This window comes from Triticum urartu, chromosome 2A (genome assembly GCF_056163025.1).
Source record: "Triticum urartu cultivar PI428250 chromosome 2A, HENAU_Tu73, whole genome shotgun sequence".
NCBI classification, from domain to species: Eukaryota; Viridiplantae; Streptophyta; class Magnoliopsida; order Poales; family Poaceae; genus Triticum; species Triticum urartu.
The window spans coordinates 241,631,685-241,775,863 of record NC_141874.1 but is presented as its reverse complement, the minus strand read 5'-3'; positions in this window follow the sequence as shown (position 1 = coordinate 241,775,863).

Here is a 144,179-nt window from a genome sequence, read left to right as displayed (position 1 = left end):
ACGATACCCATACGCCGCCGAGAATCAGGTATTATTATCCAACGGCCGGCGCCTACGTTCACTTTCCTAGCATAAGCACCGCACCTTTGAATTTCTTTAGGGCATCATTCAGTTTTTCATGAGACGCGTTATTATGCTTGCACCTGTAGGGCCATACTTCTGGCAGTGAACATGTTACATGTGCTAAATTACATACTAGTGCACATATAGTTAATATGCTTTAGTTTTATTCTGATGCCACCTGTTGGTTCCATCAGACTGCTTAATGTTCTCTATGCTTTATTACACATCAGCAAACTAGCATGTGGTTCCGCTGCTTTTTATTCATTTTACCCTACATTTTCTGATGCTAGCTATAACAGCACTGCTCCAAGCCTCTGTTCATTACTTTTTTGTGTGTTCTTGATCTTCCCAAGTTGCATGACTAATTTGATGCTTCTATTAATTATAGAGCTGCCAACCCCATCAAGCAAAATATTTGTTCTTTTGGGGCTGGCACCTTGAACAAGCATAAAAATAGAGGGAAGCAGATATACTCCCTCCGATTGTATTTACTCTGCGCATAACTCTTGACCCGCATACCAAGGAGGGCACTTGTTTAATTTTTCTGGACTAATTTTCCAATTAATTAGGGCAGAGGCGGATGGGGCGGGGCACAAAAGGAAACCAGCACTAGGAATCGGCAGCGTGCAGACTAATACGAGAAAACTGAGAAAATGTTATACGCAAAGTAAAAAGAATCAGAGGGAGTATTGTCGTGTATGCACACACCCTTCTTTCATTAGTTTAGATGAACCATTGATGATCAATTCGGACCAGTGCATGAGATTAAAATTAATTTTACCTAAATAGATGGTGCAGAATAAACTACAACAACTAGATTTGCAACCACGGGATGCTGACGATATCTTCAAAGAACATTGCGACAGCAGCTAGGCTTCAGAGCAACATATGGTAAGCCAGTGTGTTTTAGTACATGTGAAATGTAATGCGAGTGGGCTTCTTTCTTGGCTTGTGCCCTCAACGTGTAATCCTACCGAATTACAAATAGTTTAGTTGTCTGCTTTGCTGTATTGCTTGATTCGAATGCTTATTTGTTATTACGCTATAGCTGAGTTGGCCAATATGTCAGCAGTGCCTGCTGTACTATTGTAAAGAAATGCATGCCTATTTCATTTGAGTCCTTAACTTTTCCTCTCAACTTCATCACAAGACTGTCTTCGTAGTTTATATGAGGCCACACTGTTAAGTGCTTTCTCAGATTATTTTAACTTCTTAGATGACTTGGCAACTTAGATGCCTTTCAACTAGGGATGTCAACTGGGTCCGATTTAATCCTGATTAAAGTCCACTAGTGGTATGATAGTTCCAAAGAGTTTTTGTTTTTTTTGAGGAAGATGAACTAGGGAGGTAGCAAAAACTAACTAGATGGGACTGGCGGATTTTGTTTATTTGCCACTTACATCCCTAGTTTCATTTTACCATTTTAATTTCTTTTCGGCTGATGCTGCTTCGAACCATTTAAATATAGTTTGCCATGCTCGGAAATAATTCGTCCGTCGTTTACCATGTAAGCTTACTACCTGGATCATACAATAATTATCTCTTACTGATGTCCAGCGGAAACTTTTCAGGGTGCCGTTCAGACTAGGACACAATGTACAACCCTAGAATCTATTTGTGGATGCAGTGCGCCATCCATGTTACCAGATGGTAGCAGTTCAGAGGCAACAACACCAGAGAATAGTCTAAGTACAGATATTATAGTGCCTGAGGCTCTACTAGAGGCAGAAAGAGATGGTGTGGCTGCCATGAATGAGGTAATATTTATATTGAGGGTGGAAATTACGGAATTAGCGGCACGCATTATGCAAGCAACCCAAGAATTGGAGGAAGTAAGAATGTTGTATTTGAAGACGGAGGAGGTCCTGCTGTTTCTGCTATTTGAAGCCCAAGATAATCCCGGTTCTTCTTTAGATACCAGTTGAAATTTTCATTAGATTATTGTACTTGCATGTTGTGTCATGTATCTGAATGGATTATGTTGCAAGACCCCCTATGTTGTCCATGTGTTGTAATGATCCGAATTTTTTAGGCGAGGTAATCCTCAGAACTTGTATGATTGACATAAGGTGAACTGTTTGTCGTGTGAGCATATTGTATTGGATGAAATAATTGTTTGACTCAGAGTGTATCCAACCTACTGAATTCGAAGATCACGGTATTTCTAAATCATAATCATATATAAAGGTGGAATAAATCTTTGTTGTGGTGTTGAAGAAATAAATAACAAAACGTATAATTATCTATGGATATTCATAATTGAATACAAATTGGATTTGAATTTAGTTTGCCAGGTCCCAGGGCAAATGTGAATGCTAATTCTCCCGAGTTTTGAATGAGGCGGCTAAACACCGACTATAATTTGTGGGCTGCTCGAAGCAAGTGTTTGCGAGATGGAAATTACTGTCCACCCCTGACACTTGACATCCTTATCGACAGGATTTACACTGCTGTCGATAGGGGTAGACTAGTAACTTCAATCAGACGTGACACGACAGCCTCTGAGCCCATTCAGACACGGTGGGCGCCAAACGTGGGCGGCAAAACACATTTGATTCAAGCTCATCCGAAAGACATGTGTCTGTTCCTCTATTTTGCCATTCATACACGGTGGGCGGCAAAACAAACTCTCCTCGTCCGAAATCGATGTAGGCTTATATTTTTAAATAGGGGTAGATGTGTAACTTCCATCAGACGTGACACAACCGCCCTACCTGTCAGCCCCGTTCATACACCGTGGGCGCCAACTGTCGGTGGCAAAACACCCTCTCCTCGCCCGAAATTGAAGTAGGTTAATATTTTAAATATGGGTAGATGTGTAACTTCCATCAGATGTGACACAACCGCCCTACATGTCAGCCCGTTCATACACCGTGGGCGCCAACCGTGGGCGGCAAAACACCCTCTCCTCGCCCGAAATAGTTACCGGCAAATATTTGGGAGATGCGAGATTACCGTCCTATCCCCAACCGTCGCGATGTCTGAAATTTTAAACGGGGGATAAGTTCGTAACTTTCCCCCATTTCAGAGAAGCGCGTCCCAAAGTTTGAGATCCCCCCCTCCCCTCCATTTCCATATTGATACACCATCGGCGGCACGACAACCTCCGCACTGCGGCCAGCCTCCTCCGTCCGCCACCCCATCCTCCACCTTGCCGGAGCCGCTACCCTACCCCGTCGTCCACTGCAAGAGATGGACGTCTCTCACCCATGGCGCTGGACCAGCATCCTTTCATCGCCTCCTCTCGCTTCATTGGCGCCGTCGTCCACCTTGCCGTTGCCGCTCCTACGACCACCTCGTCCACGGCAACAGGATATATCCCCCGACCCGGCCGTCTGCCGTCTATAGTCTTCTTCCCCGCCGCCGACAGCAATCGCACCCGCAGCACCCTCAACGTATCAGCATAGGCCTACACGGCGTCGCAAGAGAGATGGTACTCTTCCATCTGTGCTTAAGCTATTGATCTCACCCAGAAAATAGATCGTTGTTTACTGTACTTTTCTTGTCCGTACCAAATCGTAGTGGCTAGTTGAAAGCAAACATTGGTTGCGAAGTAGCTTTGTCTGGTTTGCACCTTTAGATCCGCCATGGCACGGGCACTATACTCGTAAAGCTTATGGTTTCCCCCCTTTATATTCACTAGCATCATCGTAGGTGCTTTGTGTCGTGCTAGCACTACTCCTCAAGACCTCAACCCAAAGCTTACGTGTTGAAATACGAATCTGATATGATGCTCATATCACTAAAACAGAGAACGTTTAATTGACCACCTAATGTTCCTATATTCGTTTCAAAAAGCATGTGTGCCACCCACTGGTCCAGCTAGTTCCACTTTCCTGATTTTTCTCTTGATGCTTAGGGTTTCCCCCTTTTAGCTAAACAACACAATACTCAGAATTCAAAAGCTTAGTTGTTCAAATATGATTGTGATGTGATACTGATATTAGTTAACCGACACATTTAATTGGTTAGCTAAAGGTCCCACTTGAGTTTCCAAATGCATGTCGCGACATATAGAGAGACAGCATAATTACATTTCTTTGTCACTTGTTGACCGCACTTTCTTGTCCATACCAAATCTTAGTTGTTATTTCAAAGCAAACATCGGTTTCTAACTACCCTTTGCGTGGTTTGCAGCTTCAAATCTGCCATCCCACTGCCACGGTCAACACTGTACTCATCATGATTATGTTTTCCCCATTTTATGATGACCACAATCAGCCTACATGGTTCGTGTCGTAATAGCACTGCTCCACCCATCGAGCTAAACAAGCTTAGTTGTACAAATTCATATCTGATATTATTGTTGATATTAGTAAAACTGAGAGATGTTTAATTGGTTAGCTAAATGTTCCTACTTTAGTTTTGAAATGCATGTGAGCCACATATGGAGAGACCGAAAATAATAGTATTTCTCTGTGCGCTCTGGTTCATCATGGGTGGCCAACCGACATTGTACTAAAAGACTTGTAATATCTTCAATCTGCTTGCTCTTCTGCTCTTCTATAAGATGATACTCTTCTCTTGCGGTCGACTGGTCAGGTCGAGTTGTTCTCCCTTAGTATATTTTGAATCTATCAGGTCAGGTCGACTTGTTCTTCTTTACTATATGTTGAAGCTATCATCTGCGAAGTGGCATCACTTCTAGAGCTCTCATATTTTGAGCAGTAGGCCACATTATATTAATGCACACAACAAATTACAGCATGCATGGCATCTTTTAAAAGAATTGCAGAGATAGCACAAAGAGGTTTACAGGGGGGCAGTATTGGATTAGAATCACTTCTGCATTACAAAGAAAATCTCACTTGTTTTTATGTTTTCATGCATGTCAGATATTGATCATTATCAAAATGAATATGAGAATGGGCACACGAGAGGAATATTGCGGAATGATCCACTGCCTAACAAACTTGGCATGGTGGAGGATGGACTATCTTATTCACCCATCAAGGTGCTTGCTCTAACTTTGAAAAGTTGTATTGGTCGCACAAAATTTGCTTCTGACCTCTTGCATTACTTCTACTTTGTTACACCATCTGCTTAGTTTAAGCATCATATATGAGTATATGCCATACCTATCCATTTTCTGTACCTATTCCATGTGTCGTCACACTATGTTTTCCCAGTCAAATGTTGTTCTTTCGTAATAGGTGTCCAAAAGGAAGAGGGTGAGTGCAGGTCGTCAAGGAGTACAAACTAGGTATTTGGAAAAGGTAGTGATACCTGTTAAATCAGATAGATCAGCAGCCACAGAAAACACAGGCCCAACTGTACCACACTTTACCCCTACTCCAGTGGCCAAACCCCTATTAGAACTGCTGGGAGCCTAGCGTCAGGTACTGTCTATGATATCAATTCAAAATTTGAAGTCCTAAATTTGTTCTGGTGCCTTACCTTCTCTCTTGTATGAAAACTAATTTTAGATGAATCTCCTTGCTCAAAGGATCGTACGATCTCAAAACAATAATGGGCTCTGCATTGCTCTTGTCAGTACCTCTCTCATTTTTGCCTTGTAACGCTGTACTTAATTAATTGCTATTTGATTATGTATCATCAGTCTGCACCTGAGCTTCATTATCCTCTGTTTCTTCCAATATTATTTGATCTATATTTACTCTTTGCAAAATGTAGAATAATGGCAACGCTTATAAAGAATTTTCTTTGGGGAATTTATTGAATTATCCTTCCATCAACATGGAGAAGGGCTTTGTCCAGCCCGTGTTAACATGTAATGTAAGTTCATCCTTCTCAAGCCTTCAAACTTTGTTCTAGTATAGATTTGGATAGGTATCATTTCCTCCACTATTGTTTGCTTTGCTGTTTACATATGATTGGATGTTTGCAACAACTACCAGTTTCAAATTGTAGTTGTAAAAACATGTTCGTTATGCAAAACAGATCCATTTATTTGCTTATATAATTGTGAAACCTGTTACATGTCTCCTTGTTTCTCTTTTAGACTCGTATCTCTTACGCCAGGCAGAACTTTAGGGAAGATAGTGAGCCAAACCATCTTGAGGATAGCGAGATGACCCCAAGGTCCTGTCTTGATGAAGACAATGAGTTGAAGCTACTCACCAGCAGGTGTGAGACAACCTCAGTGCAGTCGCTGCCTCAATCAGTTCGACTTCTTCAGTATGGACTTAAAGCGGAAAGGCTTGCTTTAGCTCAGCTCGGACTAGAAGTCAAAGATGCAATGAAGATGTCAGAGGACTGCCGTGCGCACCATCATGCCTTAAATCTAGTGTTGATGCATCTATCGTTGACACAACTGAGGTCTACTTAGCTTCTTCAGCTGTTTGGGGGGGCGACTTGGCCAAGCATAGTGCCTTCTGAAGTGCTCTCAGTTTTGTATATTCTTTTGTCGGCGCGTTTATTTGCACTGGTGGCGAACTTTGATGCCCAGTGGATGTAATATGTGTGATAGCCGTGATAGCCTAGCGTAAGTTGCTTGCTTATTTATTTCCTTGTTGTCTTGTTTATTTGTTTGCTTCTAGTCATTGCAGTTCTTTTTCTGCGGTTTGCTAGTGGCTGCAATAACCATGGGCTAATATTTACTGTAGTGACACTGGGCCTCCTACGGGCCGTAGAAACAGTGGGCCTTCTACGGGACGTAGAAACAGTGGGCCTTCTACGGGCCGTAGAAACAGTGGGCCTTCTACAAGCCGTATCATCAATGGGCCTTATACGGGCAGTATGATCGATGGCCAAACATGGGCCAATAACAGGCCGCATTATGGCCGTAAACGGGCTAGAGTTGGAATCGTCCGTTCATGGGCCGACCATAACGGGCCATCGTTAATAGGCTGTATTTGATGACACTACAAAAACGGCCCAATGTATTAACGGACCACAAACGGGCCGACTGTAACCACGGCCTGAATTTGGCCCACAAGCAGAAAATGACAGTAACGGGCCGTAAGTAAACGAATGCTGGAAATGAGCCCAAGAATAAATGGGCTCTGAGAAGGCCAAAAGATAACATGGGCTGGAAACGGCCCAACGGAATAACGGGCCGTTAATGGGTATAAAGTGATACACTGTTCATTACGGGCCAGTTTCACCACGGGTCGTTAATGGGTGTAAAGTGATACACTGTTCATTACGGGCCAGTTTCACCACGGGCCGTTAATAGGTCAAGAGTTACATAGGGCCACATATGGGCCGAAAGACGTCATGGGCCATACATGGGCCAGGAGTGAAAATGGGCTGGAATCATATTGGATGGCCCAGATGACGCTACTGGGCCTAATTTGGATAGGGCGTAATGGGCCTTGGGTTAGCGGGCTGTAAATGGGCTATATGCGAACAGGTCGTTAACAGGCTTTCCTTGGGCCAGCCCACCACCTTTTGACCAAGTCAAATGGGCCGGCCTTTTCATAGGAATGGGCCTCTATTGGGCCATGCCACGTGTTGACGTACCATAGGCACCTTCTGTCCAATGAGTGGATGACATCTGTCCCGACGATGGGCCGACACGTGTTTCCTCCAGCCAACGATGATTTTACACATGGAAAATCCCCATTGGTCGGGGCTGTTAACGGGTTATCGGATCCAAAACCCGCCCCGATAGCTTAACAGCGTTCCGTTATGGTGGATGCCACGTGTCGGTCACCCTTGACGAAAGCACTTCTGTGACGTGCGATTTATCATCATGGAAGTGGACACTTCCGAGATGATAATTTTGGTAATGTCATGGAACACTTCTACGACAGCACAGGTATGACTATCTTGATTCTGTCATAAATTTTTCATGGATGTACATGCATGACAAAAAAAGCGACCTACTGTGACAAACACGTATCATCACGGAAGTGTATTTTTTTGTAGTGGTTGGAACCTAAACTAATGAACTTGGTCAGACCGAGTCACGGTTCGGTGGCACCGAGACTGCTAGGGTTTCAAAAAGACTCGAACTCGGTCACACCGATTTGCAATTCTCGGTCAGACCAAGAATCACATGTGGAATGGCCTGAGCCAAATCGGTGGAACCGATTTCAACAACTCGGTCGGTCCGAGATGGTTTCGGCGGAAACCTAACCCTAAATTTTCAATCCACAACTAAACTACATAGTGTTTTCATTGGATAAAGTGATCTCAATCGTGGCAAGATACATGGCAAAACAATGTGCTGGGGAATCGGAGTGAGAAAAGCACAAAGATCATGTCCATACCCTAGTTCGGCGATGGACCTGCTACGGCGGCAACGGCGGAGACGATCCTGTTGACGGCGGCGGAGACCAGTGACTGGAGGCGGCTGGTGATGAGGAGGACGATCGGGTGACCCAGGGAGGTTGAGCAGGCTGAGCGTGGGCGAAGATGTTCCGAAAGTTTTCCAAATTTTGGCCCATGGGTATAGATAGCCTGACCATGTCGGTGTGACCGAGTGGAACAACTCGGTGGCACCGAGATGCATAACTACAAGCAGTTACTGCAACTCGGTGTGACCGAAAAGTTCAAATCGGTTGCACCGAGATTAAAAACCTAGATCGACTTAGTGATCTCGGTATGACCCAAATGGATGAATCGGTCAGACCGAAACGCACAAAGAAGTTTTGGAAGTTTAAGTCTATGACGAATCGGGGACTCCGAGTGCTCCTCACACAGAGTGGTTCGAATATAACTTGATCAAACTTTGTTATGCAACATGAATAGAGTTTGAGACGAGAAGAGCATAGATAGCTAGAGAAGGTTCTTAGGCATTCTTGTGCATCCACTTGGCAAGAGAAAAATAAACCAACCAATCGAAACAACAAGAGGATGTCCTCGAATGAGTAAATTATGCAACCAACATGCTCACACAATAAAATGACAAATGAAATATGTGGCAAAGCATGCACAAACAATTCTAGCATCTATCAAGCAATTGGCGACGACTAGGTCATCTATATATGAGTATATTGACTTAGGAGTCAAATGAGAACATTTGATCATAGGTCATACTCAACGTTTAAGCACAAGTGGGGTTACCACTTTTACATAAAGCGTTGTTGTGTTCACACCATTAGAGTTGCTTTAGCTCAATTCTTAGAGTAAAGCTCCCCCTAGACATGAGATCCCCCCTAAGAGGGATGAACTAACCTTGGGTTTTGTTGACGATGACTTCCTGTAGGTGTTGAAGATGTGGATGCTCTAAGTTGATGTAGATCATTCGGAGCTATCCTTTGGAGTGAGTTGCTGTCGGTGTCAAAACCGGCAGAACTCGGGTAGGGGGTCCCGAACTGTGCGTGTAGGCGGATGGTAACAGGAGGCAGGGGACACGAAGTTTTACTCAGGTTCGGGCCCTCTTGATGGAGGTAAAACCCTACGTCCTGCTTGATTAATATTGATGATATGGGTAGTACAAGAGTAGATCTACCACGAGATCAGAGAGGCTAAACCCTAGAAGCTAGCCTATGGTAAGATTGACTATTGTCCTACGGACTAAAACCCTCCGGTTTATATAGATACCGGAGAAGGCTAGGGTTACAAAAGGACAGTTACAAAGGAGGAGATATGCATATTCGTATTGCCTAGCTTGCCTTCCACGCCAAGTAGAGTCCCATCCGGACACGAGACAAAGTCTTCAATCTTGTATCTTCATAGTCTAACAGTCCGGCCAAAGAATATAATCCGGCTGTCCAGAGACCCCCTAATCCAGGACTCCCTAAGTAGCCCCTGAACCAGGCTTCAATGACGATGAGTCCGGCGCGCAGTATTGTCTTCGACATTGCAAGGCGGGTTCCTCCTCCGAATACATCATAGAAGAATTTGAATACAAGGATAGTGTACAACCCTTCAAAAATAAGTTCCACATACCACCGTAGAGAGAATTGTTTCCACAAATCTAATCTATTGACACGTTTTGGCAACACGACATTATGCCATGGCCTGGTAATTATTCGAACCATTTTTCTTCAACCAGCTCCACACATAACGCGAGGCAGTTTCTTGACACGTCTTGTCAAAGCAGAGATCGTGTTCCCCTAATTACGAGATTCTCATCAATATGGTCGTGGGTAACCCAACCGTATCTAGGACTCCTAGATTATAGGCAAGTCCCAAACGGCTGCGGAGAGGACGCTTGATATTCACCCTGTTTATAAAGGGACAAGGCTTTTACTTTTTCCCTCCCATGCTCAATCGAATCCTTCCCCCGCCTCGTGTTCTAACACCCAAAGCCCAGGTCAGGTGCTCCGGACCTTCAATCATGTCCGGATCTAGCCTTCAAGGACGGTGGATGCCCTCCTCCATTACAGAAGAAGATATCAAGAAGTTGAGGGAGGGCAGATACCTGACCGCCGAGGTTTCGCATTGGCTGCCCGCCCGAGGGCAGGTCGTCCCTACTCCTGAACCCAACGAAGACGTCGTGTTCATCTCCCACTTCCTCCGAGGTCTAGGCCTCACTCTGGATCCCTTCGTTAGGGGGCGGATGTTTTATTACGGGCAAGATTTCCACGATCTAGCCCCGGACTCCTTTCTCCACATCTCAGCATTTATTGTTGTATGTGAGGCTTTCCTCCGCATTACTCCTCACTTCGGCCTGTGGCTCAAGACCTTTGACGTGAAGCCGAAGATGGTCGAGGGGCAGCATGTAGCGTGCAGAGGCGCATTAATAAGCAAGATCGCTGGAGCTCCATGGCCAAAGGGTTCTATTCCAGAGGTGTCTAGATTATGGCAACGGGAGTGGTTTTACATCACAGCTCCTAGAAGTGCCAAGTGGGCGGCTGCCCCTGCTTTCCGCTTAGGCCCTCCACCACAACTGATGTCATGGATTAGCAGAGGGCTGAGCTGGGGTCCACCCAAGGACGTGCCTGTACTGCAGAGCCGCATTCAAGATATCTTCGAAGGAGATTTTAGTTTGATCGTGGTGATGCAAGTCATGCTGGTTCGACGAATCCAGCCATGCAAACGCTGGCCCCTTTGCATGTGGGAGTTCAACCCAGAAGGACCGCGCGCTATTCAGAATTTCCTCAGCTTAATGCACGAGGAGATGTATAGATCATTCTTCGGACCCCAGATAGAGTGTATGGATACTACCGAGGACGTGGGCCTGAGCAGCAACCGCACAGCCGACCAAGTAAGTTATCCTCTAGCCGAACACACCGTCTTTCATTTATAATCACATTATTCTGACAAATTGCTCTTTGACCAGGACTGGATAACAAAGGCGAAGATGATCTGGTGTTCGGCCCCCCTTCCGGAAGGCTTGGAGAATCCGGTACTGGAATAGATACTCGAGCTAACACCAAGGGGAGGAGAAAGCGGACCTCCACCGCTACCCATTCCGACTGAGGGAACGGGCATCTCCGTAAGGGAGGATAACCAAGGGGAGGAAACTGGCATTCTCTCACCCCGGGGAAGGAAGAGGACTACTCCTGAAGATCCGGAAACCAAGGTTTCCAAACTGGAGAAGAAGTCTCCACCAGAGGGTCCTGCCTTGGAGGGTGCTCTTGCCGCACAAAGTCCGCACGGGGATTTGCCTTCTAACAAGCCGTAAGTAATCAAAAAGTGCTTTAATAGTGAAGATATACTACTTTGCCTTTGAGGAAAATAACCGAAGCATTTATCTTGCAATTCGGATCTTAGCCCTTCTCAGCAGAGCTCGTCTTCGGGGGATCTTCTTTCCGGAGATGATGGAGAGCAAAACGCCTCCCCCGGACTCCCCCGCTCAAGAAGCGGGCGACCTTGAAGTGTCGTCACGGAGGGCCTCTCCGGATCTGTTGAGGCCAGAATATAATCCTTTAGTCACCCGAAGTCCTCCACGTTTGGCTCTTGAAGAGAGCAAACAAAAGAGTCCGGCACCGTCTGGTATGCGGTCAGACGTACTGAGGGAGCTGTTGGAGTGAGCGGCCATCTCAGAAGAACATCGTACGTTAATGGGTACGGTGATGGAAAGAATTTCGTCCGCCGAAAGCGGATTGCATGAAGCCTTTATGAGTCTACTGAGAGGCTTTGAGGTACGAGATACTTTTTGATAGTACCGCACATTTTTAGGTGTGCCCTGTGTAGATAGTAGCCCTTGAGACTCTGGTTGTCGCCGAGAACGGCGGCGAACAGAGGATCGTAGTCCCAGGTAGTAACCAAACCGCCTTTATGTGCAGGTGGTGGAAACTCCGGTGGCTAGCCGGACTAATGAGTTTGCCGAAGTAAAGCGGCAACTGGATGCGGCAGATGCCGACATCGAGCTTGTTAACATGCGGCTTGACGAGGCACAGGGTAAGTAATGCTTTCTGGTGAATGTCACATAGTAAGAGCAGCATGATGCTAGTATCTTTAATATGTTGTGACTGCAGATGGAGCTGCCACCGTGGAGACCCTGCGGGTGGAACTTGCCCGAGCCAAAGAACAAGCAAGGAGGAGTAATGCGGCTGCTTTGAAGGTGGCCGAAGAGTTGAGGGCCGAGAAGGCCGCGCATTCCGAGAGCAAAGAGAAAATGGCCAAGATGGCTGTAAAGTTAAAATACACTGTCAACCGTTGCCAGTTCCTTGAAGAAGAAAACCGACTGAAGGCGACAGACCTTGAAAAGGCCATGATGACGACCAAAGACACCCGCTCTGCTATGAGAGCGAAGAAGGAGGAGCTGCGTGAAGCCGGGGATATTGCGGCTGGGAAGCCCTTCATGCTGCGGAGGAAGTTCAGAGATCCACGGTATGCCCCTCTGGATCGGCTGTAGAGTTTGGCAGACGCATATATGGACTTGGCGGCGAGCGCTGTCGATGCGGCCAAATACTTCCGAGATCAAACAGATCATGAAGTGGACAAGTTGTTCTGGTCGCAATTTAACATTCCAGAGCGTCCGCTTCCATTGACTGATCAGCTAGCCGAATGGGCCGAACTCAATACGTTGTCCGGACTCGCCATGAGGTCTGTCGTGGATCAGCTGTGGTCGGGGAAGCCGAAGCTGAACAGCTAGTTCAGCTTAGTGGAGCAGTTCCTTGGTGAGGTGCCGCGCACCAATGCGATGAAGAGGTCGGCATGCATAGAAGGCTCGCGAATGGCCCTTGCCCGTGTTAAAGCATACTGGGCGGAGATGGATGCTACCACTGTTGCGGCGCGGGGTTCGGCCATAGGCCGAGTGGATGCCGAGCACTATTTCGAAGAGGTTCTCGAGGGTGCTCGTTTGATAGAGGCCCAGTGCTCGAAGAATATTATGTTTGAGTGACATGTATTCCCATTGTAAACATAATGTTTTTATGAAATTTATTAAGGCTGTGTTTATACTTTTGCCTCAAAGTAATATGATGCCTCCTGTGCGGCCGTTTATGTATACATGTGTATAACCTAAAAGATTGCAGTCGTCGGCTTTAGCCCCCACAGATATAATGCAGAGGTGTTCGCAGAAGACGCGTGTTCACACTTAACCCAACGTCTTGGCCCTATTAAGGAGGTGATAGTGCAGCGAACGAGGCAACCGGACTATAATGCTTTAACACTTTCACTTAGCCATAGGAGTTTGACGGTGGGGCTACTATATAGCCCCTGGTTGCTCCGCACTCTCCCGAATTCGGGGTGCATACATGCCTGGCTGGGAAACGACCCTTCGTTAAGATGGAGGAATTCTAACATTCCGATAGGTCATCGAGTGGTTGACCAGTCTCATGCTATATCATGACAGTCAGTTTTCGGCTTTCTCTACTTAGGCGCTCGTCCGGATGACCGGGGGCACAATTGCAGTAGTTCTCCTAGTGCTATCTTAGCCGATAGAGCGGAACATAAGGTACCAAAACATAGGAGCCGGACAAACCCAACATTTGACCAAAGACATGATTAGGAGCTGATGCATATAAGGCCAAACTCGCGACGCCGAACACTCCCTAAGGTATTCGGTCTTTATGGTATAAACCGGGCCTAAACAATGCCCTTTGTAAGAAGCCCCTGGTGTCCAGGTATGTGCATTATTCTAACATGGCCACATGCCAAGACGCCAGCATCCTTCTCAATTATACTGAGAATCCGAGGGATGTGTATCAACAAGAGACAATAAAAAAGGTTGACGCAGGGTCTTAATCTAAATAGAATCCTTGGGACGGGTCCCTGCTGCACGTCTGCGCCTGTGTCTTCGTTGTGCCGTATCCTGGACGGGTGTAGCACAGTGGTCATCTGTAAAAGAGAGGAACTTAGGTGAAAAGTTGTCGTGTAAAAAGGTAGGTTTTAAAGAAACCATTTAAATTTGTGACAGAGGTGAAAAATTGCCACTTGTCTGTGCGCGTTGAGCCCCTTGTATTTGTGACAGGGGTGTGGCCATCAATCCTGTATGAATAACATATAGCTGCGCCGGACTCGTCTAACTGTGTCCATGGTCTTGACGACCTATCGAATACTTTAGTTGGTGAGGCCGTTTTAGTGTGCGGCTGCTGAGGCAGCCGCACCCTCCTCGGCGCGCAGGGATCGCTCAATATTTCCATTTACTGTAATGATGCCACGTGGACCGGGCATCTTAAGCGTGAGGGAAGCGTAATGCGGTATTGCATTAAAGTGAGCGAACGCTTCGCGTCCAAGTATTGCTTGATAGCCACATTGGAACGGAGCAATGTGGAAGGTTAAATTTTCACTATGGAAGTTATCGGGGAAGCCGAATATAACTTCTAGTAGCAGGGAGCCCGTGCAATGAGCCCCTGGGCCTGGCGTTACTCCTTTAACGGTAGTATTGCTGAGGCAAATTTTCGTTGGGTCTATCCCCATTTTGTGGATTGTGTCCTAATATATTAGGTTTAGACTGCTGCCACCGTCCATCGGGACTCGTGTGAAGTGGTATCCGTCAATTATTGCGTGTAATACCAAGGTAGCTTGTCCTGCACGCCGGATACTTGCTGAGTAATCCCGATGGTCAAAGGTGATCGGTTGAGACGACCAGTGGCAGGACTCCGCGATGATAGGCCCTTGGGCATATTTCTCTGGGAGTGCCGCTTTGTTTCTCCCCTTGGTCACGTGTAACACGTTTACTGTTTTGACATCTGGTGGAAATTTCTTTTGTTCACCAGTGTATTGCTTGAGAGGCTCATCCTCGTCTTCGCTTGGTGTATGCTGCCCCTTTTGTACGGCGTTTAGCTTGCCGGACTTCTTGAAAACCCAACATTCTCTGTGGGTGTGATTAGCGGGTTTACCAGGGGTGCTATGGATCTGACATATTTGGTCCAGTATTTTATTTAAGCTGGATAGTTCGTCTCTCGCGCCTTTAGAGGGCGGCTTTTGCTGACCTAGCCGAGATCTTCTGAATTCGGCGTTTACCGCGGTGCTCTTCGGTCTGTCTTATTTATTCCGGCACTTATTATCTTTACTGCGTTGTGATTTCCCGTTTTCATCTCTCACTTCGGATCTCCTTGGGTCGCTGGTGCTGCATCTGGCTAGCCAGCTGTCCTCACCCATGCAAAAGCGGGTCATGAGGCTTGTTAATGCTGCCATTGTTCTCGACTTTTCTTGGCCGAGGTGTCTGGCAAGCCATTCGTCGCGGACGCTATGCTTAAAAGCTGGAAAGTTTCGGCATCCGGACAGTCAACTATTTGGTTCTTTTTAGTAAGGAACCTGTTCCAAAGCTTTCGGGCTGACTTTCCGGGCTGTTGAGTTATATGACTCAAATCGTCCACATCCAGAGGTCGGACATAAGTCCCTTGAAGATTTGCCCAAAAAGTGTCTTCGAGCTCTTCCCAGCTTCCAATGGAGTTTTCCGGGAGGCTTTTAAGCCAGTGCCGAGCTGGCCCTTTGAGCTTGAGGGGTAAGTACTTGATGGCATGGAGACCATCTCCTTGAGCCATATGGATATGGAGGATATAGTCCTCAATCCAGACCCCAAGGTCTGTTGTTCCGTCGTATGCCTCTATGTTTACGGGTTTGAATCCCTCTGGAAATTCATGGTCCAGCACCTCATCGGTGAAACATAGGGCATGTGCGGCACCCCTGTATCTGGGTGTACCGCATTGTTCGGATGTTTGTTGTGTTGCGTCGTATGCTGGAGCACGCTTGCGTGGTCCATAGATGGATCTGGTTGCGCCGTCCTTTTGATTAGAGCCCTCGCGTGGATCGCGTATTGGCTTATGTGCAGCGTTGTTTGCCACTCTATGTTGGCCGTGAGGTCGTCTATCCGGCTAGGTGGCCATTTTAATTTTTGGTTGCGGGGGGGCTAAGGCCTCCTCATCGAATTCCGGTAGCAACTTCCGCTGCGGGTTGCTCTTGGTGGGGAAATTACCGCCGTACTTCGCTGCTGTGTTGAGTACTTTACTCCATCTGATTTTAAGTGTGTCTTGCGCAGCCTTGAGCCTTTGCTTTTGCTTTTTAAGATACCTTGCGGTGGCAACGAGCCTTTGCCGGGCATTCTGTTGCTCCGGGTGTCTATCTGGTGTCATGTCGTCCGGACTATTATCTTTGATAGAACCGGGTTGTTCGGTTTGATTCTCAGTGTTGCCGTGGTCCGGCGATGGTTCACCCTGCTCTAACGCTGGGTCTGTATGATCGTTGTTTCTGCCGAGGCGGGATTTGGAGCGGCGCTTACGCCGCCGCTTTGACTGCTTCTCGAGGGGACAACCCTTCGTTGCGTCCTTCTGGTCCCCGTCGTCGTTTTCTTTTGGTGTGTCCACCATGTATACGTCATGTTATGAAGTGGGCGTCCGGTGCCCTGTGGGCAGTGGTTCCTATTCGTCTCCTGCATCATCATCCATACCATCGATGTCTTCGGAGTCGAAGTCGAGCATGTCGGTTAGGTCATCGACAGTGGCTACTAAGTGGGTGGGCGGTAAATTTTATCCACATCCCAATCCTGTCGGACATAGTTCGGCCAGGATTCTCCTGACAAGGAGAGAGACCTTAATGAGTTCAGTATGTCGCCATGGGGCGAGTGCTGAAAAATATCTACAGAGGTAAACTCCATGATCGGTGCCCAATCGGATTCGCTAGGAACGGGCGCAGGCGGTTCGGAGTCCGTGGCCGCAGAAGAATCCGGCAGTTTAGCAACACGGCTCTCGTGCAGGGTAAGGTCGATGTTTGGCTCGATCGTCGCTGAGGGTAAGGCCTTCGTGGCGGGGTCCATCCACCCGTCCATGGAAGGCGCAACTGGCTCCGAATTAAGGGTCGGAGTGGCTGCCGGTGCGATCTCCTGAACACTGTCTGATGGTAGAGCTAAATCGTACTCATCATGATCGCGTGACGCACAAGGCAGAGGCTTGAATCTGTCGAAGATCAAGTCTCTGCGGATATCGTCCATGTAGTTTAAGCTTCTGAACCTGACATGATGGCCAGGGGCGTAGCTTTCAATCTGCTCCAGATGGCCAAGAGAATTGGCCCGCAGTGCAAAGCCGCCGAATACAAAAATCTGTCACGGGAGGAAAGTCTCACCCTGGACTGCATCGCTATCGATGATAGAAGGGGCCATCAAGCCTAACAGCGACGACACAGAGGAACTCTCAATGAAAGCACCAATGTCGGTGTCAAAACCGGCGGATCTCGGGTAGGGGGTCCCGAACTGTGCGTCTAGGCGGATGGTAACAGGAGGTAGGGGACACGAAGTTTTACCCAGGTTCGGGCCCTCTTGATGGAGGTAAAACCCTCCGTCCTGCTTGATTAATATTGATGATATGGGTAGTACAAGAGTAGATCTACCACGAGATCAGAGAGGCTAAACCCTAGAAGCTAGCCTATGGTATGATTGTCTATTGTCCTACGGACTAAAACCCTCTGGTTTATATAGACACCGGAGAGGACTAGGGTTACACAAGGTCGGTTACAAAGGAGGAGATATGCATATCCGTATTGCCTAGCTTGCCTTCCACACCAAGTAGAGTCCCATCCGGACACGAGACGAAGTCTTCAATCTTGTATCTTCATAGTCTAACAGTTCGGCCAAAGAATATAATCCGGCTGTCCGGAGACCCCCTAATCCAGGACTCCCTCAGTTGCACTTGTCCCTTGTCTTACCAACAAGAGGGTTTGTGACTCCTTGAACTAGTGCAAGATGTGGAAGTTCATTGCACTTGTTCTTGCCAAAATGATAAGAGTGAAGTATGTTGGCGGAGTCACCCTCAAGAACTCTCTAGTTCTTCTTCTTCGGGATCCACATCATCTTGATGGGAATCCTCGGGGTTGTAGTTGTACTTGATGAAGTGGAACTTGATGTAGTCTTGGGAACCCACTTGACCAAGGCCTTAGGAGCTTCTTCAAATGCATCAATTTCCTCTTGAAGCTTGTCCTTGCCTTTTTCCTTGTGGTCTTGTGGTGGAAGATCATCTTGAGCTTGTGTCCCTTTGAAAGAAGTAGGATCATACTTCTCTTGTTGAGGAACAAACTTCGTCTTGGGGTATTGATCTTCTTCCCACTCAACTCCATTGGCATTGAACTTTCGTTCCAAACCAATACCTTGATTCTTCCGGTGCCTTCCTTGCTTGCGTACAATTTCCTCGAATTGCTTACTCCTGGCAAGGCTCTTGTAAACACCTTTCTCTATGATTCCCTTCAATAAGCTATTTTCTTGCTCAAGTGTAACTTGGCTAAGAGAATCATTAGTGGAATCAAGAGAACTACTAGAAGCAACAATATTGGATTTAACATGATTATTGTTACTACTAGAGGAAGAATCCTTCTTGTTCTTGTTACTAGACTTGACTTGAGGCATGTAAGTGGATAGGAGTAAACGCTTGGCAATGTAAGAAGAACTTTTCTTGCGAAGATCATCATTGATTGCCTTTAAGAACTCATGCTCTTGATCAATATTGAGCTTCTCAAAACGTAATTTCTCATGAGTCCTTAAAAGTTCTCGATGATCTCCTAAGATAGTTTCATGAGCTAACTTAAGAGTGTTTAGTTCTTTAGTTAGAAACTAAATTTTCTCCTTATCATTGTCATTCATTTTATCTTGATTAGCATGATTAATTGATGTTTCATCATAGTATTCATCACTAGAGTTGTCAACAAGTAAATCATCATCACCTAACAAGTCATCTTCATCACTATTGAAATCAACATACTCGGGGTGTGATACCTTTGGACCTTTGGCCATGAAGCATCTTCCAATTCCTTCATTTGGTGAATCAAATATGTCGTAGGAGTTGGTTCACACAAGTGCTAGACCGGAAACACCTTCATCTTGAGTATATTCGGAGTCGGAGTGATAGCTTCTCTCGGAGTGATTGTCGGAGTCGGAGCCGGATACCCATTCACCAACATGAGCTTGATGTCTTCGTTTTGTGTAGCTCCTTGATGACTTGTCCTTCCTTTCCGAATCCTTGCTTCTTCGAGATGTTCTTTGTTCATAACGATCATACCTACTCCTTATCTCCCTTTATGGTGATTCTTCTCTTCTACTTCTTCTTTTGGGAGAATCTTCTCTTCTCTTGTAGGGGGCCTTACACTCATTTGAGTAGTGTCTGGGTCTTCCACAATTTTAGCAGTTTCGCTCTCGACTAGAAGATCTTTTGTCATTGTAGGACCTTGACTTGGAACATCTCTCTTTGCTTCTACTCTTGTAGAACTTGTTGAAGTTCTTCACCATTAGGCTCAATTCTTCATTGAAGGTTTGTTTCTCACTTGATGATGTGGGAGATTCACATGAGGCTTTGTAAGCACCACTTGACTTGTTATGGAGCTCCTCCTTATCCTTGAGTGACATATCATGAGCAACAATTCTTCCAATGACTTCCGTTGGCTTGAGATCTTTGTAATTTGGGATCATTTGGATCTATGTGCATACGGTATCATATTTTCCATCCAAGGCTCTTAGGATCTTCTTGATGATGAATTTGTCGGTCATCTCTTCACTTCCTAAGCCGTCAATCTCATTTGTGATAAGAGCAAGCCTAGAGTACATTTCAGCGACACCTTCACCATCCTTCATTTTGAACTTGTCAAGTTGACTTTGAAGCACATCCAACTTGGATTCCTTGATGGAGTTGGTACCTTCGTGCATATCAATCAAAGTATCCCAAATTTCCTTTGCATTCTCAAGACGGCTGAATTTCTTGAATTCTTCGGGGCACAATCCGTTGAAGAGGATATCACAAGCTTGAGCATTGTATTGTAGCATCTTCAACTCTTCCGCGGTAGCTTCACGGTTCGGTTCTTTCCCATCAAAGAATTCACCTTGCAAGCCAATACACACAATAGCCCAAACGGCGGGGTTATGTCCAAGCATATGCATTTTCATCTTATGCTTCCAACTAGCAAAATTAGTACCATCAAAGTAAGGACCCCTACGGTGGTAATTTCCCTCGCTAGACGCCATACTCTTCTAAGTTGTGAAACCAAGGCTATGACCACCAAAATCTATGGAAATCAAAGCAAATGGAGACCAAAGCTCTGATACCACTTGTAGGATTGAAAGTATGTATAGAGGGGGGTGATTGGACTACTTGACCAAATAAAAATCTAGCCTTTTCCCAATTTTAGTTCTTGGCAGATTTTAGCAATTTGGACAAGTCAAGCAATCTTAACACAATTCAAGCAAGCATGCAAAGAGTATATGAGCAGCGGAAAGTAAAGCATGCAACTTGCAAGAATGTAAAGGGAAGGGCTTGGAGGATTCAAACGCAATTGGAGACACGAATGTTTTTGTTGTGGTTCCCATAGGTGGTGTTATCGTACATCCACGTTGATGGAGACTTCAACCCACGAAGGGTAACGGTTGCGCGAGTCCATGGAGGGCTCCACCCACGAAGGGTCCACGAAGAAGCAACCTTGTCTATCCCACCATGGCCATCGCCCACGAAGGACTTGCCTCACTAGTGGTAGATCTTCACGAAGTAGGCGATCTCCTTGCCCTTACAAACTCCTTGCTTCAACTCCACAATCTTGTCGGAGGCTCCCAAGTGACACCTAGCCAATCTAGGAGACACCACTCTCCAAGAAGTAACAAATGGTGTGTTGATGATGAACTCCTTGCTCTTGTGCTTCAATTGATAGTCTCCCCAACACTCAACTCTCTCTCACATGATTTGGATTTGGTGGAAAGAAGATTTGAGTGGAAAGCAACTTGGGGAAGGCTAGAGATCAAGATTCATATGGTAGGAATGGAATATCTTGGTCTCAACACAAGTGTAGGTGGTTCTCTCTTAGAAAAAGTAAGTTGGAAGTGTAGGTTCGTTCTGATGGCTCTCTCCACAAAGGAAGAGGTGGTGGAGGGCTATATATATCCCCCACACAAAATCTAACCATTACACACAACTTGCCAAACTCGGTCGGACCGATTCAGCAAATCTTGTGACCGTTAGGGTTTTTGGTGTGACCGACATGCAACTCGGTAGGACCGATATGATTAGGGTTAGGGCATAACGTAATCTCGGAGAGACCTATTACACAAACTCGGTGGGGCCGATTTTGGTAATAAGCTAACCAGAGAGTTGGTTAGGTAAACTCGGTGGGACCGATCGCTCATTTCGGTGAGACCGAAATGTTACGAAGGGAAAACAGAGAGTTTACATTGCAATCTCGGTGGGACCGATCGCTCATCTCGGTGAGACCGAAATGTTACGAAGGGAAATAGAGAGATTACAACCCCATCTCGGTGAGACTGAGATCCCTATCGGTGAGACCGATTTGCCTAGGGTTTGTGGCAGTGGCTATGACATTTGAAACTCGGTGGCGCCGGATAGGAAGAATCGGTGGGGCCGAGTTTGAATTTTGGTTTAGGTCATATGTGGATGTGAGAAAGTAGTTGATGGTTTTGGAGCATATCACTAAGCATTTTGAGCAAGAACCTGATTAAGCAACACCTCATCCCTCCTTGATAGTATTGGCTTTTCCTATAGACTCAATGTGATCTTGGATCACTAAAATGGAAAATGTAGAGTCTTGAACTTTGAGCTTGAGCCAATCCTTTGTCCTTAGCATTTTGAGGGGTCCACTTTTCTCATCCATGCCATGCCAAGCATTGAGCTTTCCTGAGATATTAATCTTGAAATAGCATTAGCTCAATGTGCTATATGTTGTTAGGAATTACCAAAACCACCTAGGGATAGTCACACTTTCAGTGTGACATGTGTGTCAAAGAGAGACAAAGGCATGTGTAGTAGTGGGATAGCATGGGTGTGGGCGGGGAGCAGACTATTTGGAAGAGACATCGAGTGTGTGTGGGATAGGGGTGTGAGAGCGAGAGAGCGAGAGAGAGAGAGAGCTAGCGACAGAGAGAGGGAGAGGAAGAGAGGGGGAGAGGGAGGGTTCGTTTGTGTGCAGATGTGGCGTATAGAGTGGGAGACAATGTTGATTATCTTCGAAAGTGGACTATGTACGAAGACGCGAGGGAAGCGAGTCATCATGTGTGTGATAAGGCCTTCATCAGAGATCTAGAATAGATGGTGCAGAGAACAACATGCAAGATTGAGAACGATTTTACATTAGGGAGCTATCAAAAATATTCACGGCATATATGTATATAGGGAAGGAGGTAGGGCGGGTCCACATGTGGGAGAGATAGAAAGAGGAGAGTGGTGCACAAGGAGACAAAGTGTGCTTGTTTAAAGTGGGGGTGGTGTGTGAGGTGAGTGTGCGAGGACCACATAACTAGGCAGACAGACGTTTGGGGGCGACGTTTTGTGTGTATGGGTAAGATACACTCTACATGGTGCGTGTGCTTAGGAAAGAGAGATGTCGAGAGACCTAGAGAGTGGGGGAAAAGATGTGTGCATGCCCGAGAGACAAAGTGATAGAGACCTATATTGGGGTCCGGAATTTAGAAGAGAGGGGGGTGTTAATGTGCTCGTGTGTTCGTGTCTGGGGGAGAGAACGACTTGTGTGTGTGTTGGGGGGGGGGGTTGGCCTCAGATAAAGAGTGAGGTGTCTATATTTGAGGGACTTTAGCGTAAATGAGATATATATGGTCAATGGTGTGTGCACTCATGGTTGATAAATTTGTTTCATAGTCTGGACTATGAGACAACGATACTTTTGAACATGTGTGATATACCTTGATGTACCAGAATTACAAACCTAAGATTGGAATTTTGGAATTCGACTCCATCATTAGCTTTTGTAATTCATTTAAATGGAGGTACATTTTTTAAGCCGGGAATTCATGATTTCAAATTCATATATCAAACCTAGAGATATACACATACAGGCATGTTCAAACTTTATAATCATCCACTTTATTCATACACATACACATTTTTGCTTTTGTCATCATATTTCGAATAAACACAATTGGAATTTCATTTGAATTGGACCATATGATGGTATTTGCTTGTATGAGCTCAAAGATCCATATTTGAATTGAAGGACAATCTAAATCTCGAGTTGGAGACATTGACACTTGTTTGCGTGCAAAACAAATAAATTCTCGATCTTGATATCATAGTCGACCGTACAAGAGCAGAACACTTATAATTCCAGGCGCCAAAAGCTTTCAAACTTCCCGCTCACATCGAAATATCTCACGCCCGAAAGTTTAGCCCTGCGATATTCCTGTTTTACCACTGCCACATGAATGGAAAAGGGTTGCTTTGGTAACTCCATTGTTTTCCCCTCTTTGCACCCAACATTCCTCCCACCTCCACCCCACCCTCGCCGTTAGGCTCTCCGGTGATCTCCCTCTATAGCCACTAAATTCCCAAACCAATCCACTCATCCTCTCCGGCATCTCCTCCTCTAGACGAGGAACACCATCTTCAATGGATCAGTGTTCTGGTTCGACCCTTAGCTTGGATTTCTCCAAGGGTTTGGTTTTTGCAAATGAGATCTATAGATCTTGTGGTGTCACTGTTCACCCTTCGGATGGCATGGGATCTTTCATCATGGTTGTGTCTTTTAGTAGGCATGATTTTCGCCTCTCTGATGATTCAGTGGCAGCAGCATTAGAAGAAGCTATTGGTGGATCGGCGACCGAGTTCATGGTTTCCAATATTCGTGACAAGGTATTCTCCTTTCATGTTTCATGCAAAAAAGTTGGTCTCTACTTCTCTCTCTTCGATGTTTTGCTTGTGAGCACTTTAAGTGTTACTTACTCATCTGGGGACATGGTGGTCCTAATTGGAGGCGCGAGGTTTTGATTTGGAGAAAAGAATGTGATGCTGAATGGGTTTTTGTTACCCCTACCAAGCGTCATGCTAAGATCGGCATGATAACCATGCATAAGCGTCCGGCCAAATCTTCTCTGAAGTCTGGATCCAGTTGCAGGAAGAAACTTTCGTTTACCATGTTTCAAAATTATCCTGCATGCAAACGATATAGATACCCTGCCACACAAACCTGCATTGATACTGTTCTAGATGCGAGTTATGTTATTAGTCCGCGCGAGCGTGCTATTATTCATTCTTTGCCGGCGTCGGAGCTCTGGTGGATGGTGGCTGCCCTTGCGATCTGTTTTGGTATTGTCCCAATGCAAATTTCTCGGTCAAAGGAAATCTCGCCTCAGTTGGATCATCATGCATTATCCTCGGAGCGAACGTTGGGTGGTTCTGGGATTTTTTCAAATCATAGCCCTTCTGATCCACTTCCTATTGTTGGGCCTATTGATCAACCTACCATATCTAGCACCAAGACTTCCCTGGTTAGCCCATCTACTGCACCTTATGTCAGCCCACCAACTCCAGTCAATGCTGAATCTCCCAATGCATGGCAAGTCAATCAGGATCATAACTTATCGCCCACCGGGATTTTGGGCTATTCTGTTGAAGATTTGGAGGGATTTTCTTCTATGGTTGATGAAATTGCGTTTTGGGTTTGGAAATGCCAAAACTGTTTTTTCAATGGCACATATCACCTCTAGTTGCACCAGTGAAACGCGTTGTCGTCGATGTTTTCGGCAAGGCCATAGGGAAAAATCTTGCACAGGATCAACACCTAACGGGCGTTTTAGATGGGTCCCACGCGTCATTGAGAGTCCATCTGCCAACTAGCTTGACAACCCACTACCGATTTTGCCGCTTGACGCCTCAAGTTCCCTCCAATCTGCCGCTGTGGCTTGCTCATTGATACATCCCGTCGGGGATTCATAATCAGCTTCTTCATTAGAGCCTACCACACCACCACCTGCATTACCATAGCCACCTTCAGCTCCACCGTCCATCCCACGGCCAGAAACACCACCACCCCCATCATCGTCACCATCACCACCATTGCCACAAATTCCTGCATCGCCATCACCGGTTGAGATGGCCAAATTTGAGCTAGATCCCATGATGTACGTCCCGCCGGGCTTTGAGATCATTGATGGAGGGCCACTTCGTCTCCCTCGCAACTTCTTCTCTCCAGCTACTGCACCTGACAAGAGGCACGAGGAGTATGCCATTGGCATCGTCGAGCTGGGGCCGCTGCCGGCGGAGATCCCCCTCTACCGCAACATGGTTAGTGATTTCGTTGTCAATCAGTTGGGAAGAGATTTCCTTGATGCTTAGCCATGGATTCAGGGGTTTGGACTGTTCCTTTTTTGCAGTGCAGTTGCTAGGCAAGTTCTGATGGATCACCCCCTTTTGATTTGGGCTACGACCGCTTTGTTCGTTTTATTCCGGATGATGAATGGATTAATTGTAGAGCTTCTTAGGGCTTTCGCTATGGTTGGGTCATGCTTTTTGGTGTTCCTCTAGATTGTGGTCAGACTCAATCCATTGCAGATGTGATTAGCACTTTTGGGTGTTTTCATGTTTGGCACCAGACTGATCAGCTAATGGTGCGGACTTGTAACACCCCATTTGTAACATTTCCCAATATTGGCAATATAACCATCTTGTTCTTCATCAATCCCAAGTGGTTTCGTCCTTGTTGTTTTCATTCTGGGGATTTGCCTTGTTTATTTTCCTTTGTCTTGTCATATTTCTTTTTGCCATTTAGTGTTTCATCTTGGCCTCATCATAGTGTTGCACTTGTGCTTCTTGTCATGTTGCATTTCATCATGTTAATCATGTGCATTGTGTGTTTCATGCATGTTATATTATTTCTTGCCCATGTGTGATCCATGCATGACCACCTCCTTGCATCACCTTCTTTTCCTTCTACCTCCTTCCTTCTTGCAAGTGCCATTATTCCCTCCTCCATTAATGTTCATTTGTTCCCTATAAATCTTATCCCATGTCCTTACCCTCTCTATAAATTTTCAGATCTTTTGAAGTTGATTTGGTTGGGTTCAAAAAATGGCTAAAGTTTGAACTTCGTTCAAACATGGATTATTTTTCTACCTCTAAAAATGCCTAACCCAATTTTATCAAATAGAGTGTAGTTACAGGAGCTTGAGGTTATTTTCATTTTTGAAAATATCCTCTCCTAGGCCCCTGACCTTTTCCTTTTCTTCAGATGATTATTTAAATGAGTAAAAAGTTCTAAAAAGGAAAAGGGCCTCACCTGGGTTGACCTCCCTGCGCTGTAGTCGCCGCATCCCAGCTAGCGGGCCCAGTGAGGCGCCCCGTAGCCCACCTGGACCCCGCGGCCTCCTCCTCCCTGGCTTTTCTCACTTGCGCACGCACACACCTGGCTCGCTCCCTCACACGTGGCCTATCTGGCCCGGCTAGTCAGCGAGCCCCTGTAACCCGCAACTGCTTTTCGCCCTCTTCTCACCGTCGCCATGGGGACCGCACAGCCGAGAATGCGTGAGCTTGCGCCGCTCGCCCTAGCCCCTATTAAGACCCCTCTCCTTGCCCTACCTATCCGATAGGGTTCCCTCTCCCCCTCACCGCCGCCGCCAAGCCACCGAACCAACAGATCCGCTGGACTCCGTCGTGCCCGAGCGCGTCCAGGAGTACGTGCTCGTCGCTGGCATGCTCTCTATCGCCCTCCACCCAGCGAACCCTGTCCGTCTGCTTCCTTGACGTCATCTACATCCTCTACGTCCACTACTTCACCCAGGGACGCGAAGACTTCGCCGCCTTCTTCCTCTTCTTCACCGTCGGCCTCTACATCATCTCCTGGAAGATTCCGGCATCCCCGACCTCGTTGCTTCCGTTCGAATGCGCGTGCGTGTTCGTGGTGAGCACCCGCGTCATCCCGTGCCCTTCTCCCTTGTTTTGCATGCTCTGGCGCCGTGAGCTCCCGAACCCATTGCCTCTGAACCTCGCTCCCGCGAGTGCTCCGACCGCCGTAGGCCCTCTGCGCATGTCCTTCATGTTTGCCGAAACGCGTTGTCGAGGATATACCCCGCGCTGTGACCCGGTCGGAGATATAACCCGGCTGGGACTTGATGTTTCATTGTTGACCCGGCAGACTATAAGCCGGCGGGAACAGTTAAGCAGGTTAAGCCGGCGAGAATAGTTAAGCAGGTTAAGTCGGCGAACATAGTTAAGAATTGTAAGCCGGTAGACGCAGTCATGTAAGCCGAAAAACACAGTCATGTAAGCCCGCAGACGCAGTCATGTAAGCCGGAAGACACAGTCATGTAAGCTGGCAGACATAGTCATGTAAGCCAGACAGTTAAGCCAGATTGTAAGCCGGATTGTAAACCAACTTACATTAAGAAGCCCAAGACGTTAAGAAGCCCATGGTAAGATGTCAAAATAGGTTAAGTCCTAATCCGAGTTTTACTCTACATGTAACCCACCCCTTCAACTTATATAAGGAGGGGCGGGGCACCCCAAGAGGGGGGCAAGAAAAAGAATCATTAAGGCAAGACACAAAGAGAGGAGAGACGGATTTACGGCGTCTCCCTCATGAGCATAATGAGACCTAGCCACAAACAGTATGTAGGGTTGTTACCGGATGATGTTTCCCGGGGCCCGAAGCTGTCTAAACCCTTGTATTGTGTTGCGTCTCTCGATTCCGATCAACACCTCTCAAGCTATCACATAGATGCATTGGACTCACGACTAAGTCCTCACACTAGGACATCTGCCGTGACAAATCCATGACACGCATAGTGTAGATAAGTGCATGCAGCTCCTCGCCAAGACTTTTCCATGCCGCGTTCGTCCCCGTCGTCGCCGTCTCTGTCACCTCATCGCTCCCGTCGTCGTACGGCGTCGTTCTTGTCATGCGTGTGTGTGGGATCCCCTAGCGACCCAGTTGCGCATCTCTGCCGCTCATTCTGGCCACCGGAGCATCCCCGGTGAGCCTTCCGCCACACTTTTCCCATCGCCGATGCCCTCCCCTGTTTCCTCTGCTCGGGCACCGTTTGGGACCACGCGGGCCCCACCAGTCAGCGACACACAAGCCGGACCCACCAGTCAGCCTCTCAGGGGACCAGGTCCCACCTGTCATCCCGTCTCCCCTTATGTTATTTTCTTTTATTTTAATTCCAGGGAATATTCCATTTCATTAGGTGGAATCTTTCCATTTCGGGATAGTCCATTTCTGGACATTTCCAGTATTCGAAAATGCCATTTCTATCTATAGTCATTTTAGGCGGGGTTTCACTTAATGCATTTGTGGTGATTTTTCTGTGGTGACCTAGACATATTATATATGTTTTTGGGCTAGAAAAATCCAATGGATCCATTGGTGGCATCCATTTCATCATATGAGAAAGTTTGCACACATGTCATTTTACATCATGTTGTTGTTTTGTCTTTTATGTGTATATTTATGCAAACATGCTATGTAGTGTTTTGGCACATGTGTAGCTTCCTTTTCATGTCTACTCCATGCTAGATTTTATTAAATGCCAGGACATGCTTTGTATTGAGTGCCACAAGCTTGCAAAGTGTTGGAGATATGCCCTAGAGGCAATCATGTATGATGATATTTCCTATGTATTTATGAATAAAGATAGTCCTTGGATATTATCAATGATGTGTATCAGCAAGTATGTGACATGTTTGTGGGACTATGCATTGTATGATGACTGTCCTAAAAGGTCCCTAGTCGAAAGGGTTGTGTGGAAGCGCAGCCAACTAGACTAGCATATGACACGGTCGATGGCTTGGTCTCACTAGCCATGGAGCATTGGATGCTAACCGGATAATATGGACTTGGAAGGATCTGGTCAGATTCGACCTAGTCGGATCCGGGTCGAGATAAGGTCCGAGTCAGACAGACCCAACTATGAGACGCAGCGATATGTCATCTGTGAGTCTCTAGTACAACATATGTTCTATGTCCTAAGAACCAAGCTGACGCATGTACTTAGGATGGTGACAGACTTGCTTTGGGCCGACCAAATGCTACTCTGAAACTGGGTAGTTATAAAGGTAGGTTTTGGGTTTGTCCAGAACCATGCTACGACACGTGGTCGAGCAAGATGGGATTTTCCCCTCCGATTAGGAGAGATATACACTGGGCCCCTCGTGTGATCCGACCAGGATAAGCAGAGCCATGTGACAAGGATTATGAGATAATCCGGTTTGTGGTCGGCATCATTGGAACGAGAAAGAGGTCGGGCTAGCACAAGGATGACAGACCCGCCTTGAACCCGACAACATATATCGTGTGGCAAAAGGAATGGAAGTATGATGTACATGTTCGCCTAACCAGCTTCATAGTCTGTTTGGTGTTCGGCATGCCTTGCTAGAGGCCGCCACCAACTGCGCAGTTCGGAGGAGATCCGAACTGCGACCAAGCCGGCTTGAACCTAAGGGGTCGCGCGCTTAAGGGAAGGAACCTATGGGCTCGGATCCGAGGACACTGGTCGGATGTGATCCAAGCTGTATTGGATTGTGGCCGAGTAGACTTATGGGCTTTAGGGTCCGTGCGAGGCCCAAGTGTTGAGCCCGCGTCGGACGCCTATATAAAGTGGAGGTGCCGCACACTCATGCGGTTGATCGCTTCGGCGCTGTCACTAGGGTTTGCATGTGTTACGAATACACACCTCCACTCACCGCCAACTATGTGATCAGACCTAGCAGTCCGCGCACGGTGTTCCTCGTGCACGCGAGGATACCATTAGAGGCAGTGTACTTGCGCCTCTCTGGCGAACCTGTACGTGGGAACCGACTACCGGCTATACGAGGGAGATCAGATTTGGAGGAGACGATAAACACGGATGCGCTGCCCCAACTCTTCTTTCGCTGCACGACAGTGTGCGTCTAGTGGTAACTTACTGTGATCCATCTCCGGTAGCATGTTCTTGGTTGGTCTGCACGTAGGAAATTTTTAATTAGCAGTCGACGCACCCTACCGTAGCTCCCAACAGTGGAATCAGAGCCTCTTCTATAGGATTTGGATTCATATCGTATGCAAATTAGATATGTGGAGGCGATAGATGATGTCTGTTGTCGTTGATGAGATCGGCTGTGTGCACGATTGATGAGATCAACTGCACATGGGAATCGATGTGGCTATGTTTTCTGATGATCGGAGTCGATGAGGTCGTGACACAACCTACCCCTACCAGTCAGTATCTGACATCGGGGTTAACAGTGAAACGTAAAATCCGAATCGGGCTTGCGTTGATCGATAAGATCGGTCAGATCAGAGAATTCGGCGTGATCGGAGTTCCGATGTGGCCGTCGTGTGCGTAGCGCCTTCTATTTCGTACACGATCACTCAAACCGGTAGAATGCGATTCTATGAGTAACTTTGTTTTGCAGGTTTGATGTGAATAGTATGGCTCATGTGTATGTGATGCATGTGTGTAAATTATACATGGCCTGCATGTCATGTTTGTCAGTCGGCATGAGCCAAAGTGTTGTCATTATATTGTATAACGACCTGCGTGCCGACTTGTGAATCTATGTAAAATTCATTACTAGCTGTAGTAGTTGGATAATAGAGATCAGGTTGGCGGCTTGGTGTCCCGACGTGACAAACAAGATGGAGTTTCTAGATGGTCATCGGAGTTGGTGCCGACCTAGAAGAACATCCATGAAGGAGCCATGCTATTTCACAGTATATGTTTTATTTGTGATTGTTATGCTTCTTGTTTTCTATGCATGTTAGAATAATAGAAAAATCCCTCGTTAATATCAAGAAATTTTCCATTCCCGATGTTGCACCTTCGCACGTCAAGTACGTCTAGTAGTGGGATCATAAAATTGGGGTGCTGCTAGGTGTCCTTGAACTGAAGGGTTTGTCACAGCCCTAGCTTTGGCCTTTGCTTGTCTTTGCATATGCATCCATGCATCATCTTAAATTCAAGGAAATTGAATTGAGGGAATTCTCAAGCCTCAGAAATCTTTTAAAAATGATCAATATTAAAATATTTTCAAATGAGCCCAACAAAATGTTCCTCCTAATCTCTGAAAATATTGGCAAGAGCTAAAACTCGAACCAATATTTTTGGAATCACAGAAATAATTATTCTTGGGCGTTTGAATTAATTCACTAGCTATTTGAATTGGGTTTATATTAACTACAAAATAGATATAAGCCCAATAATTTTGAAAGTTTGCATGTGGATCTGAACTAGTTTCCTAATTCCACATAATAATTTTCAGAAGCATAAAAATCGGTTTGGTTTGAAAACCAAACTCAAAACAAACTTCAAAAGAAATAGAAAACAGAAACAAACAGAATAGAAGAGAGAGAGAGAGAGTTTACTTGGGAGCCCACTTACCTGGCCCAACTCCTCTAGCCGGCCCAACCTACCTGGATATGCCAGTCGTCCTCAACCTCGTGCCAGAGGGCACGAGGGCATGTGCCCACCGCCTGCGCGTACGCGCCGCGCCACCTCCTGGTTGCCTGCTTCTCTTGGCCTCCTGTAACGTTGCCAGGCACACCCCTTCGACCCCTCTCACTCTCCCCCATGGCCCTCCTCTCCTCTGCTCCCTCTCTCTCGCCCTGACCGAACGCGCCCGTCGCTGCCGTCCAAATATCAGCGCTAGCCACCGTTGTCGTCTCGCCTCCACCAGCTTTCCAAAAGCTTCGCCAAGCCCCGATTAACCTCTCCACCGAAGGACGCGAGCTCGAAGGCCCCGCATCGACGCCACCAACGCCGTCTCCGAGATCTACTCTGCCGGATGCCACGGCATGGTTCGTCGTCTCTAGTTCATCCCCGAGCCTAACGAGACCTCCATACGACTCCCTGTGAGCCCCTCTCCCTTTCCCCTCGTACCCTGTGGTGGATTTGGTCCGCTAGCTCGATTCCCGCCATCGCCGAGAGCTTTCGCCGTCGTGTCTCATCGCCACCGTGGCATGAGCTCGATCTGCTCATGTCCGAGCACGTGGTAGTGCTCCAGGAGCTCCCCTGGCGCTCCTGCGCCGCTCAAACTGCTCGCAAGCAAGCTGCAGCCCCGCGCCCCGGCCAAGCCAGAGCATCTCCGCCGCAAAGCTTATCGTCGGTGTCGCTATATCCCGCATCAGCTCCAGCCACCACCACCATCGTACGCGCCCTGCTACGGGTGTCCGAACGCACCCGGCCGCGTGACCTCCCGCCGCCGGAGTTGGCCGGACGAGCGACCTCGCCGTGCCCTGTTTACGCCGGCGGCTAAATGCCAATTAGAGCTAACGTGGAGCATTAGGTTACGTGCTAATCACTCGGTTAATTAACCCCTAGTGTATGACATGTGGGACCACTACTGTTTAAAACACGAGTTAAGTTAAATAACCCCCTGTTAACACTCTATCTCATTGACATGTGGGCCATGGTGTCAGGTTTGACCTGGACCGGCCCCTGTTGACTTGCTTACGTCACACTGAGGTCATGCTGATGCAATTAATCATTTGCTGGATTAAAAACAATCCACGAAATGCCAGAAAATAGTTAAAACATCTAAAATTCATAGTAATTCAACCATAGCTCCAAATGAAATAAATTATATATGAAAAATGATCAGACAAATTCAAGGAATCCATCTGTACCATTTCCATGCATGTTTGAACATTGTTTGTCCTATGTTTTGGACATAACAAATAAAGGGCATTTAAATAATCATATATGGAGATGGAATTTGAATCATGTATCCAAACCAACTTCATTTAAATCATAGCTAGATGCATTAGCTCAAATAACAACATATTCCCATGTCATGATCATGCATCATATTGTGGCATTGCATTGATTGTGTTCTTTCTCAGTTGCCAGTGTTTGTCCCCTCTCGGTAGATGTGTACCGACGACGAGAACGATGACACCGATGAAGTGTGTTCCTCTTCAGAAGTGTCAGGCAAGCAAAACCCCCTTGCTCATTCCGATACAATCCGACTCTCTCGCTCCTGCTCTCTTTTAATGCATTAGGACAACACCGATTCAACTGTTACATGTTGCGGTAGTTGAACCCCTTTCCTCTTCATGATCTGTCATTGCCATGGTAGATAGATGAAACCCGCTAGCATGAGTAGGAGTTGTTTGAGCCCTGATGTGCCTACTCATTCATGCTTGTTGTCATGCCTATTGTTGCTTAGAGTTGAGTCAGGTCTGATTCATCGGGGATGAATTAGAGGTGTGAGAACATGTCCTACTGTTGTGAGCTAAGTGTGTGAACACGATTTGGTAAAGTTAACGGTGAGAGGCCATGTAGGAGTACATGGTGGGTTGTCTCATTGAAGCCGTCCTTAGGAACTGAGTTCTGTGTTTGTGATCCATGAACAGCTACTACCATGCATTAGAATGCTTAAGTGCCCCTCTTGACTTATTAATCAACCTGATCTCTGTCGAGGAGTTGCAACTAGTTTTTGGTGTTTGTAGGTTGTGTTAGTAGTCTACCAAGTGGCACCCGGTATAGGTGGGCTTGGGACAGACTAGGCACAGTGGCACGGTGTACCAAGTGGCACCCGGATGGTGGGCTTGGGAACCCTGCTCACATCGTTTGGGGCCGTGAGCGACACCCCGGTCGGATCTCCTTGCGGATGGAACCCGAATAGGCGATAAACCTGGACTAGAGACTTGTCGGTTTGTCAGGTCGTGGCCGACTACCTCGCCAGGCTTCCGCTTGAACGTTGCCGAGATACACGATGTGTACATGGTGATAAGTGGCGAGAGCGTATGTGATGAAGTACACCCCTGCAGGGTTATCATTATCTATTCGAATAGCCGGATTCCTCGGATATGGAAACTTGGACCCCTTGCATCGTTCATAGACAAGTGAAAGTGGATACTCTAAAATGCGCAAGATAAGCGTGAGTGCAGTGGATGGCCTTCTTGTAGGAAGACGGGAGTGGATCCATAGTGGTGTATTGATATGGTGAATATGTGGACTCGGGTGCGCCACCTCAAAAGAGTTACTTGCAGTCATAGTTTCGGATAGCCACTGAGTCAAAGACGGCTTGCTGCAGTCAAACTCCACCACCCCCTTTGTTGATACTGATGCATATGTAGCTAGTTCTGATGTAAGTCTTGTTGGGTACATTTGTACTCACGTTTGCCTATTTTATGTTTTGTAGAGAGACGTCAGTCTCGCTAGTAGTTCCGTGTGGACTTCGACGTTTAGCTTGATACCTCAGCTACGATCTTGTGCCCTCAGCAGGATCTGGTAGATAGTCAAGCTTCTCAACCTTTTTCATTTGTAGAAGTCTGTACTCAGACATGTTAAGCTTCCGCATGTGCTTTGACTTGTATGCTCTGAATGTTGGGTCGTGAGACCCATGTTTGTATCATCTGGCTCTTCGGAGCCTAATGAATAAATACTTGAGTCGTAGAGTTATGTTGTGATGCCATGTTGTATTTACACATATCGAGCATATTGTGTGTATGATTGAAATGCTTGGTATGTGCGGGATCCGACAACCTAGTTGTTCATCCTTGGTAGCCTCTCTTATGGGGAAATGTAGTCTTGTGCTTCCATGAGCCATAGTAGTACGCTACAGCCCGGTTCACTGGAGTCCTGCTAGCCCAGCACTACTGCTATGGAACACTTAGACTGGCCGGCATGTGATTCACTTTGTTCCTGTGTCTGTCCCTTCGGGGAAATGTCACGCGGTGACATTCGGAGTCCTGCTAGCTTGCTACAGCCCTGATTCACACGCTGCTGACCGACATGCTCGATGTTGATTCATGTATGCCTGTCCCCGTAAGTTAGTGCCACTTTGGGTTCACGACTAGTCATGTCGGCCCGGGTTCTCTGTCATATGGATGCTAGCGACACTATCATATACGTGAGCCAAAAGGCGCAAACGGTCCCGGGCCATGGTAAGGCGACACCCGTGGGGATACCGTGCGTGAGGCTGCAAAGTGATATGAGGTGTTAAAGGATAGATCGATGTGACTTAGAATCGGGGTCCTGACAGCTTTGGTATCAGAGCCTGACTGCCTGTAGGATTACCAAGCCAAGATGGTCGAAGTCATGTCTAGAAATGCTTTAGTTATATAAGGGAATTGATTGTGGATGGGAACGTAAGGCTCTTTTTACTCCTTATCCTCAAGACCTTCTGATCTCAGTCATCTTATCTTCTCTACGGGGTTAAGAACTAGGCTTCTCTTCTATCTCCCAGGATGACATGTTACTAAACTGTAGTTACCTAGGATTGTTGAGTTCAAGCCTCGGTTCAGTTCCTACTACTTCCATATGTTCATAGCTAGCCTCAGAACCTTGATATTGTGATGTTGAGTGGTTATGCCACCATTTTGCAGGATGTCTCAAATCATTTTGAGCATTTACAGCCGTTATGCTGTCCGAGTCATCCCAAGTTTCTAAACAGTCTGATGCATCTGCAAATCCCTTCCTCCTGTTCCTGATTTCCTTTCGGGCCAGATTAAGCACACTAATCGGTGAGTTGAGGTACTCTATTGCCTCGACATATATGTTGGAGTTGTTATTATGACACTAGGGTATCTTAGAGTTGGTAATCTAGCCATGTTTGGTGTTCCCAGTACGATGATTCTGGCCCCCATTCTCGCAATCATCTCGTGATGTTATTTAGTTAGTAGGTATTCTACCCCTGGGTTCTTGACCCAAGATCCACTCCACTTACCTCCTTTTGATAGTGTTTGCTAGTTCCTTAGGATATTAGTAACCTTTGCGATAGTCCTCGAGGTCCATGGTATTTCCTTCTTCCAAGTACCATGAACTGCTTATCGCAGAAGTTCTTTTGAACCAAAAGATCACAACCAGGGTGCTCTTGAGGAGTACTCCATTCATATTGTGACTCTGCCAGTTCCATCATTCTGCATGGGTTATCTGGAAGAAATATGTTGAACTCGTTTGACATACTAACCCATGAATCCACAACTCAGAAAAGTTATATGTTCCTTGAGTTGTTCTCTTTAGTTGTATTCTGACCCCCATCTATCATTTGATTGTCAAGAGTATGCATTCATTCGCTGTCGATGCCTATTATTCTTGTGGTCTATCAAGCTATTCTATTTCGGAATGACTGGGAGAAACAAACTCCAATACCTTGTCCATTTCTAGGATTGGGTCAAAGCAATTGTACTTCGTAGATCAAAATGCCAATCCAACTTTTGCTCTGTTCTACCCTGTAGTATTACCCCCTTTATGTCTGGATTGTCATGAGAACTGCACCATCTCTTATGAATTCTTAACGCAGTGATACTTCTCACCATCATTGCCTCATCCCACAGTTTCGTGTTATTGTAACCAGAATGCTGACAAGTGAACTGTGATGCGTGAAATCAGTACTCCTAGCAAGTCCGTTGCTTGGTAGTTATTGGACAATATTCTCATCCTTAGCGTGCTGGTTATTGAATCATCATTCTAAGACAGATTGTGCTACCTAGTCCTTATTTCTGGTGCACTCTTCGCTCAAGAGTTAGGATTGTATCAATCCCTTTCTTATTTAGCTATATCATCTTGCCCTGAAAAGCAAGACTGTTCTTGAGCTTAGAGACATTTCGGTGGTTCGTGATTTTCCGGACATCTTCACGAAAGTATCACCAGGTCGTCCCCTGACCGATATGTTGAGTTCGTGATCAGGTTGGTTTTCCTCTAAACCACCCCTTCTCCAAGAATCTGTGTTGAATACCCTGAGCTAGTTGGTTGAGCTAAACAACAACTTGGAGAGTTGGAAGATAAAAAGCTTTGCCAAGTTTGGGTCATTCTGAAGGGATATCTTTGTGTGTGTGTGTTGATGAGAGATGATATGTTCATCGATTGTTCCTCGTGATCGGTTGTTGAATCTATCGTCTTGTCCAAACCTTGATTTGAGTGTGGGCTATCGTCAAATCAAGTTAGAATCAACGATATTCATAATGTTTTTTTTACTCGTGGTTGTTCCTCGAGCATACACCATTACATCCTTTGGTCTGACCAATACTATCACATTGTTCACATGATGGTGGAAGTCCAGTGATATGGAAATTCCGATGAGTTGTTGTTAAGCCCATCAGCGACATCTTGTCTCCTCCATGATTCATGTTGAACATTGAGCTAGTGTTGGAAACTCTGTAAGCATTGCCTTCGTGTTCCGCTCATGAGGTATATGTTTTGGTGAAAGAAGTGACTTTCTCCAAGTTCACGTGCATTAGTTGTAAGTTGCCGCCATGAATTTGAGAAATGTTTGTTTTGTTTCCTTTGGAATCATCCCAAATCAGTCAGGCATACATGCTAAGTATTCTATTGTTTGGTAGATTAATTACCTCCACTCCATATGTATTCCCTAGCACACCAAGCCACTGATTGACTTGTTCAAGGAAAAGGAGTTGTTGTGCTAATCCTAGGTCATGCACAAGACTTTGTTACCAAGATGATGGTTCCCAACCAGAACTCGGTAGTGCTTGTTGTAAGACTACTATGAGGTCATGCTTTTCTTGGACAGCGTGTTCACAGGTATGTAGCAGAACCAGCTCATGTTTTGGAGCTTGCTATCATAGTTCATCTCCGAAGAATCTCGCAACATCATCTTGTCAACTTGTGTTGCAACTCTTCTTTTCAAACATGTTGAGTCTAAAGTATCCTGTTTCTAACCAGATCTGAATCTCAGGCCGATATGATGGCTTGAACATTTCCAAGATCTATGATGTAGGTTCTGACAAGGTTGATGTTCTGGCCGACACACCTAGCCGGAAGATCTATTATTGTAGTATCTTGAACGAGCAATTCGACCATCTTCTCCATGAGGATTTGGTATGACTTATTCCACAAGTTGTTCCTTATGGATTTTTGTGCTCCCAAAGTCCGACCTTTACTTGATGGCCATGTTGATGCTTTTAAGCATTGACCGTGGTACCTAGTACATCAAGGAGAACATTAGAAGCAGAGTGCTAAATGTCTCTCGGTCGATCATCCAGATTTGCTTCTTTGGCATTGCTAAGGAAAAATCTGAGAAAGTGATGTCCTCCTTTGCATCTGCATCCTCCATCACCGTTTATCATGGTAGTATGATGTGTTGCCAGGATCCTTGGCACGGATGTTGGTAAAACCTTGGTGAATACAGAAATGCTCAAGTTCTTGAGAGCACGCTCGGTCATTGGATTATATCCTCGGTATCAATTGGAATGTGCCTTCCGTTGCCGAGTTGTCCTATAACTCTAGTTTCCTCTCCAAACTGAGTATGCCATTCTTTCGAATTCATTCAAATGATAAATTCTGATTTTCCTTAGGCTGGTATAGAGAGTTTCAATGATCTCTGTATCAAAAGTAATTCTTTTTGCCACTTAAGGGAATAATTCTACGAGTCACCTTCCCCGAGGTGTCCCGTTATGGTATCATGGGCAACTTAACTCCTCGCTACTTTGAAACCCCCCTCACCATCTATTTAAGCGTCGAATTGTTGCCTACCAATTTGAACCTTTGTCATATGTTTCTCATCCATCATCTCTGATGTGTGTTTTGCGTCTCAGCTCAAGGGATGTTTCTACGTCTCATTCCATGAGTTGATCTTGTGTTCATTAAGATCGATGATCCATTCTTGTGAGGTTGTCTTGCTCTCTTGTCACCATGTTGGATGAAGTTCTCGAAGGAAAGGATGTCATAATCAATATGATGTAGCGGATCAACATCTCCGAGAAGAGCAGTTGGATCATGAAGATCGTGTTATTAGCTTTGTGTCCCCTCTGTCATCTTACCTCATGTCTTGAATCTCGGGACGAGATTCTTGTTTAGTGGGGGTGAGTTGTCACAGCCCTAGCTTAGGCCTTTGCTTGTCTTTGCATATGCATCCATGCATCATCTTAAATTCAAGGAAATTGAATTGAGGGAATTCTCAAGCCTCAGAAATCTTTTAAAAATGATCAACATTAAAATATTTTCAAATGAGCCCAACAAAATTTTCCTGCTAATCTCTGAAAATATTGGCAAGAGCTAAAACTCAAACCAATATTTTTGGAATCACACAAATAATTATTGTTGGGCCTTTGAATTAATTCACTAGCTATTTGAATTGGGTTTATATTTACTATAAAATAGATATAAGCCCAATAATTTTGAAAGTTTGCATGTGGCTCTGAACTAGTTTCCTAAGTCCACATAATAATTTTCAGAAGCATAAAAATCGGTTTGGTTTGAAACCCAAACTCAAAAGAAACTTCAAACAAAATAGAAAACAGAAACAAACAGAATAGAAGAGAGAGAGAGCGAGTTCACCTCGCAGCCCACTTACCTGGCCCAACTCCTCTAGCCGGCACGAGGGCGTGTGCCCACCGCCCGCGCGTACGCGCCGCGCCACCTCCTGGTTGCGTGCTTCCCCTGGCCTCCTGTAACGTCGCCACGTATACCCCTCCGACCCCTCTCACTCTCCCCCATGGCCCACCTCTTCTCTGCTCCCTCTCTCTCGCCCGGACCGAACGCGCCCGTCGCCGCCGTCCAAATATCAGCTGTGGCCACCATCGTCGTCTCGCCTCCACCAGCTTTCCAAAAGGTTCGCCAAGCCCCGATTAACCTCTCCACCGAAGGACACGAGCCTGAAGGCCCCGCATCGACACCACCATCGCCGTCTCCGAGCTCTGCTCCGCCGGATGCCACCGCCCGATTCGTCGTCTGTAGTTTGTCCCCGAGCCTGATGAGACCTCCATACGACTCCCTGTGAGCCCCTCTCCCTTTCCCCTCATACCCCGTGGTGGATTTGTTCCGCTAGCTCGATTCCCACCATCGCCGAGAGCATCCACCATCGTGTCTCCTCGCCGCCGTGGCCTGAGCTCGATCTGCTCACGTCGGAGCACGCGGTAGTGCTCCAGGAGCTCCCCTGGTGCTCCTACGCCGCTCAACCTGCTCGCTAGCAAGCTGTAGCCCCGCGCCCCGGCCAAGCCCAAGCATCTCCGCCGCAAATCTCATCGCCGGCGCCGCTACAGCCCGCATCAGCTCCAGCCACCACCACCATCGTATGCGCCCTGCTGCGAATGTTCCAACGTACACGGCCGCGCGACCTCTTGTGGCCGGAGTTGGCCGGACGAGCGACCTCGTCGGGCCCTGTTTACGCCGGCGGCTAAACAACGATTAGAGCTGACGTGGAGCATTAGGTTAGGTGCTAATCACTCGGTTAATTAACCCCTAATGTATGACATATGGGACCACTGCTGTTTAAAACACGAGTTAAGTTAAATAACCCCCTGTTAACTCTCTATCTCACTGACATGTGGGCCACGGTGTCAGGTTTGACCTGGACCGGCCCCTGTTGACTTGCTTACGTCACACTGAGGTCATGCTAATGCAGTTAATCATTTGCTGGATTAAAAACAATCTAGGAAATGCCAAAAAATAGTTAAAACTTATAAAATTCATAGTAATTCAACCGTAGCTCCAAATGAAAAAAATTATATATGAAAAATGATCAGAAAAATTCAAGGAACCCATCTGTATCATTTCCATGCATGTTTGAACAATGTTTGTCCTCGGTTTTTGGCAAAACAAATAAAGGGCATTTAAATAATCATATATGGAGTTGGAATTTGAATCATGTATCCAAACCAACTTCATTTAAATCATAGCTAGATGCATTAGCTCAAATCACAGCATATTTCCATGTCATGATCATGCATCATATTGTGGCATTGCATTGATTGTGTTCTTTCTCAGTTGCCGGTGTTTGTCCCCTCTTGGTAGATGTGTACCGACGACGAGAACAATGACACCGATGAAGTGTGTTCCTCTTCAGAAGTGTCAGGCAAGCAAAACCCCCTTGTTCATTCCGATACAATCCCACTCTCTCGCTCCTGCTCTCTTTTAATGCATTAGGACAACACCGATTCAACCGTTACATGTTGCGGTAGTTGAACCCCTTTCCTCTTCATGACCTGTCATTGCCATAGTAGATAGATGAAACCCACTAGCATGAGTAGGAGTTGTTTGAGCCCTGATGTGCCTACTCATTCATGCTTGTTGTCATGTCTTCTACTGCTTAGAGTTGAGTCAGGTCTGATTCATCGGGTATGAGTTAGAGGTGTGAGAACATGTCCTACTGTTGTGAGCTAAGTGTGTGAACACGATTTGGTAAAGTTAACGGTGAGAGGCCATGTAGGAGTACATGGTGGGTTGTCTCATTGAAGCCGTCCTTAGGAACTGAGTTCTGTGTTTGTGATCCATGAACAGCTACTACAACGCATTGGAATGCTTAAGTGCCCCTCTTGACTTATTAATCAACCTGATCTCTGTCGAGGAGTTGCAACTAGTTTTTGGTGTTTGTAGGTTGTGTTAGTAGTCTACCAAGTGGCACCCGGTATAGGTGGGCTGGGGACAGACTAGGCACAGTGGCACGGTGTACCAAGTGGCACCCGGATGGTGGGCTTGGGAACCCTGCTCACATCGTTTGGGGCCGTGAGCGACACCCCGGTCGGATCTCCTTGCGGATGGAACCCGAATAGGCGATAAACCTGGACTAGAGACTTGTCGGTTTGTCAGGTCGTGGCCGACTACCTCACTAGGCTTCCGCTTGAACGTTGCCGAGATACACGATGTGTACATGGTGGTAAGTGGCGAGAGCGTGTGTGACGAAGTACACCCCTGCAGGGTTATCATTATCTATTCGAATAGCCGGATTCCTCGGATATGGAAACTTGGACCCCTTGCATCGTTCATAGACAAGTGAAAGTGGATACTCTAAAATGCGCAAGATAAGCGTGAGTGCAATGGATGGCCTTCTCGTAGGAAGACGGGAGTGGATCCATAGTGGTGTATTGATATGGTGAATATGTGGACTCGGGTGCGCCACCTCAAAAGAGTTACTTGCAGTCATAGTTTCGGATAGCCATTGAGTCAAAGACGGCTTGCTGCAGTCAAACTCCACCACCCCCTTTGTTGATACTGATGCATATGTAGCTAGTTCTGATGTAAGTCTTGTTAGGTACATTTGTACTCACGTTTGCCTATTTTATGTTTTGTAGAGAGACGTCAGTCTCGCTAGTAGTTCCGTGTGGACTTCGACGTTTAGCTTGATACCTCAGCTACGATCTTGTGCCCTCAGCAGGATCTGGTAGATAGTCAAGCTTCTCAACCTTTTTCATTTGTAGAAGTCTGTACTCAGACATGTTAAGCTTCCGCATGTGCTTTGACTTGTATGCTCTGAATGTTGGGTCATGAGACCCATGTTTGTATCATCTGGCTCTTCGGAGCCTAATGAATAAATACTTGAGTCGTAGAGTTATGTTGTGATGCCATGTTGTATTTACACATATCGAGCATATTGTGTGTATGATTGAAATGCTTGGTATGTGCGGGCTCCGACAACCTAGTTGTTCATCCTTGGTAGCCTCTCTTATGGGGAAATGTAGTCTTGTGCTTCCATGAGCCATAGTAGTACGCTACAGTCCGGTTCACTGGAGTCCTGCTAGGCCAGCACTACTGCTCCGGAACACTTAGACTGGCCGGCATGTGATTCACTTCGTTCCTGTGTCTGTCCCTTCGGGGAAATGTCACGCAGTGACATCCGGAGTCCTGCTAGCCTGCTACACCCCGAGGTCCCGTAGTCCTGTTAGCCCTGTTGCTACAGCCCGGATTCACACGCTACTGACCGACATGCTCGATGTTGATTCATGTATGCCTGTCCCCATAAGTTAGTGCCACTCTAGGTTCACGACTAGTCATGTCGGACCGGGTTCTCTGTCATATGGATGCTAGCGACACTATCATATACGTGAGCCAAAAGGCGCAAATGGTCCCGGGCCATGGTAAGGCGACACCCGTGGGGATACCGTGCGTGAGGCCGCAAAGTGATATGAGGTGTTAAAGGCTAGATTGGGGTGACTTAGAATCAGGGTCCTAACAGGGTTCGTGTCGGACACGGACATGCACTGCATTAGGTTAACTTGACAAGGCTATCAAAACGCTTTTGGGCCTTGTGGCAAAAGAGGTTGGGAGCCGCGGAATGAGATACCTACCCGACTGATAGGAGTCGCATAGAGATACGATTAGCAAGGAGTTGCTTACTGGATAGGAATGTTTCCTAGCAGTGATGCTAAAGCTCACTAGTCGCATGTGCTAGTCGGATCCTGAATGACTGAGAGTTTGTGCAGGAATGCTGACTTCAGTGGGAGTATTTCTGTTTAAGGCTAGAATTACTCTACCTAAACACATTGCTTAGTGATTGCATATTTTCTGTTGTAGATCAATGGCACCACCTGCTCAACCAAACTTTGCATTGAAATCAATTTTGGAAAAGGATAAACTAAATGGAACAAACTTTACCACCTGGTATAGAAATCTGAGAATTGTTCTCAAGCATGATAAAAAGGAAAATATTCTAGAGGATCTGCTTCCAGAGGGACCTGCCGATAATGCTAGTACCACAACCAAGAATGCCTACTAGAAACTCTTTGATGAATCAAACAAGATGAGCTGCCTCATGCTTGCTTGTATGGAGCTCTATTTGCAGCATCATTTCGAAGATGTTGGGGCTTTCGATATGATCGAGAGTCTCAAGAGCATGTTTTAGGTGCAGGCTAGGACCAAAAGGTTCAACGTGTGGTGATCCTTGATGGATTGTAAGCTGAAGGAAGGTGATCCACTAAGCCCGCATGTGATCAAGATGATAGGATATGTGCAAGCTTTGGATTGGTTGGGCTTCCCGCTCTTGGATGAGCTGGCTACTGATCCAGTTCTGGATTCTCTTCTCCCTAGCTATGGGACGTTCATCTCGAACTATCATATGCATGGCATGGATAAGAAGCTCACTGAATTGCATGGGATGCTCAAAGTGGTAGAGCAGGATATTAAGAAAGGCACACATCAAGTGTTGATGGTGCATAAATCGGCTAAGTTCAAGAAGAGTTGGTCCAAGAAAAAGGGTAAGGAAAAGGGCACAGAGACGGTAACCTCCGCCACTGCGCCGATGTCTGGACCGGACTCAAAGACCATTTGCTATCATTGCAAGAAAACTGGTCACTGGAACAGGAACTGTAGCAAGTGGCTTGCAGAGCATGGCAAGACGGCCGAGAATGCTGCTTCAGGCAAAGGTACACTTGTTGCATATGTTATAGACATTTACCTTGTTGACATACCTAGCAGCTCTTGGGTATTTGATACCGGATCGGTTGTTCACATTTGCAACTCGATGTAGGGGCTGGTAAGAACTATGCGTGTGGCACAAGGGGAAATTGACATCAGGGTCGACAACAAAGCAAGAGTTGCTGCGTTGGAGGTCGGCACGATGCAGCTCCATCTTCCTTCTGGATTTATTTTGGAATTGAGTAATTGTTATTACATTCCTGCACTTAGTCGGAACATTATTTCTGCCTCATGCTTGCTGAGTCAGGGTTATGAATTCAATTTAAAGGACAATGGTTGTTTGATTTTTTTGAATGGTATGTTCCATGGCTACGCACCCATTGTTGATGGGTTATTTATATTGAATCTGGAACAGGAACCGGTCTATAACGTGAATGTCAAGAGGCATAAGCCTAATGAGATAAATCTGACATACTTCTGGCATTGCCGGCTTGGACACATTAGTATGAAACGCATGAAGAAGCTCCATGATGATGGACTCCAAACTTCGACCGACTTTGGGTCGTTCGAGACATGCAAATCATGCTTGCTCGGCAAGATGACTAAGTCCCCTTTCGCAAAGAGTTGTGAGAGGGCATCCGAGCTGTTGGAACTAATACACAGTGATGTGTGTGGACCAAGGAGCACAACTGCCAGAGGTGGATATCAGTACTTCGTGACTTTTACCGATGACTTGAGTAGATATGGATATATCTATTTGATGAGGCACAAGTCGGAAACTTTTGAAAAGTTGAAAGAGTTTTAGAACGAGGTTGAGAATCAGCTCGGCGAGACAACCTTCTACGATTTGATCGTGGAGGTGAGTACATGAGCTAGGAGTTTGATGATCATATGAAAAGTAGAGGTATAGTACCTCAACTCACACCTCCAGGCATGCCACAGAGAAATGGTGTATCGGAACAGAGGAATCGTACCTTGTTGGACATGGTTCGATTTATGATGAGCAAATCGGATTTACCCTTGACATTCTGGGGATACGCTCTAGAAACTGCAGCTTTCACACTTAACAGGGTACCATCAAAATCCGTAGACAAGAAACCACATGAGATGTGGACCGGGAAGAGTCCCAGTTTGTCTTTTCTAAAGATTTGGGGTTGTGAAGCATTTGTCAAGAAACTTATGTCAGACAAGCTTACACCCAAGTCAGATAAATGCATATTCGTGGGATATCTGAGGGAAACCTTGGGATATAGCTTCTACAACCGGGAAGAGAACAAAGTGTTTGTTGCTCGGAACAGGGTTTTCCTTGAGAAAGAGTTTCTCAGTCGGGAGGCTAGTGGGAGGACAGTCCGACTCGAAGAAATTCGAGGACCACTTAGGGACGGCTCGGCTGGTGATGAGATCATACTGGAGTCAGTCAGGGAACCCGTAGTGGAAGCGGCACCGGAACTATGGAAGTCGGAAAGATTGCGCAGGGTGCTTGATGTATTGTTGCTAGAAATTGATGAGCCGGCGACATATGCGGAAACAATGGCGAGCCAAGATTCCGAGGCATGGATGGAGGCCATGAGATCTGAGTTAAAGTCCATGGATGAGAATCAATTCTGGGACTTGGTTGATCTGCTGCCTGGCGTGATAGCCATTGGTTGCAAATGGGTCTTTAAGAAGAAAACCAATGTGGATGGAAATGTTCACATCCACAAAGCTCGGCTTGTCGCTAAGGGTTATGGACAAGTTCAAGGAATTGACTATGATGAGACTTACTCGCCGGTAGCGATGCTGAAGTCGGTGAGGATCGTACTAGCTATAGCTGTATATTTTGATTACGAGATATGGAAGATGGATGTCAAGACGGCTTTCCTTCATAGAAATTTAACCGAGGATGTGTATATGATACAGCCCGAGGGTTTTGTCGATCCGACTAGCACTAGTAAGGTATGCAAGCTCAAGAGACCCATTTATGGGTTGAGGCAAGCATCTCAGAGCTGGAACATTTGTTTTCATGAGGTCGTCACTAGTTTCGGTTTCATCGAAAGCAAAGAGTACTCTTGTTCATACAAGAGGTTAAGTGCGAGCTTGATAGTGTTTTTGATCTTGTATGTGTATGACATACTACTGATCGGAAATGATGTTTTGATGTGAACTCGGTCAAGGAATCATTGAATGGCAAGTTTTCAATGAAGTACCTTGGTGAGGCAGTTTACATTTTAGGCATCAAGATCTATAGAGATAGGTCGAGGAGGCTGCCTGGCTTGAGCCAAAGCACGTACATAGATAAAGTGTTGAAGCAGTTCAACATGAGTGAGGCCAAGAAAGGGTTCTTGCTTGTCTCACATGGTATAAGGCTAAGCGAGACTTAGAGTCCTTTGACATCTGATGAGTGAAGCAGGATGAGTAGGATTCCGTATGCCTCGGCAATCGGATCCATCATGTATGCCATGATATGTACGCGTCCCGATGTTGCTTTTGCAATAAGCCTAATAAGTAGATACCAGGGCAACCCAGGTGAGAGTCACTGGGCAGCGGTAAAGCCTATTTTGAAGTACCTAAAAAGGACTAAAGAGATGTTCCTAGTTTATGGAGGTGAGGAAGAGCTCGTCGTAAGGGGTTACGCCGATGCTAGTTTCCAAAACGACAGAGAGGAGCGGTGAGCTGGATGAGTTCCAAGCAAGATACGGTGGCCGATTCTACTACAGAAGCTGAATACATTGCGGCTTGTGAAGCTGCAAAGGATGGTGTCTGGATCCGGAACTTTCTGGATGATCTTGGTATTTTCCCAGCCTCTCTAAAATCGTTGGACCTTTATTGTGATAATTCTAGTGCCATCGCACAAGCCAAGGAGCCGAGGAATCACCACAAGGTCAGACACATAGATCGGAAATATCACCTGATATGAAAGATCGTAAAGAGTGGTGATGTAGAGTTATGCAAAATTCACACGGATGCAAATGTTGCTGATCCGTTGACTAAGCCGCTTCCACAACCCAAGCATGAGGGGCAGGTTAGAGCTATGGGCATTTGATGTCTATTTGATTGACTCTAGTGCAAGTGGGAGACTGTTGGAGATATGCCCTAGAGGCAATCATGTATGATGATATTTCCTATGTGTTTATGAATAAAGATAGTCCTTGGACATTATCAATGATGTGTATCAGCAAGTACGTGACTTGTTTGTGGGACTATGCATTGTATGATGACTGTCCTAAAAAGTCCCTAGTCGAAAGGGCTGTGTGGAAGCGCAACCAACTATACCAGCATATGCCACGGTCGATGGCTTGGCCTCACTAGCCATGGAGCATTGGATGCTAACCGGATAATATGGACTTGGAAGGATCTGGTTGGATTCGACGTAGTCGGATCCAAGTCGAGATAAGGTCCGAGTCGGACAGACCCACTATGAGACGCAGCGATATGTCATCTGTGAGTCTCTAGTACAACATATGTTCTTTGTCCTAAGACCTGAGCTGACGCGTGTACTCAGGATGGTGACAGACTTCCTTTGGGCCGACCAAATGCTACTCCATAACTGGGTAGTTATAAAGGTAGGTTTCGGGTTTTTCCAGAACCATGCTACGAGACGTGGTCAAGCAAGATGGGATTTTACCTTCCGATCAGGAGACATATACTCTAGGCCCCTCATGTGATCTGACCAGGATAAGCATGGCCATGCGACAAGGATTATGAGATAATCTGGTTTGTGGTTGGTATCATTGGAATGAGAAAGAGGTCAGGCTAGCACAAGGATGACAGACTCGCCTTGAACCCGACAACATATATCGTGTGGCAAAAGTAATGGAAGTATGATGTACAGGTTCGCCTAACCAGCTTCATAGTCTGTTTGGTGTCGGGATGCCTTGCTAGAGACCACTACCAAATATGTAGTTTGGAGGTGATCTGAACTACGATGAAGCCGTCTTGAACCTAAGGGGCCGCACGCTTAAGTGAAGGAACCTACGAGGTCAGATCTGAGGACACTGGTCGGATGTGATCCGAGCTGTATTTGGATTGTGGTCGAGTAGACTTATGGGCTTTAGGGTCCGTGCGAGGCCCAAGTGTTGAGCCCGCGACGGACGCCAATATGAAGTGAAGGTGCCGCACAATCACGCAGTTGATCGCTTCGGTGTTGTCACTAGGGTTTGCATGTGTTGCGAATAGACACCTCCACTCGCCGCTGACTATGTGATCGGACCTAGTAGTCGGCCGCACGGTGTTCCTCCTGCATGCATGGATACCGTTATAGGCGGTGCACTTGCGTCGCTTCGGCGAACCTGTATGTGGGAACCGACTACCGGCTGTACGAGGGAGATTGGATGAGGAGGAGACGATACACGCGGACGCACTGCCCCAACTCTTCTTCTGCTGCACAGCACTGCGCGTCTAGTGGTAACGAACTATGATCCATGTCCCGTAGCATGTTCTTGGTTGTTTCGCGCATAAGAAAATTTTAATTTGCAGTTGACGCACCCTACCGTAGATTCCAACACAAATTTGCTATGATGAATTTGTTTCTGCCATGCATGAATTTCCTCCAAGTCTGAAACCTGTACATATCACTTGCCACGTTTGCATTGATGCTATCATCTTTTCTATAGTTCTTTGGAACAAGTTCAGTAAGGGAGTTTTGTTAAGTGCATTTAGGGCTAGCATGCCATGCTAAAGTTTGCCATGATGTGTCCCTGTAGCATGTAGTTTACTAGCTCTAAACATTGCTACCTGATGTTTCCGTAATGCTCAGTGAATTTCTGCTAAGTCTGTTAAACTGTTGTCATTTGCATTTTTGCCATGCTGTTTTAGACCTGTTGTAGTGAGTTCTAGCAGTAGCTTAGTTTTCATGATTTGTAGAGATTCACTTGTAATTTACTGCCATGTCTTTTGTTTCCATGTTTGGGTGTTGTAGCATATATAAACATTGCATCTAAGTTGCCATGCTACTGTTTTCAACATATTGCATTGTATCTTGCTTTGCTCGTCATTTGCAAACCGTGCATCTGTTTCCGATGATCTTCATATCGATTTCATTCGAAATCTTTCAATGTTTTCCGTAGCATGCTTGGGTTACCAAGGTTCTGCCCATATCGTTCATGACTCCACTGTTACCTTCTCGTTGTTCGTCTCCTTCGTTCCGATAGATCCATAACTCCGTGCATACCATTCTTGTTATGCATCCTCGTTAGACTTGCATGTAGAACATGTTCCTGCCATGAGTGGTTGTTTATTGTATGCTTGTATTTTCTTTGGGTAGTTCTGAGAGACGAGTTTGAGTACGAGGACTGAGGGAGTCCTGGATTAGGGGGTGTTCGGGTAGCCGGACTATACCTTTAGCCGGACTCCTGGACTATGAAGATACAAGATTGAAGACTTCGTCCCGTGTCCGGATGGGACTTTCCTTGGCGTGGAAGGCAATCTTGGCGATGCGGATATTCAAGATCTCCTACCATTGTAACCGACTTTATGTAACCCTAACCCTATCCGGTGTCTATATAAACCGGAGGGTTGTAGTCCATAGGCAATCAACTCCATACACAACAATCATACCATAGGCTTGCTTCTAGGGTTTAGCCTCCTTGATCTCGTGGTAGATCTACTCTTGTACTACCCATATCATCAATATTAATCAAGCAGGACGTAGGGTTTTACCTCCATCAAGAGGGCCCGAACCTGGGTAAAACATCATGTTCCCTGCCTCCTGTTACCATCCGGACTAGACGCACAGTTCGGGACCCCCTACCCGAGATCCACCGGTTTTAACACCGACATTGGTGCTTTCATTGAGGGTTCCTCTGTGTCGTCGCCTTTAGGCCCGATGGCTCCTTTGATCATCAACAACGATACGGTCCAGGGTGAGACTTTTCTCCCCGGACAGATCTTCGTCTTCGGCGGCTTCGCTCTGCAGGCCAATTCGCTCGGCCACCTAGAGCAGATCGAAAGCTACGCCCCTGGCCATCAAGTTAGGTTTGGAAGCTTAAACTACACGGCTGACATCCGCGGAGACTTGATCTTCGACGGGTTCGAGCCACGGCCAAGCGCGCCACACTATCTCGAGGGACATGATCTAGCTCTGCCCCCGGACAGTGTCCTGGAGGCCGCACACGCATTGGTTCCGACCCCTAACTCGGAGCCTATTGCACCAATCGAGGATGAGCGGTTGGACGTCACCTCGGGGGCTGCGATCCCAAAAGCGATCGAGCCGAATGCTAGCCCCGCACTCTGCACGACCCGTGACTCTGAGGATCCGGACTCCTCTCCGGACTCCGAACGCCCCACGCCCCTGCCGATCGAATCCGATTGGGCGCCAATAATGGAGTTCACCGCCACAGACATCTTTCAGCATTCGCCTTTTGGTGACATCCTGAATTCTCTTAAGTCTCTCTCTTTATCAGGAGAGCCCTGGCCGGACTACGGTCGGCGAGGGTGGGATACGGACGATAAGGAAATTCAAGTCCCACCCACCACCCACTTTGTAGCCACTGTCGACGATCTAACCGACATGCTTGACTTCAGCTCCGAAGACATCGACGGCATGGACGACGATGTAGGAGACGAACAAGAACCAGCACCTGTAGGGCGCTGGAAGGCCACCTCGTCATATGACATATATATGGTGGATACTCCAAAAGATGGAGATGGCGATGGAACAGTGGGGGATGACGCCCCCAAGAAACAGCCAAAGCGCCGGCGTCAGCGGCGCCGCTCCAAATCCCGCCAAAGCAAAAACGGTGATTCCGGCACGGGAGACAATACTACCCCGGATAGTGCCGAAGAACACCCACCTCAGCAAGATTCGGCACAGGAAGATGGAGAAGCCAGCCCTCATGAGAGAGCGGAAGACCGAGAGGTCGAGGATGATAACCATACGCCTCCCTCCGAAGATGAGGCAAGCCTCGATGATGACGAATTCGTCATACCATCAGACCCCGCCGAACAAGAGCGTTTTAAACACAGGCTTTTAGCCACGGCAAGCAGCCTCAAGAAAAAGCAGCAACAGCTTAAAGCTGCCCAAGATTTGCTAGCTGACAGATGGACTGAAGTCCTTGCGGCCGAAGAGTATGAACTCGAACGCCCCTCCAAGAGTTACCCGAAGCACAGGCCGCTACCCCGATCAAAGGAGGAAGCACCTACATCACCAGTGCATGACATGGCAGACCGGCCACCTCGCGGCCGCGATAGAGAGGCCTCTCGGCCCTCCACCCAAGCCATGCCCCGATGCTACTCAACTAAGGCACGGGAAAATGCGCCCGACCTGCGAGACATACTGGAGGATAAGGCAAGACAAACAAGATCGATCTACGGATCGCGCAGGCGCCCTACGGCATGTGACAATGATCTTTACTCCGAATACAACAAATCCGGCCAGGCCAAAAACAACAGACATAGCTCTTCCGAGCTGCGTTGTGATATAGCCCAGTACAGAGGCGCCGCACACCTGCTATGCTTCACGAATGAAGTAATGGATCATAAAATCCCAGAGGGTTTCAAACCCGTAAACATTGAATCATACGATGGCACAACAGATCCGACGGTATGGATCGAGGATTATCTCCTCCACATCCACATGGCACGCGGCGATGATCTACACGCCATCAAATACCTCCCGCTCAAACTTAAAGGACCGGCCCGGCATTGGCTTAACAGCTTGCCAGCAGACTCAATCGGTTCTTGGGAGGACCTGGAAGCCGCATTCCTCGACAACTTCCATGGCACTTACGTGCGACCGCCAGATGCCGACGACTTAAGCCACATAATTCAGCAGCCAGAGGAATCGGCCAGACAATTCTGGACACGGTTCCTAACAAAGAAAACCAGATAGTCGACTGTCCGGACGCAGAGGCCCTAGCAGCCTTCAAGCATAACATCCACGACAAGTGGCTTTCCCGGCACTTGGGACAGGAAAAGCCGAAATCCATGGCAGCCCTCACGATACCAAGGACAGCTGGCTAGCTCGCAGTAACAACTTATCAAAGAACCCTGGTAATTCAGAATAAGCAAAAGCGCCACATTAACAGCGACAGCAATGAAGACACGACAGTCAATGTCGGATTCAAAGGCTATAAATCCGGTCAGCGGAAAAAGCCATTCAAAAAGAATACTCAGGGCCCGTCCAGTTTGGACCGAATACTCGATCGCTTGTGCCAGATACATGGCACCCCCGAAAGGCCAGCCAATCACACTAACAGGGATTGTTGGGTGTTCAAGCAGGCAGGCAAGTTAAGGGCCGAAAATAGAGACAAGGGGCTGCACAGCGACGACGAGGAGCCCAAGCCGCCGAACAACAATGGACAGAAGGGCTTTCCCCCACAAGTGCGGACGGTGAACATGATATACACAACCCACATTCCCAAGCGGGAGCGGAAGCGTGCGCTACGGGACATATACGCGATAGAGCCAGTCGCCCCAAAGTTCAACCCATGGTCCTCCTTCCCGATCACTTTTGATCGAAGGGACCATCCCACTAGCATCCGTCATGGCGGCTTCGCCGCATTGGTTCTCGACCCAATCATCGACGGATTTCACCTCACAAGAGTCCTCATGGACGGCGGCAGTAGCCTGAACCTGCTTTATCAGAATACAGTGTGGAAAATGGGCATAGATCCCTCAAGGATTAAGCCCACAAGAACGACCTTTAAAGGCGTTATACCAGGTGTAGAAGCCAACTGTACAGGCTCAGTAACACTTGACGTGGTCTTCGGATCCCCGGACAATTTCTGAAGCGAAGAGTTAATCTTTGATATAGTCCCGTTTCGCAGTGGCTATCACGCCCTGCTCGGACGAACCGCATTCGCAAAGTTCAATGTGGTGCTGCACTACGCATATCTCAAGCTCAAGATGCCAGGCCCTCGAGGAGTAATTACGGTCAGCGGAAACACCGAACGCTCCCTCCGTACGGAGGAGCATACGGCGGCTCTCGCAGCGGAGGTACAAAGTAGCCTTCTCAGGCAATTCTCCAGTCCGGCCATTAAAAAGCCAGACACTGCCAAGTGCGCCCGGAGTAACCCATAGCAGGACCGCCTGGCACACTCTGAGCAAGCGTAGCAATGTGGCCCCAACCCCAGCTTTCGCGACATAGCGAAACCTGTACCTCGCATACATAACTACGCCCTTGAAATACCATGGGCACATGGGAAGGGGCACAATAACGGCACGCCCAGAATACGGCTTAAAACGTACTAGGGGCTGCTGGATTCTTTTTTTAATTTTTTCTTACTTTAAGGACTCCATACTTCGGACGACCTGTTCGGCAATTCGACTACCGCACAAACGATGCAAGATCCAGGGAGGCAGACAAACCATGCCGCATTATGGAACTCCCAGGTGGTCTCTGCTACGAGCGGTATACCTGTTTTAAATACAATTCCGCGGCCTGCCCCTGGTCAGGACATACTGAATAGTCCAATATCTTTTGCTTACTGCACTATTTGTATCATTCGGCTTTGATAAATAGCCTCTCTATAAACAATGCTTAGCTTCTTGTCTATTTTCTGCATTACCCTCTTTTATATATGTTCATTAATGACATGTTGCACCCGTACACTGTGGTACGACAAGTACGCTAGGGGCTTCAGTACCCTTTAATATGGTGTGAGAAGTCCGTACACTTTCACAAGTGCGGCACCCCGAACTTATAGCACTATATGCATCGGCTCTGAATCATGATTTGGGTCAATAGTTGGGTTTGCCCGGCTCCTATGTTTTGGTGCCTTACGTTCCGCTATATCGGCTAAGGTAGCACTAGGAGAACCACTGCGATTGTGCCCCGGTTGAGCTGGGTTAAGCACCTCAGTGGAGAAAGCTAAAACTGACTGTCATGATGAGGCGAGAGACCGGTCGCTGTTCGAGAGGTTTTTCGAGTCCCTAAAGACTTATGCCGCATCGAGCGAGGAGCCGGATTTGTCCTGCCAAGGCGTGGATAGCGCTCCGAACTCGGTCTTCCGAACTAGGGGCTTCACCGAAATTTAAAATTATAAAGTTCTATGGCTAAGTGAGAGTGTTCAAGCATTATAGTCCGATTGCCTGGTTCGTTGTGCTGAGCGCCTCCCTCGAAGGACCCAACTATGGGAAAAAGAGCGCTCAGGTTTATCCCGAACACCCCAACACTAGTGGCATGGGGGCAGAAGCCGATGACTGGCCATCTCTCAATTTTTTGATAAACGGCCGCACAGAAAATAATATTTTAAATTCAACAAGCATTGCTTAAGCGCCTATGAACAAGTTTTCAGCGCACAGGATAAAAACGAGCGAGTTTATTCAAAAATTACATTCTTGGTACATTCATCCGCCACAAGGCGGGCACCCGCAAGAACATCCTTGTAATAGTTCTCGGGCTTGCGATGCTCCTTCCCCGGCGGCGGCCCGTCCTTCACAAGCTTCTCACCATCCAGCTTACCCCAGTGCACCTTTGCACGGGCAAGGGCCCGACGGGCACCTTCGATGCAGACGGAGCGCTTGATGACCTCGAGCCTTGGACAGGCCTCCACCAGCCGCCGCACCAGCCCGAAGTAGCTCCCAAGCAGGGCCTCTCCGGGCCACAGCCGAACTATGAAGCCCTTCATGGCCTGTTCGGCCGCCTTGTGGAGCTCGACCAGCTGTTTCAGCTGGTCTCTCAAGGGCACAGGGTGTCCGGCCTCAGCATACTGAGACTAGAACACCTTCTCCGTCGAGCTTCCCTCTTCAGCTCGATAGAATGCGGCGGCATCGGATACGCTGCGGGGAATATCTGCGAATGCCCCTGGAGAACTCCGGATTCGGGTAAGTAACAAGTAGTTTACTTTTATATTTCTGCTTTGCATAAAGAATGCCTTACCCGCTGCTATCTTCTTCATCTCCTCCAACTCTTGGAGGGCCTTTTGTGCTTCAGCCTTGGCAGACTTGGCAGTCTCAAGGGCCGCCGCGATCTCGGACGCTTGGGTCTTTGACTCAAGCTCCAAACACTCATGTTTTTTCATCAGAGCCTGAAGCTCTTGCTGCACCTCGCCGACCTGAGCCCCAAGTATCTCTCGCTCGGTGCGCTCCGTGGCCGTTTTCTTTTTGGCCTCGGACAGCGCCTGCTTGAGGGTCGCCACCTCAGTCGTGGCCCCTATAATAAGCAGTGCAATCCTGTTATTTTTTGCAATCACGCCTCTCTATAGGCACTTTTTCTGTAAGGTATTTCCTACCTTCTTTTTCCTCGAGCTGCCGCTTGGCAAGGCCGAGCTCTTGCTCGGTCCGCTTGAGGTCCTGTTTCAGGACACCCACCTCCGCAGTCAGTGTGGCGGTGGATAGCAGCGAAGCCTGCACACGCATATTGACTCTTTATTGTTAGACTCCTGCGAAATTTACTAGATCCTCTATTCGGCTTTTCTTTCCGAACGCCAAACAGAGCATCAGGGGCTACTGTCTATGCGATACTATTTTTATATATTTTTACTTACCTCGAAGCCTGTTAGAAGGCTAGCGCAAGCTTCAGTCAGTCCGCTCTTGGCGGACTGAACCTTCTGGATCACCGTACTCATAATTGTACGGTGCTCCTCATCGATGGAGGCGCCGTCAAGCACCTCAAGCAGATTGTCCGGCACCTCCGGTTGGACGAAGGCCGCCGGCTTAGAAGGCTTGCTCCTCTTAGAAGGAGTTCGCCTACCGCGGTCCGGAACTGTTGAAGATTCCGGCGCGGTGTCCGGCACGAAGCCGGACTCGGAGCCCTGGGGGGTCTTGTCCCCTTTACTCCTGGGGTCCGAGAGGTCGCCTTGCGGCTCCTCCAGGACCACCTCCTCCTGACCCGGAGCTCATTGCGACGCCACTTCGGCGTCATCCGCAGTGCGGGGGGAGACAGCGGGCGGAACTGAGTGCACGTCCGAAGAATCCAGGGAGCCGCTCGATGACTCGTTGAGTTCTGCCCGGGGCAGGCTGCATACTTATGTTCGACATTAGGGAAAGCTGTGCGACAAAGGAACGTCATGAGTTACTCTGATATCCGAATACTTATGATCTCGCCGGACGCTTGGCCCTATCTGGCCACTCCTCTTCGTCCTCTTCGGCATCGAGGGAGTAGTTCGGCGGAGGGGTCTTCCTCTTCCTGGACCTTTCGGCCTCCCCTGTTGGGGCGGCCTTCCTTTTCTTCCCTCCCCCCGCTGGAGGGGGAGAGTTTTCTTCTTCCTCCTCCTCGTTCTCATGGGAGAAGAGAGTCTCGGACTCGTCGGATGACGAGTCCGACACCACCACATTACGGGCACTCTTTCGAGTCCCCGTGGCCTTCTTCTTCTTGGCCTTCTTCTCCGGCACCACATAAGGCGCCGGAACCAGCAGCTTCACTAGGAGAGCAGGGGCTGGGTCTTCGGGCAAGGGAACCGACAGTTAATCGATCCGGACTGCGCCTGCCAAGCCTGTCAAAGGTGAGGGAGTTTAGATCCCGCATAGAGTCAAACTATGAAAAAACTTAACATCCTGTAAAAGGTGAAAATAGCTTACCTCGCTAGCATGACGCCGCGAGCTGTATCCGCGGTCCTCGGAAGTGGATGTGGGAGCCTCGGCGCCTTTGGTTAGCACCTTCCAAATGTCTTCATACGTCGTGTCGAAGAGCCTGTTAAGGGTTTGGTGCTGCGCCGGGTCGAACTCTCACAGATTAAAGTCCCGTTGTTGACACGGGAGGATCCGGCGGACGAGCATAACCTGGACTACATTGACGAGCTTGATCGGCTTGCTCACCAGGGACTGGATGCATGTCTGCAGTCCGGTCACCTCTTTTTTGTCGCCCCACGACAGGCCCGTCTCTTTCCAGGACGTAAGCCATGTGGGGGGTCTGGATCGGAACTCGGGGGCTGCGATCCATTTTGGATCGCGCGGCTCGGTGATGTAAAACCACCACGATTGCCACCCCTTCAGGGTCTCCACGAAGGAGCCCTCGAGCCATAGGACGTTGGCCATCTTGCCCGCCATGGCGCCTCTGCACTCCGCCTGGCTTCCACGCACCACCTTGGGCTTGACGTTGAAGGTCTTGAGCCAGAGCCCGAAATGGGGGCGGATGCGGAGGAAAGCCTCGCACACGACGATAAACGCCGAGATGTTGAGGACGAAGTTCGGGGCCAGATCGTGGAAATCCAGGCCATAGTAAAACATGAGCCCCCGGACAAATGGGTGGAGTGGAAAACCCAGTCCGCGGAGGAAGTGGGGAAGGAATACTACCCTCTCATGGGGCCTTGAGGTGGGGAGAAGCTGCCCCTCCTCGGGAAGCCGGTGCGCGATGTCTTTGGACAAGTATCCAGCCTTCCTTAGCTTTTTGACATGGCCCTCCGTGACGGAGGAGACCATCCACTTGCCTCCCGCTTCGGACATTGCTAGAGAAGGTTGAGTTGGGAAGTGCGGACTTGGGCGCTGGAGCTCGAGTGCGCGGGAGATGGACAGGCAAAGGAGGAAGAAGGCGTAGGTAAAAAGGTGGATCCTTATCCCCTTATATGGGCGGATGCGGTTGTGCGTCCCCACCAGCCTAGTAAAAATCGCTTGCCTCCCAAGCGCCGTGATAAGTGGCGCGGTTGGGTTACCCACGTCCGTATTGATGAGAATCCCGCAAAAGGGGTACACGATCTCTGCTTTGACAAGACGTGCCAAGGAAACCGCCTCGCAAAACATGCTGAGGTGGAAAAGTAAAAACGATTCGAGTAAAGGACTTGGCCGTAGTGTGATGACGCACTGCGGAATACGTCGGCAGATTTGATTTGTGTCAATATTATTCTCTCTATGGCAATATGTGGAAACTTATTTTGCAGAGCCGGACACTACTCTTGGTGTTTACAATCTTCTATGAAGGACTTGGAGGAGGAACCTGCCTTGCAATGCCGAAGACAATTTGCGCGCCGGACTCGTCGTCATTGAAGCCTGGTTCAGGGGCTACTGAGGGAGTCCTGGATTAAGGGGTGTTCGGGTAGCCGGACTATACCTTCAGCCGGACTCCTGGACTATGAAGATACAAGATTGAAGACTTCATCCCGTGTCCGGATGAGAGTTTCCTTGGCGTGGAAGGCAAGCTTGGCGATACGGATATTCAAGATCTTCTACCATTGTAACCGACTTTATGTAACCCTAACCCTATCCGATATCTATATAAACCGGAGGGTTGTAGTCCGTAGGCAATCAACTCCATACACAACAATCATACCATACCCTAGCTTCTAGGGTTTAGCCTCCTTGATCTCGTGGTAGATCTACTCTTGTACTACCCATATCATCAATATTAATCAAGCAGGACGTAGGGTTTTACCTCCATCAAGAGGGCCCGAACCTGGGTAAAACATCGTGTTCCCTGCCTCCTATTACCATCCGGCCTAGACGCACAGTTCGGGACCCCCTACCCGAGATCCGCTGGTTTTGACACCGACAAGGACCCTTTCGAGTACGTTCACGAGGAGCAAGCTTCCGACAACCCTGTAAAAATTGCAGGCAAGATGATCTTTACCCCCAATATCACTTCTATCTTTGCTTGCTAGTTGTTCGTTCTATCGCTATGACGCGCTACCTACCACTTGTTTATCAAGCCTCCCTTATTGCAATGTCAAGCCTCTAACCCACCTTCCTAGCAAACCGTTGTTTGGCTATGTTACCACATTTGCTCAGCCCCTCTTATAGTGTTGCTAGTTGCAGGTGAAGTGGAGGTTGTTCCATGTTGGAACATGGATATGTTGGGATATCACAATATATCTTATTTAATTAATGCATATATATACTTGGTAAAGGGTGGAAGGCTTGGCCTTTTGCTTGGTGTTTTCTTCCACTCTTTCCGCCGTAGTTTCCATCATACCGGTGTTATGTTCCTTGAATTTTGCGTTCCTAACACGTTCGGGGTGTTATGGGCCCCCCTTGTCTCTTCGCCTAAAGTAAAGCTTTCCCGAAGAGATCCAACATTGGTTTTACCATTTGCCTAATAACAACTAAAATTTTGCATAGGGAGTAATTAACCTGAGGATTCTTAATCAACCCCCGGGCCAGTGCTCAACATGAGTGTTGGTCCACCTACCTAGCAGTCGGCGGTGCTGCCCTTTGGCTATCATCCACTTCACATAGACGAATGAGTCCGTAGATGGAGAGCGCGCAGATCTGGACACGGATCTGACTCACCGGGAGATCTCCTTGGGATAGTTTTCCATTCTTCGAAGAGCTTGTGCACCGGGATTCCGAGAATACTCGGGGTGTCCCACGATGGAGGATTGTCTCCTTGGATCGTGAGCTTGTCATGGGCTAAGTTGGGACACCCCTGCAGGGTTTTATCTTTCGAAAGTCGTGCCCACGGTTATGTGGCAGATGGGAGTTTTTAATATCCAGTTGTAGTGAACTTGAAACGAGACTCCATTAAAACAAACCAACCGTGTGCATAACCATGATGGTCTCTTTCCGACAAGGTTCAGGAAGAGAACACGGTGGGGTTATGTTTGAACGTAAGTAGTTCAAGGTCACTTCTTGATCAACCGTTGTGTAGTTTCTCATCTTATTCTTGTATGCGTAAGCTAGCCACCATACAATGCTTAGTGCTTGCTACAACTCCACCTTCTATCCATACCTTACCTTTAAGCTTTGATAGTCTTGACACCGTGGGTAATGGAATTGCTAAGTCCCCGTGGCTCATAGTATACTACAAACACAGTTGCAGGTGCCGATGATACCGATGTAGGTGATGCCACCGAGCTCAAGTGGTAGTTCGACCAAGACCTTGGCCGTTCCTATGTTTCCTTTCCGGATGATCAGTAGTGGTGCCCAGTAGGGACGATCGGGACTTAGCATGGGTGGTTGTATTTTATTCGTTTGATTTCATCCATAGTCAGACTTTGTGTTCATCTTGAATGATTTATAACTTGATGATATTATGTGACATTGTGGCGATTGTAAGCCAAAGCTCGTATTCTATCTATTCAGTACATGAAATGAGCAAACATACAACCACTCTTGCGACCATACCAATATGCGCTTATGCCCCAAGTCGTGCCTCGCTCGACACGTATGGAGTATAGCCGCATATTGGGCATTATAGGACTCTAGCTTATGTTTCCTTCCCTGCACCTTCCATGGTTCCTCGTGATGTGGTTTACCATGAATATGGAGATTTTGGTGCTATTAGGGTTTCTTGGACTGCTCCGGTTTATGTTCTCTCAGCTGATTTTGCGGATGTGTTGCCTGTCAGTGAGGACCCAATGCCTTTTGATGGGAATCCACACCCCCTTCCTGGCCAAATGCATTTCAATAATCATAACTAGGTAATGCCTGAATTCCCTGAGTTAGGATGGAATGATGTGCCTCCTCCTGCTACTGGCAATGAGCATGTGCAGGATGAAGCTACCGAAATCCATGGCAATGTTGCACAAGAAGTGCAACCTGAAGGGCCCGTTCAGTCACAGGAGTCTATGGTGTTGCAAGTTTCTGATGAGTCTATTAATAATGACAATGCTCATGTTGTTTTTCCTAAAGTAGCTATTGTTCCTTTTCAACCACATGATGATCACCCCCCACCTCAGCAGGTCCTGCACGTTGGACAAGTTCTAACTGTCTTTGGGCCAGTTCTACCCCCTTAGATGCAATGGACTCGTACTTTCTACAGGCTGATGCACCACTTTTACTCTGCATTCATTTTCAAGCCTTTGCAGATGCCTCTGTTTTCACTTCTTAAGCGGTATTGGGATCATTGCTTCTCTAATGGAGTTCTAGAGATCAATCTGATGTTACCCTCAACTGCTCCTAAGACTGTTCGTAAGTTTTCACCAGTTAAACGACCGGTTTCTCGAGCTCTCTGCTTCGATGGACCCTCTAAACTTTCTAAACCTATGACAGAGAAGTTTTAGTTTTCTGCTATGCCTACCACTACAAGCAAGAGAGCTCATAAATATGGCTATGTACGACCTGTTTTGGTTGATTCTCAGGTTTGTCGCGGTGCAAGACTTAGTGCTTTGCATGATGGCTTCTATAAGGCGTCGCCAAGGTCACCCAGCCCGCAACATGTGATGCGCTCCAAGAAGCCTGGAACCAACACTCAGCCTGCCACCCCGGCACAGTCTGCTCACAATGAGACTATGGTGCCTCCTCCAACGGCCATCTCTGATCTTCAGCGCATTGGACCACGGCTGCGTATTCCCCTGAGAAGATCATGGCTGATCCTTCTGGTGCTAGCTCAAGCAAGAGTTCTGATGATAAGTGAAGTTTGTAGCAGCTTGGGTCTCTCTCTCGAACCCGTTCAATCGCCACTTATCTTTACTTTTGTTTTTTTATGTTGAACTCTATGGTCTTGTTAGTTGGATGTTGTAGGTCTTCACTTTTGCTTTTATCTCCTATGGTTTGTAATGAATCGAACAACCTTTAGAGACCGGAAGATCCTGTGTTGGTATGTGCATGGTCTTAATTCAGAAGCGCGACAACTTGAAGTTAAACATAAGATAGATGAAAGTGGGTGTTCTATTGTCTGTTTGCAAGAAACCAAATGCATGCATATTGATCAGCATTTTCTTGGGAAATTTTGTCCTCGAGCCTTTGATAATTTTGTGTATATGCCATCATCTAGTGCTTCCGCTGGTCTTGTGATTATTTGGAACTCTGCTTTCTTCTCTGGTAAATTAATTGATGCTCATTCTTGTGGAGTTTACTTCCACACACACATATGAAGTTTGGACATTGGTGTCAGTTTATGGTCCGTGTCAGAATCCAACCTGAGATGATTTTGCTCAGTGCTTGTACAATCTGAACATACAATTTGAAGAGAAATGGTTACTGCTTGGTGATTTTAACTTTACGTGCTCTTTGGAAAACCGAAACTTGCCTGGGGGTAATGTAAATGACATCTTTCATTTCAATGAAATAATTGGTCATCTAGGGCTGGTGGAGCTGGCAATCAAAGGAAGATAGTATACTTGGTCCAATATGCAAACAAATCCCCTTCTCAAGCTAATTGATTGGTTTTTCACCTCGGTTTCGTGGACATGTGATCGTCCTAATACTATGGTCATGCCTCTTGCACGGACAGCATCGGATCATGTTCCATGTGTGGTTTTTGTTGTCACTTCTATTGCAAAAGCCAAAGTCTTCCGTCTTGAGAACTATTGGGTGAACCTGCCAGGCATTTTAGAATGTGTATCTAACATTTGGAATAAAACCTGTACTGAAGAGTTCTGATGCTGGTAAAATCTCGACCAAATTCAAAGCTCTGTGTTATGCTATTAAGAGGTGGCTTATGAGTCTGTCCAAGGTTAAAAACCTAACCGTGGACTGTAACAAGGTGATACTATATTTTGATGGTTTGGAAGAGCTTAGAGCACTTACTTGGCCGAAGCTGAATTTTAGAAAGATTGTCAAACTTTATTTGGAGGAAATTCTTTGTTTGCAATTTATTTATTGGAAGCAGCAATGTACTATCTAATCCATCAAAGTGGGCGAGGAAAACACCAAATTTTTTCATGCCATGGCTACTGAACGATATCGTAGGAATACCATCTCCTCCATTATAAATGCTGCAGGCAATGTGGTGTCTGACCATCAACTGTTAGCCTCCATGTTTTGGGTTGACTTCAAGCTGCACATGGGTCAATCCAAGGGCATTTGCATGGGTATTGACCTTGACAGTCTTCTGGCTAGAGTTGATGGACTTGATGATGTATCTGAAGATGAGATGGACGAGGTGATCAAGCATATGCCCGCAGACCGTGCACCTGGGCCGGATGGGTTTACAGGCCTCTTTATGAAGAGGTGTTGGAGTGTTCTCAAGGACGATTTTATGGAGTTGGTTAAGGTATTTAATGATAGAAAATGTGATTTCAAGTGTCTTAACACTTCCCTTACTGCTCTCATACAAAAGAAGTTAAGCCCTGAATTTGTTGGTGATTTTCGGCCAATCTCACTAGCAAATACATGTTTAAAGTTCCTAACCAAGCTCTTGGAAAATCGTTTCTGAAATCATTTCTGAAAGTAATTCTACAATGCATCCACCATAATCAGTATGGGTTTCTGAAATGTTGCTCTATACAGGACTTCCTCGCGTGGTGTTTTGAATATATACACCAATGTAAAGCTTCAAAGAGACCTATTGTCTAATTGAAGTTGGATTTCACTAAAGCTTTTGATATGATCGAACATGAAGCCATACTCAGAATTCTACGATGCAGGGGTTTTCATGATCGATGGAATGGTTAGGTCAGTGTCGGGTGGTAGGTGCGACATATGCCAACGGGTGGCTTATCATTGTGGGAGCCAGTAAAACATCGCCGGTGCCTGGAAACGGGATGAGGCGAAGACATGCACACCGGCGAATCTTACCCAGCTTCGGGGATCTCCGTGGAGATAACACCCCTATTGCTGCTCTGCGGGGTCTCCGCATGATCACTAGATGAACAAGTAGCTACACGATGCTCCTTGAGCTGTTTGGCGTGAGGAGGAAGAAGGGCTCTTCTTGCTCTCTTCTCCTCCCTACGAGGTGTCTAAAACTAGCAGGGATCCATCCCTTTGCATGGGTGTCCCGGGGGGTTTATATAGGCCTACCCCCCGGGGGTACAATGGTAATCCGGCTGGGCATGGGGCCCAGCCGTCTGTGTGTTCGCTCTCCGGCTTCTGCGCCGGCTGCTGGGGCCCGCCGGCTAGTGGGTCCCGCAGGCTCCCGGTCCTTGGTCAACAGGTAGGCCCCACTGTCCAGGGCCTTGTCGGTGGCTGGTTACTGTTGCTCAATCTTGATGACGAGGGCTTCGCCGAGGTAAGCGTGGCTACAGTGCTGCCGTCCGGCGGGTGACCACTGTAGCCTCACCGCGTCTTGTCTCCTTAATGGGGCGTCTCCTTCGAGGGGGTGGCAAGCCGGCTGGAGAGAGCCGGCTCCGTCTTGGGCCGACGGGGGGAGGCCAGGCCGCCTTCGGGTGTCTCTCTGCCCGAAGGGGCCCACCGTCCGTGGGCCGTACTGGTAGCCCATCGTGGATGACATCAGGGTCAACGTGGCAACAGTGCTACGCCGGACGGGTCATGGCCACCCGTACGGCGCACTGTGCCAGGCGCGCTCCGGGATTCGGGGGTGGCAGGCTTCACTGTAGCCATGCCCCATCACATCGCCGTTATGTGGAAGCAGACTTTGAGGGTACGGTCTTGAACGCTTTATGGGAGCTGGCTCCTCGGAGTCGGCCTTCTCGCAGCCGGCTCCTCGGAGCCGGCCCTCCCGCGGCTTTCTTCATGAGGGCTGAAGTCGGGCCGCCTTCCAATAGCCGGCCTGGGAGATAGCCGGCTAGGGGAAGGCGGCCCCATGTCTCGGGTTCTTGAGAGCCGGATCGGCTCGTAATTTTTGCAGAAAGGCCAAGGGGAGCCGGCTAGGCTACCCGTGGTCACTTGCTCCGACAGTAGTCCCCGAAGCTGAGCGAGCTTCGAGGCTGATAAAGGGACGAGAAGCTTGGTCAGCTTCCTATCCTGAGGGGCCGGCTTTGCTTGTGCGCGCCGACTTCGGTCAGCTTCCTATCCTGAGGGGCCACGTGGCGAGGAAATCCTGCCAACGTACGCGCGCGACGGGACGCCGCCGTAGGCCCGGGCCCGCCACTCGCAGGCCTTGGTCTGAGCGCGAATCTTCCGCGGCCCACATGGACCGCTCGCCTTCTCGCGGCGGTTTTATTCTGCCATCAAGGCACAATAATCGCGGGACGTGGGGGAGTGGGCGCAGTTGATCCCCACGTTCCCCCACGCCGTGCCTCCTCGGCTTCGCCGCGCGGTCTATAAGTAGTAGGAGGAGGGGGAGCGGCAGAGGCTCGCGCGCTCTCCCTCACTCCGCCCCTTCTCGCCCTCCTTCTTTCCTTCCCGCCGCTGCAGTAACTCTTTGCCGCGCCGCTCTGCCGCCGCATCATCTTACTTCTCGCCGCGCTGCCCCATGGCGCTGTCAAGCTCGTGGGATGGCTCCAACGTCCATGAGGACCACGTCGAGTTCCTCCTCCAGACGCGACGCCTGCCCGGCGAGGACTTCGTTCGGGTTCGTCTAGCGCCGGAGAGGGAGATTTCGCCAGCACCGGAGGAGGGCGAGCGGGTGATCTTCCGCTCGCACTGCCTGCGCGGCTTCGGCCTTCCGGCGAGCGGGTTCCTCCGAGCCTTCCTCGAATTCTACAACCTCCAGCCGCATCACGTCACGCCCAACGCGGTGATGCTGCTGTTGGCCTTCATCATGCTGTGCGAAGGCTTCCTTGGGGTCCTCCCCACGCTCGAGCTCTGGGCGGAATTCTTCCAAAGCAAGCTCGGCACCGTCGTCGCAGGCGTGCCCGCCCCTTGCGGAGCCTTTATTGCCATGAGGCGGCCGAGCGAGAACAACCCGTTCCCGCCCATCCCGCTGATCCAGTCGGTGAAGCTCTGGCAGAAGTCATACTTTTACGTGAAGAATGTCGCGCAGCAAGGCGACTACGTCAACCTGCCGGCTTATGAAGCCAGCCTGTCGGCTGGGAGGCGACCCCCGTGTAGCTACCGGGCCAGGTCATTGTCTCAGGCCGGGAACGCAGCCGTCTCCCGGCTTCGGGTGATGATCCAGTCAGAGGGCCTGACTGGAGCCGACTTGGTGGCCGCCTTCGTGGAGCGCCGGGTTCTTCCCCTCCAAAGCCGGCCTCACATCATTTGTCAGATGAGCGGCCGCTTCGACCCAAGCCGGCTGTGCACCAGGGAGATGCCTCATGCGGAGGTCTCCTACATGGTGAACTATATCTCCAATTGTAAGCTCGCCGAGGATTGGCGGTACGGCAAGGGGCCGTACTCTCGCGCCAACCATCCGCCCGTCGTAAGTTCTTTCTTCTTTTCTTCCTTTGGTAGCCGGCCTCATGATAGACGACTCTTTGATCAATTGGTTTTCCTTTTGCAGAACCCTCTTCTCCCGCCGACAGCCTGGGCCGCGCGGGTAGAGCGCCGGCTCCTCCCCGACCGCACGGTGGACGACGCCGATGATCCGGACCTGGGAGCGGCCGCCATGGAAGACGCCATCGTGGGGGAAGGCGACGAGGCCGGAGGCGCGGGGCTCACGGCCGGCTTCGAGGACTGGCTGGATGATGCCGAGGTCGAAGTCGCCCCGCGCCGCCAGCCGGCGCCTGATCATCAAGGCGCGAGCTCGTCCGCCGCGCCGGCTGCTGGCTGTGGCGCCCAGAAGCGCAGGGCCGTGTCGATCCTCTTCGGCAGCCGGCCGAAGAAGACCAATGCTTCCACAGCGGCGACCAAGCGAGATGAGGCGGCCGCGAAGGCGGCCCGCTTCCGCAAGGCGGTGAAGCAGCCGCAGGCGATCTCAGCGTAAGTCATCGAATGCTTGGATACATATTTTTTGTTGTTCTTCTTTTTGATTGAAAACTCTTGTAAACCTTTCTTTGCTCGCCGGACAGGGCGCCGCTTTCCCTTGAGCGGGGTCTGGGCAGCTCTGTACTCGGGCCGACTGGAGGGTCTTCAGGCTCCCGCTGCGTGGATCCCCAAGCCGACCTCAGGGAGGCCACGGAGCGGAACGCACGAGAGGTGCGGGAGGCTGCGGAGCGAAGGGCCGCCCAGGCGACGAAGGAGCAGGCCGATGCAGCAGCCAAGGCCCGGGCGGAGGCGGCAGCTGCGGAGACGGAGGCGGAGGCTTCGCACAACCAGCCTCCGCTGCTAGCCATTCCCCTCCGCACCGTGGCCCCCAACATTCCTGTGCTTCCGCTGGAGGAGGTCGACCAAGAACCGCCGGTGATGGAGCGGAGGGAGGACTCCGTGATCTTTGTGGAGAGGGCGCCGCCGGCAGCGCCAACTGGAGCGGGCCAAGGCGGCCAGTCGGCTGTGGCGCCAGAGCAGCCGGCTGGGGGTGAGCCGGAAGCAGGAGCTGGCCTCGAGGTGCAGCCGGCAATGCGCCGGCGCACAGGGGGAGGCAGCGCTGCGCCGGAGCCGCACCGAGCTACGGGTGCCAGCCAGACGGCGGAGGCCTTGGAGGCGGCCAGTACCGGCACGTCCGAGTGGACTCCCAGCGGCGGGACGGGCAAGCTGAATGTGGCGGCCCAAGAGGTTCGGAACCGGCTTCAGGCCCAAGCCGCCTCGCTGCAGCAATACACCCAGGAGTTCCTTGCGACACAGGCCGTCATCCGGGTGAGTCTTCTATTTTTGGTTGTTTTGTTCTCTTGATTTCTTCCGTGGGGGCGCGTCAGCGCACCCACTGGGTGTAGTCCCCGAGATTCGGGCCGACTGCCGAGCAGTCGGGTCGGATCTTCCTTGACGACTACCTTATTCTCGCCTCCTGTCTAATCTTCCAGGAGTATCATAACCTCCGCGCTACCACCTTCAACTCCCAGGCTCAGGAGCTGGGTCGGAGAACCGAAGACCTGATCAGCAGCCGGAGTACGTACTTGGTTTCGTTCATCTCCTGTGGGGGCGCGTCAGCGCACCCACTGGGCGTAGTCCCTGAGATTCGGGCCGACTGCTGAGCAGTCGGGTCGGATCTTTCCTGACGACTTCACCTTACTGGTTTTTCTTTTGTCTTTCGTGCTCGCAGTAGCCAATGCCGACTTAAGGGTGCAGCTCAGCGAGGCGCAGGCCGCCCTTCGTGCCAAGGAAACCGAGTACCACGCCTTGGTCCTGGAGCGTGACCGCCTGGCCAAGAAGCTGGCTGACTAGGAAGAGAGCCACAAGGCGGCTCTGAAGAAGGGGCAGGATAACGAAGCCGCCCTGAAGGCCGAGTTCAAGACTGAAGCGGCGGGCTGGGCTGAGACCAGGCAAGCGCTGAATGAAGGCTTCGGCCGTATTGAGGATTTGATCGACGGTAAGCTGCCTTCCTCGCTCCTTGCCTGCCCCTTGCCGCCTAACTTGTGTTCTGAGTTGAGATGCCTTTTATTCTCTGTGCAGACTACTTGCCTGGCTACTCCGTCTTCGCCGCCCAAACCATCGAGGCCCATCGCGAAGCGCGCCGGCAGGCGGGGGCTGAAGTCGCGCCGGACGCGAGTCAGTCGCTCGAAGAGCAACTCTTGGCGGTCCAAGCGCGGCTGCAGCCGGCTCATCGTATGCTCCGCCGCCTCCAGCGCGCCGGAGCGCAGGTGTTGGTCGCCCTCGGGCCAAGCAAGACAATTCCCCGCACCCTGAGTCAGACTGCCGACTGGCTGGAGGTTGCGGTTGGCCGCTTCGAGGCCTGGAAGGCGTTGGCGGCCTGGCTGGGAGCTGGGCGGGCGCTGGAGTTCGTCCGAGCTTGGTATCCGGGGCTGAACCTGGACCAGCTGCCCACCTGGCGGCTGGAGGCCGACGAAGAGCTAGCGGAGGTGCGGCCGGCTATCGGCCAACGCGCATCGACAATCACCGAGTGTACTGACATCAGCGTCTTCGCTCCCGAGATTAATGATGACGGTGTTGCCCAGCCAGAGGAGTGGTTCAGGCTGGACCCGGCAGCGGGTGAAGACTCGGCAGAAGAGATCGCCTCCAGCGACGAAGGCGAAGACGACGAGGGAAAGGAAAGCGAAGACGTCGAGCCGGCCGGTGGAACAGCCAGCCAGCCTCCAGCAACGAGGCGCGTGCAAGCGCGCCTTCTATGGGAGGCGGTGATCATGCCGAGGTTCACCAGCCGGCCACTCCTCCAGCCGGCATTGCCGTCTCCACCGACCTGCCCGGCTCGTCAGTCGCTCCGCCGGCTTAATCTGCCGTCCTTGTTTTTTCCTGCTTGTTGCCTTCTGAACAATTTTATTAAGCTTCCGCAGTTCCACCCACTGGGGGTGTATCCAAACTATGTTGAATGCTGGCCTTTTGAAGGTCTTTTATGTAAATATTATCGTGTGCATGTTTGGTTTCCGTTCACGTATGCTTTTTATCCTTAGGCTGTTTCCTTTGCCGCCTTCCCCTTCTGGGAAGGCAAGTACTCGAGCTTTCTTAGATTGGAGCGAAGTGAATGGAAGCCGGCCGGCCGGCTACTCTGGTAGCCGGTCGGCGGTGGGAGAAAAACCGGATTTTGTTATATTAGTCCGTTAGTCCCTAGCTGTTTTTCGTGTGGGCACCCGTTCCTGCCCTTAACTCTTGCCAGCCGGACAGCCGGTTCTTCGAACTGCGACTTTTGGCAAGAGAAGGCTTGGGAGCCGGGACACTACTTGTCTGGCTGCGGGTAGGACTTCTAATATAACTCCAGGCGGCCAGTCCCCGGGCCGACTAGTCGAACCCGGTGCCGGACGGAAAAAAGTGAATGCAATGACAAGGCCATAAGCATGATACTTTTCATTTATAGACAAAAGATGGCAGTCCCCGAGCTCTCCTCGGGGGCCCTATTGTCTCGTACTTAGTACAAAATTTAGCATGATACATACTACATTTCAGCTGTAAAACCTTCGGAGGAGGTTGGCGTTCCATGGTCGTTCCGACTCCTTGCCGGAGTCGTCTCTCTGTTGTGCCTTCGGCTTCTGCGCATCGATCAGGTAGTAGGAGTCGTTGCCTAAGGCTTTGCTGATGACGAAGGGGCCCTCCCAAGGGGCCGAGAGCTTGTGCTGGCCGGCTGTTTGCTGGATCAGCCGGAGCACAAGATCGCCCTCTTGGAAGGATCTTGGCTTGACCTTCCGGCTGTGGTAGCGGCGCAGGCCCTGCTGATAGATGGCGGACCGGCTGAGGGCTAACAGCCGGCTTTCTTCCAGCGGGTCGACGCTGTCTTCTCGTGCTTCCTTGGCCTCCGCTTCCGTGTACATGGTTACTCGAGGCGAGTCGAACTCGATGTCAGTTGGGATGACCGCCTCGGCACCATACACGAGGAAGAAAGGGGTGAAGCCGGTTGACTTGTTTGGTGTAGTGCGCAGACTCCAGAGGACAGCCGGCAGCTCATCGAGCCAACAGCCGGCTGAACGCTCCAGTGGTACTATCAATCGGGGCTTGATGCCGGAAAGGATGAGGCCGTTGGCTCGCTCGACCTGGCCATTTGACTGCGGGTGGGCGACGGATGCTAGATCCAACCGGATGCCTTGCATCGCGCAGAAACGTGCCAAGGCTCCCTTGGTGAAATTTGTGCCATTGTCGGTTATGATGCTGTGTGGCACACCGTACCGACTTGTTATATCTGCGATAAATGTGACGGCAGTCGGCCCATTCAGCTTCTTGATCGGCTTTGCTTCAATCCATTCGGTGAATTTGTCCACGGCGACAAGCAAATGTGTCATGCCGCCGCGCGCCGTCTTGAATGGGCCCACCATGTCCAGTCCCCAAACGGCGAAGGGCCAAGTGAGGGGAATGGTCTTGAGTGCTGAAGCCGGCATGTGTTGCTTGGAGCTGAAGAGTTGGCACCCTTTGCAATGTTTAACTAACTCCTTGGCGTCATCCAAAGCAGTCGGCCAAAAGAAACCATGGCGGAAGGCTTTGGCGACGAGTGATCTGGAGGCCGCATGGTGGCCGCATTCTCCTTGGTGGATGTCTCTGAGGATTGCAATGCCCTTCTCTTGCTCGACGCATCGCTGGAGGACTCCAGTGACACTGCGCTTGACGAGCTCTCTGTTGACAATTGTGTATGCTCCGGCTCGGCGTTGGACTTGTCTTGCCTCTACTTCGTCAGCCGGCAGATCTTGGTTTATTAGGAAGTTGAGGATGGATTGAGCCCATGACGGAGCTGCGACTTCTTCTAATGCCAAAACGGCTACTGCGACCAGGGCGGGCGGGCTGGGCAGTGAAATGCTGGAGTCGGCCGCCGCCTGTTGTGTTGGTGTAGTCTCCGGGCCAACTACCGCAGTCCCCGAGCCGGGTGAGGCAGTCCCCGGGTCGGGCGTAACTACGAAAGTCCCCGAGCTGCCTGCTGATACCCCCTGGCCGACTATCGAAGTCCCCGGGCCACCTGCTTGGTTCTTCGAGCCGGACCCGGCCGCGTCGGGGTCAGGCGGCACGAAGATGGAATCGGACTCTGGAGACGGCTTGATAGACGCCTTGAGGAGGCGTTGTAGAGAGACGCCGGTTGGTATTGCTTGCCGGGTGGAGCCTATTCGAGCCAGAGCATCAGCTGGCTCGTTGTCGGCTCGCGGTACGTGGAGGAACTCGCATCCTTCAAAATACCCACCGATCTGCTGAACGAGGAAGTGATAGCTTGCCATATTTGTGTCCTTGGCGTCCCAGTCGCCGGATGATTGCTGGACCACCAAGTCCGTGTCGCCATAACATAGGATCCGGCGAATGCCGAGCTCTTTGGCAAGTCGGAGCCCGTGTATGAGCGCCTCGTACTCGGCTACATTGTTTGAGGCGGCAAAGTGGATTTGCAGCGTGTATCTGAGTTTGTCGCCTTTGGGAGAGGTGAGGACGATGCCAGCTCCCAAGCCGGTGCGCATCTTGGACCCATCGAAGTGCATGCGCCAATGAGTGGAGTCGGGAGCCGGCGGCAGGTACTGGGTCTCGACCCAGTCGACGAGGAATTCGGTCAATGCTTGGGATTTGATGGTGGTGTGAGGCTAGTAGAAGATCACGTAAGGGGCTAGCTCGATGGCCCATTTCGCCACCCGGCCGGATGCATACAACCGTGATGGGATGCTCTTGGAAGTAAGGCTTCAGCTTCATGGCAGCGAAGTACACGCCGTAGCACATCTTCTGGTAGTGCGGGTAGTTCTGCTTCGAGGTAGACAGCACCTCGCTCAAATAGTACACTGGCCTCTGGACCGGCTGGGCTCGGCCTTCTTCTAGGCATTGGACTACGATGACAGTGCTGATCACCCGACTGGTTGCGGCAATGTAGAGGAGCATGGGCTCTTTCTCAGTCGGCGCCGCCAGGACTGGCGGTGTGGCCAGCATCTTCTTCAGCTCGTGGAAAGCTTGGTCAGCTTGGTCATTCCACTCGAAGTGAGTGGTCTTCTTCATGAAGCGGTAGAGGGGGAGAGCTTTCTCTCCGAGCCGGCTGATGAAGCGGTTTAGGGAGGCCAAGCACCCGGTGAACTTCTAGATGTCTCGAAGCTTGGTGGGAACCGCCATTCTCTCAATGGCCTTGATCTTTACTGGGTTGCATTTGATGCCGCGTTCGGAGACCAGGAAGCGTAGGAGCTGGCCGGCTGGTACTCCGAACACGCATTTCTCGGGGTTAAGCTTGATTTGGAACCGGCGTAGGTTCTCAAATGTTTCCTTGAGGTCTTCCAGCAAGGTGCCGCGCTTCTCCGTCTTCACCACAATGTCGTCTACGTAGACGTGGGCATTTTTGCCGAGTTGCTTGAGGAGGCACTTCTGCATGCAACGCCGAAAAGTGGCACCGGCATTTCTCAAGCCGAATGTCATAGTCAGGTAGCAGAAGGCTCCGGATGGCGTGATGAAGGTGGTCTTCAGGCGGTCTGCCGGATCTAACTTTATCTGGTGATACCCTGAGTAAGCATCCAAGAAACTCAACAGCTCGCATCCAGCCGTGGAGTCTATCACTTGGTCAATCCTTGGCAGGGCAAAGGGATCTTTGGGGCAGGCCTTGTTGAGGCTCGTGTAGTCTATACACATGCGCCGCTTGCTGTTCTTCTTTAGCACGAGGACCGGGTTGGCGAGCCACTTCGGAAAGAAAACTTCCATAATGAAGTCGGCTGCCAGAAGCCGGGCTATCTCCTCTCCCACAATCCCGCGTTTCTCCTCTGACAGTCGGCAGAGGGGTTGTTTGACTGGCTTTGCGTCTTCTCGGACGTGTAGTTTGTGCTCGGCGAATTCCTTCGGAATGCCCGGCATGTCCTTGGGGGACCATGCAAAGATGTCCCGATTCTCACGGAGGAAATCGGCGAGCTCGCCTTCCTATTTGCTGTTTAGGTTTGCCCCGATGACTGAAACCTCTCTGGGTGCTTGGGGTCAAGAGGTATCTTCTTCGTCTCCTTGGTCGGCTGGAAAGATCCTTGAGCATCATGCTCCTTGGGATCGGGGGACAAGGCCGACTGCTTGCCGGCTATGGCCATGACTCGGTCCAACATCTTCTTTTCTTCGGCAATCACAAGGGACTCGGCCAGCCGGCTGCTGGCTGCTGCGCACTCAGAGGACTTCTTGTAATCGCCGGCTACGGTGATGACGCCTTTGGTGCTTGGTATCTTCATCTTGAGGTATGCATAGTGGGGAACTGCCATGAATTTGGCCAAGGCAGGTCGGCCAAGCAATGCATGGTAAGGGCTCTCCAGGTCCACCACTTCAAACCAGATCGCTTCCCGGCGGAAATGCTCCTTGTCCCCAAAGAGTACATCAATCTTGATCTTGCCAATGGGGGTGCAGGACAGGCCGGGTACGATGCCATGGAACACTGTCCGAATAGGCATGAGTTGCTTTGTCTTGACGTTCAGCTTCTCCAGGGTGTCGTGGTACAAGATGTTGATGCTGCTCCCGCCGTCTATCAACACAAGGGAGAAGCGGGCGGCGCGTCTGTCCATTGCAAGGTTGGCATCCAGAACCAACGCATAAGAGCCAGGAGATGGCATCACCTCTGGGTGGTCGGCCCGGCTCCAGCTGATAGGTTTTTCTGACCAGTGCATGTGCTCGGCGGGGTTGGCAGCAACCATGCAGACTTCCTGGTTCTCTCGGCGTTTGCTGCGCCGGTCTTCGGGCTGGCTTGTAAAGACGATATAGGCGGCATGCTCGTCGGGGAACTCATCATGCACGGCTCCGACTGCGGGCCGAGCGGCCGGTGGCGGCGGAACCGGAGGCGGCGGACCGGCAGGCGGAGGCGGCGCGAGCCCTTCGCCTTTGGAGATTCGGGTGAGCCAATGGCACTTCCGGGTTGTGTGGTTGGACGGCTTCGCGCCGCTGTGGAACTTGCACGGGGCATCGAGAGTTTGCTCGTAGCAGAAGGCCGACTGCCAAGCCGGCCTGCCGCCCTTGGGTTTCTTGGGCGCGGGCCACCCTTCGGGCGGCACGTCTTCGACTGTGGCCACCTGCCGACTGGCGGGAGGCGGCGCGGGGCCCTTGCGCTTGTGGTCGTTCGAGTGTGGGCGTCGGCCGGAATCCCCAGCCGGCGTCTTGGGCGCCGGGTTGAGTACTTTTCCGGACGCGTCTACCCGGAGCTCGGTCTTCATTGAGGAGTCGGCGATGGCGTACTTGTCCGCTATGTCCAGAAGCTCGTCGAGGGTAGTCGGCTCGTCGCAGAGAAGCTTGTGCTTGAGGAGGGTGCCTTCTTGGCACCCGGCTATGAAGTATTCTATGGCTTGCACCTCGTGCACCCCTTCGCAAGAGTTGTGGAGCTCGGCCCAACGCGTGAGGTAGTCGCGAGTTGACTCGGCGGGGCCTTGTACGCACAAGGAGAGCTGTCTGGGCTTGGGAGCCCGCTTGTAGGTGCTGGTGAAATTGCGGACGAAAGCTACTGTGAAATCTAGCCAGCTGTTGATGCTGTGTGGTTTGAGGCTGTTGAGCCAGGTCCACGCCGTGCCTTGCAGCATGACGGGCACGTACTTCATGGCAATGCGCCGGTTGCCGTTGGCTATGCTAACCGCCGTGGAGTAGTCGATCAACCAATCTTCCGGCTTCACGGAGCCGTTGTACTTGGGCGTTTCTCTTGGGAGCGAGAACCCTTTGGGGAAGGGCTCGTCGCGGATGCGTGGGCCGAAGCAAGGCGGACCGACATCGTCTTCTTCTTCCAGCGCCAGGGATCGCGCCAGGCTGTCGATCCGATGGCGGGCGTCGTTTTCGCCGACTCCTTCGCGGCGACCTAGTCGACCGCTGAGATCGGATGCGCCACAGGCGGAGGGGTGGGATATCTCTCTCCACGGGGCCGAGGCGGAGGCGGGTTGCCCCGCCACTCCACGGCCCGAGGGTGGCCTTCTGCGTCTCGCTCGATGGAGATCCGGGTTTGGCTTCGGCTGGCAGCCGGCTCTTTCTCGCGCCGCGCTCGGTCTCTACCCGCAGTCGGCGTCCGGGACGTCGCGCCATGATCTCGGCGCGGGGGAGGGCTTTCCGCGCGGGCGTCGGCTTCGTGCCGCTCCGCGGCTGCATCGATCAGCTGCTGGATGTGTCGGGTCATGTGGGGGAGTTCTTCGGCCCCCAGTCCGTCTAGCTCGTCTACGGCCGCCTGGGCGACGCGCAGGTTCTCGAGTGGAGTGGCGTAGATTGGGCGGTTGACTCCTAACGTGTCGGCAACGACAGCGCCACGCAGTCTGACAACGCCGACCCGGCTGGGCCCGCCTGGGGGTGGCGTGCCAAAGGCGGCGCGGTCGGCTTCGCGTCGGTGGGCCTCAGCGAGGCGTCTCATGGAAACCAACTTCCGGCCCTCCGCGAGGAGGGCGAGGCGGCGAGCCTCCAGTGCTTCAGCGTCGGCGTCGGCCGGGAGGGGGATGGACAAGTCATGGAACGCCGCGTGCGGGGCGTCGTGGGCACTCACGTCAGCAGCGCCGTCGTGGCCGATGACCATCACCTCGGTGGTGACAGCGTCGCAGCCATCTGCTCGGGGAAGCGGGTCGTTGTAGATCGTGACGTTGGTGGGGAAGGTGTCGAATGAGGCCGTGTCGGAGTCGACAGGCATCGGATCGGTGGAGCCAACCGACTCCAAGTCCATAGCAGGCTCGTCGGAGATGTGGAGCTGGCCGAGGAGGTTGACGAGGTGGTCGGTGCCCGCGTCGGAAGCGAGCTCGTCGGAGATGAGAGTCTTGTCGAGGGGATCAGCGAGGCTGCTCGCCGCGCAGGCGTTGGTGACGCCTTGCAGCGCGTCGTGGCAAGCGCCATCGGGCGTGCCGGGCTGGCTACACTCGCGGGGGAGGAAGAGGGTTCCCGTCCAGAACAGGTCTCCGGACGACGGTGCACCTGCCCCCACGGTGGGCGCCAAATGTCGGGTGGTAGGTGCGAATATGCCAACGAGTGGCTTATCATTGTGGGAGCCAGTAAAACATCGCCATTGCCTGGAAAACGGGATGAGGCGAAGACATGCACGCCGCCGAATCTTACCCAGCTTCGGGGCTCTCCGTGGAGATAACACCCCTACTGTTGCTCTGCGGGGTCTCCGCATGATCACTAGATGAACAAGTAGCTACACGATGCTCCTTGAGCTATTTGGCGTGAGGAGGAAGAAGGGCTCTGCTTGCTCTCTTCTCCTCCCTACGTGGTGTCTAAAACTAGCAGGGATCCATCCCTTTGCATGGGTGTCCCGGGGGGTTTTTATAGGCCTACCCCCGGGGGTACAATGGTAATCCGGCTGGGCATGGGGCCCAGCTGTCTGTGTCTTCGCTCTCCGGCTTCTGCGCCGACTGCTGGGGCCTGCTGGCTGGTGGGTCCCGCCGGCTACCGTCTCCTTGGTCGACAGGCAGGCTCCACTGTCCAGGGCCTTGTCGGTGGCTGGTTACTGTTGCTCAATCTTGGTGACGAGGGCTTCGCCGAGGTAAGCGTGGCTACAGTGCTGACGTCCGGCGGGTGACCACTGTAGCCTCATCGCGTCTTGTCTCCTTAATGGGGCATCTCCTTCGAGGGGGTGGCAAGCCGGCTGGAGATAGCCGGCTCCGTCTTGGGCCGACTGGGGGAGGCCAGGCCGCCTTTGGGTGTCTCTCTGCCCGAAGGGGCCCACCGCCCGTGGGCCGTACTGGTAGCCCGTCGTGGATGACATCAGGGTCAACGTGGCAACAGTGCTGCGCCGGACGGGTCATGGCCACCCGTACGGCGCACTGTGCCAGGCACGCTCCGGGATTCGGGGGTGGCAGGCTTCACTATAGCCACGCCTCGTCACATCGCCGTTATGTGGATGCAGACTTCGAGGGTATGTTCTTGACCGCTTTATGGGAGCCGGCTCCTTGGAGTCGGCCTTCTCGCAGCCGGCTCCTCGGAGCCGGCCCTCCCGCGGCTTTCTTCATGAGGGATGAAGTTGGGCCGCCTTCCAATAGCCGCCCTGGGAGACAGCCGGCCAGGGGAAGGCGGCCCCATGTCTCGGGTTCTTGAGAGCCGGATCGGCTCGTAATTTTTGCAGAAAGGCCAGGGGGAGCCGGCTAGGCTACCCGTGGTCACTTACTCCGACAGTCAGCAACCGTCGGTGTACAAAATTAGGGGCTCTCCTTTTGCACCCCTTTACTTGTGCACGGGCAGTCAGAGCCGCGCCCATGACCACACTTAGCAGGGCAGAGGAGGGATGCCGGAGCGCAAGACAGCCAGAGCAATGCCAAGACTAGAGGCGCAAAGAGAGCAAAAGGGCAAGATGGACTCCCTCAGCAAGACTCTTGTCGGGGGGGCTTCCGCAGCCGCCTGACGCCAGCAGAGCGTGCCACCCTTGAGCCCAGGGGTTTCCGACTCCATCAGCCAAATCGAAACCAAGGCTCAGGAGGCACCTCCATGGTGGCATGCAGATATTTGTAAGATCATAAATACGTAAGATCGGGTGAGAACCAGAAGACGACGATCCTTGGCGAGATCCCTGCCAAGGAAATCCCAGGCCCACGTCTGCCAAGACTCCATCGCCGCTCCCATGCAGCTGCTAGCTCAACCAGTTGGGCGGGCATCTGCGTGGCAGCGTGCGGCCTCCACACTGACCCAGCAAGCACCTGCGTGGTGGCATGCAGATCTTCACGAAGGCTCCACCATCACGCCAGCCCAGCAGCCAGCCAATGTGGCGCTACTACGCCTCGTCAGCTCGGACGCGTGTCAGAGACAGGCGAGGTGGCGACAGCTGGGACAAGCTTCCTTGCCCCCCCCCGATAAAGCAAGAGGGGCACGTTGGCAGCGCAGTAGATGTGTTTGTCTGACGGAGTGAAAGGATAGACTCCGCCGCGATGCACCTTTCCACCTCTTGTGTACCACTGTGGCGACCCCTTTTGTCTATAAAAGGAGGCCCAAGGCGTACTGGAGGGGGATTCGGATACTGGAAACTAGACACGCACCATAGCTAGTTCAAGAACTCAAGAACACTCAAATATACATCAAAGCAGGACTAGGGTTTTACGCGTCTCAACGGCCCGAACCTAGGTAAACGATTTGTGTGCTGACTGCCAGACCCGCTCTTTGCACAACCCCATGCCCACCAACCGTAGAAGGGATCCCAATGACCCCATAGGTGTCGTTTCCCACCGGCATCTCTGGCGCGCCAGGTAGGAGGTGTGCAGTAGTGAAAATCCGGTCTAGCAGTTAGTTTAGCAGTTCTCCATCGTCATGGCTCCCAAGAAGAAGACGATCATAGCGATCGGTTCGTCGGGGGCCGAACGGCCCGTACCAGTGCGGGCGAGTGGTGGGGCAGTCGCGGATGGAAGCCGAGGTGCGGCCCGCGAACACCCGCATCGCTCTGGCAGCCAAAGTGTGGCGAGCGGTGTCGCTCGTGCGCGAGACGACGGGCCGCACGCCACCAAATCCAAAGACGGAGCCGGGCTCCTCGCAGGTGGTGCGGGGCCCTCCAAGGGCGGCACAGTGACTTCCGAGACACCTACACCGGCGCCTGCGACGCAATCCTCCCAGGTTGCGCGCGACGAGCAGCGTCACCACGCTGGTGACCCTGGGCGCCGGCGTGGGAAGAGTCCTGTGCATCATTCACGGGACGTAGAAGGCCAGCATGCACGTCGAGATGCTGGGAAGACGGTGCACGGCCGCCAGGCCGTGATAGAGCTCCTTCTAACGTGGTTAGAAGTCGGAGCGTGTCACGGTCCGCGCAGCTTTCGCCACCACCCACAACAGCGGAATCTCTGCCACGCGCGCAGTTGCTCCTCGACATTCCTCCGGCTGCGAAAAAGCTTGACGAGTGGAGAGCTACCATCTGGAGCCTCGTTGGGGTTGCCAAGAAAGATGAGCCGCAACCAGCGGGGCCCTTAGGCCGGCGCTCCGTCGAGCAATCGCATGCCAGTGGTGGAAGGGCCGGGGGTGCTGTGGCCACGGTACACTCTCCTCCTCCACGGCAGCCATCGCGGGTGCCGGTCCATCGTGATGATTCTTGTGATAACATCTCCATCACTACAAAAAAATACACTTCTGTGATGATACGTGTTTGTCACAGTAGGTCACATTTTCTGTCATGCATGTACAACCATGACAATTTTATGACAGAATCAATATAGTCATACATGTGATGTCATACAAGTGTTACATGACATTACCAAAATTATCATCACGGAAGTGTCCACTTCCATGAAGATAAATCACGCATCACAGAAGTGCTTTCGTCAAGGGTGACCGACACGTGGCATCCACCATAACGGAATGTCGTTAAGCTATCGGGTCCGGTTTTGGATCTGATAACCCGTTAACAGCCCGGACCAATGGGGATTTTCCACGTGTAAAATTCGGATTGGTTGACGGAAACACATGTCAGCTCGGTGTTGGCACAGGTGTCACTCATCCAATGGGCGAGATGCGCCTATGATATGTTGACACATGGACCGGCCCAAAAGTTGCCCATGAAGGTTAAATGGGCCGGCCCAACTAAAGGCCCGCAAGATTTTGCAGACCGTAATGGGCCGGCCCAGCTAAAGGCCCACGAGATTTCGTGGACCATAATGGGCTGACCCAGCTAAAGTCCCACAATATTTTGCGGGCCATAATGGGCCGACCCAGGTAAAGGACCACAAGATTTTTGTGGGCCATAATCGGTGGGCCCAGGTGAAGGACCGCAAGATTTTTGTGGACCATAATGGGCCGACATAGCTAAAGGCCCACGAGATTTCTCTGACATTAATGGGCCGGCCCAGCTGTAGGCCCACAAGATTTTGAGGACCCTCGTAGGCCGGCCCATTAACTGGCTGCCATGTTTTGAGCCAAATGCTGGCCCATATTTGATCCGGTCCATTAATGGCCTGCCGCATTCCGAGCCTAACAATGGCCCATATGAGATCCGGCCCGTTAAAAGCCTACCACGTTCTGGGCCAAATTACGGCCCAGATCAGGTCCGGCCCTTTAAGAGGCCTTGGGCTAAATTATGGCCCATATCATATTCGGCCCGTCAACTGGACGCTATGCTTTCAGGCCCACTTGCTAAAGTCCCATTTAGTAATTCGGCCTGATATTAGTTTCGTCCTGTTAAGGGCCCGTTTAACATTTCGGCGCTATATTAATTCCATCCTGTTAAAAGCCTGTCATATAGTTGGGCCTAACTACGACCCGATTTGCATCTGGCCTGCTCGCAGCCGATAATCCGATTGGGCCAAACAAGGACCAAGATAATTTTGGCCTGTTAAAAGCCCGTGATTTGATCGGCACAATCATGGGCCGGGGTCCATTTCGGGTTGCTGCTGACCCATGAGCTGTTCGGCACGTTTCAGGCCTTCTAACGGACCAAGATGATGGGGCCCATGATGCGGATCATATATCGTGATTGCATGACGGCCCAATCATGTACCATAATTTTACGGTTTGGCCGGTTTACTGCGAAGACAGGATATATATACAGTAAAATAACTGTAGCATCGTGAATAAGAAAAAAAACCTAGACTATACAATAAAGAAATTACAGCATATTACATCCACTGGGCATCAATGTTCGCCACTATTAGAATAAAGCACAAGCCGACAGTAGATTATGTACACGGGGCATCAAAGATCGCCACCAGTGCCACTAAATACGCCTACAAAATAATATACAAAACCGACTGCACTTCAATAGAGTTCAAGAAAGGTTAGCCCTGCTGGGGAGCTGCAGCGCAAGCAGCTGAGCAAGCTGATGAGACTGCGCTTGGTTAACACTTATATCCTCCTCACTCTGAAAGATAAACAAGCAGACAGATGACAGGTTTTGCACATAAAAGTATCAGTGTTGACAATTCATCACATTTCTTACTAACCAATAAAGTGAAACCGTTTAAAATTGCATTAACACAATATGGTATTGTTCAAGTCAGGACATGGCAGGAAATGACATTGTGAAGGAGTTGGCAGCTTCATGACACCACTCGATTACAGATCAAGAACTCATAAGTATCAATGGTTAGTGTGTTATCAATTTATCCCATTTCAGATTGGCAAATAAAGAGACGGTTTAAATACTAGTAGAATGATATGACATTGTTCATAGTTAAGACATTGCAGAATATGACATTGTGCCGTAGTGGTTAGGTTCACCACACCACTGGATTACGGATGAAGAACAGAAGCATACATGCAGTTTAAAAGAAGATCACTTGCTCTGTATAGTTTAATTTACATGGTATGAAGAAGGAACTTGGTTGTACAACTGAAAACATAAATTGAGAAGGACAAAGTTTTGTTTATTAACTACATAATAAACTTTAAACATGCAATTTAATGCAAACACCAAAAATAAACAGTTGTTGCAGTCATGCCTAACCAAATATACACAACAAAGTTTGAAGGCTTGAGAAGAACAAACATTCATTATTGGTGAAGGCAGGCTCTATATGTCGGATTTCGGGTTCCGACAGACCCTGGAGGTTCGAACACTAGGGTGCGCGCGGAGATTTCACCTTCTACCTACCTGCACTCCACCGCCTCGCTAAGATCTAAGCTATGGAAAGAACAACACAAGAGACACAGGGTTTATACTGGTTCGGGCCACCGTTGTGGTGTAATACCCTACTCCAGTGTGGTTTGGTGGATTGCCTCTTGGGATGATGATGATGAGTAATACAAGGAAGAACAGCCTCGCGAGGGTCTGTTCTAGGCTGGGGCGATGAACTTCTAGGAGGAGTTCAGTCACCCTTCTCTCTCTCTCTCTTGCTGATCTGATCTTCTCCTCCTTGGTCTCCCCCCATCCCCTGGGGGTGGCTAGTCCTATTTATAGGCAAAGGCCCTGGGCCTCTTCCCAAATATTGAGCGGGAAGGGCGCCAACAATTTGCCATTTTGAAGGGGAACATCGGGTACACTTATCCTGACTAAAGTTGGTCCTCGCCTGCCAAAGACTCTAGTGGTGACATTGCCTTGGGCTCCACAATGACTTCCTCCCTGCCGTTGGGCTGGTCTTGGTCTCGTTGCACTGAAACGGGTGCCTTTGCTTGATGCTCTCGCCTGCGCTTGCTCCCTTTGCACCAAAGAGGAAAGGAGGACATTGCGCCGGCTAGCGCCCGCCTGGCACCCTTGGTCGTCATGGCTTGCGTCACGGGCACCTCGTGAGGTACCCCGCCTTGTTCTTTGCACGTCCTCGCGAGCCAGCCTAATGAGGCTGTGCCTGAGGAAGCTCCGTGTCGTCCGCCCCGCGAGGCTTGGCCCCTCGCGAGGGTCTTGGGTCTGTGTTGATGAAGATGGGCCGTGCTGGGCCCCCCTTTGAGCCACGCCGCAGGCCGCAGGCAGGCAAGTCTGGGCACCCCCGTTCCCAGAACGCCGACAGTAGCCCCCGGGCCCAAGGCGCGCCCAGACTTGGCCGTGCTGGGTGGTGAAAGGGCAAGAGCGAAGCGCCGCGGGCCCTAACAGCCTGCGGCCTTGGGCGCTGTGTGGCGGTTGATTGGACGTGGGCGTCTCCACTTCCCCATGGCGCCTTGGCAACTGCACGGACCGGACAAGTCCCTGCATGCAAAGCGGGTCATGAATACCTGCGATCGTGGAGACCGATGGTTGGCCTTCGCCGGCTATAAGTACGAAGCGGCACGCGCCCTTCCAGTCCATCTCTTCTTGCTTCTCCTTCTTCTCGGTCCTTGCTCCGTCTTGCTGCGATGGCTCCGATCCGCCGGTTCTCGGCGGCAGAGAAGGGAAAGGCTCCCCGGGAGGAACCAGACCTGCTCCCGCCGAAGAAACGGCTCGCCCCCTGCCGCCGGGACGAGGGGGCCCATCAGGTAGTGTCGAGGCCCTGGTGCGAGCGGCCACCGCCGGGGTTCCCGCTTCCCTTGTATGCCCACATCCAGGGCTTTGAAGGAGTCGATGCTGATCGCCACGGGCGGCGCCGCCGTCGGCGCCGACGGGTCACGAAGGTTTGGGTCGTCCCCCCTGGAGTCCACACCGAGGGCTCCTCCCGAGAGTTCGTGCTCCACGCCGCCATGCCTCCTCAGTCTTGGATTCTCCTTCCTCCCTTCTTCGCCTCCATCATCCCGCAGGGAGAGCTACTAGAGCTTTGGCTGCAGCACGCCAGCTGCAGCACCCTCGCGACCGAGGCAGAGGTCGCGGTCGTTGCCCCGGGCGAGGTCTTCATGACTCGAGGCTGGGGCGAAATAGCCCGGGTTTGCAGGACGAGAGGCACCTTCGCAATCCACTTGGAGTACGACGGTGCTTCGGTGATGTTCTTCAAGGTCTTCGATGCGAACGGGCGCCGGCTGGAGTGCTACCCCGGGAGAGGTGGTCGGGACCCTGCTACGGCGAGGACTAGGCCCGCCGACCGCTCCCTTGGTGGCTCCTCAGGCGTCGGAGGCGTCGGAGGATCCAGCGACTCCGGCAAGCTCTTCGCGACTCCGGAGACGAGCGACGACAGCTACGAGCCCCCGAGCCGGCGCCGCTCCTGGAGCAGGGCGGGCTCGTCAGGCAGTCGCCGACTCTGATCTGGATGGGGTTGGCGCCGGTGCTTGACGGCTCACTGTTGATGATGGCGTCTTTTGTAGGGGCGCATGTAGTTAGCGTCCTTTTAGGATCTGTTCCCTGCGAGGAATCAAAGATGCGTCCCATGGGGGCTTGTAAGGTGCCTGTGATCCTGTTTGTTAATATAACCCTTGTCGTAGAATTGTGCGAGTTGCTCATTCCGTCTTAGCTCAGTTCTCCCTTTCGAACCTCACGAGGGCTTGGTGCTCTGCGCCAACAGGTCCCAGTCCCAAGGCGGCTTCAGCCGTCGCTGGTATGCCAGGTCGCGATGCCGTGGTCAAGGCCAGGAGGTGAGCGACCCGGGGTCCGGTAAGAGCCCCTGAGTCGTGATGCTCAGGTGGTCCCCTTTGGCGCTCAAGCAGCCGTCGTTCGGTGAGAAAGGAGAGCGGCGTCGCTAACACGGGATTGCATTAGGTGCGGGGATGGTGCCACGGTAGCTGGTGCTTCCGGGTGGTGACTTATCTTGAGAATCAGGGACCGCTCCCTGGTGTGTCGCCGGGTCCGTGCATCGGCAGGCGTGAGGTTGCTTGGCGAGGTCCTCGCCTGTCCCTCCGCTCTCGTCTTTGCTCCCCTTTCTGCTCTACGTCCTCGGGTCTCGGCCCTCAAGCGAGTCTCAGCCGTCGCTGGTATGCCAGGTCGCGATGCCGTGGACAAGGCCAGAGGGTGAGGGCTGGAGAGCCAGTAGGAGCCCTGAGTCGCGATGCTCAAGCACCCTCCCCCTTTAACGTGCAAGCGGTTCGCGCGGATGAGAGTGGAGGAGACACCGCATGGGCCTCGCTTGACGCAGCTCCTTTAGGATATCCTGTAGACCCATCATAGAAAGAACAAGGGGTTGCCATGACAATTGACAGTCAGTCATTGGTTGCTTCCAAGAGGCGATGAGGCACTGAAGGCTTGACGAGGTGGCGCCATGCGGGGCTGCCGCGACCAGAACTCAGCCATTTAGGTTTCTCGGCGTTGCAGGGACGGACCCATGAGCAAGCGCCGTGCCATTTTGGGAGCTGCTACGTCTGTTGGCGTCAGTTGAGCGGGCAATTAGGTCAAACACATTAGCCGCGAGGGAGTGGATTCATTCAAATAGATGCTGGGAAGGCGGACATCACTGGGTCAGGCCCGAGCGACTTGGGGATGATGCAGCCCGAGGGGCGCCCCCAACAAAGTAAGCTAACAACCTGAAATAAAAGGGATACATGTCGCAGGAACGGACCCACACGGCCAGGGAATAATGCAGCCCTGGGTGGCACTCCCAGCTGGAAATGTAACTTGAAAGATGTCGCCTGATGATGTTGAGGACGAAGCAGCGTTGGTGTAGCAGACTCGGTGGGCTGCGGAAGCCGATCCTCACGAGCCCCCAGGCCCAGGGGCCTCGGGAGGCTCCGGAGGCGCTGGTGGCTCCTCGCAGACCATCTCCATCTCCGCCAGGGCTGCGGAGCGCCTGGCCTCTTGAGCCTCCATGATGCCCCTCATGAGGCGCTAGTACGTGGCAGCCGCGCTCGGCAGGCCGTAAGGCATGCGAACGTAGTTGTGCGGTGGACCTTCGCAGCGCCCCACTCGCGAGGGCCAGAGGCGCTCCAGAGAGGCGACTCGATTGAGCCCTGGTATGTCAATGCAGACACGCAGCCCACCATCCTCGCCTGGATGGGGGGCCACAGCTGGTAGGCGGTGGCCGCCTCTCACGACTCTTGACTCCTGTAGCTCCTGAATGGCCTTGCTGACGAACTCCTGAGGGTCTGGCCCTCCTTGCCTTACTCCTTGAGGGAAACGTGCTTCGAAACACGCCTCCATGTGGTGCCCAAGTGCCTCCCTCGTGACCTTAGCTAGGTCGGTGGCCCTCCAGGGGAGAGCCCCCGAGCCCTTCCTGAGGAGGGCGCCAGGCGCGCTTTCCTATGCGATGGAAGGAGGTTCCCCCTGGGCAGGCGCGGGCCCTGAGGGTCCTGCCTCCTGAGGAGCCGGGCTGGACGATGTCTTCTTCTTCTTGGGGGTGGCCTTGGGAAGCCTCCTGCTTCTGCGATCCAGGTCTTCCAGTGATGCGGCCTGAAAGGCTCGTTCCAGGGAACACACCGCGTCCTTCTCTTCACAGGGCACCGTGATGACTCCGCCACTTCCTGGCATCTTGAGGACGTTGTAGCCGTGGTGAGTTACGGCCATGAACTTGGCCAGCGCTGGGTACCCGAGGATGGCGTTGTACGGCAGGTGAATGTGAGCGACGTCGAAGTCGATGAGCTCGGTGCGGTAGCTATTGCGCCCCCCGAAGGTGACAGGGAGGCGGACCTGCCCAATCAGGACCGTGGAGCCGTCGGTGACTCCGGAGAATGGCTTGGTTGGCTGAAGCTAGTTGTAGGGCACTTGGAGATTGTTGAATGTTTCCACGGACAGGACGTTGAGCCCTGCCCCGCCATCGATGAGGGTCCTGGTGACCAGCACGTTGCTGATGATTGGGGAACAAAGCATCGGGAGGACTCCGGCCGTGGCCGCACACTTGAGCTGATCCGCCGAGCTGAACGTGATGGCGCACGCTGACAACCTGAGAGGGCACGTGACTTCGAGCTTGGGGAGGACTGCATTCACTTCGCGGGCGAACTGCTTGAAGATGCGCTGAGAGGCTGGGGCCTGAGCCCCGCCTAGGATGCAGGCGATCGCGCGTGGCTCCTGGAAGCCCCCAGCCCCCTCGTCCTGATGGCGGTCCTCGTTTCTCCTTGGCTGTGGCGGCAGCGGAGGGAGGCCTGCGTTGCCTTGCGGGCGATCCTCGCGAGGCTGATCCCTCCAGTCTCCCTCGCGAGGCAGGTCTTGCCAGCGATCCTCGCGAGGTCGATCGCTCCACCCTTGGCGCGGGCAGCGGTCTCCCCAGCGTCCTGCGTTTCTTCCTCCTCCTCGACCGTAGCCCCGGTCACCACGGTCGGGCCGACGGCCGATCCTTCCTTCTCGCATGGCTCGGAGCTCTTGACATTCGTTGGTGTTGTGGCTGTGGAGGTCGTGGTACACACAGTACCGACTGCCCTTGGAAGATTCGGGCTGATCTCTGCCCCGCTTGGTGTCTGGTTCTACCGCGAGCACGGCAGCCCCCTTGCACTTCACATCCTTGGCCTTGGGCTTCTTCTCTTCTGGGTCTACGGCAGGTAGCTCGAGGAGGGAGAGACGCCCTTCCTCAGCCCTGGCGCACTTGGTCGCCAAGTTGAACAACTCCAAGGAAGTGCACAGGTCTTCATGCATCGCCAGCTCCTCCTTCATCTGGACGTCGCGCACGCCGTCGGAGAAGGCTGAGATGATGGCCTCCTCGGTCACCTTGGGAATCTTGAGGCGTGCGTTGTTGAAGCGCTGGATGTACTTCTGCAGGGTCTCTCCGGGTTGTTGCTTGATGCGGCGCATGTCGCTCATGGCGGGTGGCCGGTCGCGAGTACCTTGGAAGTTGGCGATGAAGCGGGTGCGCATCTCGTCCCATGAGGAGATCGTGCCTGGAGCTAGGTTCAGGAGCCAGGTGCGGGCCCCGTCCTTGAGCGCCATGGGAAACCAGTTTGCCATGACCTTCTCGTCTCCGTTGGCAGCTTCGATGCCCAGCTCATAGAGCTGGAGGAACTCCGCAGGGTCGGTCGTGCCGTCGTAACGAGGAGGCAGGTCTGGCTTGAACTTGCCAGGCCACGCGACGCTGCGCAGCTCGGTGGTGAAGGCACGGCAGCCTGCTGTGGCCACAGGAGGCCTTGGGTGACGGAGAGCTTGGTCTTGCAGGTCCCCACGCGCTGCAGCTGGGAGCAGCGCGTGGTCTTGACGTGCGGGAGCAGGAGCATGGTCGCGACGTGTTGGAGCAGGGAGCGCCCGGGCAGCTTCTTGTGGGCGAGGGATTTCTTGGCAGCTCTGCTCTTGCCGCGCCGGCACCTGACGGAGTGGGTTCCGCCCAGGGGCCACGCGCCTTGGGGCCTGGGCGCCTTCTTGAGGAGGAGGCGGCTGGGGCGCCCCCGGAGCTTCGTCGCCCGCGTAGGGCGGGGTGCGGTGCAGCGGAACGGACAGCGCATGAGAGCCCCCTGCGGCGCGGACGAGCTCGGCGATGCGGTCGAGCCACTCTTCGTAGACGTCGACGACGGGACGGTAGCGCAGGAGCTCGTTTGCCGCGATGAGCGCAGCTCGAGCCTCCATGGGTGCGCGGAGCGCGCGGGACGAAGAACCAGCTGGGGTGAGCGAGGGAGTAGCGGTGCGGCCGTCTTGCCGCACGGACGGGTGCTGATACGACGCTTGCTACTCGTTTCCCGCCGGGCCGGTGGCGGCGTTGACGGCAGGTTACGGGGAACGGCGAGGACGCCCGCCGATGGGAGCCGTCTGGGCGACGCGGGAGGCTAGAGTGGTTCGACGCTCGGCGCGGGCCCGACGAGTGTCAGACATGGACGCGATGGTCGGAGGAGTACGGGGCGGTGGAAGACGAATTCTGGCGCACCCCTACCTGGCGCGCCAAATGTCGGATATCGGGTTCCGGCACACCCTTAAGGTTTGAACACTGGGGTGCGTGCGGAGATTTCGCCTTCTACCTACCTGCACCCCACCGGCTCGCTAAGATCTAAGCTATGGAAAGAACAACACAAGAGACACAGGGTTTATACTGGTTCGGGCCACCGTTCTGGTGTAATACCCTACTCCAGTGTGCTTTGGTGGATTGCCTCTTGGGCTGATGATGATGAGTAATACAAGGAAGAACAGCCTCGCGTGGGTCTGTTCTTGGCTGGGGCGATGAACTGCTAGGAGGAGTTCAGTCACCCTTCTCTCTCTCTCTCTTGCTGATCTGATCTTCTCCTCCTTGGTCTCCCCCCATCCCGTGGGGGTGGCTAGTCCTATTTATAGGCAAAGGCCCTGGGCCTCTTCCCAAATATTGAGCGGGAAGGGTGCCAACAAGTGGCCATTTTGAAGGGGAACATCGGGTGCACTTATCCTGACTAAAGTTGGTCCTCGCCTGCCAGAGACTCTAGTGCTGACACTGGCTTGGGCTCCACAATGACTTCCTCCCTGCCGTTGGGCTGGTCTTGGTCTCGTTGCACCAAAACGGGTGCCTTTGCTTGATGATCTCGCCTGCTCTTGCTCCCTTTGCACCAAAGAGGAAAGGAGGACACTGCGTGGGCTGGCGCCCGCCTGGCACCCTTTGTCGTCATGGCTTGCGTCACGGGCACCTCGTGAGGTACCCCGCCTTGTTCTTTCCGCCTCCTCACGAGCCAGCCAGATGAGGCTGTGCCTGAGGAAGCTCCATGTCATCCGCCCGCGAGGCTTGGCCCCTCGCGTGGGTCTTGGGTCTATGTTGATGAAGATGGGCCGTGCTGGGCCCCCCTTTGAGCCACGCCGCAGGCCGCAGGCAGGCAAGTCTGGGGACCCCCGTTCCTAGAGCGCCGACACTATAAAGCCCTTGTCCATGCTGATGGATGGAGGCAATTCAAGAAGTTTACCACATAATCTTCTTCATAAGCATTGCCTTTATTCTAAAATTTGTTAAGAGTAAATATAGACGTGATAATATAAGAAAAAATAGAGAATATTTAAGATAAGATGAAGAGTGATGCTACATAACCAAGTAGCTATAAATGTAAGTACGGCGATACAGGCAAAAGGTACAGCAAATAGCAATGTAGAGCTAAACTTCTTCGGTACCATCGGTGTTATCCAACCTTATGGTAAGATTAAATATAGATCTTTTGTGTAGAAAATGGAGGGCAAAGGAAAATAAGCTATAGAGTTATGGTACGTGAACAACTACCTGTCAATATAAGTACACTGATAAAGGGCAGCATGTACTTACAAGAACATTGCAGAGCTAAAATTTTCATTGGCATTGGATATATTCTACATAATGTAACCATTCATACAGATCAAATAATTTGGAGAGAACAATTGATAAGCAAGCTATCATGCATACTACTGTCACATAATGAACCAGGTATGTACCCAAGTACAGTGATACAGGACAACATGTACTAATAAGAGCAAAGCAGCTGGCAGCATATTTGCGATATCCTATCGTTCTTTTCAAACCAGAATTCTTTTTCGAGCAAATTTCCTGCAAAAAACATCCGTAAGGCACATGCGAAAAAGTAGAAGTTCAAATTGTCATGTGATATCATAGACAGTACCTCATGCTCGGAACGAGACCAGTGCATAACAAGGTTTTTCCATTCAATGTCTTCTAAATTTAGCTCAGGAGACTTCACCAGAAATTCGTTTATAGACTTGCCATTAAAGTGTGATTTCCTCCGGTAACACCAATACTGCTGCAATGCTTCCTTGAAAAGAACAAGCAAGCTTTTCTCATCATGACTATCCAAATTGACCATCGCCTACTTACAACAATGTAATGTAAATAATTGATGTGTTCAATCAGCAGAAAACAGGAAAATAATCACCATGAATAATAGCACTTACACGTAAGTGGGACAGAAAGATGTGAAAATGGTGTTTGTCTTCACTATAATCTTCCCATGATGGGAATATATGCACGTAGTCCCTAACAACATTGAAAGCATTGTCTTTTAAACCGGGAATAACTGGAATGGGGTTCCAATCTGCAGAAATTGGCCGTCTCTGCAGTTGGGATAGGTCTTCGGCCGGTGGACTTGTTGTACTTTTTGCTGGAGTGGGATTTTTCTGCTAGAGTGCAGGTCCTGTGTGGTGCGGCTAGTGGTGTTGCCAGTGAAGTATGGGTACAGTCTGCTGGAGTCGGTCCTACGTTTTGTGTCACTGGTTGTACAGCCAATATAAGTGGGGTGATGTCTGATTTCTCCAGCACAATCACGTTTTACAAGGACTTTGCTGGTGCTCCTTCAGGTTCGACAATCACCCTCTTCCTTTTTGATGTCTGATGCACAAGAACAGGATTTGAGTGAAAAAACATGGTATGGTGGCGGATGGAAAATGTATTGATAATGGATGGGCATGGCATCTCGACACATATGATGAGTAATCTAAGCAGATGGCGGTGCAATAAAGTAGAAGAAATGCAAGGCAACATATGCAAGATATGCGAAATCAATAAAACCTTGCCAAATTAGAATAGGCACTACCTTTGACTCCTCGAGATTAGAATAGTCATTAGGATCATATTCTGAACAAGAATCAACAGGTGGGGAGCGTATGAGTTTCATTTCATCCAGAATGGCACTTAATGCCTTGGTGCCAATTTTGTAAGTCATTGCGGTGTTTAGCTTCAAGAGTGGACTGCTGCTAGTGCGACACAAAGCAGCAACACAGATCATAGTGTAGATATAACAGGAAAACCGTAAGCATCAGAGTAAAATCCGCAAAGTGGAACTTGCTGGAATATATGTGCTAGTATTGCCGGTACGGCTAGAAAGGCTTCGGTTACCAGCTCTCTTCAAATGCGGTACTATTAATATTAGTGTAACTCTCAAGGCGACACAGGTCCCCGCATTTCCTTGCTATTCTTATAGGATTCAAGTGGGCAGGCCACTACAAATCCTATTCCCATGTTTACAAAATCCTACGAATCTAAGAGGCCCGAAGAGTTCAAAGTGTCCATACAAACCAACCGTATAGACCTCTACACTGCAAATGTCCCTGCTCATCTTCACTACAAGGAACATACTGTACTACTACCATACGCTGTCCGTTCCAAAATATAAGTCTTGGTAGAGATTTCCACTATGAATCACATACAGATGTACCCAGATACATTTTAGAGTGTAGATTCACTCATTTTGCTCCATATGTAGTCCATGGTGGAATCTATACAATTGCTTGTATTTAGGAACGGAGAGAGTACTTATTAAAGAAGAACGGAAGAGGAACATGCTAAAGAAGAGCAAGCAGATTTTGGATAATAAAATGTTCGTTGCGCAGTGCCCACACATGATGAACCAGAGCGCATTAAGAAAGCAACTCCCTGCTGTCTCTCTATATGTGGTGCACGTGCTTTTTCAAAAGTAAAGTAGGAACATTAGCTGACCAATTAAATGTTATCTGTTTTAGTCATATCAGCTTCATATCAGATTCGCACTTGAGCAACAAGATTGGAATTATGAGTGGCACATTGTTTAGCCTGATGGATTCAGGAGCAGTGCTAAGCAGGTACGATGGTGATACTGAATATAAAGGCATGTCTGCATGCAAATCACGTGACTTCTGTCATTTGGGTTAGTCGACCATTTCAGGCCGTTGGATGAAGATCCTACGTCTCCTAACCCATCTTCTTCCTCGTCTCCGATTCTTCCCATACAGAACACCGCATGGGCCGCTGGCCGGACCACCGGCCCCCACTGCATGTGTTCCTCCACCACCCCACCCTCGCCCCCACATGCGTCGAGTTTTCTTCGTTCGGTGAGGCCCCACCACCGCCCCTGCCCACAACCAAAGTCCCTACCCGAGACCCTTCGTTCGCATCGAAGAACTTCGACGAGCTCTGAAAAATCGACTGACCCAATTTTGAAATTTAGTCTACTGTGATTTAACTAGTGTGGAATATAAAAGGGGAAAACCATAAGCATTGGGAGGATAGTGTTGAGCGTGCCATGGCAGATCGGAAGGTGCAAACCGGACAAAGGCAACTTCGCAACCAATGTTTGCTTTCAACTAGCAAGTAAGTGATGGACAAGAAATCAGAGTAAAGCAGTGGCGATCTATTTTCTTGCTGCGATAAATAAGTTGAGCAGATACGAAAGAGTACCGCCTTTGCTGCGGCGCCGTGTATGCATCTACTGAGAATTTGACGGTGCTGCGGTAGCGATGGCTATCGGCGGCATGGAGGCAGATCTAGGAGGGTAGACGGTGGCGGCGAGGCGCGGTGGACGAGACGGTCGTAGGAGCGGCGCCGGCAAGGTGGACGACAGCGTGGATGAAGCGAGAGGACGGGATGCAAGGATCCCCGTCCGAAGCCATGGATGAGAGAGGTCGATCTCTTGTAATTGACGGTGACTTCGGGGTATCAGCTCCGGCATGGTGGAGGAGGATGGCGGTGGATGGGGTGGCGGATGGAGGAGGCTGGGGTGGAGAGGGTGTTTTGGGGCCCACGGAGTATGAATGGGGAAATGGAGGTCGAGAGGAAGGGGGAACCATGTCTTCAAGGCGCGCTTGTCTCAAATGCGAGGAAATTTACAAACTTAGCCCCCGTTTCAAATTTCCTACATCACAGCAATATTAGTCGGTTGGGGATAGGACGGTAATCTCGCATACACCGAATATTTGCCGACGAGAGTTTGTTTTTGGCGCCCACCGTGTATGAATCGGGGAGGGAGTCGATTTCGGCCGAGGACACGCTGTGTTTTGGCACCCATCGTGTATGAATCCGGGTGAGAGGCAGTTATGTCATGTTTGAGTGAAATTACAAACCTACCCCTATCGAAACCTATAGAAACCGAGCAGATAGGCTTTGCATGGCAGGGATAGGCAGTACTAATTTCCATCTCGCAGATTTTGGTTTCGGGCGGTTACCGCGACTTTCCTCGCTTTGTTCAAATTTTGCAGAGTGCACATTTACCGTGCCAACTCAATTTGAATCCCGTTTGTATTCTATTTTTTTCGGGTGGGATCCATTTTCGTTTGGAATAAAATTCTATATACATCATTTTTATATATACTTTCAAAAGCTCAACAAAGAATTATGCTCCTTTATATGTATAATATGATTTACAAATACAATGATCTCAAAATCATAAGGTTGAATTCAAAAAATTAAACCAAATTATGTTCTACTAAAATGTATGGATTAGTAATATCTACATATTAAATTACATAGATGCGCGTGAATTCATATGAGTATGCATGTTTGATAGATCAATTTTGGTTTGAGTATGGATTACATGTATCATCATCTTGAATTGAAATATTTGAATCCCTTTTATGTTCACTTCTTTCACGCACATCTCTCTCGCATGCATGCTCCTTCATGCAGCTATCACTCTCTTTTCTCCAACTCACCCACACGCTCACTTCATGTTTCTCCTATCCTCGCAAACATGGTCTCTCGACGTCTCCCTTGAGAAGTGTCACACTCTGCCTATCATTATACATTACACGGTTTTCATTATCTCTCACGTCTCTACCATTCTCTCGTATCACTAGGCACCTAAGCTTTCTTTTTCACCGCCACACACACAGTCTCCACTCGTCTTTCACATTGTCTATCTCTCTATGGGATTCTCTCACACACCCTATATGTGTCTAGATATGAATCATACCACTAAAATTACTCTCTCTCTCTCCTGTAGACACAACATTTGTTGCGGTCTCCTTTTCGTCTCCATCCCAGACTGACATTATTCATTTGTTTACCAATCAGACAAACTCCCCCCCTCTCTCTCACACACACACATACAACTCCTACTTCCACTCCCCTTCCCGACTACCGTCTCGCTCTCACACACACAAAACTCTCGCTTTCGCACCCCCAACTCATATTTCTCTCACAAACATTTATCGACTAGCCTCTAGATAGGTTTATACACCCGCACACTCGTGCTTCCACTATCGCATACATGTCTGTCTCCTGCTCCGTGTATCTATTTAGATTTTCTTCCCTTCTTGAGACACACCCTCTCAATCATGCGCACACACACACTATCGCCTCATTTTAAGCTGATACCTCTCGCACACACACTCTTTGTGTCTTTGTCACACATGCACTCCGTCCTCCTCCTCTCTCCCTCTCTCTCACACACACATAGCCTTTTTGCAACAACTAGCGAGATGCCCATGCGTTGCACGGAACATGAAGATACATTTGTATGAGTAGTTTATCTTGTGGGAGAAAAGGATGAACAAGGGAAGGCCTTATTTGCATGTGTGGAGAGGGGTGTGGGTATCTTTTTGCAAAATTGCCATAGTTTCCTTCCTACCCGTCAGATATAGATCGTATGGCCTATAATGTAGGATGGCAGGCACACGATCATCACCAACTATGCTTTTTATAAGAGTAGGGATAAAAAATAGAGTTGGTGATGACGGTGGGCCTGCCATCCTCCAATATAGGCCATCCGATTTATATCTGACGGATAGGAACGAAACTATGGAAATTTACCCGCACTCCTCTCCACATTTGCAGATAAGGCCTTCCCTCATTCATCCTTTTCTCCCACAAGATCTTGATGTTCCGTGCAACGCACGGGCATCTTGCTATTAAGAGTAGAAATTAGACATATACCACTTCTCGAATCTTGAAACCAACAACATTCCTCCCTTATCTCATCAAAACCACCAAAGAATATATTGTTAGTGAAACATAACATTTTTTAGTGATATACGTATTTCAAAACTAGACTTTTTTCTATCAAATCGATGAATATGTATTAATCTACTCTGATCGTGCGGCAATGCATTAGAACATTGCTAGTAGTTGTTATAATTTTTTGGACACCAGACAAACGGTGGATTACGTATATGAAGAGAAGAGGCGCACGCATGCAGTCGATCTCTCGCTGTCTCGCAGACATGAGTGTTATGTAAAGGCAACATTAAAAAATAAACCCTAAAACCCTAGGTGCATGATTGCTGCATTCGCAGGTACCGGGTATGTGGTGGAGCGCACCTTTGTAGGAATAGTCAGCTCGCGTGATAATCTGATACGTAGGAGTTGATGGTCGGGACCATAGGTGAACGACTTGGAGGCGGTGGCTCGCCAGTTGCCACAGATCAAGTAGCCATGTTTAAAATATCATTTTTAGCAGGTTAAGAGTTCCGATTTTCAATGGCGCGTTATAAGTACTAAGTAGTTTTTAGAACGATTGGTATGGAGCGAAAATGGAATTCATAGTACTACGTAGCTCCTGGGCATATGGTTGTATGGGTTTATGTTGCAAGATGTTGAACCTGGTAGTTCTAGGGCAAATACTATGGTTTAGATTTAGATGTTGGTTTTTAGTAATGAAAATCGGAAGGGGGAAACCCTTCTTTGATTAAAAAAACTACTACCTCCGTTCTGGTTTACTAGTCCCGATCGTATTTTGGGTTAAAGTTTGTCCACGAATTTTACTTGTAAAATGTGAATGGAAAATGAGATTTTGTTATATGCAAACAAGAAAGGACTAGAGGGACTGATGGATCTGACACGGATGCGACCTCTCATAGCGCAGGCATTGAAACAGCGCGCCGGCCAAGAGGCCCCACTCGCTGCAGGCCCGGCTGAACACGCCTCCTCGCCGCATGCAACCGGCTTCAGACTTCCCCGCCTGCCTTCATTGAATCTGCGCGTGTGCCGGCAACACGTCTTTCCACGAGCCGGCCGGCATTTTTGAACACAAAAAATGACCAAAATATAATTAATTACGCATGGTCTTGACTTGTTGTGCTCGCACTGGTAGCAGGAACTAGTGGTTTTGCTTTATTCATAACTCGCCTCAATTTTTTTGGCCTTGAAGTGAATCATGGTTGTGGACATTATGTATGAATGTGGAGATATCTGTGAACATGAGTTTGATGTGGAAGTTGAACTTGGAATGTCGGGCTTGCGCGTGAACTATACCATGTCCAATGCTTCGTTTGTTATTGTTTGGAAAGTAATTGTTGTTATTACATGAGCCAAAAAAAATTTGTGCCACATTAGTAGATGCACGGATATCACAACAGGCATGCGGACTGGATAAACATTTGAACCTAGCTACTATGAAGGAAATTTTGTATTGACAACAGTTTTAGATAGCAGGAGATACCTAGCCCGCTCTGCCTCTGCTAGCTTATTTCTGGCTTCTTCCATCTCTTCTTTAGCATGGGTGAAGAGAGCATCTGATTACTCTTTCTGCTTCGTCAGGAACTCTGCTACATTCTCAAGGGCTGCTGCATGCTTTCTTTCAGCCTTTAGTAGAGCCCCGAGGACACGAACAGCTGACGACTCCACCTGGCTTGTGTGTAATCGAGCATCATCTGGGAATTTGCACCTTGTGTCTAATCCAGCATCATTAGGGAAGTGGCACCTTGTGTGTAATCCATCCTCATTCTGGAAACATGATCTTGAGGTTGACCATACTTCCCTTCTCGCAGGAACTGCATCCTGACATGAAGTTACTTCTTTTTTAGATCAATACTCAGAGCAACCCAGATCCATTTAGTAGAAGCTAGATAAATAGAACTGGGAGAAGTGAATTCAAAAGGAAAAAATATAAAAACAGACTACAAGGTGAGAGCACCCACTTCCTACATCAAGCTAAAAACGAAAGCATTAGGATGATTAAGACTCTTCTTATGAAACATCAAAGAACACGAGGCTTAAGAGAAACAGAAACTACAACATATACACATTGAAGAACATGAGGCTAAACAAAAGTAGTTCAAAGGGTGTTACTTACCAAAGCTGGTTTTACAGGTTCGGTGCAGCTCCTCTTTAGCTTGCCACGCTCCTTGAAGATGTCCCCAATATCTCGTGTTTGGTCTTCATTGCTCCTCTGCATGTTCGCACTCATGGTTTTGAAATCTCAACATGTCAAGAAAAATTGAGGCTATAACCAATTAATTTTACGGGAACAATAGCACCCAGGAAATTTGAAGGGTAGGTATGAACAAAATTGGAACGGCACATGTACTGCTAAGTGATTCAATACACATATTGCCAATCGAGGAGGAGAATGAGGGTCGCGGCGGCCTCTATGAGTCATGGTCGGCAACGGGAGTCAGTTCATTGTCCACGACGATGGTGCTTCTGCGCTTGGCGTTGGCTTCTGGGAAGCAGATCCAACACCGTGGAAGGCGGTGCCGGGGAAGAGGCTCCATGTACAACGATGATGGTGGACCGGCTCCAGTGCGGCGTACGAGGTCGTAGATGAGGCATATGCGCTACAGTGCACAAGGGCGCCGATGTAGAAGGGGAGGAGCACGAAGGTTGCGGTGCCGTGCAGAAGTCTATTTTGCGGTGGGGATAGAAAATGGGGAGTATTCAGGTGTACTATTCTGGGTGGTGGGGTGGGGTTGGCTGGGTAGGGTGAACCTGAAGTTACGAAAACAGCCCCTATCAACCATCATCCGTAGGCCTGTTCCAAAGGCTATGATGGTAACTTCCCACTGCTCGAATCAGGGTCGCGGGAGATTTTCCCGCCGACCTCAAAATTTTGTGACACTGAACTCCTCGTGTGGGGTGTTGGGTGATTTGGCTAAGCAACTAGCGAGTAGTACTAGTAAACTCTGCATATTAGGTTTGACCGAAGTCAAACTTCCTAAAGTTTGACCAAGTTTATAGAAAAATATAAACATTTACCATAACAGATATGTATGATGTGAAAGTACCACTACTAGGGAAAACCTTATACACAGAATATAACCAGCAACGCTCTTCAAAATACGAAGCTACTGCTATTTAGCAGCAACGCATTCCGGGAAAACACGCTGCTGAATAGAAAATAGCAGTAGCGCATCATCTCTAAACCGCGCTGCTGCTCCCATTGCCATGACCTCGCCGTCCAGCTAGTTATAGCAGTAGCGCCTTATGCCTTATGGCGCTAGTGCTATTATCCTTAGCTGTAGCGCTTTCTCATGCCCGCGCTACTACTAACCCTACCTTATCCCCACACGTACGGCCGACCCTGTCTCTCTCACTCACTCTCCCTCTCTCACTCACTCCCGCCCGCGCTGATAACCATTGTCGTTCATTGCCGCCGCCGGCCGCCGTCGTCCGTCCGCCACTGAGGAACTCCCTCCTTCCGTCCCTCCTCCCACCGTGCCCTCCTTCCTCCTCCTCCCTCCGCCTGCGGCCGCCCCTCCTCCCTCCTCCGCCGGCAGCCCTCTCCCACAGCCCTTCCCTCCTCCTCCTCCGATCGCCCCTCCCTCCTCCTCCTCCGACCGGCCCCTCCTCCTCCTCCTCCGGCCGCCCCCTTCCCATCCTCTCTCCTCCCTCCCTCCCTCCCTTGTCTCTGTTTTTGCAAATCATAAGTAACTAGTTTATTTAGTAAGTGATTATTATAACTAGTTTATTTATACTAAGTGCTTATTAGAACTAGTTTATTTAGTAAGTGCTTAATAGAGCTAGTTTATTTAGTAAGTAGTTAATAAAACTAGTTTATTTAGTAAGTAGTTAATAAAACTAGTTTATTTAGTGTTAGGATTATATATCAGATATTTTTAAATGTTTTTTTTCATATTTTGAACCATTTAAATGCAATGACCATCGATAAGTGGCCTATGTTTTGCTGGAGTGTTGAGTAATTTCTGTTCTGGCAAATTTCAGGCGTTCGATATGCCCTTTTTTAGCAAAGGTCATGCCGGATTTTTTGGGTTTTGCCGTCGAGTTATAATCTTTGAATTTTGAACACAGGAGATGTCTGATGACGATGGGATCCCGGAGTGTGTGTACTGCTACGATGACCGAGGTGTGTGCGACAGGTTTCCTCACCTGCAAAACGATAGGTTTTTGACCATGAAGCTGGAAGAGACCTTCGATGTTTGTATGGTACGCAACGACAAGCATTTCATCGTAATTAATATCATCACTTGTGCTTCTTTTGTTCAACTTGTAATTTATGGATTTTTTTCAATTCGATTAGTACGTCCCGCGCCATGCTAGACCATATGTATTGGAGAAGCTTGGTTTTAGTTTAGATGACTTTGAGAATGTGGAGACGAGGAGGGCTCACTTAAGAACTAAACATGGTTACGAGTTTTTGGTTAAGTTCCACAATGCGGTCGATCGCTCCCATTTTGGTTGCTCTAATTGGGAAGCTCTCTACAAGTCATATGGATTTGAGGAGGGAATGCGAATAAGATTTGATATTCGTCCCGAAGATTATGATGATGATAATATTGATATCTAGGTGGATGTGGATATGCCTCCAGTTTTGCCTAGATGTTTGTTTGCCAAACTAATTTGTTAAGTTTAGTAATTTATGTTGTTAATTTAAAACTATTTGGTGTTCGTCCGTACTAAACTTATTTATTTATAATTTTCAGCTTATTTCTTATCTTCAAGAAATACTCGGAAGGTAGTAGACAACACATACTACAACTATGACTCCAAGCTTAATTGTGAGGAGAAAGGTTATCTTTTCTCATTCATAGAAGATGTTGAGGCCTTCAAAAACAGTCACTCTATCAGCCCAAATTATACTAGATACGTGCCACTAGTCCATACATTGCTTGATGATAACTTCATTGCCAAAAACATGGTAAGATTTTGTTACTGATGGTAACTTCATTGCATACATTATTCTTAAGTAAACCATTGCTAACTATATATGTTACTATTACATTTTTGAACAGAGGCTCCCGAAGCAGGTTGTGCCTGATATGCTATTTACCGAAGGTGATATGCATATGGGTGGCTTACGACCAACTCCTTCGGAGGCTTACCATACTGCATACTCGATTTCTTCAAATGATGGAAGGCTCAAAATCAAATAATGGAGCAAAGTGATGAATGCACACACGCAAATAATTGGAGACAAAATGAATGTGCGCAAGCCACAAGTTGGAGATAGGTTTATGTCCATTCTCCATTATGGTGAAGGACCGGTTTATCTGTTTTATGGTATTTTAGCTAGGAGAGAGGAGTAGGTTAGCTTATATATGACTACAATGTCTTAGACTTGATGGTGATGCTGAGTAGGAGTAGTGATTATGATTACTATGATGATGATGAGGAGGAGTTGTTATTATAACTAGTGACGAAGTTGTTATATGACATTGGACGAAAATGATGATTATGAGGAGTTATGTGACAATGATGTATTATTATGATAAGTTGTTAATGATATTATGATGATGATGATAAGTTATTATGTCATTGGGTGAAAGAACCGCCGATTAGTTTCAAATGGATGGATCCAAAGTGACCATTGGTTACTTTGGATCCATGCACTTGAAACTAATCCAAGGTTCTTTTCACCTAGTGAATTAATAACTCATTATGATATAAAAACAATCTCTAAATTGCTAGTGTATGAAAAATTAGCAGTAGCGTTTGACTAGGAAAGTGCTACTACTAAGTAGATATAGCAGTAGCGAGTGCCTGTAGGCGCTACTGCTAAGCATTAGCTGTAGCGCCTTATCAGTAGCGCGCCTACCCGCGCTACTGATAGGCCAAAAACCGGCGCTACTGCTAGGCTTTTCCCTAGTAGTGTACATTCAATAATGAATCTAATGGTATTTATTTGTTATTGTATATGTTAATATTTTTTGTTATAAACTTTCTGAGAGTTTACAAAACATGACTTTGACCAATGCTAATACGTGGACTTAAATAAAACGGAGGGTGTACACATTTGTTTTCTAAGTATGTAGTGAATTAATCATTTGTTGAAATTGTGAAATAAATATATTAGGATATTGACTTCCAATGTAATGGTCTATACAATTCAATAGTTACAATCATTGTCGAATTCCAAGATGTATACGAGGTCTATAGTACTTCACAACATGCTCAAACTTGCATAATCCGAGTCAAATGACAATCAAAATGCATTTCATAGTTATTACTTTGTAGGATGCAACAAAACCAACAATAACTCTACATCAACCATTATAAAAGCAACATTTTGAACATATCCCAATTGTGAAAGAAACATATCCCAATTTTGAACATTTTGAACAATAACTCTACATCAACCAATTGCGAAGATGGAGCAGATAGGGCGGGAAAGACTGTATGTATGTGGACGAGAGAGTAGGAGACAAACCTAATGAAACAGAGAGAGGGGGATAGAGAGAGAAAGTGAGAGGAAGAAGTTAGGTCTATGAGAAAGATGGAGACATGTAATATATGTGAGATGCGTGTGCATCCGGATTCTGTACACGTGGAAGCAGAAGAGACAACAGGTTTGATGAGAGAGCTGGAAAAACATGGACGAGAGGGGAAGGATCTCGTGGGTTGACGGATTGATAAATTTGTGCGGCGGAGCGAGGGATTGGTAATTTTGTGCGAGAGAGAGAGGGTGGGGGGAGGAGTCAGTCAGCCGTTGTCAGATCATCCTGCTTCCAAATGGCCCCACATTCTCTAGCGCAGTGTGGTCGCCATCTTCGATCTCCTCGATGCCCTCTTTGAAGATTGAGGTGTTGTGCATGGTGGGGTGCAGAGAAGCACAAGCGAGAGTGGTCGCCATATAACATTGGATGGGGATGAATTGTGTGCTCGAGGGAGGGGGTGTGTGTGTGCTGTGTGTGTGTCTATGTGTTTGTGTCTGTGTGTCAGATATTGTGAGAAAACAAACCTAAGGAGAGAAATGTGTGTGTATGTGACGGAAAGCTACATGCTAAACAGGGTATTCACGAAGAGATTGTGTGTGCGAGATAGAGTGCGATGTGCGGGCCTTGAGATGGGCAGGGGCCGGGTGAGGGTGTCAAAATGTGCGCGTTGATGCATGTCTTACATGCGATCGTGCGAGGGATGGACGAATCGAGAGAGATGGTTGTTGCGTTACGGATGCTCCTCTCTCTCTCACACACACACAAGTAAAATAGAATATTGTTCTCTCATGTATACAAAAGTACACAACGTATCGGCATCTGTTTATGTCTCACTCATGCATGATCAGTTGCACATTCACACCTCTCTATGTCTCTATCACACACACACCGTCTCCACATTGCCCTTCCGCCACAACACACATATGGACACATACACATGTTCTCTCTCAGTCACACACACAAAATCAGTATTCAAAAAAACTAGGGCGCACCTAAAACGTCCAAGTCCAAATAAACATGATCTGGAGCTAAATTAAAATATATGAAAATATTGTAGCGTCAAGAACTTTTCCAAGAAAAAAAAAGTTGATTAATATTCGGGGATTGTTTTCACACACACAAAAAGGTTCGGTGGATGTCCTTCGAGCGCGACACGGTGACACACCGTTCGATCGACCGTGCGGCCGCGGTTCACGCGCTTGCACATGATTCCGTATTGTGGCTATGGTAACTAATAAAAGCGCTGCCTAAGTCTAATTTTTACGTGTACTAGTACAGTTTTCTTTTAAGTTTGACCAACCCTATATAAAACTAAACTAAGCTCCCATACGCGCACTAATCAATATGCCACCGCCGTTGCGCATGCCAGCACCTGCCTGCTCCGGCCCACAATTTCTCGCCCATCACCGCCGTGTCCCCGCCAAGCCGAAGGCTCGCCCGCTCACGTCGTCTGCAGTCCCTCCTCGCGATGCCGACGCGCTGCCAAGCACGTGAGCAGCTGGTGGAGCCACGTCTATGCACGCAACGTACAAAGAGGAGGGCGAGCGCGTGCTCCAGCACGCCAGCGAGGAGGAACTAGCGCGTCATTGTCGTCTCCGCCCGCGCGGAGGAGGCGCGCATGGTGGCCGTTGTGGCGAAAGCCGGTCGTGCACGCGTCGAGCCCGCAAACCGGGCGAGGACACGGAATCTACCTTCGAGACCTTGAATGCCACATGGATCCTGCTATCTGAAGGAGCAATTTGGGCCAGCCGACTCTTTTGAGCCGTTTGATGCAACATGGATGGCTAGAAGGGCTTCTTCAACCTCCGAAATTTATGCACGATTCATCTTCTCAGCCCGCCACACGCCTAACCGCCCGCCGCCGCCGCGCCCTCCCCTGAACCGTCTGCTACCGCCATGCGCCCCCACCCCCGCCATCCGTTTAACCCCGGGCACGATCCATTTTTTTTCCGGCGAACTGCATTCCACACCCAACACTCATAAGATAGATCATGGGCACCCTGCCACCCTAATATAGATACTGGGGTGGCTTCTATGCCGTCTTCTTCCTTTGCTCCGTCGGACTTCTTTCACAAATCGACTGACCTACGAACGTAAGTAGGAACATGAGGATACGAGCAGTAGTACCAACTACAAGAAGAACAGTAGTAAGACATACTACTAGTACTACTGTACATACTAAAGAGTTCAAATAACGAGAAAGAACATAAACATAGTTCCGCTGGGGCCTCAGCACAACACACCCTTGCAAATAAACTAAGCAACTAGTCCGCTTGGCACTGCAGTAGAACCAGCATCAGCGACGGCACTGCCACCTACTTGGAGTCTGAGTCCACGTCCTCGACTTTGTCCTCGTCCCTCTTCCTCTTCTCCGACGCTTCTTTGCTTGAACCGGACACTGGGCTCTGCTTCTTCATCCAACCGTTGTAGATATTTAAACAAAGGTAGGCATCCATAGTTGCGTACAGGATGTGATCTTCATCTAATGTCTTCGACTCCCATGCATGATGAAACTCGTGGTGAGGTTTCTTCAGTTTCGTGTACGAAGGATCAATCATGGCTGCTGCCAGGGTCAGCATTGAAGGCTGAGAGGAGGACACCAGGCTTGCCTTCTGGAGATCGAAGGATTGGCCTACAACGAGGCCTATCCGACCTAGGACATCCCTGTCGTTCCTAAAGTCTACAGTAAAAAATTTCTCTCTTCCGTCCTTGAGGAAGTTCTTAAAATCCTGGCACTCAACGTCGGCATGGCATATTTGGTAGACCAAGCACACGTTATGTACGCAAACCTTGATCACGGCGGGTTTCTTCTTCTCTGCCTCCTTTAGTTTCTTCTCTCTTTGCAGGACTGTGGTGTACTCAACATCTAGCCCAGCGACCCACTCATCCGTTGAACATGCGTAGGAAGCGAGCAAGGCATGCTTTCACCATCGCGGTTCCATGTGTGTAGATTAAGAAGAACTCATCGTCGGTGATGGCTCTAACCTGGTACTCAGCAGCGACCATGGAGATTTGGGAGGCCATGGATTTTGAAGGAGGGTTAGGGAAAGTTTAACTGGTGTAATGTGAAAGGATGGGATGACTGGGAGCGAACTATTGTAAGGTAATGTACTAGTAGAAGATGGGGACGAGTAGGGCGTGAGAACGGCATGGGGTTGCTAGCTTGCCCGGTGAATAAACGGCTGCAAGCCCCCAAAGAGTTCTCGAGAAATATGCGGGACCCAGTAGATGTCATGTCTACTAGACCCATATCGTAGGCCTGACGGTATAGCGTCTGCCTGTTCGCACGCCATGCCGGCGCGTGGGTAACTTCACTTAATTCCGTCAACCGTCACGCCTCCCACGACCTTCGCCTCCCTTGCGCGGTCGCGCCCTTTGAGACTTCGACCGGCTATAAATGAGCAATTTTTTGCCTACTCCGCATGCATGATACTCCCTCTAGTCCTTTTTACTTCCGTCAACTATTTGCAAAGTGTTTGACCAAATTTATAATAAAAATATCAATATCTACAATACTGATTATAATGAGTATAAGAACTACTATTAGATGAGTTAGATGAGTTAAAGATTCTAATCCTGAACTAACCCTGAAGTAACTCTAGCGAAAGAGATGATTGGATGACAGGGTTAGATGGCGCGCGGATACGATGAGGTCCCTTCATGGGTGGTGCGAGAGGGAGGGAGGGAGAGGATGAGAAGGTTCAAGGAAGTGGGGAGGGATATGCTACGGGGAGATCGAGAGAAAAATGTGCTTTTAGTGTCCCGAGAAGAACTAACCCAAATAAGCAACTCTTGGGTGGGTTAGATTTTTTTGGGTTAGTTGAGTTCAAACTAACCCAAACTAATTCTAAACATGGATCCAAACAGGGCCAAGGTTAGCTATTAGAGTACTACTACCCCCATCTAGTTTAAAGGGCTCGATTCAAAATTTTCTCGTAATCTTAGCAAGATAGAGGCGGTGGAATAGTTTTTGTAGTTCTTCACAAAAAAAATGTGTTTACCAATGCATGCATGAACACTAGTTACTCTAACCCCCTCTCTTCTTTAATTCTTTGCCACAACAGCATGTTTGTTATTCCCGTGTGCATGATACCAGCTAAGATACCACCATTATGGCCAGCCTTAATCATCACATGCAATAATTTAGTGCACCTTGAAATATGAACATGTGTGGGCAGTGTATGTTTTTAATGACTTGAGACTATACCTAGCCCGGCATGCAAGATGAGACTTATTATGCAACGTTCCCCATACCTGCAGGAAGCCCATTCGTCTACAAATATTTTCCTCTCCATGTGTGGAAACAATATGCCTGTCAGACTCTCCTTCTCCCTCCGGCCGTCCCACCACTCCACCCCGTGTGGAAAAAATATGCATGCATGTCTCTCCTCCCCCCGCGCTCATCCAATCCGTTGTGACCAGCAATATTTCCACCCCTTCCCTCCCCCGTAATTTGCTCCAACAAATATGCCCATGTACTACCTCCTTTTCGGTTTATAGGGATCAATTCAAAAATCTCACCAACCAAGGTAGATGATGAGTGGTGGAATAATTTTCATGGTTTGTAAAAGCACTCAATTAATGTGCTTGTTTTTCTCAAGGAATTGTGTTTACCAATGCATTAGTTGCAATGCATGCATGCATGAAGTACATGCATTGGTCAAGTTTCTCATAATCCTCTCATGCAATGAATTAATGCACCTTGAAATCTGAGCATGTGATGGGAGTAGCTGTTACGTTAATCATGCAGCATGTGATGGGAAGTTGCTTCAGTTACTTAACTATAGGTGAATTGGGTAATTGACATATGGGCCCAACAGGGGTCTGGCCCACATGTCAGTGATGCAACTGGACCTATAGTTAAGTTAGTGTAGCTCAGTCCATATCTTACGTAGGTCTGCCATTGCTTGCTATAAATACTGTGCCTCCCACGACATCGCTATCTCCTCCCCTCACGTTCATGTTCATCGCTATCTCCTCCCCCTCCCTCTCACATCGACCACCATGGCATCACCCCTCTCAAGCCCTAGGCTCCCCTCGCTGCACCGTGCGGACGGTCACGCGTCGCCGTTCCATTCCTCGCTGCCACTAGTAGAGGGGGAGGCATCGGCATTCCGCTCCTCGCCGCGACGCGTCGAGGTGGACGCGTCGCCGTTTCGTTCCTCGCCGCCACTAGTCGACGAGGATGCATCGGCGTTCCGCTCCTCGCCGCGATGCGTCGAGGTGGACACGTCGACGTTCCCAATCTCGCCAGCACGCAAGTCGAAGGACGCGTCGGCTCCCCGCTACAGGGAGAATGTCGCGCCACCCGCGGAGCCCCCCAGCCTTGAGGAGCTTTGGAAAGAAATGTATGTTGCGGTGTGGGAGGCTTTTCCTCCAGTAGAGCGCACCAAAATAGAGGCGGAGAAGAAGGCCGAGGAAGAGAAGCGCACCGCGGAACAAGCTGCCTATCAGGCCTATGTCGCGTCCGAGAGAGTCAGGCAATTGGCTCTTTGGCAGAAGGCTCGTGCGAGGGCCGTGAGGGTGGCGGAGGACGCCCGTGCCAAAGCCCTGAGTGCAGTCGGGCCCAAGCGCCTCATCTACACTTGGCGGTACATGGACCGGGTGCATGCTTCCAGCGAGGAGGAGTACCTGTTGGCGCCGGATCACCACACCGGTGAGATCGCGCTCGCCTGCCGGCAAGCCGCAAATCAGCACCTCGCGAGTTGCGAGGCTGAGGAAGAGGCGTTATGTCGGTGCGCTGGGAAACATCCGTGCACCAGGGCACTCATGGCACGCCGCAAGCGCTCCTGCGAGCGCCGTGCCTTTTAGTAGGAGTATAATTTTTGTTTATAAGGCGATCTCATTAGTTTTGGGACGCAATTGATAAATCCCGAACGTTCAGGAATTATTAGCGTCCTTAATAATGTATGTAAAAGGGAATGTTTGGAAACCTTGTGTATTCATACACATTTTGTAAGTACGTGCATATAGCACAAACTTTACTATATGCTATCGCACTACACGTCTCTCTCTATATATGCTTGCAGACTGTGCTACTCCCTCCGTCCAGGTCAATAAGTCATCTTTGGTTGTGCACCGTGACCAAGGAGGGAAGACATTACATAAAAACAGAACAAAATTGTTAATTTGTTAGACTTTTCAAGGAATTCTTTTTTGAAGAAAAAAAATCAGCGTGGGAGATCTGTTTTCACGAATTGAACTTTGCACGTGTGATGCACGTACCCGTGTACTAGTAATATACTAGTTGTAGTTGTCAAATCAAATAGTACTGCGCCGTCCACTCCAGGCCCGACTGAACACGCCTCCTCGCCTCCATCAAACCCCTCCGTTAAACCCCCATGCAAACCGAGAAACCTACTCCGGCCCGCGGGAGGAAATTTGCCGGTTGCCATTGGAAAATAATAGAGTCATGTCCAATCCATTTGAGTTAATTGCGTGTATGATTCTCCCTCTACAAAGAGTTAATTGCATCCTTAATCTTGTATTCAAAGTACTCTGTGGGTTCCACTGTTAGTACAGTGTACATGACTTGTAGGCTGGCTACAGATTCATACAGAAAGTTAAAAAGAAACAAATCCATACTTAATCCTGTAGTCTAAGTACTCTGTGGGTTCCACTGACGGTACAATAGCGCAAGAAGTATAGTATATATTAAAAAAAATAAAAAGCTAAAGTTTAGGACATAATTCGAACTCAGGTCATCGCGTTGCGAGCATCCGGCCCGGACCAGTACACTAGGTGTTGGTTGGAGAGAATGCAAGAGATAAACCTTTATAACAATGAGCCCGTCCATTGCAACGGATCCAAAGTAGAATAATACATATTCAAAAATTTGAAAGAAAATTGTTTACTTTTGATATACGTATCACTAAAAATATCTTATGTTTCACTCCAAACATTTTACTTTTGATATAAAAATGATTCGACCAGTACTGTGATCACTCAAGCAAGTTGTCTGACTTCGATATGACCCTACGCTACTGGTATGTGTCTCGTAAGTCAAGCGGCGTGCTGTAGTCATCATCACCTGTCCACTTCCCGCACCACATATTTGCTTCTCCATCTTTGTCCGCTCTTACATCCCCCCTAAGGCGCCTCCCCGCTCATCGAATCTTCCATCCCCGCTAAGGTGCCTCCCCCCCTCTTCCGAAACCTAAGCACTAACAATGGCAGAACCGAGCAGCATCCGCCGCAAGAGTGGCTGGAATTCGATCCCGACAGAGGTAATCAAGCTCATTGTTTCACGTGTGGACAATCTCAGTACCATGCTGCTCGCCGCGTGATCGTCGGGGTTGTACCGTTTACTCAAAGCCCTTAGGCCGGAGCTTTTTAAGCCAGATCCTTGCTTGCTAATGCCACCTGATCTTCAGAAACGGTGTGTCACACAACATAACGATCATACGGTGGAAAGAATCAACCCCCTTGACTGCGATCCGATCCCCGTCACCCTCAACTACATTAATGGTATGTACTAGGTCGGCATGAACACGTCTTGGATGGTGCTCATCGACGGTTGCACCAGCTGGATGCTCGTGGAGGTCTACACCCGGTGATTGATCCCCCTTCCTTCGATTAACACTTCACTACTTTGGCTCTGCGGCCAAGTATACTCAGAATCTTACAGTATCCAACATGATACCAAGTTTGATTTGCTCAAGGTTGTAATCTGCCAAGTGCCCAGAAGATCTGCGAATTATAAGGACTTCAGGTTAATTGCGTTCTTCAACCGCGGTCTCGCCTATCTAATAGGTCACTGCGGTAATTGGATAAATCTGCACGTCCATCGCAGGATCATACATCCTCCATGGTTCTCTGATGCCATTGAACACAAGGGCTTCATTTAAGCCGTAGACTCCTTCTATGGCTGGACGTATTGCTGGCCTACTCCAGTCATCGCTACAAACGACTGCTACAACAGTATGTTACTTTCCTATGATATCATGATGGCTTTCTTATATTACTGTAAACATTTACTGAAAAAATATTCATGCTCATAACATGCTGTTCTTAAGATTGACTACATCAAGAGCCCTTTTTTATTTGACTCCAACTTTTTTTAGGGTTATTTGATTCGAACTTGATATGTTGTTGTAAGCCGCCTGGTGCCCTACCCTTCCTAATCCTAGAACCTTTCAAAGAAAAGAGGCATGGCAGTTGCAGGTTGTTTCTGGCTAGATCAGACGACCGTGAACGATTGATGATCGTTCGCACGTATCGGATGTGTTGTTTCGTGGAATACAATCACAGTCACTGCAAAGTCTTTGAGCAGGATCCCAGCTTCTCTAGGCCTTCAGGAATTTTTGACTGGAGGTTGGTAAATTATCCTTGGTACACGCTCTCTATTTGTCGGACTAAATTATCTGATTAACCAGGAGATAACCGACGGCAAGGATCATGATGGCAGCGCGGTTTCGTTCATTAGGCAAAACTGTGTGTACACAGTGTACCATGCGTCTCTGCATGCACCATACCCTGATATGTGCCACCATGCTCTGTGGCCCAAAGTAGGAGAGAGGGTCGCAAGTATCAGACTTCGACCTGTTGGCTGGAGTTTCCCCCGTCAGGCACCCATCTGGTTCAAGCCGTGAGCCAATCTCCATTGCTTAATAAATAGTAACGTCTAACTGAGCCAGTTAGTTAGATGCATACACTTGGTGTAGTAGGATCTTTATTTAGTTTGATGCATACACTTGTTCTTTTTTGGTAGACCTTTTGTAATGATGGCTGATGTTTGGTTTGGAAGAGAGAGCCGCATCTTCACTCTTCTGGCCTGCTTACTGCTTTTGTTGCACCCCCAGCCCTGGTTGTTGCTGCTGCTATTTTCAACGTACAATCAGTAGTATATTCCGTCTGTTGGTTGAATAAATGTGTTGTTAGAATGACAAACACAATGATTTAGAAGTCGTTGCATGGTTCGATCCTCTAGTGCCCCGTACTGTACATAGCGCATACTATTTTTCGTACGGCACACATTTTCCACTTGTTGATAACATGCAACCCACTAATGAAGGCCCAATAGAGAAGCCCATAATTAACTAGAAGGGAGGCTGTCACATGAATCCGGCCCAGGTACATGCTCATGGTGTGGAGAGGGGTGTGGGATAAAAGGATGAATAAGGGAAGGCCTTATTTGCATGTGTGGAGAGGGGTGTGGGTATCTTTTTGCAAAATTGCCATAGTTTCCTTCCTACCCATCAGATATAGATCATATGGCCTATACTGTAGGATGGCAGGCACATGATCATCACCAACTATGCTTTTTATAAGAGTAGGGATAAAAAATAGAGTTGGTGATGATGATGGGCCTGCCATCCTGCAATATAGGCCATCCGATTTATATCTGACGGATAGGAACGAAACTATGGAAATTTACCCACACTCCTCTCCACATTTGCAGATAAGGCCTTCCCTCGTTCATCCTTTTCTCCCACAAGATCTTGATGTTCCGTGCAACGCATGGGCATCTTGCTAGTAAGAGTAGAAATTAGACATATACCACTTCTCGAATCTTGAAACCAACAACATTCCTCCCTTATCTCATCAAAACCGCCAAAGGAATATATTGTTAGTGAAACATAACATTTTTTTAGTGTTATACGTATTTCAAATCTAGAATTTTTTTCTATCAAATCGATGAATATGTATTAATCTACTCTGATCGTGTGGCAATGCATTGGCACATTGCTAGTAGTTATTATAATTTTTTGGACACTAGACAAACGGTGGAGTACATATATGAAGAGAAGAGGCACACGCACGCAGTTGGTCTCTCGCTGTCTCACACACATGAGTGTTGTGTTAAGGCAACGTTAAAAAATAAACCCTAAAATCCTAGGTGCATGATTGCTGCATTCGTGGGTACCGGGTATGTGGTGGAGCGAACCTTTGTAGGAATAGTCAGCTCGCGTGATAATTTGATACGTAGGAGTTGATGGTCGGGACCACAAGTGAACAACTTGGAGGCAGTGGCTCGCCAGTTGCCACAGATCAAGTAGCCACGTTTAAAATATCATTTTTAGCGGGGTTAAGAGTTCCGATTTTCAATGGTGCGTTATAAGTACTAAGTAGTTTTTAGAACGATTGGTATGGAGAGAAAATGGAATTCATAGTACTACGTAGCTCCTTGGCGTATGGTTGTATGGGTTTATGTTGCAAGATGTTGAACCTGGTAGTTCTAGGGCAAATACTATGGTTTAGATTTAGATGTTGGTTTTCAGTAATGAAAATCGGAAGGGGGAAACCCTTCTTTGATTAAAAAAACTACTACCTCCGTTCTGGTTTACTAGTCCCGATCGTATTTTGGGTTAAAGTTTGTCCACGAATTTTACTTGTAAAATGTGAATGGAAAATGAGATTTTGTTATATGCAAACAAGAAAGGACTAGAGGGACTGATGGATCTGACACGGATGCGACCTCTCATAGCGCAGGCATTGAAACAGCGCGCCGGCCAAGAGGCCCCACTCGCTGCAGGCCCGGCTGAACACGCCTCCTCGCCGCATGCAACCGGCTTCAGACTTCCCCGCCTTCCGTCATTGAATCTACGTGTGTGCCGGCAACACGTCCTTCCATGAGCCGACCGGCATTTTTGAACACAAAAAGTGACCAAAATATAATTGATTACGCATGGTCTTGACTTGTTGTGCTCGCACTGTAGCAGGAACTAGAGGTTTTTCTTTATTCATAACTCGCCTCAATTTTTTTGTCTTTGAAGTGAATCATGGTTGTGGACATTATGTATGAATGTGGAGATATCTGTGAACATGAGTTTGATGTGGAAGTTGAAATTGGAATGTCGGGCTTGCGCGTGAACTATACCATGTCCAATGCTTCATTTGTTATTGTTTGGAAAGTAATTATTGTTATTACATGACCCAAAAAAAATTGTGCCACATTAGTAGATGCACGGATATCACAACAGGCATGCTGACTGGATAAACATTTGAACCTAGCTACTATGAAGGAAATTTTGTATTGACAACAGTTTTAGATAGCAGGAGATACCTAGCCCGCTCTGCCTCTGCTAGCTTATTTCTGGCTTCTTCCATCTCTTCTTTAGCATGGGTGAAGAGAGCATCTGATTACTCTTTTCGCTTCTTCAGGAACTCAGCTACATTCTCAAGGGCTGCTGCATGCTTTATTTCAGCCTTTAGTAGAGCCACGAGGACACGAACAACTGACGACTCCACCTGGCTTGTGTGTAATCCAGCATCATCTGGGAATTTGTACCTTGTGTCTAATCCAGCATCATTAGGGAACTGGCACCTTGTGTGTAATCCATCCTCATTATGGAAACATGATCTCGAGGTTGACCATACTTCCCTTCTCGCAGGATCTGCATCCTGACATGAAGTTACTTCTTTTTTAGATCAATACTCAGAGCAACCCAGATCCATTTAGTAGAAGCTATATAAACAGAACTGGGAGAAGTGAATTCAAAAGGAAAAAAATATAAAAACAGACTACAAGGTGAGAGCACCCACTTCCTACATCAAGCTAAAAATGAAAGCATTAGGATGATTAAGACTCTTCTTATGAAACATCAAAGAACACGAGGCTTAAGAGAAACAGAAACTACAACATATACACATTGAAGAACATGAGGCTAAACAAAAGTAATTCAAAGGGTGTAACTTACCAAAGCTGGTTTTATAGGTTCGGTGTAGCTCCTCTTTAACTTGCCACGCTCCTTGAAGATGTCCCCAATATCTCATTTTTGGTCTTCATTGCTCCTCTACATGTTCGCACTTGTGGTTTTGAAATCTCAACATGGCAAGAAAAATGGAGGCTATAACCAATTACTTTTACAGGAACAATAGCACCCAGGAAATTTGAAGGGTAGGTATGAACAAAATTGGAACGGCACATGTACTACTAAGTGATTCAATACACATATTGCCAATCGAGGAGGAGAATGAGGGTCACGGCGGCCTCTGTGAGTCATGGTCGGCAACGGGAGTCAGTTCATTGTCCACGTCGATGGTGCTTCTGCGCTTGGCGTCGGCTTCCGGGAAGCAGATCCAAAACCGTGGAAGACGGCGCCAGAGAAGAGGCTCCGTGTACAACGACGATGGTGGACCGGCTCCAGTGCGGCATACGAGGTCGTCGATGAGGCATATGCGCTACAGGGGATGAGGGCGCCAATGTAGAAGGGGAGGACCACGAAGGTTGCGGTGCCGTGCAGAAGTCTATTTTGCGGCGGGGATAGAAAATGGGGAGTATTCACGTGTACTACTCTGGGTGGCGGGGTGGGGTTGGCTGAGTAGGGTGAACCTGAAGTTACGAAAACAGCCCCTACCAATCGTCATCCGTACGCCTGTTCCAAAGGCTATGATGGTAACTTCCCACTCTCGAATTAGGGACGCGGGAGATTTTCCTGCCAACCTCAAAATTTTATGACACTGAACTCCTCGTGTGGGGTGTTGGGTGATTTGGCTAAGCAACTAGCGAGTAGTACTAGTAAACTCTGCATATTAGGTTTGACCGAGGTCAAACTTCCTAAAGTTTGACCAAGTTTATAGAAAAATATAAACATTTACCATAACAAATATGTATGATATGAAAGTACCACTACTAGGGAAAACCTTATATACAGAATATTACCAGCAACGCTCTTCAAAATACGATGCTACTCCTATTTAGCAGCAGCGCGTTCCGAGAAAACACGCTGCTGAATAGAAAATAGCAGTAGCGCGTCATCTCTAAACCGCGCTGCTGCTCCCATTGCCATGACCTCGCCGTCCAGCTAGTTATAGCAGTAGTGCCTTATGCCTTACGGCGCTAGTGCTATTCTCCTTAGCTGTAGCGCTTTCTCATGCCCGCGCTACTACTAACCCTACCTTATCCCCACATGTACGGCCGACCCTGTCTATCTCACTCACTCTCCCTCTCTCAGTCACTCCCGCCCGCGTCGATAACCGTCGTCGTTCGTCGCCGCCGCCGGCCGCCGTCGTCCGTCCGCCACCGAGGTACTCCCTCGTTCTGTCCCTCCTCCTCCCACCGTGCCCTCCTCCCTCCTCCTCCCTCCGCCTGCGGCCGCCCCCTCCTCCCTCCTCCGCCGGCAGCCCTCTCCCATAGCCCCTCCTCCTCCTCCTCCGACCGCTCCTCCCTCCTCCACCTCCGGCCGGCCCCTCCTCCTCCTCCGGCCGCCTCCTTCCCCTCCTCTCTCCTCCCTCCCTCCCTTGTCTCTATTTTTGCAAATCATAGGTAACTAGTTTATTTAGTAAGTGATTATTATAACTAGTTTATTTATATTAAGTGCTTAATAGAACTAGTTTATTTAGTAAGTGCTTAATAGAACTCATTTATTTAGTAAGTAGTTAATAAAACCAGTTTATTTAGTGTTAGGATTATATATAAGATATTTTCAAATGTTTTTTTTCATATTTTGAACCATTGAAATGCAATGACCATCGATAAGTGGCCTATGTTTTGCCGGAGGGTTGATTAATTTCTGTTCCGGCAAATTTCAGGCGTTCGATATGTCCTTTTTTAGCAAAGGTCATGCCGAATTTTTTGGTTTTTGCCGTCGAGTTATAATCTTTGAATTTTTAACACAGGAGATGTCTGATGACGATGGGATCCCGGAGTGTGTGTATTGCTATGATGACCGAGGTGTGTGCGACAGGTTTTCTCACCTGCAGAATGATAGGTTTTTGATCGTGAAGCTGGAAGAGACCTTCGATGTTTGTACGGTACGCAACGACAAGCATTTCATCATAATTAATATCATCACTTGTGCTTCTTTTGTTCAACGTGTAATTTATGGATTTTTTTCAATTCGATTAGTACATCCCGTGCCATGCTAGACCATATGTATTGGAGAAGCTTGGTTTTGGTTTAGATGACTTTGAGAATGTGGAGACGAGGAGGGCTCACTTAAGAACTAAACATGGTTATGAGTTCCTGGTTAAGTTCCACAATGTGGTCGATCGCTCCCATTTTGGTTGCTCTAATTGGGAAGCTCTCTACAAGTCACATGGATTTGAGGAGGGAATGCGAATAAGATTTGATATTCGTCCCGAAGATTATGATGATGATGATAATATCGACATCTGGGTGGATGTGGATATGCCTCCAGTTTTGCCTAGATGTGAGTTTGCCAAACTAATTTGTTAAGTTTAGTAATTTATGTTGTTAATTTGAAACTATTTGGTGTTCGTCCATACTAAACTTATTTATTTATAATTTTCAGCTTATTTCTTATCTTCAAGAAATACTCGGAAGGTAGTAGACAACACATACTACAACTATGACTCCAAGCTCAATTGTGAGGAGAAAGGTTATCTTGTCTCATTCATAGAAGATGTTGAGGCCTTCAAAAACAGTCACTCTATCAGCCCAAATACTAGATACGTGCCACTAGTCCATACATTGCTTGATGATAACTTCATTGCCAAAAACTTGGTAAGATTTTGTTACTGATGGTAACTTCATTGCATACATTATTGTTAAGTAAACCATTGGTAACTATATATGTTACTATTCCATTTTTGAACAGAGGCTCCCGAAGCAGGTTGTGCCTGATATGCTATTTACCGAAGGTGATATGCATATGGGTGGCTTACGACCAACTCCTTCGGAGGCTTACCATACTGCATACTCGATTTCTTCAAATGATGGAAGGCTCAAAATCAAAGAATGGAGCAAAGTGATGAATGCACACACGCAAATAATTGGAGACAAAATGAATGTGCGCAAGCCACAAGTTGGAGATAGGTTTATGTCCATTCTCCATTATGGTGAAGGACCGGTTTATCTGTTTTATGGTATTTTAGCTAGGAGAGAGGAGTAGGTTAGCTTATATATGACTACAATGTCTTAGACTTGACGGTGATGCTAAGTAGGAGTAGTGATTATGATTACTATGATGATGATGATGAGGAGTTGTTATTATAACTAGTGACGAAGTTGTTATATGACATTGGACGAAAATGATGATTATGAGGAGTTATGTGACAATGATGTATTATTATGATAAGTTGTTAATGATATTATGATGATGATGATGATAAGTTATTATGTCATTGGGTGAAAGAACCACCGATTAGTTTCAAATGGATTGATCCAAAGTGACCATTGGTTACTTTGGATCCATGCACTTGAAACTAATCCAAGGTTCTTTCACCTAGTGATTTAATAAGTCATTATGATATAAAAACAATCTCTAAATTGCTACTGTATGAAAAATTGTATACAGGTATATGAATATGACCTAAATTTCAAGAGAAATGGAATAGGGAATGATAGTAGTAGCGATTGTTTTCGAAAGCGCTACTAGTAATTAGAAGTAGCGCTTGACTAGGAAAGCGCTACTACTAAGTAGATATAGCAGTAGCGAGTGCCTGTAGGCGCTACTGCTAAGCATTAGCTGTAGAGCCTTATCAGTAGCGCGCCTACCCGCGCTACTGATAGGCCAAAAACCGGCGCTACTGCTAGGCTTTTCCCTAGTAGTGTACTGTAACGCCCTCGATGCGGCTATAGCTCCCACGTGTCGAGGCACGACTTAGAGACATAACCGCATTGAAAGCAATGTCGCAAGTTAGGCAATCATCACAACATCCCATGTAATGTATAATAAAAGGGGGAGATACATAGTTGGCTTACACTCGCCACGTCACATCAAAGTACATAAATAACATCCATCATACAAACACTCATGGCCCGACTACGGCGCCAAAATAGAAAAGAACCCAACATGTGACAAGGCCCCGAATCAAATCCCAACTAGGCACCACTACTGATCATCAGGAAAAGACACGTAGTAACGCTGAGAGTCTTCGTCGAACTCCCACTTGAGCTCGTACTCGTCACCTGGAGCGGAATCACCTAGACCTGCATCTGGAGTTATAGTATCTGTGAGCCACAGGGACTCAGCAATCTTGCACCCTCGCGATCAAGACTATTTAAGCTTATAGGAAGGGTAAGGCAAATATATGTGGAGCTGCATCAAGCGACTAGCATATATGGTGGCTATCTTAATCGCAAAAGAGAGCGAGAAGAGGAGGCCAAGCGCGAGCGTGAAAAACTAGAGGAACAACCTGAGCAAGCATTACTCCAACACCGTGTCCACTTCCCGGACTCCGCCGAGAAGAGGCCATCACGGTAACACACTCAATTGATTCATTTTAATTAATTAAGGTTCAAGTTATCTACAACCGGACATTAACAAATTCCCATCTACCCATAACCGCGGGCATGGCTTTCGAAAGTTCAATCCCTGCAGGGGAGTCCCAACTTAGCCCATGACAAGCTCTCACGGTCAACGAAGGAATAGACCTCCTCCCAAGACGTTCCGACCAGACTCGGTATCTCGGTAACTCAAGACACTTCGACAGGTTAAAACAAGACCAGAAACACCGCCCGAATGTGCCGACAAATCCCGATAGGAGCTGCACATATCTCGTTCTCAGGCACACTCAGATTGTCCAAACTTCCGGTAGGCCAGCCCAAAGTTGCCCCTGGTAGCCACCGGCGGCTGACGGTTTGGACCAACACTCAGAGGAGCACTGGCCCGGGGGGGGGGGGGGGGTTAAAATAAGATGACCCTTGAGTCTGCAGAACCCAAGGGAAAAAAGGCTAGGTGGCAAATGGTAAAACCAAGGTTGGGCATTGCTGGAAAAGCATTAATCATGGCGAAATATCAAGGGGTTCCCATTATAACCCAACCGCGTAAGGAACGCAAAATCCGGGAACATAACACCGATATGACGGAAACTAGGGCGGCAAGAGTGGAACAAAACACTAGGCGAGAGGCCGAGCATTCTGCCCTTTACCAAGTATATAGATGCATTAAGATAACATAGCAATATAATGATATCCCAACAAGTAAATAAAAGATGTTCCAACGAGGAACGGCCTCCAATCTTCACCTGCAACTAGCAACGCTATAAGAGGGGCTGAGCAAAGCGGTAACATAGCCAATCAACGGTTTGCTAGGACAATGGTGGGTTAGAGGTTTGACATGGCAATTTGGGAGGCTGACAAGCAAGTGGTAGGCATCATAGCAATGGCATAGCAAAAGAGCGAGCAGACTAGCATAGCAAAGATAGTAGTGATTTCGAGGGTATGATCATCTTGCCTGCACAGTTGTCAGAGTTGATTGGATCCTCAAAAGCAAACTGAACGGGCTCCTCGTTAGTGAACTCGTCTCCCGGCTCTACCCAAACAAGACAAACAAGCAACAAGGATACAATCAACCACGTGCAAACTCAAACAACACGATGCGAAGATGATATGCTATGCCGGATGCATTGCGGGATGCAAAATGCAAGATATGACATGAAATGCACGAACCTGGCCTCAACTTGGAATTCCAAGGGTGCCACTGGAAAGATGATATGAAATCGCTTGAAAACGATATAAAGAACGCCGGAAACGGAGTTACGGTTTGGAAATGGCAAGCGTTTCAAAAATGACACTGGTCTGCGATTTGCAGCAAGTAGGCATCTAAATGCAATGAGATGAACATGCTACAGCAACCAAACAAGACAACAAAATACATGGCAGGGACTTACACAAGATGCTTAACAAAAGTCTAGCACTGAGCTATGGCCAAATCACCCATTATGAGGTTCAAACAAGCATGGCAAAAACGCAAGTGCAAAACAAATTTCAGATCACGAAGCCCTCTTCGGAGCAGCAAAACAACACGATACATGACCTGATTAAGACAAGTAAGAACATGGCATGGAGCTACTCAACAAGATTAACAAAAGACCCAAAGTGACCTAGGGCCAAAAGGGGTTCACAAAATATACTAACGGGCACACGAACATAGCTAAAACACAATCAGTTCTCAGACTTAGTGAAAACTGAGACATGCTGAAATATAACTCACGAAGGCATGTAAACGAGCTTGATGCACTCACTACGGTGCAAGTCTTGGCAAGGCAAGCATACATCCATTAAGAAGGCACAAAATTCTAGCTATACATGGCAAGAACAATGGCATAGCATGCACGGACCAACTACAATAGCATCGGCAAAATCGCAAACGAGTTGACGATCTGCCCAAATTCACAACGAAGCAAAAGTAGAGCTCGATTGACTCAAGCTAGGGTGCTCCATAATTGAATGTAAAGACATGGATGGATAGATCATACCATTATTAACAAAACTCCTTTACTGATCATCCTAAAAAAAGGCACGGATCGCTAGGAAACAAGCTGAACATATGACATCATGAACTAAATAATCCCAGACTTAGTGAAAACTACTAAGTCCCTGAAAACAGATTTGCCGGGTGCCTCACTTTGCAAGCTTGCACAAGTCACCACACACATCCTAAAAATGCATGGGTTGCACCTCTGTAAAGATAACAAGATGCTTAACAAAACATATGAAGGACTCACAGGCGTATCATGCACACATTAATCATGGAAAAAATGACAAAAGTCTAAGATGAACTAGCAGATCTGACAATTAACTCACGAAGGCCTCTTCTAACAGCATTTCAGGCATCAAGATGAGCTCAAATAGAAATGCTGGAATGTAATGAAATGATGCACTCGTCGAGCGAACATTTTGATATACTATATGTCCAAATCGGAGCTACGGATTCGGAGATACGACAGGTCAAAGTTTGCATAAAAATTAGGGTTCGGAGGGAAAAAGTCAACCGAGATATTTTTCAGATCGAGATCCAGCGCGGTTCCCGATGCACTCGCCGGAGTCTCGCCGGATTTCCTGTTCACCGGGAAGGAGGACGACGCCGGAGGGGGAGAAGATGACCGGGGCGGCGAGGTGGTCGGTGGAGAGGGCGGCGGAGCCGGCCGGCCGGTGGTGGCGGGCGGCAGCCGCGGCGCCGGCGAGGCGGCGGGCTACCGGCGCGGCGGAGCAGGACGTCGGCGGCGGCGAGCGGCGCCGGCGCGGGCGACGGAGGCCGGGGCGGCGTTGGGTGCTGCGGGGACCCGCCAGGGGCGGCGGCGATGGAACTGGGCCCGCGCGGGCCTGCCTCGGGCCCCGCGGTCCGGCGCGGTGGGGAGGAGAGAGAGGAGGCGCCTGGGATGAGGTGGCGGCGCCCGGTTGGTTGGCGGTGGCGGCGGGGTGACGTGGCACGACGCCACTGGCCGGAGCGAGGTGGAGGGCGGACGTGTCCGTCGGTGGAAGAAACGTCCGGGCGCGAGGTGGAAGAGGACTAGGGTTTGTACCGCGAATGTTTCGGAGGGGATCACATATATATAGGTAGAGGGAGCTAGGAGAGTCCAAATGAGGTGCGGTTTTGGGCCACGCGATCGTGATCGAACGCTCTAGGACATGGAGCAGAGTTTGGTGGGTTTTGGGCCAAATTGGAGGGGTGTTGGGCTGCAACACACACGAGGCCTTTTCGGTCCTTCGGTTAACCGTTGGAGTATCAAACGAAGTCCAAATGATACGGAACTTGACAGGCGGTCTACCGGTAGTAAACCAAGGCCGCTTGGCAAGTCTCGGTCCAATCCGGAAATGTTTAATCCCCACACACGAAAGAAAGCTAGAAATGACCACCGGGGGAGAACGAAGCGCCGGAATGCAAAACGGACAACGGGGAAAATGCTCGAATGCATGAGATGAACACGTATGCAAATGCAATGCACATGATGACATGATATGAGATGCATGACCACGAAAACAACACACGGAGACGAAGACCCGAACCCGAGAAAATAAATATAACTTAACGTCGGAAACGGCAAGAGTTGGAGTACAAATAGGGAAAGTTACATCCGGGGTGTTACATGTACATTCAATAATGAATCTAATGGTATTTATTTGTTATTGTATATGTTAATATTTTTTGTTATAAACTTTCTGAGAGTTTACAAAACATGACTTTGACCAATGCTAATACGTGGACTTAAATAAAATGGAGGGTGTACACATTTGTTTTCTTAGTATGTAGTGAATTAATCATTTGTTGAAATTGTGAAATAAATATATTAGGATATTGACTTCGAATGTAATGGTCTATACAATTCAATAGTTACAATCATTGTCGAATTCCAAGATGTATACGAGGTCTATAGTACTTCACAACATGCTCAAACTCGCATAATCCCAGTCAAATGACAATCAAAATGCATTTCATAGTTATTACTTTGTAGGATGCAACAAAACCAACAATAACTCTACATCAACCATTAGAAAAGCAACATTTTGAACATATCCCAATTGTGAAAGAAACATGTAGAGAGAGCTTGCGAAGATGGAGCAGATAGGGCGGGAAAGACTGTATGTATGTGGACGAGAGAGTAGGAGACAAACCTAACGAAACAGTGAGAGGGAGATAGAGAGAGAAAGTGAGAGGAAGAAGTTAGGTATGTGAGAAAGATGGAGACATGTAATATATGTGAGATGCGTGTGCATTCGGATTCTGTACACGTGGAAGCAGAAGAGACAACAGGTTTGATGAGAGAGCTGGCAAAACATGGACGAGAGGGGAAGGATCTCGTGGGTTGACGGATTGATAAATTTGTGCGGCGGAGCGAGGGATTGGTAATTTTGTGGGAGAGAGAGAGGGTGGGGGGGAGGAGTCTGTCAGCCGTCGTCACATCATCCTGCTTCCAAATGGCCCCGCATTCTCTAGCGTAGTGTGGTCGCCATCTTCGATCTCCTCGATGCCCTCTTTGAAGATTGAGGTGTTGTGCATGGTGGGGTGCAGAGAAGCACAAGCGAGAGTGGTCGCAATATAACCTTGGATGGGGATGAATTGTGTGCTCGGGGGAGGGGGTGTGTGCGCTGTGTGTAGTGTGTGTGTGTGTGTCTGTGTGTCAGATATTGAGAGAAAACAAACCTAAGGAGAGAAATGTGTGTGTATGTGACGGAAAGCTAAATGCTAAACAGGGTATTCACGAAGAGATTGTGCGTGCGAGATAGAGTGCGATGTGCGGGCCTTGAGGTGGGCAGGGGCCGGGTGAGGGTGTCAAAATGTGCGCGTTGATGCATGTGTTACATGCGATCGTGCGAGGGATGGACGAATTGTCAGGACCCCGGTTCCAAGAGACATCGATCTAGCCGGTAACACCTCATATCACTTTGCGGCCTCACGCACGGTATTCCCACGGGTGTCGCCTTACCATGGCCCGGGACCGTTTGCGCCTTTTGGCTCATGTATATGATAGTGTCGCTAGCATCCATATGATAGAGAACCCGGGCCGACATGGCTAGTCGTGAACCCAAAGTGGCACTAATCTATGGGGACAAGCATACATGAATCACGTTGAGCATGTCGGTCAGCAGCGTGTGAATCTGGGCTGTAGCACTGGGCTAACAGGACTCCAGGAACTCGGGCTGTAGCAAGCTAGGCAGGACTCCAGATGTCACCGCGTGACATTTCCCCGAAGGGACAGACACAGGAACGAAGTAAAACACATGCCGGCCAGTCAAGTGTCCTGAGCAGTAGTGCTGGGCCAGCAGGACTCCGGTGAACCGGGCTGTACGGACTACTATGGATCATGGAAGCACTAGACTACATTTCCCCATAAGAGAGGTTGCCAAGGATAAACAACTAGATTGTCGGATCCCACACATACCAAGCATTTCAATCATACACACAATATGCTCGATATGTGTAAATGCAACATGGCATCACAACATAACTCTACAACTCAAGTATTTATTCCTTAGGCTCCTAGGAGCGAGATATTAGAAACATGGGTCTCATGACCCAACAATCACAACATACAAATCAAGCACATGCGGAAGCTTAACATGTCTGAGTACAGATATCTACAAATGGAAAAAGGCTAAGAAGACTGACTATCTACCAGATCCTGCCGAGGGCACAAGATCGTAGCTGAGGTATCAAGCTAAATGTCGAAGTCCACACAGAACTACTAGCGAGACTGACGTCGCTCTGCAAAACATAAAATAGGAAAACGTGAGTACAAATGTACCCAGCAAGACTTACATCAGAACTATCTACATATGCATCGGTATCAACAAGGGCTAGTGCAGTTTAACTGCAGCAAGCCAGCTTTGACTTAGTGGCTAACCTAAACTACGACAACAAGCAAATCTTTGAGGTGGCGCACACGAGTCCACATATTCACCATTCAATACACCACTATGGATCCGCTCCCGTATCCCTACGAGAAGGCCATCCATAGCACTCACACTTATCTTGCGAGTTTTAGTGTATCGACTTTCACTTGTCTATGAACTGTTATAGGCAACCCAGAAGTCCTTTACCGCGGACATGGCTATTCGAATAGATCATTTATAACCCTGCAGGGGTGTACTTCGTCACACATGTTTCCACCACTTAGCATCTGCACACGACATGTTCTCGGCAGACTTCAAGCGAAAGCCGACGTGGGTGTAGACCACGACCTGACTAACCACACAAGTCTCTAGTCCAGGTTTATCGCCTATTCGGGTTCCATCCGCAAGGAAATCCAGCCGGGGTGTCCTCAACGGCCCCAAACGATGTGTACAGAGTCCCGAGACGCCAAACGGGCGCCCGACATACCCGGCCACACTATATCTACCGCATCATAGCCCACCCCTAGGGTCAGCGCTACGCACGACCGCCAACACATAACCTACAAACACCATAAATTAGTTGCAACTCCCGGACAGAGGATGAGAGGGGTCAATAAGTCGAGCGGGGTCATATTTCAGGGCCCAATGTGTGGTAGTAGCTGTTTCATGGATCACAAACACAGAACTCAGTTCCTGAGGACGATTTCAGTGAGACAACCCACCATGTACTCCTACGTACCTTTACCAAATCGTGTTCACACACTTAGCTCTCAACAGTAGGACATGTTTACACACCTCTGATTTATTCCCGATGAATCAGACCTGACACAACTCTATGCAATAGCAGGCATGACAAACAAGCATGAATGAATAGGCACATCAGGGCTCAAACAACTCCTACTCATGCTAGAGGGTTTCATCTATTTACTGTGGCAATGACAGGTCATGCAGAGGATAAGGGGTTCAACTACCGCAACAAGTAACAGATGAATCGTTGTTGTCCTAATGCAGTAAAAGAGAGCAGGAGTGAGAGAGTGGGCTTGTATCGGAATGAACAAGGGGGTTGTGCTTGCCTGGCACTTCTGAAGACAATATAGGTCTTCATCAGTGTCATCGATCACGTCGTCGGAAACATCGTCGTCTGAGAGGGGACGGTTATCGACAAACAGGGAAGGACACAATCAATGCCATGCAACAATATGATGCATGAATGTGACATGGCAATATGCTGTTGATTGGCCTAATGCAACTAGCAACAAGTTAAATGGAGTTGGTTTGAACACTAGGTTCAAATTCAAACTCCATATGTGCTTTATTTAATGCCATTTATTTGTTTTGTCCAAAACAGGGGACAAACATTGTTCAAACATGCACCAAAATGCCATAAACAGATTCCTTGAATTTTTCTGATAATTTTTCATATATAAATTATTTCATTCTGAGTTATAGATTATTTTCTATGATTTTTAGAAGTTTTAGACATTTTCTGACATAAATAAATCATTTAGATTTATTTAAAATCCAGCAAAGGTTTTACTGCGTCAGCATGACATAATAGTGATGTCATCAGGTCAACTGTGGCTGGCCAGGTCAAACCTGACTAGTGGGACCCACTGGTCAGTAGTTAGTTAACTAACTAAAGTTAGTTTGTGTTAAACTAATACTAATCCTAGTTTAGTTAGTGGCCTGGGGCCCACATGTCAGTGAGTCAGGGGAAAGTCAAACCCCGGTCAAGCTGGGTCAAACCCGCCGGAGCAGGTCAACGGCTCGTCGCCGGCGATGACAGAGACGGCGGAGGGCTTCGGGAATCGGCCAAAGGCGACCAAATCGACCGTGGTTTGGTTCTACGCATAGCTGGGGTTCACGCGCATCTAGTGGGGCAAGTGGGAGGAGCTGGGGTGGAGCGAGCTCGCCGGAATCGAGCTCGTGGCGGTGGCCGGAGTACGGGTGCACTCGGGAGCAGGGCTACGGTGCCCGTGGGGTGGCGTGCTTGGCTCCTACGGCACCTACGCGGCGCGGTGAGCATGTGGGTGTGCTCGGTTGGAGGTTGCGGCAGCTGTGGCCACGGCAGCGAGAGGCTCAGCGGCGGCACGGTTTGGTCTCCGGCGAAAAGCATGGCTAGAGGAAGGGTTGGAGAGGGAAACAAGGGGGAAACGACAGAGGCTCACAGAGGGGTCGAACGGAGTCGAAGTCGAGGCCGGGGAAGCACGAACGGCAGCGAATCGAAGACGAGGTCGCCGGCGGCCGAATGTTGAAGAAGAGCTCGAAGGCGACGCTGTAGGGCTTCCGGCGGGGCGCGGCTCGGTGGAGAGGAAGGGGAGGACGCGGCGGTGCTTCTGGGCTGCTCAAGGGAACGAGGGGGAGGCGATGGCCGCAGTAGTGCTCGTCGTCGGCGGCGGGCGCATTCGGTCCAAGGTGCGGAGGCGAGGGAGAGAGCAGGGGGGAGTGAGAGAGCTCGGGCGGATCGGAACGACACCAGGGCGTTCACCCACGCATCCAGAGGCTCGGCGGTAAGCAGGAGGAGGCGTGGCGCCTCGCGCGCGCGTGCACTGTCCCGACTCTGCCTACTGGCAGAGGTTACAGATGACTGGCACCAGGCCAGGTGGGCTGGGCCAGCACAGGTGAGGCCAGGTGGCGCGAGGTTTGTTTCCTTCTCTCTCTCTTTTATTTACTTTCAGTTTTCTATTTTTCTGAAATTGTTTTGACTTAATTAAAATGCTAAGGCATTTTCAAAAACCCTGAAAATAATTGTGGGCTCTGTATGGAATATTTCCAATAGCCCTCACTTAAGTTCAGAATTATTTGGACATTTAAGATATTATATAGCATTTAATTGTCCAAATTCAAATACGTATGAATTAACTCCAAAATCCAGAAATGTCCTAGATATGTGTGTATAATTTTTGAAAGAAGTTTTCACCCATTCCAAAATTGATGAACTTTTCTAAAAGCCATTTTGGGTAGATGGCAAAGATTTAATTTGACCCTAGTTGTATTTCACTTGCTGCTAGGGTTTATCAGTCCCCATTTCAAAATTAATAGAAGTTGAAAATGATGCATGGATGCACTGCCACTAATTACAAGAAGATTTCTAGGGCTGTGACACGAATCGAGAGAGATGATTGTTGCGTTACGGATGCTCCTCTCTCTCTCACACACACACAAGTAAAATAGAATATTGTTCTCTCATGTATACAAAAGTACACAACGTATCGGCATCTGTTTATGTCTCACTCATGCATGATCAGTTGCAAATTCACACCTCTCTATGTCTCTATCACACGCACACCGTCTCCACATTGCCCTTCCGCCACAACACACATATGGACACATACACATGTTCTCTCTCAGTCACACGCACAAAATCAATATTCAAAAAAACTAGGGCGCACCTAAAACGTCCAAATCCAAATAAACACGATCTGGAGCTAAATTAAAATATATGGAAATATTGTAGCATCGAGAACTTTTCCAAGAAAAAAAGTTGATTAATATTCGGGGATTGTTTTCACACACACAAAAAGGTTCGGTGGATGTCCTTCGAGCGTGACACCGTGACACACCGTTCGATCGACCGTGCGGCCGCAGTTCACGCGCTTGCACAGGATTCCGTATCGTGGCTATGGTAACTAATAAAAGCGCTGCCTAAGTCTAATGTTTACGTGTACTTGTGCAATTTTCTTTTAAGTTTGACCAACCCTATATAAAACTAAACTAAGCTCCCATACGCGCACTCATCAATATGCCACCGCCGTTGCGCATGCCAGCACCCGCCTGCTCCGGCCCACAATTTCTCGCCCATCACCGCCGTGTCCCCGCCAAGCCGAAGGCTCGCCCGCTCACGTCGTCTGCAGTGCCTCCTCGCGATGCCGACGCGCTGCCAAGCACGCGAGCATCTGGTGGAGCCACGTCTATGCACGCAACGTACAAAGAGGAGGACGAGCGTGTGCTCCAGCACGCTTGCGAGGAGGAACTAGCGTGTCATTGTCGTCTCCGCCCGTGCGGAGGAGGTGCGCATGGTGGCTGTTGTGGTGGAAGCCGGTCGTGCACGCGTCGAGCCCGCAAACCGGGTGCGGACACAGAATCTACCTTCGAGACCTTGAATGCCACATGGATCCTGCTATCTGAAGGAGCAATTTGGGCAAGCCGACTCTTTTGAGCCGTTTGATGCAACATGGATAGCTAGAAGGGCTTCTTCAACCGCCGGAATTTATGCACGATTCATCTTCTCAGCCCGCCACATGCCTAACCGACTGCCGCCGCCGTGCCCTCCCCTGAACCGTCTGCTACCGCCATGCTCCCCCACCTCCGCCATCCGTTTAACCCTGGGCATGATCCATTTTTTTCCGGCGAACTGCATTCCACACCCAACACTCATAAGATAGATCATGGGCACCCTGCCACCCTAATATAGATACTGGTGTGGCTTCTCTGCCATCTTCTTCCTTTGCTCCGTCGAACTTGTTTCACAAATCGACTGACCTACGAACGTAAGTAGGAACACGAAGATACGAGCAGTAGTACCAACTATAAGAACAGTAGTAAGACATAGTACTAGTACTACTGTACATACTAAAGAGTTCAAATAACGAGAAAGAACATAAACATAGTTCTACTGGGGCCTCAGCACAACACACCCTTGAAAATAAACTAAGAAACTAGTCCGCTTGGCACTGCAGTAGAACTAGCATCAGCGGCGGCACTGCCACCTACTCGGAGTCCGAGTCCACGTCCTCGACTTTGTCCTCGTCCCTCTTCCTCTTCCTCTTCCTCTTCGCCGACGCTTGTTTGCTTGAACCGGACACTGGGCTCTGCTTCTTCATCCAACCGTTGTAGATATTTAAACAAAGGTAGGCATCCATTGTTGCGTACAGGATGTGATCTTCATCTAATGTCTTCGACTCCCATCTATGATGAAACTCGTGGTGAGGTTTCTTCAGTTTCGCGTACGAAGGATAAATCATGGCTGCTGCCAGGGTCAGCATCGAAGGCTGAGAGGAGGACACCAGGCTTTCCTTCTGGAGATCGAAGGACTGGCCTACAACGAGGCCTATCTGACCTAGGACATCCCTGTCATTCCTAAAGTCTACAGTAAAAAATTTCACTCTTCCGTCCTTGAGGAAGTTCTTAAAATCCTGGCACTCAACGTTGGCATGGCATATTTGGTAGACCAAGCACACGTTATGTACGCAATCCTGGATCACGGCGGGTTTCTTCTTCTCTGCCTCCTTTAGTTTCTTCTCTCTTTGCAGGACTATGGTGGACTCAACATCTAGCCCAGCGACCCACTCATCCGTTGAACATGCGTAGGAAGCGAGCAAGGCATGCTTTCACCGCCGCGGATCCACATGTGTAGATGAAGAAGAACTCATCATCGGTAATCGCTCTAACCTGGTACTCAGCGGCGGCCATGGAGATTTGGGAGGCCATGGATTTTGGAGGAGGGTTAGGGCAAGTTTAACTGGTGTAAAGTGAAAGGATGGGACGACTGGGAGCGAACTATTGTAAGGTAATGTACTAGTAGAAGACGGGGACGAGTAGGGCGTGCGAACGACATGGGGTTGCTGGCTTGCCCGGTGAATAAACGGCTGCAAGCCCCCAAAGAGTTCTCGAGAAATATGCGGGACCCAGTAGATGTCATGTCTACTAGACCCATATCGTAGGCCTGATGGTATAGCTTCTGCCTGTTCGCATGCCATGCCGGCGCGTGGGTAACTTCACTTAATTCCTTCAACCGTCACGCCTCCCACGACCTTCGCCGCCCTCGCGTGTTCACGCCCTTTGAGACTTCGAACGGCTATAAATGAGCAATTTTTTGCCTACTCTGCATGCATGATACTCCCTCTAGTCCTTTTTACTTCTGTCAACCGTTTGCAAAGTGTTTGACCAAATTTATAATAAAAATATCAAAATCTACAATAATGATTATAATGAGTATAAGAACTACTATTAGATGAGTTAGATGAGTTAAAGATTCTAATCCTGAACTAACCCTGAAGTAACTCTAGCGAAAGAGATGCTTCGATGACAGGGTTAGATGGCGCGCGGATACGACGAGGTGCCTTCATGGGCGGTGCGAGAGGGAGGGAGGGAGAGGACGAGAAGCTTCAAGGAAGTGGGGAGGAATCTGCTACGGGGAGATCGAGAGAAAAATGTGTTTTTTAGTGTCCCGAGAAGAACTAACCCAAATAAGCAACTCTTGGGTGGGTTAGATTTTTTTGGGTTAGTTGAGTTCAAACTAACCCAAACTAACTCTGAACATGGATCCAAACAGGGCCAAGGTTAGCTATTAGAGTACTACTACCTCCCTTCTAGTTTAAAGGGCTCGATTCAAAATTTTCTCGTAATCTTAGCAAGATACAGGCGGTGGACTAGTTTTTGTAGTTCTTCACAAAAAATGTGTTTACCAATGCATGCATGAACACTAGTTACTCTAACCCCCTCTCTTCTTTAATTCTTTGCCACAACAGCATGTTTGTTATTCCCGTGTGCATGATACCAGCTAAGATACCACCATTCTGGCCAGCCTTAATCATCACATGCAATAATTTAGTGCACCTTGAGAAATGAACATGTGTGGGCAGTGTATGTTTATAATGACTTGAGACTATACCTAGCCCGGCATGCAAGATGAGACTTATTATGCAACGTTCCCCATACCCGCAGGAAGCCCGTTCGTCTCCAAATCTTTTCCTCTCCATGTGTGGAAACAATATGCCTGTCAGACTCTCCTTCTCCCTCCGGCCGTCCCACCACTCCACCCCGTGTGGAAAAAATATGCATGCATGTCTCTCCTCCCCCCGCGCTCATCCATTCCGTTGTGACCAGCAATATTTGCACCCCTTCCCTCCCCCGTAATTTGCTCCAACAAATATGCCCATGTACTACCTCCTTTCTGGTTTATAGGGATCAATTCAAAAATCTCACCAACCAAGGTAGATGATGAGTGATGGAATAATTTTCATGGTTTGTAAAAGCACTCAATTAATGTGTTTGTTTTTCTCAAGGAATTGTGTTTACCAATGCATTAGTTGCAATGCATGCATGCATGAAGTACATGCATTGGTCAAGTTTCTCATAATCCTCGCATGCAATGAATTAATGCATCTTGAAATCTGAGCATGTGATGGGAGTAGCTGTTACGTTAATCACGCAACATATCTTCCGGGACGTTGCTTCAGTTACTTAACTATAGGTGCATTGGGTCACTGACATATGGGCCCAACAGGGGTCTGGCCCACATGTCAGTGACGCAACTGGACCTACAGTTAAGTCAGTGCAGCTCAGTCCATATCTTACGTAGGTCTGCCATTGCTCGCTATAAATACTGTTCCTCCCACGACATCGCTATCTCCTCCCCTCATGTTCATCGCTATCCCCTCCCCCTCCCTCTCACGTCGACCACCATGGCATCAACCCTCCCAAGCCCTAGGCGCCCCTCGCTGCACCGCGCGGACGATCACGCGTCGCCGTTCCGTTCCTCGCTGCCACAAGTCGAGGGGGAGGCATCGGCATTCCGCTCCTCGCCGCGACGCGTCGAGGTGGACGTGTCGCCTTTCCGTTCCTCGCCGCCACTAGTCGACGAGGACGCATCGACGTTCCGCTCCGAGGTGGACGCGTCAACGTTCCCAATCTCGCCAGCACGCAAGTCAGAGGACACGTCGGCTCCCCGCTACGGGGAGAATGTCGCGCCGCCCGCCGAGCCCCCCAGCCTTGAGGAGCTTTGGAAAGAAATGTATGCTGCCATGTGGGAGGCTTTTCCTCCAGAAGAGCGCGCCAAAATAGAGGCGGAGAAGAAGGCCGAGGAAGAGAAGCACACCGCGGAACAAGCTGCCTGTCAGGCCTATGTCGCGTCCGAGAGAGTCAGGCAATTGGCTCTTTGGCAGAAGGCTCGTGCGAGGGCCGTGAGGGTGGCGGAGGACGCCTGTGCCAAAGCCCTGAGTGCAGTCAGGCCCAAGAGCCTCATCTACGCTTGGCGGTACGTGGACCGGGTGCATGCTTCCAGCAAGGAGGAGTACCTGTTGGCGCCGGATCACCACACCGGTGAGCTCGCGCTCGCCTGCTGGCAAGCCGCAAATCAGCACCTCGCGAGTTGCGAGGCTGAGGAAGAGGCGTTGTGTCGGTGCGCTCGGAAACAGCCGCGCACAGGGCACTCATGGCACGCCGCAAGCGCTCCTGTGAGCGTCGTGCCTTTTAGTAGGAGTATAATTTTTGTTTATAAGGCGATCTCATTAGTTTTGGGACGCAATTGATAAATCCCGAACGTTCAGGAATTATTAGCGTCCGTAATTATATATGTAAAAGGGAATGTTTGGAAACCTTGTGTATTCATACACATTTTGTAAGTACGTGCATATAGCACAAACTTTACTATATGCTATCGCACTACACGTCTCTCTCTATATATGCTTGCAGACTGTGCTACTCCCTCCGTCCAGGTCAATAAGTCATCTTTGGTTGTGCACCGTGACCAAGGAGGGAAGAATTTACATAAAAACAGAACAAAATTGTTGATTTGTTAGACTTTTCAAGGAATTCTTTTTTGAAGAAAAAAATCAGCGTGGGAGATCTGTTTTCACGAATTGAACTTTGCACGTGTTATGCACGTACCCGCGTACTAGTAATATACTAGTTGTAGTTGTCAAATCGAATAGTACTACGCCGTCCACTCCAGGCCCGACTGAACACGCCTCCTCGCCTCCATCAAACCCCTCCGTTAAACCCGCATGCAAACCGAGAAACCTACGCCGGCTCGTGGGAGGAAATTTGCCGGTTGCCGTTGGAAAATAATAGAGTCATGTCCAATCCATTTGAGTTACTTGCGTGTATGATTCTCCCTCTACAAAGATTTAATTGCATCCTTAATCTTGTATTCGAAGTACTCTGTGGGTTCCACTGTTAGTACAGTGTACATGACTTGCAGGCTCGCTACAGATTCGTACAGAAAGTTAAAAAGAAACAAATCCATACTTAATCCTGTAGTCTAAGTACTCTGTGGGTTCCACTGCCGGTACAATAGCGCAAGAAGTATAGTATATATTAAAAAAATAAAAAGCTAAAGTTTAGGACATAATTCGAACTCAGGTCATCGCGTTGCGAGCATCCGACCTGGACCAGTACACTAGGTGTTGGTTGCAGAGAATGCAAGAGATAAACCTTTATAACAATGAGCCCGTCCATTGCAACGGATCCAAAGTAGAATAATACATATTCACAAATTTGAAAGAAAATTGTTTACTTTTGATATACGTATCACTAAAAATATCTTATGTTTCACTCCAAACATTTTACTTTTGATATAACAATGATTCGACCAGTACTGTGATCACTCAAGCAAGTTTTCTAACTTCGATATGACCCTATGCTACTGGTATGTGTCTCGTAAGTCAAGCAGCGTGCTGTAGTCATCATCACCTGTCCACTTCCCGCACCACATATTCGCTTCTCCATCTTTGTCCGCTCTTCCATCCCCGCTAAGGTGCCTCCCCGCTCATCGAATCTTCCATCCCCGCTAAGGCTCCTCCCCCCCTCTTCCGAAAACTAAGCACTAACAATGGCAAAACCGAGCAGCATCCGCCGCAAGAGTGGCTGGAATTCGATCCCGATAGAGGTAATCAAGCTCATTGTTTCGCGTGTGGACAATCTCAGTACCATGCCGCTCGCCGCGTGATCGTCGGGGTTGTACCATTTACTCAAAGCCCTTAGGCCGGAGCTTTTTATGCGAGATCCTTGCTGGCTAATGCCACCTGATCTTCAGAAACGGCGTGTCACGCAACATAACGATCGTACGGTGGCAAGCATCAACCCCCTTGACTGCGATCCGATCCCCGTCACCCTCAACTACATTAATGGTATGTACTGGGTCGGCATGAACACGTCTTGGATGGTGCTCGTCGACGGTCGCAGCAGCTGGATGCTCATGGAGGTCTACACCCGGTGATTGATCCCCCTTCCTTCAATTAACACTACACTGCTTTGGCTCTGCGGCCCAGTATACTCGGAATCTTACAGTAGCCAACATTATACCAAGTTTGATTTGCTCAAGGTTGTAATCTGCCAAGTGCCCAGAAGATCTGCGAATTATAAAGACTTCAGGCTAATTGCGTTCTTCAACCGCGGTCTCGCCTATTTAAGAGGTCACTGCGGTAAGTGGATAAATCTGCACGTCCATCGCAGGATCGTACATCCTCCATGGTTCTCTGATGCCACTGAACACAAGGGCTTCATTTAAGTCGTCGACTCCTTCTATGGCTGGACGTATTGCTGGCCTACTCCAGTCATCGCTACAAACGGCTGTTACTACAGTATGTTACTTTCCTATGATATCATGATGGATTTCTTATATTACTGTAAACATTTACTGAAAAAATATTCATGCTCATAACATGCTGTTCTTAAGATTGACTACATCAAGAGCCCTTTTTTATTTGACTCCAACTTTTTTGAGGGTTATTTGATTCCAACTTGATATGATGTTGTAAGCCGCCTGGTGTCCCTACCCTTCCTAATCCCAGAACCTTTCAAAGAAAAGAGGCATGGCAGTTGCAGGTGGTTTCTGGCTAGATCAGATGACGGTGAACGATTGATGATCGTTCGCACGTACCGGACGGGTTGTTTCACGGAATACAATCACAGTCACTGCAAGGTCTTTGAGCAGGATCCCAGCCTCTCTAGGCCTTCAGGAATTTTTGACTGGAGGTTGGTAAATTCGCCTTGGTACACGCTCTCTGTTTGTTGGACTGAATTATCCATTAACCAGGAGATAACCAATGGCAAGGATCATGATGGCAGCGCGGTTTCGTTCATCAGGCAAAACTGTGTGTACACAGTGTACCATGCGTCTCTACATGCACTATACCCTGATATGTGCCACCATGCTCTGTGGCCCAAAGTTGGAGAGAGCGTCGCAAGTATCAGACTTCGACCTACTGGCTGGAGTTTCCCCTGTCAGGCACCCATCTGGTTCAAGCCGTGAGCCAATCTCCATAGCTTAATAAATAGTAACGTCTAACTGAGCCAGTTAGTTAGATGCATACACTTGGTGTAGTAGGATCTTTCTTTAGTTTGATGCATACAGTTGTTCTTTTTTGGTAGACCTTTTGTAATGATGGCTGATGTTTGGTTTGGAAGAGAGAGCTGCGTCTTCACTGTTCTGGCCTGCTTACTGCTTTTGTTGCACCCCCAGCCCTGGTTGTTGCCGCTGCTATTTTCAATGTACAATCAGTAGTATATTTCGTCTGTTGGTTGAATAAATGTGTTGTTAGAATGACAAACACAATAATTTGGAAGTCGTTGCATGGTTCGATCCTCTAGTGCCCCGTAACGTACGTAGCGCATACTATTTTTCGTATGGAACACATTTTCCACTTGTTGATAACATGCAACCCACTAATGCAGGCCCAATAGAGAAGCCCATAATTAACTGGAAGGGAGGCTCTCACATGAATCCGGCCCAGGTACATGCTCATGGTCCCCTAAACATAAATAAGTAAATAAAGAAATAAAGCTAAATGCTCATGCACCAGTTCTTTAAATTCACGATTTAATAGGAGGATATTATTTCCTATGATAGTGTCGTTACATTCAGTTGATATTATTATTCGGCAAAGATAGCGTCCAGTCTTCTTTCTCCCAGCATTTTCTTCCTGCAACCAGTGGACCCATGCAAATCATAGTCAACGTCATAAATAGATCTGGGCCCTGTCAACACAGTTTTTTTCAAAAGGGTCCCTGTCAACATAGTGAATCGGGAGAGGACTGTAGTTGTGAGTATGAAAGTACAGACACGCCAGGTCCACTCCCGAACACAAGCAAGCACCTCTTTTACTACTCAGATGAACCCCTCGTTTCTTTACTCTAATCCACCCTACTGATATGTGGGACCCACATTATTTTCAACGTATAGTCAATTAACGACAGAATTGCACAAATTCTTTAGTAGTAATTCGGAGTAGCAAGCTATAAACTGGGTTGTGCGGTCTCTGTGGCCTGTCTAACAACATGACTAGCCCAGCAGTTTTTTCTTTGGGAAAATAGGTAGCCCATTATTTCTTTTTGAAGAATACCCAAACTAGGCCTATTTGTTTTCTCCGACTTACTGGGCTGCAAAAATTTCAAGATGAGGAGGGATGCATTCCCGCCTGGCCAAAGAGTATGGTCAGTGTCTGTTAAAAGTAATATCAAAAGGGGTTGAAAATTCAAAAAAAATTATAGCAAATGAGATATTAGTTTATTTTTTGTTTTTGTTCTTCACTGATATCTTATACTCCCTCCGTCCCAAAATTCTTGTCTTAGATTAGTCTAGATACATATGTATCTAATACCAAAATGTGATTGATACATCCGTATTTTGAAAAATCTAACACAAGAATTTTGGGACGGAGGGAGTATTTCATTGGATTTAACATGACATAGTACTAATTTATTTTTAAATTTGTTTTAGTATGGCTACTAATTTTTGGATTAAGAATATTATTTTCCAAAGCAAAAATTTGTGAATTTTCAAAATTTCCCACATATTTAGTTAATTTTTTTAACCCTGGTACTGACCAAAAAATGGGCAGCAATTCTAAAAATGGAAAACAGGCTGCAATAAGTTCCATATGAATTAGAAAATCAGTACAAATTATAAAAATAATAGCAAATGGGCTATACACGCCATAGATTTCGAGACTGACTTGTTTACGCAAGGCTTTGTCAGTCAACACACGATTCTAGCAGCAGTGAGTGTTGGACGTCCATCCAACAGCCGACGTGCTTCTTCAATCTCTGATCTTCCTGCTCCAGCCGCCTAAACTAGCACCGGCGAGACTGTTTGCTCCCTCCTCTTGTGGCCTGTTATGATGCCGCGCAGGCTTCCCCAGCCCACCCTACTCCCTTCGCTGGGCTGGCCGCACGCAATCAATTGTCTCCTTATTATGCGAAAAAATGATTCCTCCCATTGACATCTAGGGCGTACCGGTTGGGAGGCTGACCTGTGAGCCTACTAAGTTGACGCGTACGCAGGGCTTGTCAACTTAGTCAACAAATGATTCTAGCAGCAGTAACCGTTGGATTTGAATCGAATGGTTCTGCTGCTTCTTCAATCACTGCTCTTCTTGCACCAACCACCCAAACCAGCGCTGGCGAGACCGCCTGCTCCTGCCTCTAGTGGTCGGATGAGCTGCCGTTGAGGCCTCACCGCCCCCTACTATTCCCAGCGCTAGCCAGGCCCTGCGGGGACGACAGCCTCACACCGCAGCCGAACCAGTGAACCCTCGTATACTCTTTTTCACGTGGGCATCCACTGCCGAGTCTTCCCCGGCTCCGCGTCGTCCCCTTCCTAGGCCCCGCCATCGTCCCCCGCCTTGGTGCTCTCGGCATGGCATGGTCAATGTGATCAACAACCGACTTCCATCGAAAGAGTACTGTACGTGGAGAGGCTGACAGCTTGTTCCACGGCTGTAGCTGGGTCCATGGCCACAACCCAGTTTTTTTGTGATTTTCCAAGTAAGTCGCCTTTGTCAGGCCTATTGGGCTGCAAATCTTTCAAGACGAGGAGAGCTTCATTCGGCTGGCCGAGAAAATGGCCTATCATTAATGAGAAATGGGATGTACATTTTTAAAACACATCAAACTGGCAATTAGTTTCAAATTTATCTTTTTCATTTCGAGATTTTAAATTGCATTGATTTTATGCGTGGAAAATTTGTTGGAATTTATATTGATATATATTTATTTTTAAAATCAGTTTGAACGTGACTCGAAATTTCGGGATTAAAAACAGTTCGGACCGCACCGGAATATGCAAAATTTCGTATAATTTTTTAACCGTGGCCACAAAATGGGCTGTAATGCTAACAAAAAGAATATGGGCTCCAAAAAAAAACCTTAAGAATTAGCAAATGGGCTGTAAATTATTAGAAATAATGGCAGATGGGTTGTATGCTGTTTTCCACAGATTTGAGGCTTTCCTAAAAAAAAGGTTGATGCACAAGCAGTGACTATTGGATTTCCATCCAACGGTCATCGTGCTTCTTCAATCTCTGCTCTTCCTGCTCCAGCCGCTCAAACAAGCGCCGGCGGGACTGCCTGCTGCCTCCTCCCCGCGGCCGGCTGTGCTGCCGTGCAGGCCTCACCGCCCCATTATACTCCCATCACTGGCCTAGCCATCCCTCTACTCACCCACACCTGTTGTTATTCTCTGGGCACGGCAGACGAATCAGTAAACCCTCGTACAGTCGTACTCCCCTCCATGTCGGAAACACTTGCCGAGTCTTCCCTGGCTCCGTGTTGTTCCCTTCGTAGGCCTCGCCGTCGTCCACCGCCCTGGTGCTCTCGGCGCGGCCTGGTCAACGTGGTCAATGACCAACATGCATCTGAAGTGGACTGTGCGTGGAGAGGCTGACAGCTGGGTCCACGGCCTCACGCAAGGAAATGCCTCCTTTTCACACGCAAAATAATGATTCCTCCACCTGACATCTGGGACCCATCGAAAGGGCCTCTGTATTTCGCGAGAAAACATTACCGGCGCTGACAGCTCGCACCCACCTGCTGTATCTTCGCACACAACGAAGTGCCTCCTTATTACACAAAAAAAATGAATACTCCCCCTGCTAGCTGGAACCCAATATAGTGGGAGGCTGACTTGTGGGCCTTCTAAGTTGACGGGGATGGAGGGCTTTGTCAACTTAGTCAATATGCACGATTCTAGCTCCATTGACCGTACGATGTCCATCCAACGGCCGTAGTGCTTCTTCAACCACTGGTCTTCTTGCTCCAGCTGCCCAAACCAGCGCCGGTCCTGCCTCGTTCTCCTGCCTCCCGTGGCCGGTTGCGATGCCATGGAGGCCTCACCGCGCCCTACTACTCCCACCCTGGCCAGGCCACCCCTCTACTTACCCACACACCCTGTTATTCTGCGGCGACGGCAGCCTCACACCGCAGCCGAATCAGTGAACCCTCGTACTCCTCTCCGCGCGGGCTTCCACTGCTGGGTCTTCCCTGGCTCCGCGTCATTCCCTTCCTAGGCCTCGCCGTTGTCCACCGCCCTGCTGCTCTCGGCGCAGCGTGGTCAACGTGGTCAAGGAATGGCTTCCATCGGACATGGACTGTACGTGGAGAGGCTAACTGCTGGGTCCATGGCCGCAGCAAGGAAGTGCCTCCTTATTACGCGCAAAATAATTATTCGTCCACCTGACAGCAGGGACTCACCGGACGGGCCTCCGTATTTCGTGAAAAAAACGTTCCCCCTGGGTACTGGGACCCACCAGATACATCTTCACATGCAAGGAAGTGGGTCCGGGCAAAAAAATGATTCGCCCCCCTGACTGCTGGGACCCACCAGCTACATATTCGCACGGAAGGAAGTGCCTGACAGTCGAGACCCACCTGGTCTAAGCGTACGTAGCGTTGTCATTCTGGTCGCGAAGGTGTACGTACATACTGGTCGATGTAGAGGCGCACACGTGCCGTAGTAGAGGCGCACACGTAGCATGTACACGTACGTACAGCGGCCAGTGTGCAAGAAAGAAAATACGGCCACGTACCTAGATACGGGCAGGGATGTGCCAGGTTATGGATGTAGCGCCCCAAGACCGATGTGCCAGGTGTCCTCCAGTTATTCGCTGTTGTTGCCTTGTCATTGCTTGCGTGTCATGCTTTGCATATCATGTCATCATGTGCATTTCATTTGCATACATGTTCGTCTCATTCATCCGAGCATTTTCCCCATTGTCCGTTTTGCAATCCGACGCTGCTATGTCACCCGGTGTCCCTTTCTACCTTTTTTCGTGTGCGGGTGCTAAACATTTTCAGATTGGACCGAGACTTGTCATGCGGCCTTGGTTTACTACCGGTAGACTGCCTATCAAGTTTTGTGCCATTAGGACTTCGTTTGATACGCCAATGGTTAACCGAGGAACCGAAAAGGCCTCATGTGTGTTGCAGCCCAACACCCTTCCAAAGTGGCCCAAAACCCACCTAAACCCCCTCCATCATGTCGGTCGTTCGATCACGATCGCGTGGCTGAAAACCGCACCTCATTTGGACTCTCCTAGCTCCCTCTACCTATAAATATGTAGCCTCCCCCGAAAAATCCGCGCAGATCTAACCCTATCTTCGTCCTCCTTTGCGCCGCCGGACACGTCCGCCCGACGGCCGGACATGTCCACCCCGTCCGGCCACGTCGCCCGACCAATGACGCGCTGCCACATCGCGCCGGCGCCGCTCTCCTCCTATCGGACGCCGCCACCTCATCCAGCGCAGCGCCACTTCACCGCGCCTCCTCCCGCGGCCCGCCTGACCCGAGGCAGGCCCGCCCGGGCCCGGATCTGCGCGCCGCCGCCCGGCCTTCGCCGCCATCCGCCCTCGCCACCTGGACGCCCGAGCCACCCGCCCGCGCCTTCGTCACCGGCCGCCGCGCACCACCGCGCCGCTAGCTCCGCCCTCGCCGCTAACCTCGCCCGAACTGCCGCCGCTGCCGCTCTTCGCCGCCCCGAGCCGGCCACTGCCTCGTCACAGGTCGCCGCCGCCCTCTGCGCTGCCCATCGCCGCCGGCCACCGCCTCCTCCATCGCCCAGCGCCGCCCCACGCCTCGCCGGAGACAGCCGCCTCGCCGGAGTTTGGGTCCGGTCAGATCTGGACCCGGGTGGGATCAGATCCATCCATCCCCCATCCAAACGTCTCCCTCCGATCCGGATCCCTCCGTCCTGTACCGCTTCGTCCCGGGTTGACTTATCCCGGGAGGTCCAAATTCCACTAAGTCCCCCAGATTTCAGTATTTTTTGAGCATTTTCATCGCATCATAATTCATCATCCATGGCTCTGTTTTGAGCGTGTAGCATATCAAAATGTTCATCTTGACAACTACATTATTTCATCTCATTTAGTCATTTTCATTTGAGCTCATCTTGATGCCCGAAATGTTGTTGGAAGATGGCTATGTGATAAATGTGTCAGATATGTTTCAGCAAATGACATTTTGTCATTTTTGCCATGATTAATGTGTGTATGCTATGACCCTGAGCTCTACATGTGTTTTGTTATATGCCATGTCATGTTTACAGTGGTGCTTGCCATGTATTTTTGTGATATTTGTGGTGACTAGCACAAGCTTAAAAAGTAGCGTAATCGTTAATGCTGATTTCAGGGACTTAGAATTTCACTAAGTCCTTGTCCTGTTTTTGTTGTTACGCCATATGTTCATGTTGTTTCCTAGTGATCCGTGCCTCTTTTGAGGATGATCAGTAAGGATGTTTTGTTTATATTGTTGTGCTCTATCCATTGATGTCTTTGTCTGCAATTATGGAGCACCCTAGCTTGAGTCATTCGAGCTCTACTTTTGCTATAAAATGTTCCTGGGAGATTGCTAACTTGTTTAGCGATTTTGCCGAGCTTGTTGTTATTGATCCATGCATGCTATGTCGTTGTTCTTGCCATGTCTAGCTTCTATGCTCTGTCTTCTTGACGGGTGTATGCTTAGTTTGTCATGTCTTGCTCTGTAGTGAGTGCATCGAGCTCGTAAACATGCCTTCTCGTTATCTGTTTTGCATGTTGTTTATGTTTGAATCTATTTATGTTTTTGCCATGTTCACATGCTTGGAATTGTATTTTCTGATCCCTTTTGGCTCAAGGTCACTAAGGGACTTTTGTTAAGTGCTTTGAGTAGCTTCATGCCATGCCTTGATTTTCCATGATATGTTCCTATAGTATGTAGTTTTAGTGCTCTAAAGGGTGCTTCCTGATGATAAATTCTAGACTTGTGTTAGTTTCACTAAGTTTGTAACCTTTATCATTTGCACTTTTGCCATGCTTGTTTGAACCTGTTAATGGATGAATTAGCCGTAGCTCATTGTTCATGTTTTGTCAAGCTTCATGAGTGGATCCCTGCCATGTATTTTGTTGTCATGTTTGAGTGTTGTAGCTTATTTATCTTGATGCATTTAGATGGCTACTTGCTGTTTATCGTAGACCGGTGCCATATTTGTTTTGCTTGCCATTTCCAAACCGTGCATCCAATTCCGGTGATCTTTATATCAATTTCAACCGAAATCATATCACCTCTATAGTGGCACTCTTGGATTCCCAAGCTGAGTCCAGGTTCAATCATTCCCTTGCAAATCATGCATATGCATCACATACCGCATCCCACATATCATACCATGTTCATGTGTTGGTTGTTTACTATGTTGTGTGCTTCTTTCCGGTGTTACTTCTTCGGGTTGGTTCCGATAACGTCGCGTTTGTGAGGACCCGTTCGTCTATGTCCGTTTGTCTTCTTCATGGACTCATTCTTCTTCCTTGCGGGATCTCAGGCAAGATGACCATACCCTCGAAATCACTTCTATCTTTGCTTGCTAGATGCTCGCTCTTTTGCTATGCCTATGCTGCGATACCTACCACTTTCTTATCATGCCTCCCATATTGTGAACCAAGCCTCTAACCCACCGTGTCCTAGCAAACCGTTGTTTGGCTATGTTACCGCTTTGCTCAGCCCCTCTTATAGTGTTGTTAGTTGCAGGTGAAGATGAAGTTTGTACCTTGTTGGTGCATGGTTATGTTGTTCCTTGTTGGAACATGTTTACTTGTTGGGATATCACAATATATCTTATTTAATTAATGCATCTATATACTTGGTAAAGGTTGGAAGGCTCGGCCTTATGCCTGGTGTTTTGTTCCACTCCTGCTGCCCTAGTTTCCGTCATATCGGTGTTACGTTCCCGGATTTTGCGTTCCTTACGCGGTTGGGTTATAATGGGAACCCCTTGACAGTTCGCCTTGAATAAAACTCCTCCAGCAATGCCCAACATTGGTTTTACCATTCGCCACCTAGCCTTTTTCTTTTCCCTTGGGAGTCGCGCTCCTGAGGGTCATCATTATTTTACCCCCCTGGCCAGTGCTCCTCTGAGTGTTGGTCCAAACTAGAGCCCTGTGCAGCGCCCCCTCGGGGAAACTCGAGGTTTGGTTTTAGTTGTATGGAGCGCTCATCTGAGTGGGCCCTGAGAACGAGATATGTGCAGCTCCTATCGGGATTTGTCGGCACATTCGGGCGGTGTTGCTGGACTTGTTTTACCATTGTCGAAATGTCTTGTAACCTGGATGCCGAGTCTGATCAAAATGTCTTGGGAGAAGGAATATCCTTCTTTGACAATGAGAGCTTGTGATGGGCTAAGTTGGGACACCCCTGCATGGATTTGAACTTTCGAAAGCCGTGCCCGCGGTTATGGGCAGATGGGAATTTGTTAATGTCCGGTTGTAGAAAACCTGAAGTTGACCTTAATTAAAATACATCAACCGCGTGTGTAACCGTGATGGTCTCTTTCCGGCGGAGTCCGGGAAGTGAACACGGTGTTGGAGTTATGCTTGACGTAGGTTGTTCTAGGATCACTTCTTGATCATAGATGTTCGACTGTGCTTTTGCCTTCTCTTCTCGCTCTCATTTGCGTATGTTAGCCACCATATACGCTAGTCGCTTGCTGCAGCTCCACCTCACACCTTTTACCCTTCCTTTAAGCTTAAATAGTATTGACCGTGAGGGTGTGAGATTGCTGAGTCCCCGTGACTCACGGATACTTCCAAAACCAGTTTGCAGGTGCCGATGTTACTGAGCAGGTGACGCAACTAAGCTCAAGGAGGAGCTCGATGAAGATCTTGTCCTTTATGTTGTTCCGTTTCCAGTTGATCAGTAGTGGAGCCCGGTTGGGGACGATCAGGGATATGTGTACATTTGGGGTAGTCTTCTTTTATTTTGGTTCCGTAGTCGGACCTTGTGTGTATCTGGATGATGTAATGCTTTATTCATGTATTGTGTGAAGTGGCGATTGTAAGCGAACTATGTATCTCTTTCCCTTATGTAATACATGGGTTGTGTGAAGATTACCTCACTTGCGACATTGCTTTCAATGCGGTTATGCCTCTAAGTCGTGCTTCGACACGTGGGAGATATAGCCGCATCGAGGGTGTTACAACGGAGGCCATGTGCGTAGATGGTGGCGCCTCACTGCACAATTCTAACAGCCAGCTCAAGCAGTGGGCACGTGAGATCACAACAGCGGAACCATCACTCGATGCTCAGAAGCTAGTGAAGTGGTCTAGCACGCCTATCATTTTTTACGCCGAGGACCACCCTGATCGCACCACTACGGTCGGGTGTTTTCCATTGTTGGTCTCGCCAACGATACGTAACCTCAAGGTGACGAAGATGCTAGTTGACGGCGGAGCCGGTATGAACTTGATCTCGCCCGTTGCCATCAAAAGGCTGCAGATTCCTGATGGTGACCTTGAAGAGATGAGCACGTTTCAAGGGTCAACCCAGGGAGGAGTCAGCCAAAGGGTAAGGTCACGCTGCCCGTGACGTTTGGAGGCGAGTTAAACTACATGACGGAGAGGATTGTTTTTGATGTAGCATAGATCCCATTGCCCTACAACGGGATCCTCGGCCTCCCGACACTAGCCAAGTTCATGGCGGCGTCACATTAGGCCTACAACACGCTGAAGATTCCGGGGACGATGACCATCATCACTGAGGGAGTCCTGGATTAGGGGGTGTCCGGATAGCCGGACTATACCTTCGGCCGGACTCCTGGACTATGAAGATACAAGATTGAAGACTTCGTCCCGTGTACGGAAGGGACTTCCCTTGGCATGGAAGGCAAGCTTGGCAATACGGATATGTAGTTCTCCTACCATTGTAACTGACTCTGCGTAACCCTAGCCCTCTCCGGTGTCTATATAAACCAGAGAGTTTTAGTCCGTAGGACAAACAACAACATACCATAGGCTAGCTTCTAGGGTTTAGCCTCTCTGATCTCGTGGTAGATCTACTCTTGTACTACCCATATCATCAATATTAATCAAGCAGGACGGAGGGTTTTACCTCCATCAAGAGGGCCCGAACCTGGGTAAAACATCGTGTCCCCTGCCTCCTGCTACCATCCAACCTAGACGCACAGTTCGGGACCCCCTACCCGAGATCCGCCGGTTTTGACACCGACATTGGTGCTTTCATTGAGAGTTCCTCTGTGTCATCACTTTTAGGCCCGATGGCTTCTCCGATCATCAACAGCGATGCGATCCAGGGTGAGACTTTTCTCCCCGGACAGATCTTCGTATTCGGCGGCTTTGCACTACGGGCCAATTCGCTCGGTCATCTGGAGCAGATCGAAAGCTACGCCCCTGGCCATCAGGTCAGATTTGGAAGTTTGAACTACATGGCCGACATCCGCGGAGACTTGATCTTCGACGGATTCGAGCCACAGCCGAGCACACCGCACTGTCACGATGGGCATGATTTAGCTATGCCGCCGAACAGTGACCTGGAGGCCGCACCTGTGTCCCCTTTGACCCCTAGCTCGGAGCCGATCACACCAATCGAGGATAGGTGGTTAGACACCGCCTCGGGGGCTGCAATCTCTACGGCGATTGAGCCGAACACC